This window comes from Mirounga leonina, unplaced genomic scaffold, assembly GCF_011800145.1.
Source record: "Mirounga leonina isolate KUSES-001 unplaced genomic scaffold, KU_Mleo_1.0 Mir_174, whole genome shotgun sequence".
Lineage (NCBI taxonomy): Eukaryota > Metazoa > Chordata > Mammalia > Carnivora > Phocidae > Mirounga > Mirounga leonina.
Window position 1 is genome coordinate 18253277 of NW_023270451.1, and position 144179 is coordinate 18397455.

A 144179-nucleotide genomic window follows, 5' to 3' on the forward strand; every position below is an offset into this window, starting at 1 on the left:
ACTTAGGCAAGCCTTACTGGAAGCAGAAGTCCCTAGAGAGAGTTTACTGTTTCTGTGTCCTCTTCTTCCATTTTCTGTCTTTTATTCTGAACAGCTTTATCCCTCACTATTCCACTGCATCCTCTCTTGCAAGATCACCAAGTGATCAAGTTTCAGTCCTCATCTCATTGGCTCACCTCATCTCAGTAACATTTGACAAGTTTGATGACTCTCTCTTTCTTGAAACATTTTCTTTACATGGCTTCTGAGCAACCATACTCTCTCTCCTACATGCTTTCTCTGTTGCCTTTGCTGGCTCCTCTTCTTTTTCCCATCATCTTGGTTAGCAAGGCTAACTCCTTGGCCAGATCTCTGTCTACACCCACAGTTTGGGTGATCTTCCTTCAACCTCATGGCCTTGTATAAAACATTGAAAGTATGTTGATGTGTCCCAAATTTATATTTTATTTGCAGCCTTGACCTTTCACCTGATCTCCAACTTATTACATCTAACTACCTTCTTGACAACTTTATTTGAACATCTAAAAAGCATCTCAAACATAAAATCCTAAAAGTAAAATCTTAAGGTCTTTCCTATCTCCACCAGTTACTCAAGACAGACACTCAGGAGATATTTTTAACACTGCTCTTTACCTCACATTCCACATCCAATTTATCAGCAAATTCTACTGGCTCAACTATCACAATATATTCTGCATCCAGCTATGTCTCATTACTAAAATCATATTGGTCCAAGCCACAATAGTCATACTTGCTCTTTCCTCTTCCTGGAATTCTCTCCCTTTCCCATAATTAAGTCTTTTACATCATTACATCTATTTTGGTATGTCATCTCTTTAGAGCGACCTTCCCTGACAATCCTGTCTAACATATTTCTCTTTCCTTGCCACTCTCTCCTTTTCCTGGGCTTTATTTGTGTAGTTCTTCTTACTATCCAATGTTATATCTTTTATAGAAATACTTGTGTTTGGTCATCTGGTTCCCCCACTCATGAGAACAGAGACTGTGTCTTGTTCATGACAATATTCTCATGACCTGGTACAGAGCCTGGCTCATAGTAGAAGCTCAATAAATACTTGCTGAATGAACCAACAAATGAATGCATGAATAAGGAACACAGTTGTATTATCAATAAATGGTTGAGATGGTGGTATTTAGGAAATAAAAATTATTTAGATGAGTGAGCTCTCAAAGTATGGTCCATAGACCAATATTATCAGCATCACTTGGTTGCTTATTAAAACTGCAAATTCTGGGACACCCCCTCCAACCCCAGACCCACTGAGTCAGACACTGGAGGTGAAGAGAGCAATCCCTTCCAGAGATTCTGTTGCATAATCAGTTTGAGAACCCCTGGTTTCAGGGATAGGCCAAACCTGGCCCACTGCCTATTTTTATAAGTAAAGTTTTATTGAAACATAGTCACTCTCATATATTTATATACTGTCTAGGCTGTTTTTGCACTAAAACAGCAGTATTGAATAGTTGCAACAGAGACCTTATAGCCCAAAACACCTATAATATTTACTATCCAGCCCTTTGCAGAAAAAGTTTGATGACCTCCAGTATAGATTAGCACCTTAACTGTGTGATGATGGCCATGTAAACTCATATATTTATATATCTATCTCTTTCCCACCTAAATGCCACTGAAATTAAAGAAAATCTGTGATTAAAGAAGGATCCATAACAGAAAACAAGAAAAGGTGGTATCAGTGAAGCAGAAAACTTAAGGAATTTCCAATTCACAAACAGCATTTTGGGGAGATTAGGGGGAAGCTGATGAGATCAGCTTAACAGAGAAACAAATGGGAGAAGCTGCAACACAAGATTCAAATAAAAGCTATTCCAAAAGGAAGCAAAAGTTCTTAAGAAAACCCTGGGTGAGTTTTACACTCTAAGCTAACCAAACCAAATCAGTCCTGGAGAAATCACTGGATGAGTCATTAAAGGACCAATCAGAGAATCTGGCCAGTGACCCTTTCACCCAAAGATCGAAACAGCTGGCTGTAGACCTCATTTATAAACAAAGCTAAAAGACTTTGGGAAAGGCTCCTGGCTTCAGTGCTGGGGACTGACAAGCAGAGTCCGGCAAGACATCCACAGTGGCAGCAGAGGACAGAAAGAAAAGGACATATGACTCAAACATTTGTACCAGGATAAACTGTCATGCACAGCTCTCCAAATTTGGATTTCTGGAATCAGAGACTCCCAGAGTAGCTCCTGGCACTGGAGAAGCAGAACTATGTTCAAGGTAAGGATGGGAAGTCCACTTTTACTAAGTGGACAAGCTACAAACCCACTATTGTAGGTCAAATTGTATGTCTCAAAAAGATATGTTGAAGTCCCAAACCCAAGTAGCTCAGAATGTGACCTTACTTGGAACTAGATCATGGCAGATATCATTAGTTAAGATGAAGTTGTAATGGAGTATGGTGGAGCCTTTAATCCAATATGATTAGTGTCCTTATAAGAAGAAGAGAGAGATATAGAGACAAGAAGGTCATGTGAAGACATAAAGATACACGGATACAGAGGGAAGACCACTATGTGAAGACAGAGGCAGAGGCTAGAGTTATGTGGCTGTAAGCCAAAGCACTCCTGGGGCCACCAGAAGACAGAAGACATAAAGATGGATTTGCCCATTGGGGCTTTAGAGATTGCATGGCCTTGCCAACACCTTGATTTTGGATGCTTAGTCTCTAGGACTGTGGGAGAATAAATTTCTCTTTTTAAAAGCCACTCAATTTGGGGTACTTTGTTAGGGCAACCTTAGAAATCTAAATCGCCAGCCCTCTGGGCCACACATTCCACTGTGCTCCCCCATTATCACCCAAAGTGGAACCTGCATTCACAGAGAAGTAAACGGGGATTCTCATTAGGCCAAGGACATAGACCCTCACCAACAATAAAAACAGACAATCATCACCAAATATTTGAGAAAAATTAACATCATTAGAAAGGATCATCTGATTCAAATAACAGAATAAATAAAACCTACAGAAAATTAATGGAGGCAACAGAATACGACTTTAAAATAAGTATATTTTTGGAGAGATCTAAGAAGATACTACATTCATTAGCAAAAACATGACTGCTAAACAGAAACAACTGGAATTCTTGGGAATCAGATCTTCACCACAAAAAAATTTTTTTTAATTTTATGATGCATAGCACAATACTGTATATTTATCAGGTCAGGAAAAAAGCATGCAGAGAAGACAACAAAATATATTTTGGCATGCAAAACTACATGCATAGTTAAGAACATATATCAAACATCTTAAATGGAAACAGTGGTAGGGAGAATGGGAATGCAAATCAGGGAGGAAGTTTTGAAAAACAAATAAAATAAGACTGTTACATGAACAAATGATAATGTTGTGCTGTGAACTAAGGTGTTATAATTAAGCCAACTGTCTACACGAGGGATTCAAAAAGGAAAATAATTATTAGTGGAAAATTGGAATTCCAAAATAGATATAATTGAAGATTAATTTATAGGACTATAAGACTAAACTGAAGAATTCCTCCAGAAAGTAGTGCAGAAGAAAAAAATTCATGGAATGGAAAATGTTCAAGAAAAGTTAAGGAACTTGGAAAAGGGACCTAGGTGATATCAAATACCTCTCGTGTAAGTTTCAGAAGGATGGAATGGAAACAATTAAAAAGAAAATAAATAATAAAAGACAATTTTCTGGAGCTAGAGAAGGGCACTAGACTTCAGATCAAAGGGCTCCCTAAGTTGAATTAGGATGTGAGGGAGTATGGGAATCCACACCTATACAATCTTGGTGAAATTTCAGGCCACCAAGGATAAGGGAGAAAAAAAAAATCCCCAAAAAGAGGAAAAAAACCAGACTATTCACTTTAGAAAAAAAATTTCTAAGTTCTAAGCAATTGAGCAGAGAGTAGGTGGTTATGTGCATCCCTAAAATTTGGCTCTAGACAAAAGCTGGGTAGTAGATGGTATTACTAGAAGGGGTGTCATTAATAATGAGCTAAGGATACTAAAATTATTACTTTCCTCATAAAGCCTCATGTTCTGACAGGAACGAGGCAATTATAATTCTGGTCCTTTCTATAAATGAACTGGTCCCAAAATATCAATGCACCATCACTGAACTTTTTATGTAAAACTGGCCTAACATCCATCTCACAAAAGAAGCAGAGTTTATAAGATCACATTCTAATCTCTACATATCCACAATCCAAAATAATTTCTGTAAATTCTAATAAGTAGTATAATTTTGTGTCATAAATCCTCCATAAAGTCCCCCATTTTGCAGACGACACTGAGGCCAGAGAGAGGAGACTCTTCCAGAGTCACACTTGAAAGTGGCAGAACAAAGCCTGAGACATAGAGCTCCTGACGTTGTAACCACTGTGTCATGCAAAGAGCTTAGCACTGATCCTTCTACACTCTCGTGTTTGCTCTCCTCTGGGATAAAGGATGGGCATTTGTGTCACTGGGTTGGCAAAGAGTCCAGAGACTCAAAACAAAGCAAATTTCCCTGTCTTTTGCAGAAATCCTCAGCAAAGCTCTCCACTCAGAGGCAGGAAATCTGAGCTTACTTCAGGTTACCAGATGAGGGAGGTGCGTAATAGTGCTGGGAAAACAGCCATCTGAAAACCCATGTCTAGGCATTGTTTAATGACTACTAATAAATTCTTCTTTCTATTGAGACAGAAGGCTAGAAACAGTCTGACACCCTCATTAATCACCACCATAACTTCCTGACTCATCTCAGTTTTTCAGATCCCTGGGCCTTGTAGGTAAAATTTAAACAATAACTCTGGCAATCATTCCTCCTCCAAAGTAACCCTAGAATAATCAGTAAAATCCCATGGACTAGTCACAATAGCGAGTTATGCTTACAAATTAAGAGACACCATTTCTTCCTTTTAAAAATTTGGTTTTTTTCCTAATCTTCTAAAAAGCAAATCTAATTTGAAATTTATTAAATACTGCCTTAAAAACCTGAAATTCAAATACAAAATAGCCTATTAATGTCTAACTTTTCCATACCTACTAGAGTTGCCTAAATCTATATTACACAGGCTATGAAATGAAATCTTGTCTTTATCTAAAGAAGTCAAATATAGTCTTCCTGAATTTTCTTTGAGGTCAATTGTTTTAATATAGACCAGTATTTTACCTGCTTTTCCTATCTCTGTTAGTCAATCCCAAACCACGTTCCCTTCCACATAACAGTCCTTTGAAAAAAATCTATCATTTTGTTCTTTTCAGAGAATAAGACAGAAACTGTGACTAATTCATAAGGAGACGTCAGTGAAAACCAAAGTTATTTCAAGTTTTCACTACAGTTGCACAATGTCACCAATAAAAGAAGAATGGCTTTCCAGACAATTTTCTGGAAGGAAAATATGAATGGGAAATACACCAAGCTTGTAGAGTTAAACAATCCTAAGGTAGAAATCACTTTTCTCCTTGGCAACCAAATGCTTGATTTTCATAGTTCAACATATAATTTTAAACTAGGGCAACCTGATTTGCAACATGAAAACTGGAATTTTATTATTAAATGACACCAGGATACTGCACAAATCATACCAAAAGAAACAGCAAAACATTCTTAAAACAGTCTTTTATAAGGAATGCTCAAGAATCTTCTCCCTGAGGTAACTATAGAAAAAAAAGAACATTTTGTCTGCTGAGGGCTCAGCTAAATTTGTTCCATAAAAGCTGATGGGATCTATTTCTCACTTCTAAGGGGATAGAGAAGGAAGAATGTACATTGTCTTTAAGAACATCCAGAATGTGGGGGCGCCTGGGTGGCTCAGTTGTTAAGCCTCGATCCCAGGGTCCTGGGATTGAGCCCCATGTCTGGCTCCTGGCTCAGTGGGGAGCCTGCTTCTTCCTCTCCCACTTCCCCTGCTTGTGTTCCCTCTCTCGCTGTGTCTCTATCTGTTAAATAAATAAATAAAATCTTTAAAAAAAAAAAAATCCAGAATGCGGCCAAAATTCTGCCTCCCACTTGGGCATTCTGCCTTTATCCTGAAAGATAATATCTTTGTGTTATAATAGCTGACGGTAAAACAAATTGTTAACAAAAGGAGGAAGGCTGGAGAGACAGAAGGAAAGGAAAATTATGATTCCAACAGAGTCACAATACTCTCTTGGTTTGTGTTTATTTATACAAACAGAATTTAAAAAGTCAAATAGCCCTGTTAGCCAGGTACGGTGTAGTTAGAAATGACTGACTGGGAATTTCCCTGCTTTCATTAAACAATTGATGAGTGAATATTCCATCAGCTTGGTCTTTTTAACATTCCTAGATGGCATAAGAAAACCTTAAAATGGTAAGTGTGTTTCCAGTGATGAACAATTCTCCTGTGTGGTTTTAGAAAAATCATTAAAATTATCAATGCTTTTGCTAATCCTTCTACACTTGCCAAAACAAATATTTTTAAAGAAAGGCTCTATTTTTTGTTAAAACATTCAACTGGATGCAGGGAAAGTACATAATAAATCTCTAGGGTCAGCATCTACCAAATCATGCAGGCAGAAGAGATTTTTCCAGAATTGAAAGAAAAAAGCACTCGGCGACTCCAAGGTGTGGCTGAAAGGAGACAGAATGAGGCAAGAATCTGATGGACCTGCTTTCTTTGCATTGTCCCACTTCCTTGTTTTCTGTGCTGCACAAACACTATTAAATATCAAGATTTGGTTTCTCCTGAATAAGATACTTAATAAAGAACCATGTTAGCCCTTTCAAGCCCATAAATGCCTTTTAAGTGTTCACAGAATTTTACAACAATTTGATGAAAAAATGTAGCTTGCATAAATTTTATCACTACAAATACTTTTAACTATTAGTAAAGGAGCTCAGCGATGCTGCATACTAAATACATAGGATTTGCTATTTAAATGTGTAAGCTAAGAGGAATCCTAGCAATTATCTAGTCTAACTTCCTTGTTCTACATTTCTGTTTTATTGTCCCCAAGCTGTGTATTGTTTTTGCTTCAGGATTATGTTAGAGAAAAGGAGAAATGCTTTTGGAAATGAGGACTAGATGATAACCCTTTTTTAAGGGAGAAGAAAATTAAGGGAGGAGGGAATTTAAGTGTATTGGACACTATAGGAAAGATATTCATGGGGCATAAAATCATTTCTGATGGAAAGAACACATATGAGGTTGTCAGTTTGCTGGAGTACCTTTTGGTTTCCTCTTTTTTTAAATTATTATTATTTCATGAGAAGGCCAGTTTTATACAGCATAGAATCAAGTACGAGTGGAGATAAATAAAGTATTTCGCAAAGTTAAGAGATGTGACCATGAGTCCCCTGATCCTGGTTTCAGCCTGCCTACTAAACTGGGTAGGTGCCCCAACAGAGATTATAATTCACCTGAAGCAACAGTGAAAAACAAGGAGAAAACTGTTAAGAGCTCTATGGTAGGAGCTCAGTTAAGCATCCGCTCTTGATTTCAGCTCAGGTCAAGATCTCAAGATGGTGAGATCGAATCCTGTGTCCAGGGAGTCTGCTTGAGATTCTCTCCCTCTCCCTCCCTGTCTGCCTCTCCCCATTAACTCAAGCATTCTCTCTCTCTTTCTCTCTCTCTCAAAAACAAAGAAGTGATTTTGGATGCCGTATTATTATAATAAGTCCAGTCTCCAACATCCTTAATAAGGAATCAAACTGACAGAGAACTCACTATTTTGTGAGACAGTTTACTTTTTCTAAATACCAGCCATTGTGCACAAAACTGCTATTCAGAGTTTAAACCTGACATAAACTCCTTATCTCCTCCTGTTCATCTTGCATAACAATAACAAATCCTCCTTCCAGATATTGTTACATCTGTTAACGATATAACCATTTTGTCAAACTTAAAAACTTTGTGTTCTCTTACAACTAAAAATCCAATCAATTACCAAGTCTTGTTGATTCCATTTTGGAATCTGTAGCTTCCAGTTTCAGGTATAAAATACCACCACGTCTGCTGTATACTCATGTATCACAAAGACCAGCCCTACTACAATATGGAAGGAGACTACACAAGGATATGAATATCAAGAGGGAACACTGAGGACTATCTTGGAATCTGGCTAGCACACAATGTGACGGGAAAGATGACCACTGACAATGTTAGGATCCCTGGGGAAGAGGGTATTTTTCCTGATCAATCTAGCAGAAAAAATTCTAGAGATAACACTAATTGGCTCAATTTAGATCATGTGCCCATCCATGAACCAATAATTATGACCTTTAGGAATAGACTCTCGTAGTCAAGTAGATCAGGGTCCTGTGCCTACCTGTGGCTCTTGGGGGGAAATGGTGCCATCTCCACCTGACCCACTGAATCAGAAAGAAAGGCATGCTAAACAGAAAAACATCATGATGTCCTCTGTTCTACTTCACACCTGATGCTTCACTAAGTCTTCTAAACATCCACATATCACCTTGTCTCTTTGCCCTCCTTTTCAAATGGCACAAGGCTGACAAAGTACTCTTTCTAAAAACTCAACTTGGATCAAGCTTTTTCTTTTATCAAAATCTTCCCCAAATACCTCCTCACTGCTTACAAAATCAATCCTTAGTCCTTAATCTGGCATTCACAGTATTCCACCATCTCACCCCAAATTCCTTTTTTAGTCTAATCTATAATTTTTCACCTCTCGGTAAAACCAATTTACTCGCTCTCCTCCAAAAATGGCTTTGTCTCCACAGTCTCACTCACACTGTTCGTATCTTTTATTCTCCAAGAAAGCCTTTTTCTCCCTTCTTCCATTATTCAAAGTCGACTCATTCTATAAAGTACAACTCAAAGTTTACTTCCATAATTTTCCTTAGTCATCCTAGCACAGAGGAACTCCTCTCCCCTTTTTCATAACATTTTTGTTGTATTATTGTTTGACAAATATGATATACAGCTTTATTCTTTTCTTTCTTTCTTTTTTTTTTTTTAGTGGGGGTGAGGGGCAGAAGGAGAGGGAGAGAGAGAATCTTAAGCAGGCTCCATGCCCAGTGCAGAGCCCGATGAGAGGCTCGATCCCAGGACCCTGAGATCACAACCTGAGCTGAGTTGAGCACTCAACCCACTAGCCACCCAGGTGCCCCTGTACTGGCTTTATTTTATCATGAATTCATATTTCAATAAATAACACACACTATCTACCTATACCTACCTATCTGGATTGTAAACTTCTTAAAGGCAAGGATTATGGCTTCTATTTCTTTTCAGTGAATGTAAGGCTTAGGTTACAATTAATAAGCATCTGTCTATTTGATTTTGATCATACAGCCCTGCATATTTGTAGATATGAAAGTCTTTAACCCAGTTTAGGAATTTGACTCTCTGATCAATGTACACATTAAGGAAAAATGCCAAGTTTCTATTGACTTTTTAGTTACCGTACACTGACACTCATATATATATATATATATATATTTTAAAGATTTTATTTATTTATTTGAGAGAGAGAGAGAATGAGAGACAGAGAGCACGAGAGGGAAGAGGGTCAGAGGGAGAAGCAGACTCCCCGCCGAGCAGGGAGCCCCATGCGGGACTCGATCCCGGGACTCCAGGATCATGACCTGAGCCGAAGGCAGTCGCTTAACCAACTGAGCCACCCAGGCGCCCTCATATATATTTTTTAATCCAGTCAACACAATTAGCTTCAAACTCCACACTCAAGGAAGAGCTGTTCAGTAATTAGGAAGGTACTGCATTCTAAAAAGATGTGTACTTTCTGCTACATTATCTACAGAAAATGAATCTCAACCTTCTAAAACAAATTGAATTGCTGATGCAATAATATAGATGATTTTAACCAACAGTTAAATACGGCTACGCCAATCTAGTTATCTTCAATGTTTAGATTTACTACATACTGCTACGTCACTTTTCAAGGAGCCTCTTTGGACCAGAGCACAGTCAATGCATATTGCTTCCAGGAAGTCATTTCTGAAAGAATTTGGCTGTTTATGTCTTTGGCCAGAATTATTTGAATTTTGGCTTGCAATCTCTATTTTGCTTTCCTCACAGAAACATGTATTCACAGCATCCTGGTAACGCCCCACCAAAAGAAAATGAACACTCCTTCATTGTGAAAAGACAAGAGCTCTTCCAGGTAGACCCTTGGCACGTACTCTAAATGCAGTGAACCCACCCCTCATTTCATCCTTACCAAGTGTCTAATAAGACAAGACAATGTTCTAGGTATTATGAAAAACACTGTGCTAGGTGTTGCAGACCTACAAAATCATCCAAAGTTTACTCCAGTAAGAGAAGGGATACCAAATAATGAGCATGCTCTACATCAGTAATAGGATAAGTGCCATATGTAATGAGAGGAGAAACCTCAAGGGAGGTTTCCTAAAGGAAAGGAATCAAGCCAGTGGATCATTAGTAGAGATGGGTCATTCAGTAGTCTCACCAGTGGACAGAACTGCAAATGACCTATTGTAGACCAATAAGATGTAAAAAGAGAGCTTACACAAGGGTGTAGTAAGTAAAAGAAGCTAGGGAATTTGGAAGGACACTAGAGAAGAGTTCTAATTGTCCATGTTTTATCCTATAGACAACGGAGATGATCGAAAGTTTTGGAGCACCTGCAAAATAGTGTTTTAATATCAAAGTGAGGAATAATTAAGTCACTAAAATCATTTTCAAAAAAAAGAAATAGACAGCTAAAAACAATCTTTTTCGATAAAAATCACAGATAGCTTAAAAAGGAATTAATAAAAGTCAGAGTCTACCTGATGCGTAGGAAGCACAGATTGTAACATTATAGCGGTTGGACCATAAAAAGTAATAATATTATGTAACTGAAATAATTTAGTACTTTCATCCACATTTCATGCTTTTTCCTGATTATAAAAAAATCCATATTCACTGCCTAGAAAAAATCCTGAGAAATTTTAACTCTGTAAAATATAACTGGAAACCTGGTATGAAGGAAAATTTAAAGGAAAAATTTAAAAGCTCTGCGATATAAAAGGGATATATCAAAAATCTTTGTTCTAAAATGCAAATACATTGTTTTTAGGGAAAACTTCATTCAAAACCTATTTACAGATACTTTTGACATGGTTATATCAAGCTTTTATCTAGTTTATCTGTTTTTAGCACTTTGGATACAACAGCTTAGAGAAGTTTTACTGCTAGGTGCTGGCATATTAATAACATCAGAAAATTAAAGCTCATGTTGAGAATAGAGATCAAAAAAACATGAAAATTTACACTCACTAGTTAGCGTAGTCCCCTTAAGTATAAAACAAACAGCTACTTGCGTCTAAAATTATTGTAATTATAACAAAGTAATTTACATTCTTAATGACCTTGCATCATGAAGAAAACAAAATTACATAGCACTTAATATGTTTACTACAGTTTGAGAGATGACTATCAAGCATAATTTTTTAAAAAACTTTTGGACTTAAAAGAGAAATTTTCAATTATTTAAATAATTTCATAATTACTCAAAATGATAAGCTGTGATAATAATAGCTTGGGAAAGTTGTCTATTACAACATTTTAACAATTAGAAAAATATAAAATATTAAAGTAAATGATAAGATAACATGAAAGTTGCAATTATACTAAAAGTCAATATGATTCTAATGACCTGTGGAAACAACTGGAATACAAGGAATACAATATAGAAGTCACTATCTCAACAAGTTTTTAACAGTATTTTTCAGTCAGAATGCCACCACACTTTAAAGGAGCACTTCTTACTGAATCCTAATCCCTTTCTAGCCAAAAGTTAAGGCATGAGTTGGAAAGTTATGGATACAAAATAATTGAGGGATTTTTTTTAAAGATTTTATTTATTTATTTGAGAGAGAGAGAATGAGAGAGAACACATGAGAGGGGGGAGGGTCAGAGGGAGAAGCAGACTCCCTGCTGAGCAGGGAGCCCGATGCGGGACTCGATCCAGGGACTCCAGGATCATGACCTGAGCCAAAGGCAGTCGCTTAACCAACTGAGCCACCCAGGCGCCCTAATTGAGGGATTTAATAAAATCATTATGCCTCTTAAATAGGTTCATTATAGCTAGAAATTCAGGTTAGCAAAAGTCAAACAGGAAAAACAAGGATTTTAAAAGTTGGTATAAGATGAGAAATGCTAACTGAAATATTTATCATACCTATTTTATGTTTGTGGCTCTACACCTTTCTAATTTTTCCTGCCTAAAGTTTTCCTCTTTGAGTAATTCATTCTGGCATTCAACTTTTCCCAATGGAGTCTATGTGCTTTGAAGGAAAATGACCTCTTCCCCAGCTACAGGGGTGAACTCTGAATCAAACCATACCTGAAACTCTCACCTATTGGATTTTTCTCTTTTTTTTAAGTTTCTTTTTTAATTTTACTATGTTATGTTAATCATCATACATTACATCATTAGTTTTTCATCTAGTGTTCCATCATTCATTGTTTGCGTATAACACCCAGTGCTCCATTCAGTATGTGCCCTCTTTAATACCCATCACCAGGCTAATCCATCCCCCCACCCCCCTCCCTCTAGAACCCTCAGTTTGTTTCTCAGAGTCCATCGTCTCTCATGGTTCATCTCCCCCTCCGATTTCCCCCCTTCATTTTTCCCTTCCTACTATCTTTTTTTTTCCTAGGATTAGCATTTTTATTTTTTTAATTTTTTATTGTTATGTTAATCACCATACATTACATCATTAGTTTTTGATGTAGTGTTCCATGATTCATTGTTTGTGCATAACACCCAGTGCTCCATGCAGAACGTGCCCTCTTTAATCGCCACCACCAGGCTAACCCATCCTCCCACCCCCCTCCCCTCTAGAACCCTCAGTTTGTTTTTCAGAGTCCATCATTTCTCATGGTTCATCTCCCCCTCTGATTTCCCCCCCTTCATTCTTCCCCTCCTGCTATCTTCTTCTTTTTTTTTTTCTTAACATATATTGCATTATTTGTTTCAGAGGTACAGATCTGAGATTCAACAGTCTTGCACAATTCACAGCGCTTACCAGAGCACATACCCTCCCCGGTGTCTATCACCCAGTCACCCCATTCCTTCCACTCCACCCCCCACTCCAGCAACCCTCAGTTTGTTTCCTGAGATTAAGAATTCCTCATATCAGTGAGGTCATATGATACATGTCTTTCTCTGTTTGACTTATTTCGCTCAGCATAACACCCTCCAGTTCCATCCACGTCGTTGCAAACGGCAAGATCTCATTCCTTTTGATGGCTGCATAATATTCCATTGTATATATATACCACATCTTCTTTATCCATTCATCTGTCGATGGACATCTTGGCTCTTTCCACAGTTTGGCTATTGTATGCACATGTTTTTAACCATTTTTCTTTTGCATTGCTGTTGCTCTTATAAATTTGTAGTCTTTAGTTTTGGACACTAATGATTTGCTTATATGTGTAGCATGTGTGTTCTTACAATGTGACTAGTAATTTTCAGTCCCTTTGTGGTTTCTTTTGATCATAACGAGTTTCAATTTCGGCATCAAAAGGATGGATCTTTTCCTCTTTTGCTTCACATCCTTGTATGTGCATTTTATTTAATAGATCTATCCTACTCAAAGGTCACAAAGATATTTTCCTGTGTTTTCTTTCTTTTTTTTTTTAAGATTTTATTTATTCGAGACACAGAGATAGAGAGAGAGCGCGCGAGAAGGAGGCAGAGGGAGGGGGAGAAGCAGGCCTCCCCCTGAGCAGGGAGCCCGATGTGGAGCTCAATTCCAGGACCCTGGGATCATGACCTGAGCCAAAGGCAGACACTTAACTATCTGAGCCACCCAGGCACCCCTTTCCTGTGTTTTCTTCTGTAAAGATATTTTCCTAGGTTTTCAAGTTTTCCTTTCGTAGTAAGTCTTTTCTTTTCTTAGAACTGATTTTTGTGGGATAAAGTACAACTTCATTTTTTTCATAAAATGATTTTTTATGTTAATATAAATAATAGCGCTTCCTTCCCACTGACATTACAAGACCTGCTCTGTCATAAATCATGTTCTTTTTTTCCTTTGTGCCTGGGCCAGTTTTAATGTTGCCCGTTCTATTCCCATGGCCTATTTATTTAACTCTGTGTTATACAATTTTCACAGCATTATATTAGCCTTGTATCTGGAAGGGCAAATCATCCTATATTCTTCTTTTCTGGGAATTTCATGACAACTCTTGACCTCTTGCTCTTCCGTAACAATTTTAAAATCAGTGTGTCTAGTTCCATGAAAAACCCGGACAGAACACTCACTGGACTCACATTGACTCTACAGATATATCTGGGGACAATTGCATTTTCACAATACTGAGTCTTTTTACCCAAGATTATGGAAGAACCTCACATTCATTTGGATATTCTTTAATACTTTTTCAATGTGGTTTATAATTTTCTCTGTAAAGAGTTAATGTATCTTTGTTAGATCAGTAGGTGCTGGGTGGTAAGTGTGCTATGACAGGTAGTATCTGCCCTGATTGCATTATTTACCTGCTCGTTGCTGCTGTAGGAGACATGCAATCGATTTTTTATAGCGATGTTTTTATCTAACAACCTTCCTAACTCTCTTATTAAATCTCATAATTTATCTGTGAACTCTTGGGCTTTCTATATAAAGTCAGTTCCTCTGTGAATAATGACAATTTTGTTTCCTCCTTTTTAATCATTATACGTTTTATTTCTTCTTTCCTTACTACAGGATCTAGGACTGCAAGTTCAACAGGTTTGAACAGTGATGGTGACAGAGACATCTTTGTTTTGTCGCTCATTGAAGGACACGCTTTACCCATTACATTGGGAAGTGTTGTAGGGTTTTTGTGCAGGCTCAATAGCAGGTTAAGAAAGTTCCCTTGTAGGGCGCCTGGGTGGCTCAGTTGGTTAAGCAACTGCCTTCGGCTCAGGTCATGATCCTGGAGTCCTGGGATCGAGTCCCGCATCGGGCTCCCTGCTCAGCAGGGAGTCTGCTTCTCCCTCTGACCCTCCTCCCTCTCATGCTCTCTGTCTCTCATTCTCTCTCTCGCAAATAAATAAAATCTTAAAAAAAAAAAAAAAAATTTAAAAAAAGAAAAAAGAAAAAAAAAAAAAAGAAAAAGAAAGTTCCCTTGTAGTCTACGTTTACCAAGAGTGTTTTCATGAAAAGAGACAGGCAGGATGTTTTTTTCTGCATCTGTTGAGTTGCAGATTGTCTCCTTTGAATTGTTACTAGAGTGAATTACATTAATATATTTGCAAATATTAAATCATCTAACATTCTTGTAATGAACCTAACCATAATGTATTACATTTTTTAATTTGTTAGATTCAACTTGTTAAATTTTTATTTTTGCATTGATGTTCAAAAACAAAATTGTGCTATTTTTGTCTAATTTTGGCTCCAAGGTTATGCATACCTCATAAATTGAATTGAGGAACACTCTTTCCCATTCTGTTTTCTGGAAAAGTTTGTGTTATACTGGTTTAGTCTGTTCTTTGAATGTTTGACTAACTGACCAGTCAAGTCTCTTAGGCCTGATTTTGTTTGTTTGTTGCTTATGTTTTTACTTTATGGAAAGATTTCAATTAAAGATTCAATTTCTCAAAAAAAATGTGTTAAAATCTCTTACTGTGGTGGTAGGTTTTTAAAAATATACTTATAGTTCTGTGACATTATGCTTCAAAACTCTGTTATTGGAGAAATGCAAATTTAGAATTATCTTCTTGGTGAACTGATTTTTATCATTGTGTAATAACCCTCTTTAAAGTCATTTTGTCTGGTAGTAATATACTTAGATCATGTCTTCCTTATTTGATATTTGCCTGGTACCCCTTTTGGATCCTTGATTTTTAATTTTTCTATGTCCTTATGTTTTACACCTGACTCTTACAAATAGCATAAATACTTGTTTCAACACAGTCTGAAGGTTTTGCTTTTTGACTGCAAAGTTTCTCCCATTCACAGCTGTGGTGATGATAACTGGTACATTTAGATTTAATTGCGCCTTCTTATCATGTGCTTTCTATTTGTCCATTTTTCATGCCTTTTTCTCTTTCCTCAAATTTCTCTTCTCCCCCATCCTCATTCACAGTAGAGGATATTGCTTCCTATTTCACTGAGAAAAATGAGCAATCAGAGGAGAACCTCCACAAGTTCATTCATGGCATCTAGTCACTTCCATGCATCTGAACCCATCTGTGTGCCTTTTCTTCTACCGGGTATAAACTGTTCATTCTCCCAGCAAAGACCAGCCCCACCATTTGTGCACTAAATCCGACGCCCCCCCCATCCTGTTTCTTGCCTTCTCAGTGACTTTGCTCCAGCAATTCTTTACTCTCTGTTCTGTATCATCCATCTTCTGCTCTTTCTGAGATCTTTCCCACAGTCATATGTATGATTTCTTCTTCCATCTTAAGATATTCCTGTCTCTGGATGTTAATTCCTCCTCCAGCTCCCACTCCACTTCTCTTCTTCATTTTACAGCAAAACTCTTAAGAGTTGTATATACTTATTGCCTCTAGTTTCTGTTCTCCCATTCTCTGAACCAATTAACATGAGCTGAGTTACCAATGACCTTCACGTTTTAAATCTTGTTCTCATTTCTCATCCTACTTGATCATACAAAAGCATTTGACACAGTGGATTATTCCCCCTCCCTTGAGCTATTCTGTCCACTTGGCTTCCAAGACATTCAGCTGTCCCCTTGTTCTCTTAGCTCCTTAGTGGCATCTTATTTCCTTTGTCCTTTACTCCTTATCTTTCACACCACCAAATCTTGGAATGTGCCAAAGCTCAATCCTTGGAATTCTTTTCTTTTTTAACAACTCTTACTCCATTGGTGACTTCCTGGTTTAAATATTTTGTCTGTCAATAACTACCAAGTTAATATCTCAGGCCAGACCTCCCTCCTGAAGATCAGATTCATAGGCAATACCGCCCTTGTCTGTAACGTAACACTCCCAGACTGAACTCCTGATCTTGCACCCTTCCTAATCTGATCTAGACACAGTCTCTCCCTTCTCAATGAATGGCAACTCTGTTGATCCTGTTGGTTAAGCCTAGATCCTTAGCATTATCCTAGATACCTTTCTTCTTTCAGACACTACATCCAATCCGCAATCACATTCTTTGGCTTTACCTTTAGGATATATCAAGAATCCTACAATTTTCCCAGCTCCTCTCCTACCACCCTTGTCTGTACCACCAATACCTGTCACCTGGATTATTACAATGGCCCCCTAAATGGTTTCCCAACTTCCATCCTGGTCTCCCTTCAGTCAATTTTCAACATGGTAGCCACAGTTAGTATGTTAAAATCTTCCGAGGTTTCTCATCTCACTCTTCATGAAAACTCAATTTCTTTTTTTTTTTTTAAAGATTTTTATTTATTTATTTGAGACAGAGAGAATGAGAGAGAGAGAGCACATGAGAGGGGGGAGGGCCAGAGGGAGAAGCAGGCTCCCTGCCGAGCAGGGAGCCCGATGCGGGACTCGATCCAGGGACTCCAGGATCATGACCTGAGCCAAAGGCAGTCGCTTAACCAACTGAGCCACCCAGGCGCCCGAAAACTCAATTTCTTACATTAGCCTTTAAAGACCTACACAATCTAGGCCCACCCACATCCCCACATCCCACTCTCTGTTGGAGATCTCTGTCCTCACCTCCCATGGCTGATCTCATTCAACATGCTCTAGCCAAGCAGGCCCACTCTCTGGACATGGCTCCTGTCAGTCCTCAGGATCTTTCTGCTTGATTCCCCCTTATTGGGACACTTTTCCTTTGCTGACTGCATGGCTTTCTTCCTCATCTCTTTCACTTTTAGAACGTTGCATTGGAGACCGTCTTGACCACAATCCATATTTCCCTGTCTTATTTTGTTTTTCCTATAGCACTATCATCAGACACGCTTTATGTAGCTTATTTATTTTTCGTCTTCTCCCAGTAGAATTAGGGTCTCACTTTTAGCACATTGGTGCAAATGAGAATTTTACTCACTCCCCTCACCTGCCCTTTCCCCCATTCAATGGCTCAGCCAGGTGTCTTTTTTTTTTTTTTTAAGATTTTATTTATGTATTTGAGAGAGACAGAGAGAGCACAAGTGGGGGGAAAGGGACAGAGGGAGAAGCGGACTCCCTGCTGAGCAGGGAGCACAACGTGGCGCCCTGAGCTGAAGGCAGTGGCTTAACCAACTGAGCCACCCAGGCACCCCTCAGCCAAGTGTCTTTGGACAGTGCATTATCACACTCAGGACTGATAGCCCCAAGTATTAATGCATGCTTCAGGAAAGCAGAGATCTGTTTTGCTTGTCGTGTCCCAGCCCCTTAGGATGGCACACACAGGACACTCAATAAATACTTGTAGAATAAATTAATGGTTTGAAAAAAAACACATAAAGTAAAAGTTATTAGTTACTTACTGTTTTAAAATAAAACACGGGCCCTCTTAACTAAATGATATACTCCTGGAAAATATAGGATTAATTCATATAACTTATGTCTTAACTAAATGACATAATACTGAAAAATCTAGCCGCAAAACAGTAATGACACCCAAAAATGGGTGTATTTCCTGCAGCAAATTTACTACAGTAAAATAACCTAGGAAGATAAAAAGGTCCAGTATATACATAGAAGATTGGAAAGTCTGGGAACTCCTTTATTATGTAAGTGCATAATAAAGATAAGAACAAAAGAAATGTTGTCCCTGGCATTTTTAAGCCAATGGCCTACATCTTACTTTTTGCCTTCGCACAGATTCCCTGCAAATTTTAAAGAGTTCTTTTAAGTGGTAAAACCTTTGGTGATTTGCTTAAATACTCACTACTGCTCAAAATTAACCCACAGGAAAAGAATAAAGAGATTATAGAAAGCCTCTAGACGGTATCTTTCCCAGTGTCTCTGTTTATTAAACAATTTTATATCTTCTTTATTAAAATATTTATTTAATTATTTTGCATATTTTTTGAAGCCTAAAGGTTTGCTCCTTTTCTGAATTTGTGTGAGCTATTTAAATATTTGACATTAATCTTTTGTTAAGTTGACAGGAAACATTTCCCCTCAGTTTATGTTTTTATAAAACATAGAGCTTCAACTTTTATTCTGTTAAAACTATAATTCTTCATTTTTGGGATTGCTTCCATTTATTCAAACTTAAAAAGTCCTTTCCCCACTAGAAATATGGCTAATATTCACTTTGGTTTTATCTGATTTTCTTTATTTTAGTCTTTATCATCTGACTTAACCCTTTGACCTAAATAGAATTTATTTTGGAGTATTGCAGGAAATTAAGTATAAAACAATCGTTATTTATAAATGCTGTGATCAGTTTTTATAACATTTGTATAAAATTAAGTGGTAATATCTTTTTTAGAGATAGTTGGGTTTAGAGTCATAAAATTCCAACATTTCGAAGAACATTTCAATTTTACTTAAATGTGTTTTAAATTAAATCAACTAGGTTAAATATAACTTTAAAAATAATAAAACTGATTAAAATAGACTCCTGTTTAATATCTCTTCCTTTCCTAATCTTCTCTGATTCCTTTACAGTCACAGTGTCAAACATTTATGTTTATAGAACTAGCACTTGGGTTTTGTTTTTTGGTTTTTTTTTTTATCTTATTTATTTATTTAAGAGAGAGAGAGAGCACAAGCGAGCAGAGGGGAGAGGCAGAGGGAGAGGAAGAAGCAGACTTCCCGCTGAGCAGGGAGTTCTATCTCAGGACCCTGAGATCATGACCTGAGCCAAAGGCAGAAGCTTAACTGCTTAACCGCTTAACGGACTGAGCCACCCAGGCGCCCCTTGGGTTTTGTTTCTTAAAGCTGATTTCTTTCATGGGTATTAACAACAGGATTTGTAATGTTGGAGATGACTCAATTATTCCTGGAACCTACATCTTAAACCAGGCATTAAAAAAATGATGAAATGACATGAAACCATGAAATAATGTCTTTGTGATTTTTTTTTTTAAATAATGAAACAAGGAAATAGTCTCCTGAAAAAAAAATGTTAATGGCTGTATTTTTAAAGTTTTTTTTTTTTTTTTTTTTAAGATTTTTATTTGACAGAGAGAGCACAAGCAGAGGAAGAGGGAGAAGAAGGCTCCCCACTGAGCAGGGAGCCCAATGCGGGACTCGACCCCAGGACCCTGAGATCATGACCCGAGCCGAAGGCAGCTGCTTAACTGACTGAGCCACCCAGGTGTCCCTGTATTTTTAAAGTTCTTATGAGAGATATGGGAAATAGGTATTACTGATTGAAAAAGAGAGTGCACATTTTTGGTGCATAAACAAGTTTATCCATCCCTGCATAACACATTGCCCCAGCATTGACAGCTTAAAACAACAACTGACTACTTTTCACAGTTCTGTGAGTTGACTGACCTCATCTTGGTGATTCTGATTTGGAGTCTTTCATGCTTTTGCCATCACATGGTAACTGGGGCTGACATCATCTGAAGGTTTATGTTGGACATCCACGATAGCTTCTTCACTCATATGATTTACACCTCAACTGGGTGGGTTGGTCAGGTATCTGTCTCTGCACGTGAGCTCTCTTCGAGTCTAGGTTGGGTTTCCTCACAGCATGGTGGTCTCAAGGTAAATTTCCAATGGCTACTTCCTTTCCCCAGGGCAAGAGTTCTAAGAGACCAAGGCGGAGGCTACAAGGCTTCTTGTGTTCCAGCCTTAGAAATCACAAAGCATCGCCACTACTGCGGTCTATTTGTTACATGGAGCTAGCCCAGATTCGGTGTGGGGAAAGACTACACCAAGACATGCCTACTGGAAGGTGGAATTCACTGGGACGCCATCTTTGGAGACCAGCTACCGCAACGGTTTTCTACCACATTTTACATGGTGACTGGTAAAGATGGTGCCCAAAATGACATCAAAGGAATATGATGTGGGGGTGCCTGGGTGGCTCAGTCGTTAAGCATCTGCCTTCAGCTCAGGCCATGATCCCAGAGTCCTGGGATCGAGCCCTGCATCGGGCTCCCTGCTCCGCAGGAAGCCTGCTTCTCCCTCTCTCACTCCCCCTGATTGTGTTCCCTCTCTCTCTGTCTCTGTCAGATAAATTTAAAAAATCTTAAAAAAAAAAAAAAGAATATGATGTGGTTAAAAAATACAGAAAAAAAATCAGGAATGATTCTTTAATTACTATGCAGCCAAGTGTGAATTTCCCAGTTTATTTTTCAATCTTTAGATAATCCATATAGCTCCAACTTGTGACCATTTTCCCTTCTGCTACTTTGGAGAATTTACCTGTGTATTCAAACTGATACCAAAGAATGAGAAAAGGGCCGACCACCCATCCACTCTCAACTGGGTGATACCACAAGAAAGTCAGGCACCTTGAAAGGCACATCTCTGTATTAAGTACTAGGTGTGCATAACAACCTATCACAGAACAATAGGTGGTATACTGAAAATGTCATAGAATTTTAGACCTTGAAGGGATTTGAAGATCAGTCTTCATCTTCAAGACACTCTACCTAAGACCCAGAGTAGTTAAGCAACTTACTAAAGGTTCACATAAATCACTGAACACATTCTAACTTCTGGTCCACAAATTTGCACTATAACATGCTGCCTTTTTCATTTACCTGGTAGTATTTCAATCAAAATGCTAAGTTATGAACAAGGCAACTGGACTTGGGTATGGTTGATCCTTTTTAAGTTTTAAGACTTAAAAAGTGAAAGCTGTGGGGTGCCTGGGTGGCTCAGTCAGTTAAGCAATGACTCTTGATTTTGGCTCAGGTCAAGATCTCAGGGCTGTGAGATTGAGCCCCACGTTGGGCTCTGTGCTCAACACAGAATCTCTGCTTGAGATTCTCTCTCTCCCTCTGTCCCTTCCCCCCACTTATATGCTCCAAATAAATAAATAAGTAAAATCTTTTTAAAAAATAAAAATAAATAAAAAGTGATAGCTTTGAGATAGTGAAGAGTATAGAGTGAAGTATGGAGAGAAAAAAAGCCCAAGTTTATTCTACACCAGTGTTCTCCAAATTTGAAGTATGAAATCTTTTTAAAGAAAAAAGAAGGGGGGGAAGCCCTCAATAGCCATATTGTTGATTTAAACTTTTTATTTAAAAATTACAAGAATATATTCAAATATAAAACTTGGTATAAATTTCTTATGCTTAGAGCACGTACACAACTATAAAACCAAAACAAACTTGCAAGTTCTTCAATAATATCCAGCATTTATGCTAGTTAATAGGTACTAGACTCTTTACATATACTGACTCATCTAATACTCACAACAACCAATATTAGGTGCACACTATTATTACACCCATTTACCAGATGAGCAAATTGAGACAGAGATAACAGTCAGCAGCAGACTGAGCAACTTGTCCAGTGTTCTACAGCTGGTAAGTGGGAGAACTGGGTTTCACAAAAAGTTCAAAGATAATTAAGTGAATGTGAAGAATGACATTGTTTGATGGGAATTAAATCACTGCTTGTAATGTGGGCATGGTACTGACTATAACAGTGCAGAATTCTGGGTTTTAACATACCTGCATGAAAATAAGCTGGAGAGTGGCTAATTTCTCCCATCACTTGTTCCCTCTTCTGTCAACTGCGAAATACACCATAGCAGAGCACAGATTAACGTCATTTGGTCTTCATTTGAAGGGGATGCTTGTTAGAAATTGTCTACATCTGCTCACTCATTAAGGTTTGGGTTTTGGTTTTTTTTTTTTTGAGACAATCCCTGATTACTCTTTTTTCTTTACTATTGAGATATAATTCACATACCGTAAAGTCCACTCTTTTAAAGTGTGCAACGCAGTGGTTTTTAGTATATTCACAAAGTTGTACGACCATCACTACTACCTAATTCCAGCATATTTTCATCACATCAAAAGAACCCCTCCCCCCAATTAGCAGCAATTCCCCATTCTCCTCCCCACCAGGCAGTGGTTTGGCAACTCCTAATTTATTTTCAGTCTGTATGGGTTTGCCTATTCTGGACATCTTATGTAATAGAATCATAAAATATATGGGCTTTTGTGTTTGGCAGCTTTCATTTAGCATACTTTTTCAAGATTCATCCGTGTTGTCTGTATCAGTACTTCATTCCTTTTTATAATAACATGGGAATCATATTCCTTATATGGATAGACTACCTTTCATTTATACATTCCTTAATTTATAGAACTGGTAATTGGGTTGTTTCTACTTTTTCTACGCTATTACAAATTGCTGCAATAAACATTTGCATGCAAGTGTTTCCTTTCTTTTTTAATGGCTTTATTTATTTATTTACAGACAGAGAGTGAGAAAGCACAAGCAGGCGGAGCTGCAAGCAGTGGGAGAGGGAGAAGCAGGCTTCACGTTGAGCAGAGAGCCCGATGTGGGCCTCGATCCCAGGGCCCTGGGATCATGACCTGAGCTGAAGGCAGACGCTTAACCGACTGAGCCACCCAGGCGTCCCTCGTGCAAGTGTTTCTGTAGACATGTTTTCAACATCATGACGTTGAGCTGTCAAACTGTTTTCCAAAGTAACTGCATCATTTTACATTTCCAACAGCAATGTAAGAGGGTTCTAAATTCTCCACTTCCTCACCAACACTTGATATTGTGATACTGACTTTTTAATTATACCCATCCTAGTGGATGTGAAATGATATCTCACATGGTTTTGATTTGCATTTCTCTAAGGGCTAATGATGTTGAGCATCTTTCCATGATCTTATTGGCCATTTGCATATCTTCTTCGGAGAAGTATGTATTGAAATCCTTCATCCATTTTATAATTGGATTTTTTGTCCTTTTTTTGTTCAGCTGTAAGAGTTCTCAGTAAGGTTTGACAGGGTGATATTGCTAGACACCAATGCAATAATAAATGCAGAAAACATGGGCTCAGAAATTGCATGGTTATACTCAGTTATAAGGTGGTCATCCATGAGATCCAGAATCAAATCTGCTTGCACTGAAGTTTTTATCATTTTTTAAAAAATACACATTTTTAGGGGTGCCTGGCAGGCTCAGTCAGTAGAGCATGCGACTCTTGATCTTGGGGTTGTAAGTTCAAGCCCCACATTGGGGGCAGAGATTACTTTAAAATCTTTTTAAAAAATACACATTTAAAAAAAATACACATTTTAGATGGGTTAGCCTGGTGATGGGTATTAAAGAGGGCACGTATTGAATGGAGAACTGGGTGTTATATGCAAACAATGAATCATGGAACACTACATTAAAAAATAAATAAATAGATAGATACACATTTTATTTATTTATTTATTTATTTATTTATTTATTTTTAAGATTTATTTGACAGAGAGGGACACAGCAAGAGAGGGAACACAAGCAGGGGGAGTGGGAGAGGGAGAAGCAGGCTTCCCGCCGAGCAGGGAGCCCGATGCGGGGCTCGATCCCAGGACCCCGGGATCATGACCTGAGCCGAAGGCAGACGCTTAACGACTGAGCCACCCAGGCGCCCCTCAGTACACATTTTAAATGTTTAATAAAGAAATATTCCCTCCACTTATTACCCCGAAAAGTAAATTGTTCAAAGAAACTAAAGCAGTGTTAGTTATACTAGTAAAAGCATCATAAAATTATTTTCCTAAAGCTTAGGATACAAAATGACTGTATTTCAATATTATGGACCATGTAGTAATTAAGAATTATAAGTATCTAGACCATGGAAATATATTCATGAAACAATGTTAACTACAAAATACCTATCTTATACAAATGCACATTCATATACTGTAATAGATTTATAAGTATTTCTGTCATTTTTTTCTTCAGACAATATCCATAAAAATATATTTATTCTTATAAATCTATTAAAATATATGAATATACTTATAAATGTTTCTATGTCATCTGTCTTCAAACAAAACCTATTTTGAACGGATTATATGTATATTTATGAATCTATTAAAATATATGAATGTGCATTGACAAATTGGATCCCTTGGTTTCAAAAAACCAGTTTCAGAAAAAATGGTTCTATTTTATGAATAAGCATTCTTCACAATACTTCAGTGCTCAAAACAAATATGGGAATTTGGGGGAATGGATTAGGTAAATGTCTTTATGGTAGAAATTCTGAGGCTCTAATCCATTAATATTCATCATGAATCTCTAAAATGAAAAAAGTTCTTATTATTTATCTCAAAGTCTGTTATTTTCATCATGATTTATACTTATTTTACGTGCATAAACAAATTTGTATAAATCTTATTTGCATTTGTTTAGTGATTTGTTTAGTGTTTAAAACTATAAATTCTAACAGGATAAATGTATCTGTGTTCTTCACCATTGTTTCTAGTGCCCCAGCCAGGGGATATAGTAGGAGCTCAATAAATATTTTTGTAGTGAATGAATTATTGGAGGAGCATCTTCAGGGACTAGTGCTTAAGTTACACACTTTGGGAACTACCATTCTAAAGTTACTCAATTGTATAATAACTAACTTCAAAGAAAAAAAAATGTGTTAACACCTCTAGGCCACTAGAGATCCATTTAATGAAATTACTGCTTCACTTCAGTGGAATCAGTTACTACTTCAGGAACTGTAGAGATTTCTCAGAGAGCACATCATGACCTGGAAAAATCTTGCAAAAATCATTTTTATACTCTAAAAACTCCAACTCAAAAACAGTAGTAAAAATTTCAGTTACCTTGGAATAAGCTGAAAGGAATCGTGTATGCATCCATGCCAACAATTTTGGGGACACATTTGGCAACATGAGATTTTTCCATCAAGGATATTTGTTTCTTTTAATAGTTCAAATATGAAAAGCAGATATTCCTTCTGGAAATTGCAAATTATTGACTGATTCTCTTTTAAGTGATTTTGTATAGAACTTTTTTGTTTTTTTGTTTTGGTGGAGGGGGATGGTCCACTGTTAAGATAGCTTTTTAAAATATCTAAAATAGGGGCACCTGCGTGGCTCAGTTGGTTAAGCAACTGCTTTCGGCTCAGGTCATGATCCTGGAGTCCCAGGATTGAGTCCCGCATCGGGCTCCCTGCTCGGCAGGGAGTCTGCTTCGTCCTCTGACCCTATCCCCTCTCATGTGTTCTCTCTCTCTCATTCTCTCTCTCTCAAATAAATAAATAAAATCTTTAAAAAAAAATTATAAAAAAAATATATATATCTAAAATAGAGGCACCTGCGTGGCTCTTAACTGCCTTCGGCTCAGGTCATGATCCCAGGATCCTGGGATCAAGCCCTGCATCAGGCTTCCTGCTGAGCAGGAAGCCTGCTTCTCCCTCACCCTCTCCCACTCCCTCTGCTTGTGTTCCCTCTCTCGCTGTCTCTCTCTGTGTGTCAATTAATTAAATAAATAAAATCTTTAAAAAAATCTAAAATATACAGTTTAAGGGCACCTGGCTGGCTTAGTCAGTAAAGCATGCAACCCTTTATCTCTGGGTCCTGAGTTGGAGCCCCAAGTTGTGGGTAGAGATTACTGAAAAAAATAAAATCTTTAAAAATAAATAATAATTTAAAATAAAATAAATGGTTTACATGTTTAAGTTTTAGGATAGTTAGAAAGTGCTATATTTTTAAATAACCTTTTGTGAAAGTTACATAATAGTATTGTTTAAAAAAATGAGAAAGCTGCATACTTTTCATTAACTACTAAGACTCATGAATTTCCTCTACTTGTCCTCCAGAAGTGCTAAAAAAAAAAAAAGCTAATTTCATTATTTGAGAGTAGTATTGAAGTAAAAAAAATAAAAATTGGTATAAAATTTAACTATTTTTTTTCCAGTTACCAAAATGGAAAGAATTTCACCAGCTGTCAATACCTCAACATCACTACAAGCTTAGCTTATGCCTAAATTTGAAACCTTAATATTTGGCGGTGGGGGAGGGGGCAAATGTCAAGTCAAACAAAGAATGTATTTCCAAAGCAGCATTTGCAAAGGTTAATCTGAGTGGACTACAGAGGGGAAAGTGCAGTTGTCCAATGATCGATCCAAGACCCCCTTCTCGGCTTTTTTTCCTGGTTAATAAACCACCAGGGAGAGATAATTTTTAAACTTAATTTGCTAGATGACAATTTACTAACGTATAAAAAATTTTACCCCAATTTGAGAATTTTCCTAAATTGATTTTCATTGTGAGATTAAAGATCTCTTGCAAAACATAAAGGAGTCATGACTACTTGGTAATCTGCAGGGAGAAAATTTACAGAATCCCAAAGCCAGAGCCCTTAAAGCTCAGAGATCCCCTGGGCATTCAAGGCCATTGTGGCCCTGAGAGTGAAGTGGCTTTCCCAGGAACACAGTTCTCCTGACTCCCGGTCTAACTCTCTGTTCCCCAACTCCGGAGCTAGCTTGGCACCGGCTAGAGTGAAGGTCAAAGTCAACAGACTAATCTGCAGTCTGCTGGCTGTGAGGATCCTTCTATCTGAGGGAGTTTTAAAACATGGTTCATGAAAGGGAATTTCTAAACATTTTATTACAAAGACACAATCCAGACAAAAGATGGTTTGGGTGGGTAGAGGTGAGGAAAAGAACACGTAGAGGAAAAAAAAGCGCAGTTTCTTGGAGACTTGTCAGGAGCTGAGAGTGTGGAAGAGGGATCGGGGAGGGGGTGGGGCACGGCGTAATAAAAAGCCAAGTGTAGAGTGGAAAGGCGACTACGCAGCACAAAAGCAGTGGAGTAGAGAAGTGGGCTTGATTTTTCCAGAGCTGCCTCAAAAGGAACCACGGGGGAGCCTTGCGGAGACTGAAGGCGGGGTGCGGGGCGCAGGCAAGCGGCGAATACTCCGCAGCTCCCAGGCCGGGGAATACTCAAAGCCGGGGCGAAGCAGCCGAGCTCCCCGCGGCACTGCTTGCCCGGGTCGGCACTCACGGTCCTCCCCCAGCTCTCTCTGCGCCCCCCCCCCCCGGGCCCCTCCGAGCTCCCGGGCGCCGCACCGCTCCCCACCTCCACCCGCGCGGCCCTCGGGTCGGCGTTCCCGGGCCCGCTCGGGGCTCCGCGCCCTCCCCGCGCGCAGCCCCTAGCGGCGCGTCACTGCGAGGCCGGCCTCCGCGCGCCTCCCTCCTCCTCCTCCTCCTCCTCCTTCTCTCCCGCAATACGCGATCCAGCTTGGGGAGGCGGGGAAGCAGCCGGAGCTCGACAGCCGCGGCAGCCACCCTGCAGCCGCCCGACGGAGGCGCGGTCCCTAGGCCCTGGTGCCCGGGCGGGCCCCTGGGGGAGTGGGCGCCGCGCCCGGAGAGCCGCCAGGCTCGCCCCAGCCCGGCGTGGGGGGCGCAGAGGTGAGCGGGTCGGGGAGGAGCGCGAGACCAGGTGGCGGCGGCGGGGTTGAGGGTCAAGATGCAGTCGTCGCCACACGCTGCCTGGGTCCCCCCCGGATTCCGCGCCCTCTGCGGGCGTCCGTCCTCATCTCCAGGCACCGGGAGGTGGGGAGTGGGAAGGCGGGGGAAGGGTGTCTGTTCCACCGATTGCGCCTTCTACTCCTCTTGGTCTTCCGCGAGCTCCCCAGAAAGTCCTGAGGCTGGGCCCAGGAGAAAGGAGGCCAGGAGAGACACCGTCCCAGGGAGGATGTGCCCCACAGGGAAAGGACGGGCAGGTTACCTTCGCCTCCCTAATAGTCTAGCTACCACTTTGGGTTCAGGCAGCGCATCTCACAGAATATCATGCAGCGCTGCTTTGCGAGAAAGTATTTCTAGTAGTCATTTTGTTTATTAGCCAATTATGCGACCCTGGTGTGTTAAGGCCATTATGTGTTAGGAGGTAATTGGCCTCTTCTTTGAAGTGTCCTAAATTATCTTTGAGCCCCGTGTTCAGCCACAGCCAAAACTTGTTGAAAATTATGCCCTAAAAATCTTGCTCTTAAAATAGAGCAGAGAGATAAAATTTTGTCCAGAGATTTCCGTTTATTATCTTCCCCACCCCTTGGAGAAGGATTGGTGTCAGTTTTTACTCCTCAGGCAGTTCGTGTTTTAGATGGAAAAACTTATTCCGGGCCATGGTTAATTATCACTCATCACTGTGGTGGGTGAAATGGGGAGAAGTAGAATTTGAACTCCTGCCCTTTCCCCCACCCTCAGGATTAAGACTGAGTCCTAGTAACAGCCCCACTCCTGGGGACCCTTAAAATTCTCTCCAAAACACCTCCTCCAGGCCTCCCTGCCCGGCCCCACCCCCCACACAGTCTTTCCACTTTTATTATTTTTTGGTTGTGTTGATCTCCTCTGTTTATTTTTTTTCTTTTGGTGAGTCTGTATTTTTTTTTTTACCTTGCATCTCTCCCTCTCTTGTTTCCAAGCTTAAAAGCTATTTACAGAAGAACAATACCCATCCTAGATATTTTGCAGGCTATTTAGAAATGGTTTGCGGTTTCTTTCACTTAGCTAGTCAGTCTTTTTTGGGGGGGGGCGTTGAGACAGTATAAACAATGATAAATTGAGCTAATTATACAAAAAGGAAATGAAAAGGTGTATTCAAGCCACTTCTTGTTTTACTGGTGACATGGGAAATATACTTGTAGTGAATGAGCGTAATTATATTTTAATACTGAAAATGTAGCACAGATGAAGGCAAATACAATTTTAAAGAAAGGATCATAAATGAGTAAGAAAGGTGAGAAAGAGGGTACCTCAGAAGTTGGAAAGAGTAGGACTGCAGTTTCCAAAAAGGACACAATCAGGACATCAGGAGAGGCATTTATTCAGTGCTCAGCCAGTAACCATGACATTGACATATCACTTACTTTGGCCTGCCATGTCTTGATCAGCAAAGAGAGGGATCTTACCTGTAGACCTATTACATGTCTTTTGGTCCTCACATTTTTTTGATACATTCAACAACAAAGAATATTTATTGCATTCTTATTTACAGGGCTGATTCAGTGTCTGGTGGGGACCCATATCCTGGTTCATAGACTATCATCTTGCTGTCCTCACTTGGGAGAAAGAGAGAAAGAGCTCTCTAAGGTCTATTTTATAAGGGCACTAATTCCATTCAAGAGAGTTCTACCCTCATGACCTAATCGCCTTCCAAAGTCCACACTTTCTAATACTTTCCATTGGGAGTTAGGATTTCAGTATAAGAATTCAAGGTGGCAGGCGGTGGGGGGTGGGGGTGGGAACACAAGCATTTAGTCCTTAACAAGAGTTGATCTTTTTAAGCAAGTGACCATAACTATATGCTGTGGAATCTAGGGTGGGTAAAGAGAAACCAGGAGGAGGCTGATGGAGAGTGAGAAAAGAGTGGATCAGTGCATCAGCTTTCTTCGCTGACTTGAATTATCACTGCAACTCTTTGACTAAGATTATTGGAAGGCTCCGAGATGGTGTTTGGAGATGTCAGAAAGTGAATGACTGAGTGGGGTGGAGCAGAGATTCATTGTTTTTGATGAATGACTGATGGAAACAAGAGGCCATGAGGTTGAACGCCTTATCCATTTGAATGAAGACATCCTGGAGAAGGATGACAACTGTTGGTTGGCCCAGAGAGGAAGACTATGTGTGTAAGACTATGTTTGTCAAAGTCACTAGTGATAGAGTAAGCTAGAAGTCTGTAGAGGACAACAGTGCTTAGAGGGAGGTTTTACGAGGTGCCACGAGCCTCAGAGGAGCTGAGTGTCTGTAGGAAAGGAGAAGAAAGGTTCAGATGTGGCCTTGCAAAGTCAAAAATACACCTACCCCATCCTTGTGGCTCTGGGGGATTACAGTTTCTTGATAACCTATCTAAATCATCAGGTTGTAGATGTCATCCAGATCTCTGAGGACAAATTAATGCCCTAGATGTTTATATGTGAAACAAATTAGGTTCTATTTATATAGCATAACAGCTGCCATTCAGCCAGAGGAATGTCAAGGAAACCCTTCTAAACAAAATCTTAGGAGGCCACGTAGCTGAGTATAATCCAGTTCTTTGACCCTGATGATTTAATACTTGAAGTATTAAATGCAAAGAGCAGGTCAGATGGCCATTCAAGAAAACTGTGACCTTGAAATTTCAAGGAACCCATGTGCTACTTAAATACACTTTTAAATCAAGCTCATAAAGTTGAAGTGTCACAGTGTTAAATATAAAGTGATATTACTATTATTATATAGCTTTAAGACTTGGAAACAAAAGGGTTTTAGTATTGAACTGCAGGCGTCAAGTACAACCTCTTTGTTTCCCATGTAACAGAGGAAACAGACTCAGAAAACAAGATTTCAGAAGCCTCAGCCTGTCCTTCCTCCTCAATACCTCAAAAACAAAACTTTCCCTCAGTGCCATAGTCTTCTCAGTTCTTTCGTCTGTATTACCTGGGAATAGCATTAAATGAAAAGGTAGAGAGACTTGGGCCTTGCTAGTCAAAGTGTGGCCCATGAACCACTAGGACCAGAGGCATCACCTGGGAGCTTGGGAGAAACAGCATCTTGAGCCTCACGCCAGACGTAGAGAATCAGAATGTACATTTTAACAAGATCTCATATTCACATGGAAATTTGGTAGGCAGCATTCTAGAGCAAGTCAGTCCACTTGGAAACCCGTCCACTTCAATCAGCAGGGCCTCTGATGCCTGGAGAGCTGGAGTCCCTTGTGAGACAGAAAGAAAAGATACCATTGCTGGACCATTCTGGGATGTTATGACCATTCTGGATGTTATGAAACAACAGGAACAAAGTATGCTGTGCAGTGGGATGACACATTTTAAGGAGTGGTACTGACCTTTCCAGAAAGCGGGGAAAGGGATATTGCAAAATAGTGAGTGGTCCTTCTGACACTGCTCCTGCCAGAGGAGGAGAGGGGGCGGGGCAGCACACATGTTCCTCAGCTTCCCGCATTCGGGGCAACTGTTACTCTCTGGCTAGTGTTATTTTTCATTATTACAACAATGCAAAAATGAGCATAAATGAGGATCAAAATGCCACATTTGTTATTTCCAAATAGCAAACTAAATATTGGCTTGAATCCTGAATCGTTTAGTAGAGTTGTTTTCAAACGTGGCCACGTTAGAACACCCGATGATCTTAAAAAAAAAATCCTGATGCCCAAGCTGGACTCCAGACCAATTAAACACAAATCTGGGTGGAGGTGACTAGGTATCACTGTGTTTTAAAGCTCCTTAGGTCATTGCAGTGTGCAGCTAGAGCTGAGAACCACTGCTTTAGTAGCTCTGACTACAATTCTGCCTCTCCACTTACTCAAGTGATGGGATCCTCTGTGACTCCCAGAGCACCAGGCAGAGTCAGCAAGCTTCATGCTCTTGCTTGTGTGTTTGAAAGCCAATGGGGCAATTTGGGAGATGCCACAATCTCTACTCAGAACTCGGGACTGGGATATAGGCAGGACACTTGGGTTCCTGTGTGTGAGTCTAGTAACTCTTTTCCCCCTTAGGCAACATATATGATTAGGGGTATGTTGGCCAGGTCACCTTGGATCGTTGAATGAAATGAGCACTAATTTAATGACTTCTGGTTCCTTTAACTCCTCTTGATTCCTAAGATAGCCCATGATCTCTCCAAGAGGATGTTGATGTTTTGTATTACTCCAGCGCCTCTGACCTCTGCCTGGTCTTCTGAGTGCATGGGGAGCAGATAATTACCACCCCTTCCGTCTTGAAAAGTGTGAAATGAAACGTGTAATAGATTCAAAAAGAGTGCGTTTTCTCCTTTCCCAGGATCCGAGTTAGACATTAAGATCACTAGCTAATGCTGAGGAGTGAACCACGGCCAGAGAAGGAGAATATACTAACCTGAGCACAACCATCACTGTTCCAGCTTGTCCCCCCACCCCCTAAAGAAAAAGCCCTTAAATTCTGTACCTGCACCAAAGTGACACGGGCCTTAGCTGGACTGCCTGGGCTCTAATCCTGGCTCCCCGACTTTCGCACTCATCACCTTGGACATATTAATTAATTACCTTCTGCTTGCCTCAGTTTCCTCATCTTCTAAATGGGCATGACAATATTAGCACCTATCTCATAGAGCGGTCGTGGGGTTCAGTCTGTTAACACAAACAGCACAAACAGCTGGTACATAGAATGTGCTTTATGAGTATTAGGTAATATTATTGTTTTTCTAAAGATGAACTTACAGGTTTTTTGGAGTCATTGTGATCATTGTGATCCATTTGTAGGGTAAAAAGTTGAGTTTTTCCGTGTCTAGTCTAAATTCTAACTTTCGTAAAAAACCCCAAAACATGTTTTTTGAAGCATTCTACCTGTTCCTGTAAAATCCATTAAATCCTCTGTGGTGACCCACATCCGCTGTAAGCATAAGAGAAATTGTACAATGGGGATGGAACGGAAGAGTATTTTTTGTTCAGATCCAACAGCGACACTGATTCATGGCCATCTGATGTGTTTTCTTGAGCAAGTTATTACAAATATCAACATTTCCGATGTTAGTCACTTAAGTAAAAGAGAATTTGACAGATTTTTTCAGGAAAAATAACTGCATCGTATTCTATGAAGCCAACAAAAGGGGAAGAAAAAGATTTCATAAGTATTGTGTAATTTAAGACCATAAAAACATTGCTAATCCCATTTTCATTGGAAAACTTTCTCAAGAAATATCATTTCTTGAGAAATATCCCTTCTATCATGAATGATAGAAGTCAGTGGTATTTAATTAATCCTCTGTTATATTTTAAAGTCTGTTTTTCTTAAAATATTATTTAAATGCCGGGGAGGGGTTCATTTTTTATTAACTGGTCTATCTTACTGTCATTTAATAATAAGGTCACTCATTAGCTATTGAGGTATTTAGGATAATTTATAGACTCCACCCCGAATGATTCTAGCCAGTTTTAAATAGGGTTTTTTTGTGGCTTTTCTGTCTTCTCTTGTCATGTATACCCTCACATGCTAGCACAGTCCCCGCCACCTCTAATGGCATTTCTGACTGGCTGCCTCTGATCTGGGTAATCACTTGGTAGAACTGTGTTTTTTAAAAAATTCTAGGCGAAAACTTCAGTCTCTTGCCTTTTGTGCTCTGCTTCTCGAAGAGAGGTCAGGAGACCAGCAGCCATTGGCACCACCTTGTTGGAAAGGAAGACTGTCGGGCCTCACTCCCGACCTACTGAATCAGAATCTGCATTTTAACAAGATTCTCGGGTGATTCATGTGCACATTAAAATTTTAGAAGCCCCACTTTAGGATATCAACTTTGTGACAGTTCATTTTTCTACTCTGACATCCTTTGTTAGCTTACAAGTTATGTCTGGCTGGGTTCAAGGTTTTTATAGCTTGCCAAAATATTTTACCTCTAGAAATGAGGGGTGTTATTATAATGTCTGGAAGTGGATGAATGCCTGGTAATAGGTAATTGATGATTTTATTTTCTCTCCCCTAGGATTTCTCTGGTGATCTTGAAAGAGCCTGTATCATGGAATCGATCTCTATGATGGGAAGCCCTAAGAACCTTAGCGAAACTTTTTTGCCGAATGGCATAAATGGTATCAAAGATGCAAGGAAGGTCACTGTGGGTGTAATTGGAAGTGGGGATTTTGCCAAATCGCTAACGATTCGACTTATTAGGTGTGGCTATCATGTGGTTATAGGAAGTAGAAATCCCAAGTTTGCTTCCGAATTTTTCCCTCATGTGGTTGATGTCACTCATCATGAAGATGCTCTCACAAAAACAAATATAATATTTGTTGCTATACATAGAGAACATTACACCTCCCTTTGGGACCTGAGACATCTGCTTGTGGGTAAAATCCTGATTGATGTGAGCAATAATATGAGGATAAACCAATACCCAGAATCCAATGCTGAATATTTGGCTTCATTATTCCCGGATTCCCTGATTGTCAAAGGCTTTAATGTTGTCTCGGCTTGGGCACTTCAGTTAGGACCTAAGGACGCCAGCCGGCAGGTATGTATTTTTTTTTTAATTTTTAAAATTTTAGTTTCTTCTTATTTAATTATTGAAGCATAGTTGACATACAGTGTTATATTAGTTTCAGGTATGTAAGATGGTGGTTCAACAATTCTGTACGGCACTCGGTGCTCACCATGAGAAGTGCGGTCACCATCTGTCACCGCACAACATTATTAAAGTACTATTGACTATGTTCCCTCTGCCGTACTTTTCATCTCCGTGGCTTACTTATTTTATAACTGGAAGTTTGTACTTCTTAATCCCCAATTTTATTGGTATTTATCTGGTATTTTGTATTCATATAGTGAAACAAATGTCAGACATTTAAAAACCACATTCTGACACTCTCCAGTGATTATCATTTTGAAAACCGTGTATGAGCCCCTGAAAATTCATGTCCTGACCTTATAAGGGTACATTTCTATCCCTATAAAATAATGTGGAAAGCTGAGAAAATTACTTGGACTTTCCTGTCATAACCAGCTAATTCAGGAAAGGGCAAAGTTGGCTGACGAATAATGGGACACATTGCGTTGGGTCTCTCCTGGCTTTCTCAAAAATAGAAACAATAAGAAACATGTCTTTTTTCTACCTCTGTCTATCTCCCCAACTCTCCTCTCTCCCGCCCCCCCTCCCTCCTCCTTCCTGGCAGCTATTTGGTAACAGTATTCCATCTGTGTAAGAAACACTATTTAGTATGATCCTCAAGAAGAATGCTTTAGAAGAGCCTTTTTATTTTATGAAGATTATTCGTAGAATTTAAAACAGTGCAGTTCGTTTTATTTAAAGTGTAGATTTTAATCTGTGTGGGGAGGTAGATTGGATTTCTTAGGTTCTTTTTTAGGGTATGGGTTCTATCTAGTTCAACTTGAGAATAAAGAAGATGGGGAGCTCCATCAATGCCTTTATGGAACGAGAGCTTTTATAAGTAAACACATAAAATAGTGCACCTTAAATATTTTTAAAGGTGTCGTTATGCATTAGAGGTGAGCATGATGATAAAGTACTTTTATTATTTTTGTTCATAAAGACAGTTCATGCCTTAGATTCAGTGTCTTAGAAAATGAATTCAAGTATTGTATCACCGTGATAACCATTCACTTTCAAATCTTTAATTTGGAAGACTAGTAAAAGATTATATACTTTCTAAATCCTTTTTTCTTTTGGATATCCATCAAAGTTTAGGAATGGATACATACCAAACAAACTAGGGATAAACCTAAATTTAATCCTTTGCCCATCATTGTGGTAATTTTAATTCTTTAACAACTACAAAAAATACAAACTACAAAAAATATGGAATTGAATTCAAAGTGAGCTACAGAAGTAGTTTCATTTGTATTCCATAGTCCTGCCTTTGTTATGAATGTTTGATTTATACATTTAGGTTTGTAAATTAAATGAATTTTAAATTTATTTCAATTTAAATGTTACAGTTTATAGGTTATATTTATAGTTAAATTTTATTACAGGGTTTGTTTTTTTTTTTACAAGAAATAAAAAAAGGTCAGCATTGTCACAGCTGTAATAAATTAATTTAGAATGCTTTTCTTTATTTCTTTGGAATATGGGTATTCTTCCCCACTCCACTTTAGAAGTTCATGAAAATTTGTGTAATAATATAGACTTTGTTATTCATCTGGCTAACGTTAGGTAAGATTAATAATCCAAAGAGCTCTACATTGTCAGCATGATGCAGATTTTAGCATGCAAATATTTCAGTGTGGTCTGTTCCAGAGACCTTATATAAACATCTTCAGGGATATATTTAGGAATTTGTTTTCCCCAAACATTACCCAGAGACTTTATGGCAATATTTTTCGAGCCCTGAGTGAGTTGACCTACCCATAAGTAAGGGTGGCTCACTTCAGCAATGAATTTGTGCTCAACAAGTATTTGTTGAATTTTCAACTACAGTAATATTTCTAAGAGGTTTAGGTAGTTTGAAAGTCCAACCTCACCCCCACCCGTCACTTCATTATATAGAAGTAACACCTTAATCTTAGATAATGGCAGTTGCTTTACTGTTTAAATTAAGCCTTATAATACCATTTTTCCCCCACACAGGTATAGTATCCTTATTTACAGATGAAAGAATTTCATATTCTGATCAATGAAGCAATATAATAACTTGAGATTATTCATGGTTTTTTAGATAACCTGGTGAATCGGTTTCTAAGCCAAAGATAAATTTTACAAATAGTACAGCATTGTGACATAAGTTAGAGATTTTTAATTGCAAATTCAACCATCCAAAGTCCATGCCCATCTTCTCTCTTGCTGAATGTCTGTAAAGGACAGCGCTTGTAATCCCTCTACTAGACAGAATCACTGCAGTCTTAGAATAAGGTATTGTCCTCGGAAGCCTGGGGAGCCCACCCCACCCTGAACTCCACCTAGACCTTACCTTGCCGCTACTGAACCACACGTTCTAGAAACCTTTCTTTCCTCCTCCTTCCTTCCCCTGCAGATGCCCCAATCCCAGGTTCCAGCCGGTTTTTCCTGCATTTTATTTTCATATCATCACAGGTAGCAAGGACTTTGTTGTTTCTATGACACTGTTTTAACCTATTAATAAATAGATTAATATGTTAATAAATGCTTTATCTCAACTTTTTGCATCCCTCGAGGTCATCACATGCTCCATACATGAAGTGGACCTTGTGAACGTCACCATTTTTATAAACAATAGTACTGATGAGTCTTTTGTTTTTGCCGCAGGTCTATATATGCAGCAACAATATTCAAGCTCGACAACAGGTTATTGAACTTGCCCGTCAGCTGAATTTCATTCCTGTTGACTTGGGATCATTATCATCAGCCAGGGAGATTGAAAATTTACCCCTGCGACTCTTTACTCTCTGGAGAGGGCCAGTGGTAGCCGCCATTAGCCTAGCCACGTTTTTCTTTCTTTATTCCTTCATCAGAGATGTGATACATCCATATGCTAGAAACCAGCAGAGTGATTTTTACAAGATTCCTATTGAGATTGTGAATAAAACCTTGCCCATAGTTGCCATTACTTTGCTGTCCCTGGTATACCTAGCAGGTCTCCTGGGAGCTGCTTATCAGCTTTATTACGGCACCAAGTATAGGAAATTTCCACCTTGGTTGGAGACCTGGTTACAGTGCAGAAAGCAGCTTGGATTACTAAGTTTTTTCTTCGCTTCGGTCCATGTTGCCTACAGCCTCTGCTTACCAATGAGAAGGTCAGAGCGGTACTTGTTTCTCAACATGGCTTATCAGCAGGTATGGAACATGCTTGTTATTCATCAGATACTAGTAAAATACTTTATCAGTATAATCTGTAAAATGTGAGATTTAAAATAGTGTCAAATTTTACAGACCTTGTGATGGAAATTTTGGCATATTTAGGGAGGGGAAAGAATTTGTTCTTTATACAGTGTTTCTGTATAAGAATTATGTGGCCGATTCAAAATCATTTAGGCTAAAAGCTGCTGCTATCCCTTTCTTTGAAGAATAAGAACAGAAATAAAGGGTTAGTAGGTTTTTTTCATTCCTTTTTTTTTGTCATGACTGCAATGATTGCTTTTTGCATTAAACAGTTATTTCAATGTTTAATTTGGCCGTGTTCTGTGAAATGATAGGCAATTCTCAGTAAACATATGCAATAAAATTAGAACCACTGAAAATACAAAACAGAATAGGAAGCCAAGATCAGGAGGCATACATATACAAGGCTTTTGTTATCAAAAAGAGGAGGAAATCACTCAGGTGAAGCTTTAGTTCCTGACGCGAACCTTTATAGCACTCAGCTCTGAACGAAAATCTCACAAAGCTTCATCCAAGGAGCTTGATGATGGAGCCGAGTATGAGTTTCCTCAATGATTCCCATTCAGCAAATGTAACATGAGGGGTTTCACTGATGCTGTTTGATGTAGCATTTACCAGTGACAGCGAGGACACTGCACCAAAACAAATGGGAGCTTTTGCATTTCATAAGGAACCAAGGCATCATGATCCAAGTATGTAGCGCTTGGTACTTAGGCCTATTTCAACAGTTTCAACCTAAAATAGTGTGAAAAAAATTAGTAAATTGATGTTCTTTAAGCCATTGTCTCTGTAAAACCCTTCTTCTCTTAACTGAATACTAAGGCTTTGATAACTGCTCCACCAGCCCCCTCACTGGGCATGGAGTTGTTTGCACAGATCTCAGCCCCTCACGGAGGCTGAGCCTGGACACCATCTTAAATTCTTCAAGCTCCTTCTGCCTCAGCCCTTACCCTCCCCCTCCCTGAGGCCCTTCTACTCTGCTCTACTTTCACTTTTTTCAATAGCCTTTACGACCTCCTGATACACTTTATGTTTTCCTTGTTTATTGTACAATAAACTGCTTACCAATGAGAAGGTCAGAGAGACACTTGTTTCTCAACATGACTTATCAGCAAGTAAGTTCATCGGAATGTAAGTTCATGAGAGGAGGGACCTTTGTCTGCTTTGTTCACTGATATATGCCTAATGCCTAGAACTGTGCCTGGCACCTAGTAAGGTGCTCACGAAGTCTATCTGTGGGACGAATGAATGAACTGGGAGGCCGGGTAGGTGCAGGTTGTAAGCTCTGGGTCTACCGAGGTATGTTGCTGTTCTGTATTGTTGTGTAGACATCAAACAAGATAATAAGAGCCTTTTTCCACAGAGGAGCTCTGTGGCTTTTTTCGGGATGTTGGTATGATTGTTCCAGGGGCCTAAGGCTCAGAACTAACTTTTTTTTTTTTTTAATTCCAAGTTTGTTTGGTTAACTGGAACTGGACAGAGTTAAACTATGTTAAGTTAGAATCTGTTATCCATGAATAGATAGTTATTTAAATCAAAGCTTTAGCCCAGGGAGTCCAACCTTTGATTTATACTCTAATTTTATTGTTTACATGTAAACAGACAATTCTGAAAGTAGTCCCTATAGAGAATACCACACATTCAGAGTTAATCAAGTCTGACTTGATTATATATGTATTATCAATGTAAGGAAAAGACATTTGGAAAAGTACTATAGAAGAATGAGGCAATAGGACAGTTGGAAAAGCATAGCAGTGAGGCAATTCAAGAGAATAAATGTTTGCGTTCAGTCTCACTTTATCCATAGGGAAATCTCAGCTTCCTGAGGAAAAGAAAGTAAGAAAAAAGAAATAAATTACATACAAATATTCTTCAAGTGAGAAAAAGAGATACATAATTTAGAAATTCTCTTCCTGGATTCTAAGTTGATCTAAAGCCAGGATGTACCCAAAATAGTCAACCGAGTTTAAACCAACTTAGAAAAGTACCTCAAAACTAAGTCTAACTGCCAGTACTTTTTTTATGTCACCTTGGAACCAACCACTTGGCATTCCTGGTCTTGGGACTCCAGACTCCCTGTAACTGTGATGTATGACAGTGTAGGTGGCAGATTTACCCACCCCCTCGCATGTATGCAAGGAAAGAGAGACTCTTAGTCCTCCTTTTATTTAACTCTCCCTTCTCTTTTCCCCACATCTGGCACAATACCATCCGGTAATAGGTTCTCCATCCCAGTCTGTTAAATTGAAAAAATACAGCTTAAATATGTCTATATATGATATATTCTTATGCCAAGAGTGAACTGTGCTGAATCTGTGAATATTCTGCCAAATAGAGGAAATTCACATTTACTCTCATTAGGTTCATGCAAATATTGAAAACTCTTGGAACGAGGAAGAAGTTTGGAGAATTGAAATGTATATCTCCTTTGGCATAATGAGCCTTGGCTTACTGTCCCTCCTGGCAGTCACCTCTATCCCGTCAGTGAGCAATGCTTTAAACTGGAGGGAATTCAGTTTTATTCAGGTACGTGGGTTTTTTTGGTGAGAGGTTGGGCGGCATAGAATTTAAGTGTTAAGTACAGTTTAATTTTAAATATGCTTTTTTTTAAAAGAATGCCTTTGGGGCTGCATTTATGTATCTAGCTCAAGGAACGAAAATTGCTGGAAGCCAGCCTAGGACCATTCTGGTTTAGCAAGCAAAAGACCAGTACAGTATTCTACTAGAAGACTTTGATAGCCCTGCCTACTGTGTTATGGATAAAGTTTGTTTTAAAAAGAAAAAAAATGAAGGTGGGGGATGGGTAAGCTTAGATCAAGTTCAGTGCCAAAAGTCAGTTTGTTACTTGACCAATGAGTGAAGAATTTCTTTATATTTTGAGTCACTCTGATCCGTCTAGAAAAATATCATTAATTTGAATTCAAGTGGGGAGGTCAGTCTGAATATTGTAAAAGAAATGTGTGTGTAAACACACAGACACAAATAGTGGCAGATTAGGTGACTGGGCTGATGGATTGCAACAAGCAACCACCTTATGAATCCTGTTCGTATATGTATTTCGTGTGTTAGTTGTATATATGTGTCTGTGAGTATATACAAAAGGGTTTCAAAACGGCTCTGTGTTCTTTAATAAACATTCACCTTCTCCAATAAGAGTTACTTAATAAATGTACATATTTATAAAATATGTAACTCAAATTTAGACCCCACCTATATTATCACAAAGTCAGTATTGGTTGTATCCAAATAGTTTATAGCACAATATGTGGGTGACTCTCATTTGGTGGTACACTCAATTCTGTTTTGTTTTGTTTGTCTATGTGCTTGAGCTTTTTTTTTTTTTTTCCCCAAGTCATCTAAAGAGCTCATTCAAGTTAAGGGCATCTCCCTATCTGAATTCATTTTTCCTTTTTGAAGGAAAGAAAACATAAATAGTTTTCCAACTGTCAGTTTAATCACACCTGAATAGAAATAGAAGGCCCTCTGATAAAAGGTGTTAGATGGGTGCAAGTGGGGGCGCCTGGGTGGCTCAGTTGGTTAAGCGACTGCCTTCGGCTCAGGTCATGATCCTGGAGTCCCAGGATCGAGTCCCACATCGGGCTCCCTGCTCGGCGGGGAGTCTGCTTCTCCCTCTGGCCCTCCCCCTCTCATGTGCTCTCTCTCTCTCTCTCTCTCAAATAAATAAATAAAATCTTTAAAAAAAAAAAATTCTTAAAAAAAAAAAAAGATGGGTGCAAGTGATCATTAAATTGAGATGAGTAACTGTAAAACAGAACAGCTTTCTGCTAGAGAGTTGATCCTTTCCCAGTGAAGTTAGACATTACATCATTAGACTGATGTGATGTTACAGAGACCATTTCTCAAAGTAAGCAATCAAACGTAGTAATTTAGGGAGCCCAGAATGCTGACCTTTTAGATTTTCACCTATGAACCGCTTAATGGAAGTACTCTTAATAATTTCATTTAATGTGGTCAATAAAACCACATGTTTGAAATGTTATTCATATTACATGCTAATACTATAAGATTTTTCATATTTACCTCCAGCTAGTATATATATGTGGGGCAGGGTGTGGGGGGAGTGTATACCCAATGAGAATGCTTTTCAGCACTTAATTTTATTATATATGTATATATATGTGAATATATATACATATATATACACATATTTTTTAATACACATAACTGGTGGAAATGTGGATAACCTTTGTAAAGAAGTTCTGCAGTTTTCATCAGTACTCTTAAGGAAAACCCAGATGTTTTGACCAGTAATCCCCCTATTAGAAATAAGTTCTAAGGAAATAAACCAAAATACAGAAAAGGGCTTATAGTGGAGGAAAGTTGGAAACAGTAAATGATCAACAAAAAAGGAATGATTAAGTAATTTATAACACATCCATTCAATAGAATATTATATAGCATTTGAGTCATGTTTTCATATTTAATGACATGAGGAAAAGGTTCTTGATATAATAATCAGTATTAAACTATATGCAGTGTGGCTTTATTTGTATAAAATAAGATGTGCAAACACATAAATAAATATATATGAAATTTATGGAAATATTAAAATTGTTTAATTCAGTAGAGAACAAAGAGTAGCACAATAATTTAAGATAAAATAGTTTTAGCACACTGTAAGTATGGTGTAGCTGGACAGGTTAATTTATGAGTTTGAATAATTTGTTCCTTATTCTCTGTTTCTTTTTCTTCCTCCTCTACCCAAGTCTACACTTGGATATGTCGCTCTGCTCATAAGTACTTTCCATGTTTTAATTTATGGATGGAAACGAGCTTTTGAAGAAGAGTACTACCGGTTTTACACCCCACCAAACTTCGTTCTTGCTCTTGTTTTGCCCTCAATTGTAATTCTGGGTAAGATCATTTTACTCCTTCCATGTGTAAGCCGAAAGCTAAAGAGAATTAAAAAAGGCTGGGAAAAGAGCCAATTTCTAGAAGAAGGTATTGGAGGAGCAGTCCCTCATCTCTCACCGGAGAGGGTTACAGTAATGTGATGATAAATGGTGCTTCATTGATGCCATGTAGAGTTCCACTCATGCCATTGTTTTTATGACTTTCTTTATGTCATTTGCAAGTGCACTGTCAAATTGATGTGGGCTGAAATCTGTCCAGTAAGATCTCAACCAAATTAGTGGTAGGAGTTTCTTGAAATTAATTTTCACAGATGTCGTATTTTGGCAATATGAATTTTTGTTGTCAACTTGTCCATTTTGTTTTGCACAACCATAACACTCTTGTTATTTTAACAAACTGTATTCCATAATCAGGCAAAGATATTTCTGGTTAATAATATAGATACAACATAATGTTAAAAAAAACCAGCAGAATTTTAAGTTTTAGTATAATTTAATGGATATGTGTTTTTTTTTTTTCTGAAGCTTACCTAAGGTTTTCATTGTTATCCAGCTCAAGAAATAGAAATGCATAATCACACATTAACTTTAAGAAAGGTCACATTACATTAGCATCTAGGTAAGGGTAAATGGTAACATTCCTATATTTTTCTCATAAGATCGATTTTGAAGAATGTAATTAATTATATGAACCAGTGTGATCTGTGAACAAACACAAATTAAAAAAAAAATCGAATCTGAAATTATAGTTGAAATGCAATGGAGACATGAAATGCATACTGATAATATGTACCTCATGAAAGATTTTATTCCTTATCTTGTTACAGAGCAGTTTCATTTGCCTGTTATTATGTTAGTTAGGGAGAAGACCATGATATTTGGCTTCCAAAAGTGATTTTTCTAATAAGGTACCAAGCCTGGGAATCTTACAGTTGTTTCCACTTAAAGGGAAGGTGTGAAATTTACCCACCAATAGTTGTTTGTCAGCTGATCTATGTTGTTGCACGTTGGTCAGACCCCACTTTTATCTGCTATAAGATTTTACTGACGTTCACTGAGGGATGGTAACATGCCAGGCACTGTTCTAAGCACTTTACTTATATTATCCCATGTTGATATTTACAACAAGTCCACGACAGAGGTAGTTACTATCCTTATTTTACGTATGAGAAAACAGAAGTTAGAAGAGTAATTTGCCCAAGGTCATGCAGTTAGTAAGAGGCAGAGCCAGCATTCAAGTCGAGGCAGTCCTATTTCAGAGGCTCCAGTTTTAACCGCCAGGCTGATGGTCCCTGCTCCGTCCCCATGCATTACCATGATGCCAATCTGGATGCTTCCTCTTTGGTCAGTAAAGGCATTGACATTCTTTACAGTGTGTTGTGGGTATCAAAAATTTATGAAAATATTACAATCATATATTTATGATTGCTTGTGGGATAAACTACAGTTCCTTACCTTGCAAGAGGATCTTGCCTGGGACATGACCTTGGAGACCCATGGCGGTCCAATACGATTCCCTATGCAGTGAGGGACTCTAGGAGAGATAGGACCATAGCAGTTTTAATGAATGGCTGAGGTCCTATAGAATCTTTAAAAATCCCTGTAGAGTTTTTTCTCTTCCAGAGAAGTCCTCCTGCCTGTTCAACCGTTCAGTAGGGACCAGTTTGCAAGCATTAAGGATATTAAGAAAAGTGGTTAGGGGCACCTGGGTGGCTCAGTCATTAAGCGTCTGCCTTCTGCTCAGGTCATGATCCCAGGGTCCTGGGATTGAGCCCCACATCAGGCTCCCTGCTCCGCGGGAGGCCTGCTTCTCCCTGTCCCACTCCCCCTGCTTGTGTTCCCTCTCTCACTGTGTCTCTCATCAAATAAATAAATAAAATATTTTTTTAAAAAAAAGAAAAGTGGTTAATTATAAATCTACTCGAGATATAATAATCATACATATTATTCATAAAATTTTTTAGTGCTGACATTCCACATTAAAACTGCATTTTGTTCAAACCTTGATTAGAATGCCCAACATTTTTTTCCCATTTGTTCTTTCCTTATTAAACTAGAAAGTTGCAGATAAGATACAAGTATGCATTATGTAATTATACAGCCTGAAATTATAACTTTTCTAAACTTACCCACTGAGGTACTACTGAATGCAGCCACAATAAAAGGAGTTTTGGTGTGGGGGCAGAGGGAGAGAGAGAATCTTAAGCTGGCTGCACACCCAGGGGCCAATTGGGGGGCTTGATCTCACGACCTGAGCCAAGATCAGGAGTCGGACACTTAACCAAGTGAGCCACCCAGGCATCCATAGAAGGAGTTTTATTTAGTGGAAGCTACCTTTCCCACCATTGGCTCTTTCCCTACTGCTGCACCCTGTCAATTTGGTAAATCACTCATGATTCTCTGGTGTTCTCGGTGAATTTTAAGTATCTTGTACTTCTTAATTGAGCTCTCCATTTTCTTTATTTTAATTCTGTTCTTTCCCTCTTGATAATCACTTACTTGCTAGTTCTTAGTAGGAATTCAGTTGGGTGATAACTTTTAAAGGGAAATACCCATAAACTGTTGTAGGGCATTACTGAAATTAACAGCATATTTTCAATATTTGCTCCTCAAGTTTCACTCTCAAGACCATGCTTTCACCAGTTAATGTAAAAATACAATGAAATATTCTTAAAAGTTAGATGACTATTGAATTATATTGTTGCATGTGTATATTAAGTAGCCAATAATATAAATAACATTATCAAGGGCGTCTAGGTGGCTCAGTTGGTTAAGTGACTGCCTTCGGCTCAGGTCATGATCTTGGAGTCCCGGGATCGAGTCCCATATCGGGCTCCCTGCTCGGCAGGGAGTCTGCTTCTCCCTCTGACCCTCCCCCCTCTCATATGCTCTCTCTCTCTCATTCTCTCTCATAAATAAATAAAATCTTTAAAAAAAAATAATCATTTATAAATAACATTATCACTACTACAGATAAATGGGGCCTTTGAAAATGTGAAAATAAAAACAAAATTTATGAAAATGTATATAGGATGTAGCTTTTGTTTCAAATGATAATATCTCCTTTTTAGTACTACAAAGATGAAATAATTTTGAAGTTTTAGAATAAATGTAATATATTCATTATAATTCTAAATGTTTAAAAGCCTTTCTAAAAATACAGAAATACTGACTTTTGTTTATTTAATTGACTTTTAATTGCTTTATTTTACCATTTTCTACCAGATTATTTTTCTTACTCATTATTTCTCATAATCACTTTTTTTTAAGTCATTACTCTGGCCTCAGAAGTAGGACGGAATTCTGCTCTTGCTAGGTATGAGAAAGTGGTGGGAACTCAAGTAGTGCGGTTTGTTTCCTGATGTGTATTTTGAGAAGTGCCCCTGAGAAAATTATAAGAATGTAGAAAATATACCCAGTCTTAATCCTATGCAAAAAAACTAAGTAATTTTTTCCTAAGAGGAAAATAATCATGGGCTGAATCATGCTATTTAGCGTTTGTGTGCAGATTTCATATGTCTCCTCTATTAAGAATATTTAAAACCATGTTTAAATAAGATTATATTCATGCTAACATATATTTTTCAAAGCATATATGGAAATTTAGCCCAGATTGTCTACATGTAGAGATTTTTATTTAAATTTTAAAATATTTTAAAGTATGAAGAAATTATATTTATAGGTATTTATTGGAGATAATTATTTTGTGCTACATACAAGATTGGCTAGTGAGCTCCAGTATTAAGCTACCTGATTAATTTCTTATAAATTAGCCTAATCTTGACTTGATTAAGGAATTTTACTTTCAAAATTAATTTGATAATAGTAATTTAAGGTATATTCATACTTACAAATTATGAAAATTATTTGTGTAAAAGGGCTTCAAGAATATATCATATCCGGGGCGCCTGGGTGGCTCAGTTGGTTGGGCGACTGCCTTCGGCTCAGGTCATGATCCTGGAGTCCCGGGATCGAGTCCCGCATCGGGCTCCCTGCTCGGCAGGAAGTCTGCTTCTCCCTCTGACCCTCCCCCCTCTCATGTGCTCTCTCTCTCTCTCTCTCTCTCTCATTCTCTCTCTCAAATAAATAAATAAATAAAATCTTTAAAAAAAAAAGAATATATCATATCCGATTTTTGTATTGTTTATCTCTTACATGATAAAATTTTAATTGTTTTTAATTGCCTTTTGCCATTAAACTGTTTCATAATAAATTCTGTACGAAGAGTTTTGCCCCCAAATAGAGGTTTATTTGTGAAATGGCAGGTTTCTTATGTGATATTTTAAATGAAGTACCCATAAATGTAACTCATAACTATTTCTTTAGGAATACTTTAAACACTGAACCTGTGTCTGTAGAATCTGTTTTGAAATAAGTATTCAAACAGCCTAAAATTTGGTGTTGAAATTATTTTGTGAATTCCTGATCTAAAGTATTGCTACGCATAGTATAACATGCCTCAGTCGTGTTATGATTTCTACTTGTGATGTGTTGTCATGAAAAGGAGATAGATGCTCTACCCTCAATTGTTCATAAGTCAGTAAAACAAATTCTGGTAAATATTCAGTATATGTAATTGCTCTAAATGAACCTGTACTGATTTTCGTGGAAACACAGCCTGTTCTTACCTTTGAACAGTGAATTTTACAGGAATGAATGGGTTCTTCAATTTTTTTAATGCAAGAAAATTATAAAGTGCTAATATTCAGAGATTCTGTCCAAAACAATATTTAGTTCAGCCTAACACACATACATACTGCTATTTTTTTAATTTTCCACATCATTGGCCTTCCATCATGCAGTCATCCAAAATTAGGGCAGGCTATACATATAGGATTCTCCCAGTGGCTGGATAGGCTAAATGAAATCACCAAAACAGGTGCTTTTGTATGATTTTCCAATTGCCAGCTTCAAGGAAGTATCCTCTTAAGATTTTCCTTGAAGGTCCTTCATAGCTTTGCAGGTATCCAGCCTGCAGAGGAACTGGAAGTTGTCTCCCAATGTCTGGTTACCCTACTTCTTGAAAAGCTGCTGCCCATCACATTACTCAACTGCCCTTGCAGTTAGGTGTCCCAATGGGACTGAGGGTTGGCCAGTGAGATGTAGGGGGACGTATGAGTAACTTCTTAGAAGTCTCTTCAAAGAAAAGCAGCATGTGTTCTTTATCTCATTCCTCCATCTTGCTGCCGGAATTGTGGATACAACAGGAGGCCTGGCAAATGTCCAAGAGGACCAAGGCCACACCGGAAGGAATGCCAGTTAGAAACTAGAAAGATCTTGACTCCTTCACTATTCGACTCCCTTTTCCTATATTTGACCTGCTGTATATTTGGGTTTCTTTATATGAAGTCAAAACAAATCCATTCTGGCCTTCAGTTCTTTGTCATGATACTGTTTAACACTGTTTGAATGAACTAGATTGCAGTAAATCTTACCTTTAAAAGTTTTTAAAGGATAATGTGCGATTCACATTAGAATTGATTTTCCACTGTTAATTATACTCATTTTCTTGCCTTGATCTTTCATTAGATATTTTGTATCTGCTTCGAAAAATACCATCTTCTTTATAACTGTGTAATGGGTATTTGTTAAAACTCTGTAATCTCCAAAATATTGCTATCAAATTACATGCCATGTTTTTATATCATTCTCATAGATATGCCTTATGAACATCTAAATAAAAAGTGTTATTTAATGTGTTTTAACTTCTTTTTTGAAATGTTATATACAAATGGATTTTTCTTTCTTACTGAATAATAATTTCAATATTTGATGGAGACCATCTATTTCTTTGTAGAAGTATCTAGAAAGCAATACATGTAATAGTTTTGGGGTTTTGGAGGTTTTCTTTGTTTGTTTTTGCCAAGATAGTCATTTAGGAAAATACCCACCGAATGAGGTAATATTTTAAAAATTATTTCAGGGGCACCTGGCTGGCTTAGTCCGTGGAGCATGCAACTCTTAATCTCGGGATTGTAAGCTTGAGCCCCACATTGGGTTCAGAGAGTATTTAAAAATAAAGACTTTAAAAAATTTTATTTCGGGGCACCTGGGTGGCTCAGTCGGTTAAGCATCTGCCTTCGGCTCAGGTCATGATCCCAGGGACCTGGGATCGAGCCCTGCATCAGACTCCCTGCTCCGCGGGAAGCCTGCTTCTCCCTCTCCCACTCCCCCTGCTTGTGTTCCCTCTCTTGCTGTGTCTCTCTGTGTCAAATAAATAAATAAAATCTTTAAAAAAAAAAATTTATTTCATTTTACTAGCATTCATTAAGTATCTTTAAACCAGGGCTCAACATATAATAGTCAAGCTATATTTTCTAAGCTCCCTGATAGCAAAAAACTGTATCTTATTCACGAGTATATTCCCAGTGTCTAATGCAGGATGATTCCACAGATACTAATGAGATAATGCTGACTCATCTTTAGAGAAAATTATGTTATTTATCACCCTACCTTCATGCGGCTGTGCCTGCATCCTCCTGCCCACACCCCTCCCCATCATTGTCTCTACCTCTTGCCTTGCCTGCTGGCCACCATCACCACCGTCTTAACACTGTGTTGAGGAGAAACGGACATTGGTGCCTGTGCATGGGTCTGGGGAAGCTCTAGCTTGCCCTGCAGCTGCCAGGAAATGCATGGGTGTTAATGTCCTGAGAGTAGAGTTGCCAGGTAAAATACAGGACACTCAGTTATTATGAAATGCAGACAAACAATGAATAATTTTTTATGTAATTCTATTACAAATATTGCATGGGACTTTTTTTGTTTGTGTTTGCTAAATCTGGCAACACGACCTGAGGGTAATCTTTGACCAAAGAGATGTAGCACAAGAGGGAGCTGGTGCATAAATTCTCCCTTCCTTTTCCCCAGATAAGCTGTTCCTTAGTGCAGTAATTCTTAAGGCCTCCATGAAAATATCATAAAAGACTAAGCAATTAAACTGCATTTGTTCCAAAGCTATGGCCAGCTCAGTAACACCTATATTTGCCAGCCTCCACTTCTACCTTTTCCTGACCTGCTTCCCAGAGAGAGTGCCACCCATTAAAGTGGCAGCAGGTAAATGTTTGTCATTTGTTTATGGTAGGCTCTAGGGAACCTAGGCTGGCAAATTAACTTTGGTAGTGGATTCTTCAAATAGAAAATGAAACATGACATAAATGATGATTTTGACAAAGTCAGGCACTCAGGCTCAAAATTCAGATCGGTTGAGAGCTCAGAGTGGATACATCTCCCAAGGGCAGATTCACGTTGATCAAATGTACAGTGATTGTTAAATCAGAATAGCCGTTTATCACCACTGTGAGAAATAATCAATGTCCTACAGGTAAGGATAGCAGTGTTGCCTTAACTAAGCATATTATATTCTTTAATTTGTTCTTTATAAGAATTTATATTATAAACCAAAGTATGCTGGGATTTGTTACAGACTGAATTATATCTCCCTAGAATTCATATTAATTCATAGGGCCTTTAAAGAGGTAATTAAGTTAAAATGAGTTCATATGGGTAGGCCCTAATCCAAGGATGACTGGCGTCCTTAAAAGAAGAGGAGATAAAGACAGAGAGGGAAGACCGTGTTATGACAAAAGGAGAAAATGGCCATCTATAAGCCAAGGAGAGAGGCCTCAAGAATGAAACCAATCTTGGACATTTTAATCATGGAGTTCTAGCCTCCAGATTGTGAGGAAATAAAATTTCTGTTGTGTAAGCCACCTAGTCTGTGGTATTTATTTTGGCACCCCTAGCAAATTAATATAGATATGGAATCAGAGCAGGTCAAGTCAGTTATAGACCTTGAATAATTAATGTTATTGGAATAAACTTATCTGTTTAATCCTGCTCCACAATAAAGACAGTTCTATCCTGGGGGTACTACCTCTAACCTCCCACCATGTAAATACAATAGTTTTTAGTTTTAAAAGCTTGAGAGCATTTTCATTTCATGGAATATTCCTATGTCATGGGACTGAAGCTTTGATCAGGTAAGAAGTGCTCCATAAATTTGTTTCATTTACATATTACCATTGATTTAGTTTCTCCTTTAAGCATGAATAGCTCCTCCACATTCCTGTTTAAAAAATCACTTGCAATTTGGATTATTAGTACATTTTTTATTAGAATGGTTGACTTCAGAGGTGGCTGTTCTTTTACTTTTGTTTTCTGTTGCATGTACTTCTTACTCCCAGATTTGAACTAATGATTCTGTTGGAAAGAAGCAATTACTTTTCTTTCTCTCTTAGGCTTTGTTTCTGTAACAATCAACCTGAAAGATTTTTTAAAACACTAAAGTAGATGAAATTCCAGCTTTATATTGTTCTTCCTGTTACATAATTCCCCTAAAGCTAATCTACTAAGACTATACTCTAATTACATTTTCTTATGTGCTATAAAAATTCTCTGTTTAAAATAGATTACTCTGACTCACAAAGGAATAACATTTGCTTGAACATTTGGAACATCTGGCATGAGTTTAGAGACTACAAAATTCATATGTAATCTAAAATACTTAATAGAAACATTCTTAAGTTGTACTAATGCATAATTATAATTTTACTAAACATTGCTAATTAGGTGCAAACAAGTAACAGAAAAAATATCAGAAGGACAATGTTATTTCTTAATATTACACTTATGTTAAAAATATACTTTATTTTAAAAGTTAAAAATCTGGAACTCATGATGTAATATATGTTGGCTAACTGAATTTAAATAAAAAATAAATGTATATACGTCAACATATCATTAAAATGTCTAATCTTCAATCTACAGCTTTTAAGAAATTGCAATTTTAACTTAACAAAGATGTTAAATTCTACAAAATTGTTATCAGAGTGAAGCATTTCTATTCTCTAATTTTAATTCTCATATGTTTCTTTACTATTATCTTTTTGTTGAAATAATTTACCATTTCAGTAGTTAGCCATTTTACCTTTACGTCCTTTTGTGTTCTGGTGTCTGGAAAATGTCCTGTGCTCTTGACTTAGAGCCTTCAGAAATCTGTATTAAAGAAGGTTCCATGAATAATGATTAAACTTAAATCCACTACCTAATTTAAACACTTAAGGCTTTTTTTTTAAGATTTTATTCATTTGAGAGGGAGGGAGAGGAAGAGGGAGAGAGAATCTGAAGCAGACTCCACAGTAGCACAAAGCCCAACGTGGAGCTCCATCCCACAACCACAAGATCATGACCCGAGCTAAAACCAAGAGTCACTTAACCAACTGAGCCACCAGGTGCCCCCACTGAAAGCTTTTTAAAAGCTTAATTGGTGCACTTACCAAAAAGTTAAGTCGGTTGGGCATCTGCTTTTGGCTCAAGTTATGATCTCCGGGTCGTGGGACCGAGCCCCATGAAGGGCTCCCCACTCGGTGGAGTGTGTGCTTCTCCCTCTCCCTCTAAACCCCACTTATGCTCTGTCTCTCTCTCAAATAGATAATTAAAATCTTAAAAAAAACCTCCAAAATAATACTAATGAAAACACAAGCACATACACACTAGACCAGTGCTTCTCAATTTTAATGTGCATACTAATCACCTGACAATCTAGTTAAAATGGAGATTCTGCTTCACTTAGTCTCTCCTGGGGCCAGAACTTACAAATCCCTAACAAGCACCTAGGTAATGCCTATGTAGGTAGGTAGTTCAAGGACCCCATTTTGAGTAACAAGGACTTCGTGTTTACCTTACTCTGGATAGCTTATGAAATGCTTTAATTTGGCTTCAAATCAAATTTAAAAACGAATTTATAATTTAATGAACATTTACTGAGTACCATTCGCCAGACCAGGAGCAAAACATCACCCAGTAACTTGTTACACGTGCAAACCCTTGGACCCCAGACTTAACTGAAGCTGACTCTGGAGGTGGGGCTCAGGTGTTGGTTTTAATTAGCTTTCCAGATGATTCTGATGCATGCTAAATTTTGAGAAACACTACCCTAGATACTGTGCTGAGGGTTTGGGGTGCAAATCTGGATAAGAGGTTCTCCTTGCTTTCAAAAGTCTCTAGTAGGAAGGGGTTGGGCAGCTGAGTCAATAAATACCACTAAGTATGTGGTGAGTACAAAACCATATGACAAAGTGGCATCTAACAGAGGATGTAAAGAAGGTTCCCCCCCCAAAGTCACATGAGCTGAGTTTCATAGAGAGCTAAACATCTGCAGACAGTCCCATGTACAACATATGCAAAGGTAAGGCAGGAAGAAGCTTGGTAGCTTTGTAAAACAACAAATAATTCATTCAAGATGGCTTGAATGTGGAGTGTTGGTTGCTTCTCACCTGGTTGCCTCTCACTCTCAGAGTAAAACAAATACCATTAGAGCTAAAAACAAAAAAACAAAAAAACACAAAATTGGGATCTTTTAACTTCCCAGGTAAGGCAACCCATTTCTATGAAGAATTTCACTGATTTCACTGAGACGGAGAAGAGTTTTTAAGTGCTAGAAAGGGGAAGCTCATGGGAGTTATGCTAATTAAGCATTGGAAACTGGTGCTCTGGATATAGGACAGAATGAATATACAGGTTTGTAAACAATTGAAGTAAAGTAAATATCCTTGTGCTTGTGTGTCAGGAAAGTGCAATTAAGTCCAATGAGGACAGTGTCACTTTCCAGTCACTGAGGTTTATGGACCCTTATCAGAATCAGCCTATTGTGCTGAAACACAATAGTCAGTTGATAACCACCAAATAAGCTCTGCTTTAAGTGGAAAATTTTTCTTCACAGTCCCTCCTCTGCATCTTTCCTTCTGAGATGCCAGGCTCAACACACAAAGGATAACCAAATCATCCAGTTGTCAGCTCTCCATTACTATACTATATTTGGGTGCCATTCTCACAGAATTCCATTGTGTTTATTCAAGTGATTTCAGTCTCTCCTTTTGATGTGGTATACTCAGAATGTGCAACAGCAATTCAGCTGACGTTAATACACTTGACACACCCTTTACACTCTCCTGGAGTAATAGCAACCTTAGACCTACTGAACCCACCTCTAGTTGTAAGGTCTGAGAGGAGCTCTAAAAATACCAATGAGTAGCTGTAAAGATAAAAGAAAAAAAGAATGCTGAAGTCAAGGCAAGGGAGTTACAAGGAGGGGAGAGTGGTCAATAGGGTAAAATACTAGAGATTAAGTACAGCAAGATGAGGACAGGAAAGTGTCCACAGACCTTGACACAGTGTAGGTGACCTCAGGGCAGTTTCAAGGAACCTAGGATGAGGAAAGTGGAAGAATAAACATAAGTGAGGAAATAGTTACTAGAAATGCTCAATTCTCTTTCAAAAAAGCTTGGTCCCTTTGGCTATGATTTACATCAAGTGCTTCCATGCCCAATCTAGTTTTTCTGTTTCTTTTTATTTGTACCACCAGAAATGTCATTCAGTCAAATGTCGGATGTTTGAACCGGTTAAGGAACCTTAGAAATCACCGACCAACCAGCTCATTCTACAAATGAGAGAAATGCTGGGAGGTGAAGTGAAATTTTCACGAAGTTTGTTACGTGTAATTTTTAAGGCTATAAACTTTATAGACAATATAAAAATTCACGTTTAAATCTTGAAGAGTTTCCGAAGGCTAAAAAAAAAAAAGACTGAAAGGTTTAAAGGATTTTAAGATATGTTTTCATAGCCACGGCTTTGGGGGTGATTAAGTTATACTGGTGATTATCATGAGCAGCTTTCCATTAAAGTCTTGACCTTTCTTGTGTCATTACTCAGGATACGATGGATAGATAACACAATAATAAAGATAAAGATAATCCTGACCAGGGCGCCTGGGTGGCCCAGTCGGTTAAGCGACTGCCTTTGGCTCAGGTCATGATCCTGGAGTCCCAGGATCGAGTCCCGCATCGGGCTCCCTGCTCGGCGGGGAGTCTGCTTCTCCCTCTGACCCTCCTCCCTCTCATGCTCTCTGTCTCTCATTCTCTCTCTGTCAAATAATAAATGAAATCTTTATATAAAAAATAATAAATAAAGTTTCATTGGGCACCTGGGTGGCTCAGTTGGTTAAGCGACTGCCTTTGGCTCAGGTCATGATCCTGGAGTCACAGGATCGAGTCCCGCATCGGGCTCCCTGCTCGGGAGGGAGCCTGCTTCTCCCTCTGACCCTCCCCCCTCTCATGCTCTATCTCATTCTCTCTCTCAAATAAATAAATACAAAATCTTAAAAAAAAAAAAAAAAAGATAATCCTGACCATTTACCTGAGTACTTATTAAATGCCAAGCACCGCTTTACAAAACTACCATCTCATACTACCCTCTCACAGCAATCCTACTGGTAAGAAAAGTGAAAAACTGACGCGAAAAGATGGGGAAAGTGGGGCTTCCTTGTGTTAATTTGCTCTAGATTCCATGATTTGACTCAAAAGCCTGTAACACTGTGTACAATACCTTGTTTGTTATTTAACTGTCTGGTAGAGCCACTAAAGTACAAAAGAGATAAAAGGCAGGGAATGTCGGTGACACTGGTCACTTCTCCGCGACGATAAACTGCTCCGCTTCTACCACTATGTATCTATCCATCATCCATCACTCTCGTGTCCGACATCCACCTCTCATTTCTCCACCACTCATGATTGATTTAAGAAGGCCCTTGAGAGCTTGTTTGGAGGTTCTAGCAGGGGAGATTTAAGAAGGCCCAGCGCAAACTAGCAAGACTGAGACACGTAACGCCAAGGTAACACTCCACTACTACGTACCGAAGTCTTCTACTGCCTCCTTCCCGCGCGCGAGCAAACCCAGCCACCGCGGGCGTGGAGACACACGTTAGGGTTTGGGGTAGTTTGGCTCCCCGGGCTTCCGTAAGAGCCGGCGCCTCTGCAGCCCCGGCCCCGCCCCTAGCAACGCGCTGGCTTGTTAACAACCGGCCGGCCCGCTAGAGCCAAAGTCGGCCGGTGGGCTGCGGCGGGGTGATGCGGCTGGCGTCGCGGTGGCCGGGGCCGCTGTCGGACCCCCGGGGCTTTTCGCGACTGTAGCGGCTCTCAGGCGGCCTTCCCTTTTCGGTGGCGGGGTCTCTTTGGGTCCTGCGGCTAACGGGAACAGGTAGGACAGAAGGACCCTCCCTTCCATCCCTCACTCCGCCGCTGCAGCCATGTGGACAGCGGGGGCCGGTGCGACGGCCGAGGTCCAGGAACCCGGAGGCAAGATCAGGCCCAGGAGCACCCGCCACATCCCGGTGGTGGGGGTGGTGACGGAGGACGAGGAAGCGCAGGTACGGACGGGTGTCTGTGCTTTGGGAAGGGGGGGGGGGGGGGACGTTGAGATCTGGGGACAGGGACGAGCACTGGGGGCATCGAGAGCGGGAATGGGGGACGGAATGGAAACGATCGGAAGCCGCGGGACCGAGGTTCCAGGCGCGGAGCTGAGGCCTTCGAGAACTGCGCCGCCTGAGGGAGGGGTTGGCTGTCGTCAGCCAACCTGTCCGGGGACTTGTGGCGCCAGCTTCTCCCGGAGCGTCTCTCTAAACAGAGTAAGCGAGGTTTTGCCGCTCTTCTTCGGAAAGTGTGACCACGAAGGTCTGGGAGGCAATGAAGCGTTTTTAGTGGGGGAAAAAAAAATGGAGTTGATGACCATTTTGTTTGCACTGGGCTTATATGTAGATACCTGTTATCAAGTGATGTTCTTGATATAGGCCTAAATTCTCTCGTGTTTAAATTTGCTGCTATTTTAAAACCTGCACCTAGAGGGGAGGAAAACGCTGTCAAAATTAGAAATTAGCCTCGTTTTCATATGAAATCGGAAGCTGGTGATGGAGTCGGAATGAATCGAGAAAGAACAAACCTTATATATTTGACTGTACTTGTATCTGGTTTTGAGTTTACCTTTATTATGAATACAATATTAATTCTTCCAAGTCGGTCTGTTGAGGTATTTCACTTCGGAACCCTCGGCTGGATCTCCACTGGTGGCGGAGGTGTTTAGAAACTCCAAGTCGTTGACATGCTAGGGTTCCATTGCTCCTCCCTAGAGAGTACTGATCAAACCCTAAAACGTGAATACTATGGAGGAATCCTGCCCTGCCTCCTCACACTTGATGGCGTGGGGTCACTATGGGAATTCCTGTTGAGGTTTTGCTAGTCTCAGGCTGCGTCAGGAACCCTGTCTCCTACGTCCACATCCTGGAACCTTGGAGAGTTCCTTGGGAGTGGCCAGGTGACTGGGGACCTCTTCTTTGGGAATAAGGTTGAGCTCTCTGAGTACCGTGTGACATTTACACTGTAGTAACCTGCGGAGCAACAACACTTTTCACGAGGAGGAGCGGAATGCTAGGGGAATTGACCTAATCAGTTTTGTGGAAGTATTCCAATCAGACGGGGAGAAGGACTTTCAGGAACAGCAGCTCTCCACTCGCAAGGCTACAGGGGGTCTCAACTCTACCGCCATTCTCCCAGACACAGCACGACTGAGAAGTAGGTGAATTTGGTATCTGACGGCTCTCATTGTTCCTTCACTCAGTGTAAAAAAGGGGGCGGGGGGGACGAGAGCCGAAGGGTAGGGGCGGTGGCAAGGTTATATGAGGTAGGCTAGTACGGGTTAAAAAGAAAAAAATGGAAGTAACTTTCAACAAGCCATTGCCAAGATAGTCTACAACCTATCAAGTAAAGCAAAACAAGTAAACCTGGTGTGAATGTGTGTGTATTTTCTCCCTTCTCTTTCTTTTTTCCTCTTCTTTCATTATTACCCCTCCTTACAGAGCCTTGGATTGTCATCCAGGAAGAAATCGATTTCTATTAGAGTTCTTAGCTTATTAATAACTATTTGTAGAAGCATTAATATTTTTTAAATTACTGGAGCAGAAGAAGGCAGTTTCTCTCAAAAGAAATGAAATAAAAACTTTTTAGAGCTGGGAGAAATGATCATTCAGCATTTTTGGGTTTTGTTTGGTTATTTTTACAAATGAGGACCCTAAGGCCATGAGAAGTTAACAGTTACTCAGTTTCTTTACTCAAGTGGGGTCTAGCAGTCTTTGCCATCATTAAACTGATAAACTTTTAGACTTTTGCCTCAGACCAGTGGAGGAAAGATTCTTAGAACTCTTGGAACACTTGAGATACAGTGTATCCGGTAGCTAAAAGTGACTTTGGCGAGTCTACCTCAGTTCATTAAGCCAACTCCACCCTATGCTTGAAATCGCAAATTGTTTACCTTTATCTATTTCCTATTTATTTTAATGTTGCTCTCATTCTAAAGAATTGGAAGCCCTTTAGAGCAGTGCTTCTCAAACTTTAGTGTGCATTTGGAACGCCTGGGATCTTATTAAAATACAGATTATGATTCTGTAGGGCTGGGGAGGAGCCCTGGATTCTGCCTAACAGATTTCCAGGTGATGATGCCATTGCTACTGGTTGGAAGACCCCATTTCCCACTCTAAGTAGCAATGCTTACTGTGTTATAGCTGCAGTAGGGTATGAAGAGTGCTACAGAATTTCACAGGTAACACCTGGAAAGCTGTAGGAGGTAGTTTCATATGGATCTCTTTTCTTGTCACCACCAGGTTTCAGTCAATCTTGGATTAATATCACATCCTAGTCAGCACCTCTCCCTCTCTTCCCAGTCTGTTTCCTGTAAATACCACTTTATTGTCCTCCTTTCTCCCTCTGAGCCCCACCCCTCTTTAGGATTCCACAGAAGCTTCTTATTGCTTACCTCACCAAATATAATTACACTGACCAAATCATTTAATTCTCTAGGCTTTGTTCCCTTTTCTATAAAACAAGCCTATGTTAGATGAGTGTTCCCCGAACCAGGGTGACCATCACAGTTGTCTGAGCAGTTAAAAAAACTGTACATACCTGGGCCCTAACTCACACCTACTGAATCATAATCCCCTGTGTGGAGTCTGGGACTTTTTAAAAAGCTCTCGCAAGTGATCTTTAGCCTCAAAACCACTGAACTAGATGATATCCAAAGTCTGCCATCCCTAAAGTGCCTCAGGTCTATTCTGTTGTGTTTTCAGGGTTTCCCAATGCATTATCTGAACTCATCTGTACTGGATGCTCTGTTTAGTGCCATGAGGGCAGAATTCTTGCTGGTAGTTTTTTCCTGTAGTGTCCCCCCCATAATCTCCCAGGATTCCCCAGTAGCACCCAGCACAATACCTGGTACTCAAGAGGTGATATTAAATATTTACTGAATGAATGCCCTCCCCTTTTTTCTGAATTTAAACCTTACCCTACCTCCAGATCCTGCCTCTCTGACATAAGTACTCTCCCAATAGGAAGCACTTCCCATTTATCTTCACCCTCATAAATCCTCTCATAAATGAGCATAGTCCAAGTCTGAGTCACACCATTTCTCCCCTAATTATCACTTGTGTTATGTTGGCACCTGTTTCATTTGTCTAAATTTTGTCTCTGCCCCTAGAATATGGGTTCCTTAAGTGTAGGAAATTTATCCTAATGCTTATGTGTCCTTCTCCCCCGTGACTCTGAGCTCAGAGTAAAAATTTTTTTAAACATTATATCTTACTTAGTCCTCAACTTTACCATATAAACTTAGTATTATTATCCTGTTGCTGAAGCTGGGGCCTTACTTGTTAAGGTCACAAAGCTAGCAACTGGGCTAGCAGGTTCCAACTGTACAACACAGTGATTTCGCAGGTTTGTACATGATGCTATGCTCACCGCAAGCGTAGCTACCATCTGTCACCATGCAGTGCTATTATAATATCATTGACTATATTCTCTATGCTGTACCTCTCATCCCTGTGACTTATTCATTCCATAACTGGAAGCCTGTATCTCCTATTCCCCTTCACCCATTTGGCCCATCCCCACCATTCTCTCCCCTCTGGCAACCATCAGTTTGTTCTCCGTATTTATAAGTCTGATTCTGCTTTTTATTTGTTTTTTTGTTAGATTCCACATATGAGTGAAATCATATGGTATTTGTCTTTCTCAGTTTGATTTATTTCACTTAGCATAATACCCTGTAGGTCCATCCATGTTGTCACAAATGGCACAATCTCATCTTCTTTTATGGCTGTGTAATATCCCAAAGTATGTATATATTACATCTTCCTTGCCCATTCACATGTCATTGAACACTTTGGTCGCTTCCATATCTTGGCTATTGTAAATAATGCTGCAGTAAGCATAGGGGTGCATATATCTTTTGGAATTAGTGTTTTTGTTTTCTTTTGGGTAAATATCCAGGGGTGGTATTATTAGGTCATATGATAGTTCTACTTTTTAACTTTTTGAGGAACCTCCATACTGTTTTCCATAGTGGCTGCACCAATTCACATCCTACCAACAGTGTACGAGGATTCCTTTTTCTCCACATCCTCACCAACACTTGTTATTTCTTATCTTTTTAATTTTAGCCATTCTGACAGGTATAAGGTGATATCTCACTGTGATTTTGGTTTGCATTTCCCTGATTGTTAGTAATGTTGTTGTTGTTTTCACAGGTCTGTTGGCCCTCTATATGTCTTCTTTGGAAAAATATCGATTTATGTCCTCTGCACATTTTTTAATTGGATTGTTTGGGGGGTTTTTTTGGTGTTGAGTTATGTAAGTTCTTTATATATTTTGGATATTAATTCCTTATCAGAAATGTCATTTGCAAATATTTTTTCCCATTCAGTAGGTTGTCTTTTTGTTTTCTTGATGGTTTTCTTCACTGTACAAAACAAAATATATTGATTCTATATGAAAGCAGGAGATTTTGTATGTTTTATTCAATACTGTATCTTTAGCATCTAGAACAATGTCTGACACAGTGTAAGCACTAAAAAATATTTGTAGAATAAGTAAATTGTGATTACTTGCATAGATATCATGGCTGAGCTTCCTTGCCCAAATTTGCTCTCCCTCTGAAAACCTCCACAATCTTCTAGTTGATGTCCTATCCTGCCACTGTCTGTAATACTGTCATGGACTGTGTCATTAAAATTGCCTACCCAGGTTTTAGAGTAATTGCTAGAAATAATCTCTGTGTTCAATTGAAAAGTCAGGCAGAGAACTAAGGTGCAAAGAACCAGCACTCCTGCATCAGACAGACCTGCTAGCCCAGTTACTAGCTCTGTGATCTTAACAGGTCCCAGTTTCAACAGGATAATAATACTAAGTTTATATGGTAAAATTGAGGACTAATTGAGATATAAAGTTTAAAAAAAAAAAAGGGAGGTGCACCTGCTGGCTCCATTGGTAGAGGATACGACTCTTGATCTCAGGGTCATGAGTTCAAGCTCCACGTTGAGCATGGAACCTACCTACTAGAGAAAGAGAGAAAGAGAAAGAAAGAAAGAGAGAGAGAAAGAGAGAAAGAGAAAGAAAGAGAGAAAGAGACAGAGAGAAAGAAAATAAGAAAGAAAGAAAAGATATAAAGTGCCAGACACATAAAAAAAGACATAAATTGCCAGATATATAAAAGGACCACAGTAAATGTTAATTCCTTTTCCTATAAGTATATATCAAATGAGCAGGATTTCTCCCCTTTGACATGTCTCTTGGTAAAATGGGAAGATAAGTTGATCCTATACCTGTAAGTGAAGGTTCAATTTTCTTTAAAACAGCTTATTAAACTTTTGATTTTAAAAGGTTTTGTTAAATGTTTTTACAATTCTCCATAAATATAACAGCAATTATTTTGATACTTAACCTCTGTATGTCCTCTTTTGCTTCACTCTGCTGTGTGCTCTCATTTACCCAAACTCTTACAATTATTACTCTAAGCCTCTGATTTGGAAATCTCTGCCCCCCAATTTAACTTATCTCCAGCCTCAACACAAGCCTGTTCGTCCAGACTTTCCTGTCTCAGCAAAGTTTGCCAATACTTCTATAATTCCTCAAGCCCAGGAGTCATCATCACCTTTGCTTCTCCCTCCCACGAAATCAAATCACTCCTTAGGTCCCACTGATTCTACCTCCTTGATGTTTTTCAGTCCATTCCCTTTTGTCTATGCCAGTACCTTAGTGAGAGCCCTTTACAGATGTCTCCCACCTCCTTTCCAGTTCATCCTAGACCTTTCCAATTCAGTCTCTACTCAGCAAACTAAATTACCTTTTTATTGTTATGCTCCTCTGGTTAAAGCCTGTGGAAATAAACAAAGACCACCTTAATGAGAATAAGCAGGGACTATTTAATATTCAGAACTTACTATAGAAAGAGAGTCAGCCATCATTACTTAATTTGGCAGAGACTCCAAGGCAGACAGGGAAGCTTTGAAGTGGAAAAAAGGAACGCTTCTGGTATGCTCTGGTTGGAGGTTGTTGCCATGGGGAAGCTGGAGGTGGGCTACCTACAAACAGGGCATTCTATGTGATTGATTTGGGAAGCATGTTTGGCTTTTTCTGGTTGGCCCTACATAGCATATGAGGGGCAAAAAAAAAGGGAATCTGGCAGTCATTGGCCAAATCCTGACTTCCCTGAGTAAATTGCTCTTCAGTTTGGTTGCTGCAAAGATTGTAGGCGAGAGTTCTGTTGCCATATACAGTCTGGCCATTGTCTGTTTATATACAGTCTCTCAAACCATTCAATAGCCTCTAAAGATCCTTAGCGTAACATACAAGGCCTTCTGTAAAATGGAGTTGGTAATAGTACCTACCTCATAGAATTCAATTAATAAATACATGTAAAGTGCTTATGACTGTACCTGGAAATAGATATCGCCATCATGTTATGATCATTATTGTTATTCATGATTTTGTTGTAGGAAAGATGTTAGGATTCAAAGCTGATGGCCAAGAAAGAATTCTTGAGAAGTCTTTGGTGCAAAAGGGTTTTATTAAAGTATGGGGACAGGACCCGTGGGCAGAAAGAGCTGCTCTGGGCTCCTGAGGAGTGGCCCATTATAGACTTTCAAGTTAGGAGGGGGTTAGGGATAGTGTAAGCCTCCCAGGTATTTTTGGAAACAAGGTTTCCAGGATCCTGAGGGGGCTAGCTATTGTTAGGAAAAGGTCATTTATTACTGTTTAGTAAAAACTCAGTTATGAGACTCTTCAGATATATATTGGTGGGTCATATGCTTGGAGGATGATTGCCAACATGTATCTTGGAGGGGAGGGAGTGAGAGAAAGGAAGTTTCCAAAAGAATTTTTATATGCTAAAGTAGACTTACAGGATCCTGGGGGTTGGGCTAAGATTGCCTTTTTGCCCTTAGCAAAGTATTATCATTGAGGCAGCTGAGTCCCTAGAGGAATGTCACTCCGCCTGTTTCAAGGATTTGGGATTGGGCTGTAAGTAGTAAGGAAATTTAAGTTTTCTTTTGCCTTTGTTTCTCACATCTATTTGACCTCTCCTTACCTAATTAGCATCATTTATAGCCACTATTCCCTGTACTATCTTCTCCAACCTAGTGAGCTCCTCTCCATCTTCTCAATGTCTTATTTTCTCTTCCTCCAGGCCCTCACACATGCTACTCCCCCATCTCCATCTCTCATACCTTCAGGTCATCTCACAAATCTTACTCCGTCTCACCTCTGCCTGCAGATTACTTCTTCCGAAAGCTGTCCTATGCCTTTCTGTGCCTAGTCTGTATGCTTCCAGAGTACACTTTGCAGCATCCGTGAAGCATTTTGTAGCATGTTATCTGTACTTGTATTCCATTCCAGACTGATAGCTACTTGAAGTCAGAGCAATGTTGTTCCCCATACCTAGCAGTTTCTGAAACCTAGAAGCTGCTTATAAATACCTGTGGAAGGAGAAAAGGCTAACGGAGGGAGTGAAGGGGAAATCTTAAAAATATAATATATGCCAAGCAAGTAAAACACAGAGTAATATGAAGTAATAATGCAACAGAAATCTAAGAGGAACCTATGCTCTAATCTTTACTACTCTCTGTTTTTTAATAAAAGTTATACCTGCTCATTTGAGGAGAACAATTCTGATAATACATGCAGGTATTAAAAAGAAAATTTTGCATTGACTTTACCTTCCATATGCTTTCCAGCCCTCAAAGCCAATATTTCAGAAAATCTGAAAATAAAAACTCACTATATATATTTCTCAGAGAACACAAAAGGAAAAAAGAAGACAACTGAGGTAGTGGTAGATGGCACTGTTAAATCCCCAAATCTTAGAAGGCAAAATTGTATTCATCAAATTTTTTGGTAACAGTAAATGTAATCAGTTAAGCAGTTAACAGTAAAATATAACAGTTTTTAAGGATAACCATAATACCAGGTATAGATCAGTATTTAGTAAATCATTTTTCATTAATTTTTTAAGAAAAATCATTTGGAGTTAATAAACTCACCCAATTACTTATTCTACAGACTTAAAATTAGAATACCTAGCTCAAAATTGTTTTTGAAAGACATTGCCTGAAATCAGAATATGAGTTTGTCATTGTGAAAGGAAAGGAAATTCTAGATTTAAGAGGCAATGGAATAATACCTATGTAGAAATATGGAAAGGTATGTATTATAGATTTAAAAATCCGAAAATAAAATGGTGTTAACACTAAGTGAAATTAGGTATTTACACATGTAACCAATAAGAAAACAGTATATAAATACATGTATTTATACATGTAAACAAAGAGAAAATAGTATACAAAAAATTTTTGTATAACTACTTAAATTTGGGATGATAGCACCTCTGTTCCCTTCTCCACTTACCTACAAGTAACTTTATATGCCAGGCCCAGTTTTTGGTGCTGGGGATGCCAGAGAACAAGTCTTCGTCTTCAAGTGAGCTTTGGGGCCGGGTGTGGTAGGGGATAAACATACAAATCATTTTAGAACTATGATGGGAATTGTAATGGGTATGCCCGTAGGGTACTATGGGAGCACAAAGGAAGGATATTTGTTCTATACTTTTTCATCCCTTGGGGAGGCAAACACCTGAGCTGAGTTTTGAAGCACATGTGGGGGTTAACCAAGGAGAGGAATAGGATTATCACAACAAATGAAAATATAGGAGGGGCGCCTGGGTGGCTCAGCTGGTTAAGCGACTGCCTTCGGCTCAGGTCGTGATCCTGGAGTCTCGGGATCGAGTCCCGCATCGGGCTCCCTGCTCGGCGGGGAGTCTGCTTCTCCCTCTGACCCTTCCCCCTCTCATGTACTCTCTCTCATTCTCACTCTCTCAAATAAATAAATCTTTAGAAAAAAAAAAAGAAAAAAGAAAATATAGGAGGAGTGAGGGCCATTAATGGAGAGTCATTGAATGATTTAGATGAGTTATATTCAGATTTGAGTTTTATTATCCAAACCTAGAGTAGAAGACCCATGTTTAACTGTGCAAGAGTAGAGGCAAGGAGAGCAACAGGGAAACTTCCCAACTGAGTCAGAGATGAGAACTGAATAAATCAGTAAGATGGCATGGGCTCAAGAAATATTTAAGATATAAAATTTATAGACCTTGGACATTCTATTTTCTTTTTCTTTTTTCTTTAAGATTATATTTATTTATTTGAGAGAGAGTGTGCACAAGCAGGGGGTGTGGGGGGGGGAGGGAGAAACAGACTCCCTGCTGAGCAGGAAGCCCCACAGGGGGCTGGATCCCCAGACTCCGGGATCATGACCTGAGTCTGAGTCAAAAGCAGATGCTTAACCGACTGAGCCACCCAGGAACCGCAACATTCTGTTTTCTAATGCAGGTGACTGTAAGAATGCTGGTACTAACCGAGAGAGGGGATAATTTTCCTTGTTCAGGAAGGTAATCTCCTACCTGTAGTTTAGAGACAAGTCTTATGTATATCTGCGTAGGCAAACTCAGTGTAATTTGCATGCTTGGGATGTGTAATATCTATGTACAGGATCATTTCACTTTACAAAGTATGGAAGTGCTATTATTCCAGATGCATCCTTGGGCCTTTCAGGACTAATAAAATTTAAAGAGAGTAAAATTATAATACTAGAATTCAAGAGGCGTGGTTTTTTTAATTTTTATTTTATTATGTTATGTTAATCACCATACATTACATCATTAGTTTTTGATGTAGTATTCCATGATTCATTGTTTGCATATAACACCCAGTGCTCCATTCAATACGTGCCCTCTTTAATACCCATCTCCAGGCTAACCCATCCCCCCACTCCCCTCCCCTCTAGAACCCTCAGTTTGTTTCTGAGTCCATAGTCTCTCATGGTTCATCTCCCCCTCCGACTACCCCCCTTCATATTTCCCTTTCTATTATCTTCTTTTTTTTTTTTTTTTACCATATAATGTATTATTTGTTTCAGAGGTACAGGTCTGTGATTCAACAGTCTTACACAATTCACAGCGCTCACCATAGCACATACCCACCCCAATCTCTATCACCCAGCTACCCCAACTCTCCCACCCCCCACCACTCCAGCAACCCTCAGTTTATTTCCTGAGATTAAGAATCCCTCATATCAGTGAGATCATATGATACATGTCTTTCTCTGATTGACTTATTTCGCTTAGTATAATACCCTCTAGTTCCATCCACATCGTTGCAAATGGCAAGATTTGGGGGTTTTTTGATGGCTGCATAATATTCCATCGTATATATATATATATATATATATATACACCATATCTTCTTTGTCCATTCATCTGTCGATGGACATCTTGGCTCTTTCCACAGTTTGGCTATTGTGGACATTGCTGCTATAAACATCAGGGTGCACATACCCCTTCGGATCCCTACATTTGTATCTTTAGGATAAATACGCAGTAGTGCAAAGGCTGGGTCCTATGGTAGCTCTATTTTCAACTTTATGAGGAACCTCCATACTGTTTTCCAGAGTGGCTACAACAGCTTGCATTCCCACGAACAGTGTAGGAGGCTTCCCCTTTCTCCGCATTCTCGCCAACATGTGTCATTTCCTGACTTGTTAATTTTAGCCATTCTGACTGGTGTGTGGTGGTATCTCATTGAGGTTTTGATTTGGATTTCCCAGATGCCGAGTGATGTTGAGCACTTTTTCATGTGTCTGTTGGCCATTTGGATGTCTTCTTTGCAGAAATGTCTGTTCATGTCTTCTGCCCATTTCTTGACTGGATTATTTGTTCTCTGGGTGTTGAGTTTGATAAGTTCTTTATAGATTTTGGATACTAGCCCTTTATCTGATATGTCATTTGTGAATATCTTCTCCCATTCTGTCGGTTGTCTTTTGGTTTTGTTGACTGTTTCCTTTGCTATGCAAAGCTTTTTATCTTGATGAAGTTCCCAATAGTTCATTTTTGCCCTTGCTCCCCTTGCCTTTGGTGATATTTCTAGGAAGAAGTTGTTGCGGCTGAGGTCGAAGAGGTTGTGCCTGTGTGCTCTTCTAGGATTTTGATGAACTCCTGTCTCACATTTAGGTCTTACATCCATTTTGAATCTATTTTTTTTTTTTAAAGATTTTATTTATTCATTTGACAGAGAAAGACACAGCGAGAGAGGGAATACAAGCAGGGGGAGTGGGAGAGGAAGAAGCAGGCTTCCCATTGAGCAGGGAGCCCGATGCGGGGCTCGATCCCAGGACCCTGGGCTCATGACCTGAGCCGGAGGCAGACGCTTAATGACTGAGCCACCCAGGCGCCCCCATTTTGAGTCTATTTTTGTGTGTGGTGTAAGGAAATGGTCCAGTTTCATTCTTCTGCATGTGGCTGTCCAATTTTTCCAACATCCTTTGCTGAAGAAACTGTCTTTTTTCCATGGGACATTCTTTCCTGTTTTGTCAAAGATTAGTTGACCATAGAGTTGAGGGTCCATTTCTGGGCTCTCTATTCTGTTCCACTGACTTATGTGTCTGTTTTTGTGCCAGTACCATACTGTCTTGATGATGACAGCTTTGTAATAGAGCTGGAAGTCCGGAATTGTGATGCCACCAGCTTTGCTTTTCTTTTTCAACATTCCTCTGGCTATGCGGGGTCTTTTCTGGTTCCATACAAATTTTAGGATTATTTGTTCCATTTCTTTGAAAAAAGTTGATGGTATTTTGATAGGGCTTGCATTAAATGTGTAGATTGCTCTAGGTAGCATTGACATCGTCACAATATTTGTTCTTCCAAATCATGAGCATGGACCGTTTTTCCATTTCTTTGTGTCTTCCTCAGTTTCTTTATGAGTATTTTATCATTTTCTGAGTACAGATTCTTTGCCTCTTTGGTTAGATTTATTTCTAGGTATCTTACGGTTTTGGGTGCAATTGTAAATGGGATCGACTCCTTCATTTCTCTTTCTTCTGTCTTGTTGTTGGTGTATAGGAATGCCACTGATTTCTATGCATTGATTTTATATCCTGCCACTTTACTGAATTCCTGTATGAGTTCTAGCAGTTTTGGGGTGGAGTCTTTTGGGTTTTCCACATAAAGTATCCTATCATCTGCAAAGAGTGAGAGTTTGACTTCTTCCTTGCCGATTTGGATGCCTTTTATTTCTTTTTGTTGTCTGATTGCTATGACTAGGACTTCTAGTACTATGTTGAATAGCAGTGGTGATAGTGGACATCTCTGCCATATTCCTGACCTTAGGGGGAAAGCTCTCAGTTTTCCCCATTGAGAATGATATTCACTGTGGGTTTTCCATAGATGGCTTTTATGATATTGAGGTATGTACCCTCTATCCCTACACTCTGAAGAGTTTTAATCAAGAAAGGATGCTGTACTTTGTCAAAAGCTTTTTCTGCATCTATTGAGAGGATCATATGATTCTTGTTCTTTCTTTTGTTAATGTATTGTATCACATTGATTTGCAGATGTTGAACCAACCTTGCAGCCCAGGGATAAATCCCACTTGGTCGTGGTGAATAATCCTTTTAATGTACTGTTGGATCCTATTGGCTAGTATTTTGGTGAGAATTTTTGCATCCATGTTCATCAGGGATACTGGTCTGTAATTCTCCTTTTTGATGGGGTCTTTGTCTGACTTTGGCATCAAGGTAATGGTGGCCTCATAAAACAAGTTTGGAAGTTTTCCTTCCATTTCTATTTTTTGGAACAGTTTCAGAAGAATAGGTATTAATTCTTCTTGAAATGTTTGGTAGAATTCCCCCGGGAAGCCATCTGGCCCTGGGCTTTTGTTTGTTGGGAGATTTTTGATTACTGCTTCAATTTCCTTAGTGGTTATAGGTCTGTTCAGGTTTTCTAATTCTTCCTGGTTCAGTTTGGTAGTTGATACATCTCGAGAAATGCATCCATTTCTTCCAGATGATCTAATTTGCTGGCATATAGTTGCTCATAATATGTTCTTATAATTGTATTTCGTTGGTGTTGGTTGTGATCTCTCTTCTTTCATTCATGATTTTATTTATTTGGGTCATTTCTCTTTTATCAATCTTGTTAATTCTTTCAAAGAACCAGCTCCTAGTTTCATTGACCTGTTCTACAGTTCTTTTGGTTTCTATTTCATTGATTTCTGCTCTGATCTTTATGATTTCTCTTCTCCTGCTGGGTTTAGGCTTTATTTGCTGTTCTTTCTCCAGCTCCTTTAGGCGTAGGGTTAGGGTGTGTATTTGAGACCTTTCTTGTTTCTTGAGAAAGGCTTGTATTGCCATATACTTTCCCCTTAGGACCACCTTTGCTGCATCTCAAAGATTTTGAAAAGTTGTGTTTTCATTTCCATTGGTTTCCATGAATTTTTTTTAATTCTTCTTTAATTTCCTGGTTGACCTATTCATTCTTTAGTAGGATGCTCTTTAGCCTCCATGTATTTGAGTTCTTTCCGACTTTCCTCTTGTGATTGAGTTCTAGTTTCAAAGCATTGTGATCCGAAAATAGTCAGGGAATGATCCCAATCTTTTGGTACCTGTTGAGACCTGACTTGTGACCTAGGATGTGATCTATTCTGGAGAATGTTCCATGGACACTAGAGAAGAATGTGTATTCCGTTGCTTTGGGATGGAATGTTCTGAATAGATCTGTGAAGTCCATTTGGTCCAGTGTGTCATTTAAAGTCTTTATTTCCTTGTTGATCTTTTGCTTAGATGATCTGTCCATTGCAGTGAGGGGGGTGTTAAAGTCCCCTACTATTATTTCATTGTTGTCGATGTGTTTCTTTCTTTGATTTTGTTATTAATTGGCTTATATAATTGGCTGTTCCCATGTTAGGGGCATAGATATTTACAATTGTTAGATCTTCTTGTTGGATAGACCCATTAAGTATGATATAGTGTCCTTCCTCCTCTCTTATTGGTTTAAAATCTAATTTGTCTGATCTAAGGATTGCCACCCAGCTTTCTTTTGATGTCCATGAGCATGGTAAATTGTTTTCCACCGCCTCACTTTCAACTGGAGGTGTCTTTGGGTGTAAAATGAGTCTCTTGCAGACAGCATATTGATGGGTCTTTTTTTATCCAATCTGATAGCCTGTGTCTTTTGATTGGGGCATTTAGCCCATTTACGTTCAGGGTAGCTATTGAAAGATGTGAATTTAGTGCCATTGTATTTCCTGTAAGGTGACTGTTACTGTATATTGTCTGTGTTCCTTTCTGGTCTGTGTTACTTTTAGGCTCTCTCTTTACTTAGAGGACCACTTTAATATTTCTGCGTTTTGTTTTTTTTTTTCTTTTAACTCCAAAATTGATTTACTCTTATAAGCTTTTCACTCTCCCCCTTTTTTTAATTGAAGTATAGTTGACACACAATGTTACATTAGGTTCAGATGTACAACATAGTCATTCCACAAATCTATAGTTATGCTGTGCTCACCACAAGTGTAGCTCCCATCTGTCACCAGACACTATTACATGCCATTGACTATATTTCCTGTGCTGTTGGTACCTTTCATCCCTATGATATTCATTCCATAACTGGAAGTCTATATCTCTCATTCCCCTTCACCCATCTTGTCCATCCCTCCATCATCCCCTTTCCCTATCTTTTTGTCGTAAGATATTTTTAAGTTGCCAAGGAATATCATGTAAAAATAGTGTGTTTGATGTGATTTCTTGATTCTCATGACACAAATTCTAAGAGTTGTGTGTGCTTTTAGGGTGCTTTCAAGACCATGGACCTAAATCGTGTCATCAACCTCCTTGAAGAGACTGATAAAGTAAGCTTTGAGAGAAAATTTCTCTGCTATATCACTTATAAACTATGATTTCCCTGAAAGGTAACATGTATTCCCCCAAAATAAGTCTCCTTTCTTTTTTTTGTTGAAAAGATTTCAACTAGTAAGTGTCTTGTATTCAAGAACTGTTTAAATAAGTTAGTATGAATGTATTTAACCTGGAAGGGAGGCTGGAGGAGGAGATTACATTTGGTTTTGTGGGATGGACAAATGAATGGTGATTATAAACAGAAGGTATCATAAGAGTAGAGGAAGACTCTTCTAGGCTTTATTAATTGCTTGTTACCAAGTAGGATGTGGGGAGCAAGGGTAGAAAAAGCATATCATGATGTACTACTTAAAATTTTCTGATATGAAATCTGGAGATATATATACACACACACATACATACTCATACATACTCATAAGTAATCTGTTTTGAGAAGAATCTTATATGGAAATGGAAATGAAATTATTTCAGATATAAGATTCAAAGTGGAGAGTTTAGGCATTGGGAGAAAAGACAATAAATCCATTTAATGCATGCTCACACACCACACTCTCCTGACATTACCCAAGAATCAACAGAGTGCCTAAAAGCCAACACAAAGTATAAAATTACTACAGGATAAAGATTGCATACTTTTAATATGTGGAAAATGGGTTGATCACGGTAGAGCCAATCAAAACCAAACAATGTCTAGTGATTAGTAGGCACAAAAATTTACTTATTATTTTACATTTTTTAGTTTCTACATTTTTTTTAAATGTTTAACATTTTCTTTTTCTTTCTTTTTTTTTTATTATTTATTTATTTGAGAGAGAGCACATGAGAGGGGGGAGGGTCAGAGGGAGAAGCAGACTCCCTGCTCAGCAGGGAGCCCGATGTGGGACTCGATCCCGGGACTCCAGGATCATGACCTGAGCCGAAGGCAGTCGCTTAACCACCCAGGCGCCCTAGTTTCTACATTTTAAGATAGAAAAAAACACAATAAAAATAATGTATCTCTTGCTGACTGTGTTTGTTGTAAAAGTTATTTTTAATTTTGAATATATCTGCATTTTAAAAAAAGAAAAAAAAACAAAACTCAATGACATAGAGCTCCTACTAGTTGTTAAATAAGGGTAGACCAAAAAAAAATTAAAAATGTATAAAATGCCACAGCTTCTCATGAAGGATATAAGAACTTTAAAAGGACAGAGTGATTCAGTTATGTAAACAAACACATCACTGTATTGATTTTTGTTTTGTTTTAACTGGCTGAAGATGTTTGTGCCAGTATACTGGGCATAATTTAGAGGTTAAAAATACAATTTCTGCAGACAGATTGCCAAATTTGACTTCTAACACCACCACTTATCAGCTAGCTGATATTGGACAAATGAGTGTTTTGCTTGAGTTTCCTATTCTGGAAAAGAGAGATAGTAATGGCACCTTCTTAATAGGGTTGTTTTAAAAATTAATGAAATGACATGTATCTATAGTACATATATGGTGCATGACATAGAAAACTGCTCAGCAAATTCAAGTATTGTTAATATTATTTCTGAAAACAAATGCTTGCTGGGGCGCCTGGGTGGCTCATTCGTTAAGCGTCTGCCTTCGGCTCAGGTCATGATCCCAGGGTCCTGGGATCCAGCCCCACATCGGGCTCCCTGCTCTGCAGGAAGCCTGCTTCTTCTTCCTCTCCCACTCCCCCTGCTTGTGTTCCCTCTCTCACTGTGTGTCTCTCTGTCAAATAAATAAATAAAATCTTTTAAAAAAAAAGAAAAAGAAAACAAATGCTGCTTTTATATTAACTTAGTTTTGATTCTCAGTTGCCTGGTCAAATTTAAATGATACGTTTATTTTTACCTTCACTCTTTCAGGAAACATTTTATAATGCTTACATTATAATATAGTAATTTAAGAATTACTTGATAAATTTAATGTCTACTTTCTTTTTATATTAAAGAAATTTTAAAAATCTCAACAGATTTAATAGTACAAAAGAACTAAAATAGATAACTTGTTTTAGGATGATTTAGAAGAAAAACAACTTCAATCTGTCAAGAAACTGATGCAGTGTTATCAGAATGGACTTGTATCCTTTACATATATATGTATTGTATGTTTGTTTCATTTATCCTGAAATGAGAGAATTTTTATTAGAAAATATATTATTTTCCTCTTGCTGCTGTAACAAATTACCACAAACTTAGTGCCATAAAACAGCTTAAAGCTTTTATCTTACACTTCTGGAGGTCAGAAGTCCAAAATCAGCATCACTGGGCTAAAGTCAAGATATTGGCGGGGCTGGCTTCCTTCTGAAAGCTCTCGAGGTGAATCCCCATCCTTGCTTTTCCCAGCTTCTAAGGTGGCCAGCATTCCTTGGCTCATGGCCCCTCCCTCAAAGTAGCACCACTCTCACCTCTGTTTCTGTGGTCCCATCTTCTCTGATCCTCTCCTGCCTCTCTCTTTCCCAGGTAGGATCCCTCTGATTACTGTGAGCCTATCTGGATAATCTGGGATAACTTTCCCATCTCAAGATTTTTAATTTAATCACGTGTGAAGTCCCTTTGCCATGTAAGGTAATATATTCACAAGTTCTGGGACTCAGGATGTGATCATCTTTGGGCAGGCCATTATTCTGTCTACCACAGAAAATATCTAACATTTTGTGTTTTTCACAGAATTATACTTTTTGGTTTTCAGAATATAAAATTGAAGAAACAGATTAATGTACTTAATTCTGTGCAGCTAATGGCAGTTTTTATAGACTCAGAGAGACAGTGGATATAGTTAGGAGGGCCAAGTCAAAGTCTTCTTTCGACCAATATACTTGATTAGTTGTAATTTTGATAAGCTTCTTAACTTCTCCAGCCTTATAAAATGGGGATAACAGCACCCCCTGAGTTTGCTAGGAAGACTAGATGAGATAATGTACATGCAAGTGCTTGATAACCAGTAAGATATTATATAAATTTGTTATTCCCATTGTATATACCACCTGATCAGAATATATGGAAACCAGTGCAACTCAGAACTGTCTGTGCTTAAGAACCAGTTTATTGTTAGGTTGTTGTTGTTTTTGTTACAAGCTTTGCATGCATTAGCTATTACAGAAGGCAATACAGTTGTCACAGGAAACTCTCACTGTCTGTAGTCGTCTTACCACAGACTGGTAACAGAGAATTTCAGAACTGGCAGTGGTCCATAGAGCACCCCTTCAGTAGTAGTGGTCTCCACAACCTCCAAAAATTGTCTAAAGATGTAAGTCTCTAATATTAGCTTGTTTCAGTATTTCAAACATCTTAAGCCTCCCACTCAGGGAAATGTGCCTTAAAATTTTATTTGAATTCTTTTCTTGCCTTATTTTAGCCTCCTTTTATATGGATTTGTTGAGGGCTTGTGGATATCGAGCATTATTTACTGGTAGCCAAAAAAGTCTACTAGCAAGTAATTTCTTTCCCTGTCTGACCCTGATACCTCAACACCTCCATCATTTTTTTCTTCTTCAAGTTAGAGAGTTGGTGGCAAATGGCTCTATTTTTTTTTTTTTTTTTTAACTAGGCTCCACACTAGGGCTTGAACTTACAACCCTGAGATAGAGATCAAGAGTCAGACCTGGTTAACCGAGTGAGCCGGCCAGGTGCCCCCAAATGGCTCTATTTCTGAAGGCCTTTCATATGCTGGCTTTACATATGATAAAACAAAGCAAAAATAAGTTAGAGAAGTATCTTGGTCACTTCCGTAGGTACAGAGGTTTGTACTTCCAGTATATCCAGCTTTCCCATCTTTTCCTAAGAAGCTCCTAGAAAGAGACTAGAAGTGATAGGACTCAACCAAAGAAGTATGTCACAACTATCATGTTTCCTTGGCTTTAAAAGAATATCCGTGAAATTTGTTTATGTACCAGTTGAGTTTTTTAAATAGATAAAAAGTGCTGTTACTTCAAGATTTAGAAGAGGTAAATTTTGCTTTTATACTAGTTTTAAATGAAAAAAAATCTCAACTTATACCTTGAAAGCAAGAAAATGCATCTGAATAATGTTAATAAAATAAAGAAAAGGTAGGGTTGGGTTGTTTATTCTGGAGCACTGTATGTTTTATGTGTGAGTGGGGAAAAGATGAAGGATAAAAGTGAGTCATTAACTGTTTTCAATGTGTTATTACTTATTGCCAATAGTTATTGATCAGCTGAATCCATGGTATAATAGTTAGTAATCAAATTCTAAAGATATGGTGAGAAGAGAAAACAATATTTTGAATAAGAGGTTACTGAGACAAAAATTAAATAATGTTCCTGAAAAAAATATGGTTCTAAGTTTTCCTATATACAGTTCAAAATTAGTATAATTAAAACATTGTCAACCACATTTAACAAAATAGATGGAATTCTATAGATTTTCTTGACCGAAATCTATAAAGACTATGCTAATAAATACTAATCTTAATTTTATTTCTTAACTAAAAGTATTAAAGCCCCTAAGGGATTTAGCACAAATATTTAAAATTTTGAATCTGTGTGCAGAAAAAATTGAAAACCAGCCCCACTTTATAGAATCTGCATCTAATATCCTAAAATTATGTGGGTAAGTTTTTTTTCTTTAATTTACATTAGCATGCAGTATTTTATTATGTTTTATTTTGTATTACAAAGATATGCAGTATGGTATAGTAAAGAGATGACTCAGAAAACTTCACCTGATCACTTGATTCCAGTTGATATTTCAAAGGTAGTCAATTTTATTGTAGTCTGAGATAGCTAGCCACAAGAGATTAAACTGTAAGTATATTAAAATGTTTTGTCATAATAAGTTGTTCTCAAGTGAGCAATAAATGTGAGGTGGAAGCAAGAAATTGTGACTTTTTAGAGAATTTTTGAGGAAATTTATGAACACAGCTAAATAGTTTCAGTCTAGTTTTTTTTCTCTTTTTAGAAAATTTGACTCTCCAAGATATATTAATTTCTGAGTCATGTTTTATTGATTTTTCAAATTTGAATGAAGTATAAAATATCACCAGTCATTTCTGGTATATATTTTTTATGTAAATTAGAGGTCAGCATTATAAAATCAATTTTAAATTTGTTTATGTAAATGTAAATTACATAAATATAATTTTTAAAATGTAAATTAGAGGTCAGCATTATAAGATTAATATATCCTATCCTCTATATTATTGTTTCTCCAACCATTTGGGGGAACTAGTAGTATCTTCAGCTTGTTTGCTGCCGCATAGTAGCTAATCCAGATATACATTAAAATATCCATTTTTAGTTTTCAAAATAATATAGTAGAGGAGATTTCTTTAAGTAGGAATAAACCTTTCCATAAATTTAACCTTCTAAATCTTTCTACCAATTTAACTTTTTCAATAGCATGTTTCTTTTAGTATACAAATGGTAGTAGTAGTATGTATACATGGTAGTTTCAACTCTTAGTAGCAGTAACATTTAAAAATTTTATAACTATATACACTTCATTTTTTTTGATATCTGAACAAAATCATAAAAAATACTTTATTGAATGCCTTTACCAGGGCTTACTTTTTAATACAGATTGTGAAAAATAAAGAAATAAACTATTGCTCTGGTGCTTTCAAGGAAATTTTATGTATTAATCAGAAATTATTATTATATTGATGTGAGATTATATTGTTATCATTTCAAATTTCAAGGCTCTGCAAGTCCTAGAATACCAGGCCTGTAAGCATTACTTTGAGTAATGCCAGTGAAGAGCACCACCAAGAACTGGTTCTCTGTGAAAGCTGTGACTGAATGTTTCCTTACATAAAATGACAAGACTTTTGAATTACACTCTTTACTTTCCCTCAGATTTCATAATTATTCACATTATTTAATTTTTTTCTCCTTTCCTAATTTCTGTTTTCATCCTGTATATTTCTCCACACCTCACCCTCACTTGATCCCCTTCTCAAGACAATTTTGGGGGATAAAAACATTGAAAATAAAAAATAAAACCTAGCCTTTCTGTTTTGGCTTCTATGTAATATGTTTTCTCACTACTTCAGAAGTATAATGCATGTTATTTTTATAACCTTTTGAGGGGGAAACTCTTCTAGTGCTTTATCTTATAGATTGTTTCCTCTGGTAGAAAAGGAAAAAGTTTGAGGACAAGAAGAAGTAATTTTAGAGTTCACTTTAGAGATCCAGCTTGAGCTGGATAACAAGTAATAAGTTATTGGTTTCAAATGAAAAATTCTAACAAACACTAAAAAATGAACCTCTGTGGCATTTATAAAATTGTCCTTTCATAGCTTGCCCTTGAAATATCTTGAAATTTTTTCTTGAAAAACTTGAATTAAAAGTCCTATAGAGAGGATATATTATACTTTTATATAGCACATGAGGTTCAAATTTTGAACTCATGAAATACCAAAATAGTTCATATTTTGTATTGAAGAAATAATTTTTATTTCTCCTTTGACATTTAGACTAATGACCTAGGTTTGAATGCCCTATCTTTTATGATTTTTATTTATTTTTTTTTTTAAGATTTTATTTTTTTTTATTTTTTAGAGAGCGAGCGAGAGAGAAACAGCACGAGAGGGGAGAGGGTCAGAGGGAGAAGCAGGCTCCCCGCTGAGCCGGGAGCCCGATGTGGGACTCGATCCCAGGACCCTGGGATCATGACCTGAGCCGAAGGCAGACGCTTAACCATCTGAACCACCCAGGCGCCCTCTTTTATGATTTTTAAATAAATTATTTTCAAGTAACTTTTGTTATAGTAGCTGTGAAGTATAATTCTAATATCAATATTTGTTATTGTTTTTATGTAATTAAATATTTAAATTTTTTATTTATACAGTGTTGCAAGATGGCTTTCGTAACCCTTGCCTTTTATGTTCATCTCTCTTCATTTTCATAAACCTATTCTATCTTCTATTTGATCAGTTAGAAACACAAAAATTCTTTGATAGTTGCCAGTTCTCCCAGGGCTACGGAACAGGCTATTATCCTCATTTTATTCTTTAGAAAGGATTTTCCCCTCCTTTGCCAATGATGGTTCAATTAAGGACTTCATTAAACATAACTCCTGCATTCTTCATTCTTATTGAAGCTTGCCATTTTTGAAAAAGAAAGTATCAGATGAAATAACATATGCTGAAGATACTGCTAATTCAATCGCGCTTCTGGGTAAGTTAAGATTTCTTCAAGATTAAGGGGTGTAGCATATGACAGGCCCTACTGACAAGAAAGAAATGTCTTAATTACTAAGTTTTAGAGTACTCTTCCAAATGTAGGTCCTTTTCTTGTTTCTGATTGGCAATTAATCATAGTGTGCTTGTTGATAATTTTTGTATTGTTTTCCACTGAGGCGTTTTATGATACCAACAAGATTCTGTGTTCCTTAATTGAAGGACTGGCAGATGCTTATTTGTCTTGATGTTATTTAGTTTGTTGGAATATAACTTTTTTGTAAATCTGAAGTATATGTACCTCTCAATAATCACAAAAATGTTTTCAAATTAAACTCTAATAATTGCTAGAATCTAATTGCTAGAATCACTGAGATCCAAATTATTCATTAAATAATCTAAAATTTTAAATAAAATCATAAAATAGGGAGACTTTAATCCTTTTATATCTAAATAAGTTTCATAGTCTTCAACGGTAGATATTCTGGGAGAAATTATTATGGCCTAGAGTGGATAAAGGCATCAAGGAAATTAGAATAAATGGGGAGTTAGATAAGGTGACCACAAGGAACAACCAGGTTGGAAACTAACAGGAAACTTTAATTCTGTGAATCTCTAGCATCGAAGTTTACACTGGGAAGCCAACCCATTATCATTAATGATCATTAATCATAATATTAACAGATAAAAGATGTAGGTTTGGTTGATAACATTAAAAAATGCCTCTGTTACCCTTATTATTTTTAAATGTTGTCTCTAAGAGTATTGATAGGCATTTGTATGATAAATACATGGCTCTTTCTTACTGTGTCAGTCTGCTCTTTGCTGAATAATTGCTTGCCTGCCTTCGAACACTTGAAGAAAGTATGAACTCTTAGCTTAAAATGAGCTCCCTTCACTGATTATTGACTGCAAGTGCTACTGTTCTCTACCTTGTTTTTTAATAGCTGGAAACATGAGTTTAAACTAAAATAATTGTATAGATTATAAAGGGTTGAACAAAGCTGTTCGTTTTTACTAAAAACTTCCAGTTTCTATTATGTAGTATTAAATCATATTACTTTTTCTTTTAAGCGATAGTTATTTCTGATTCAAGAGTAGGATTTTGGAAATGTGTGAGGGAAAAAGTTGGCACTCTATTCTGAGATTATGAAACAGGAAACTGTGAGAAATGATCTAAACTTAAAAAAGGGTAGAGAAGCAGATGAGAAACCTTAGAATTTCCCATAAACTTGAACATTAGTTTTGTTGGAAAATTTTAGTTGTTCCTATTGAATAAAGTTTTCCAAAACATAGTGATTTTTTTCAACATCAAAAGAAATGTTCAAAAGAAATTAAGGGAATCATCTTGAAACTGTCTTCTTTTCTTCTTCTTTTTTTAGTGGTATCTTTTGCAGATAGATTCTCCTAAAGCAAGGGTGAGATTTTCCTATGTGCTTCCTCCTTCTGTCCATTTGCATCCCCACTCACTGATCATTTCCAGAGGTGAACATTATGCAAATCCTAATGCAAAACAGGAGTGTTCCAGGAACACCTCATTAACTGTTTCCCTCACAGAGTCCACTCACATCTGGTTCAGCCCTGAAGCTGATTCTCCCAACTCCAGTTGTCCCAGGCATGCAGAGGACATGGAATAGTTCCAGAATCCCACAGATCATTTTCAGATTCTCTTAGGGATCATAACTTGTAGTTCATTGGAGCAAGAACAATCCAGTTTGAAGTATAGGCTGAAGCCAGTTCAGAAGTAATTTAGATAGGCCTGAAAAAGAACCTTCCCAATCCTTCATCTCCACCAAGATAACTTGAACATGAAACTATTATATGTAGGGCAAAGATTGCCTAGAAACTCACTGTTTTCCAGTCTGTCTGCAAATTGAAAAGCAGAGCACACTTGGAACTTCTCTAAGCAAAGGATGCATTATTAGAGGCAACAAATTACTGATTCTCTAGTTAAAGAGAAAAATGCTAACCCATATCTTGCCAGAATAATAACAGTAACTTACTATATGCCAAACGCTATTCTCAGCTTTTTTTCATATTAATTCCCACAGCAATCTTTAAAGTAGTAACTATCGTTATACACATTTTATAGGTGAGAAAAGTAAGACACAAGTTCACATAGGTAGTAAGTGGCAGAGCCAGTATTTAATCTTAAACAGTCTGGTTCCATTATTTATGTTATTAACCATATTTTCTTCTTTTCTTCCCGGGAAGGAGAGGCTGAGTTGATTGAGGGGCCAAATATTATAAGGATAGGTCCAAGATATTTCACGTATGCATGTGCGCATGTATAAAATTACATGGTCCAGTTTGAACTTCTAGTGAGGATATTTTTAATCATATTACTAACACATTTAAATTTGCAAGTAAACATGACAGTGTTATTAAATAGCAGTCATTTCTCTTTCTGGCAGGTGAATTAATGAAAATACCAAATTCTGAATTGAGGATACAAATTTGTAAGTGTATTGTTGACTTTTATCATGCAGAACCACCAAAGAAGCATATTACAGGTGAAGTTTTCAAAGGTCTTTTAGTAATAACTTATGTCTGTAAAATAATATTCTTTCTCATTCTCTTTGAACTTGGAAAGACACAGTGGGATTGATGCAGGCGAGCTAGGTCCGAGGACCCAGAGGGGTTCCCACTGGACCAGCCAAAAGGGTCGTTGGCTCTGTGCAGGATAGGAATCAAACACAAGCCAAGTGGAAGTGAGAGCAGAGATTATTGAAGACATAGAGAGAGTGTAGATATGGACAGAGCATCCAGAAGACTCAGAAAGGAAAGAAGAGTGAGTCTTGTCCTTGCTTGGGGCCTGTGGTTTTTATTGAGGATTATGGTCAGGTGCACCTGTCTTCTCAGACTCCCAGAAACAATAGGTGTCTCCATTAAGTCACTTATGCCCTTGAGCCAGGTGTCTTGATGAGTCAATATTCTTGGAAAATGTTTATGATGACTCTGCCCAGTTACTCTTTAGATATTGTCTATTCTGCAGGAAGACTCCAAAGAAATAATTAAATCCTTGACCTTTATAAGGAGGACATACATCATTATATTATATATATAATATATATATTAAATTTAATTTTTTAAATTTTTGAATTGACTCATTACCTGGCCTTTTATAGAAAAATTTTGCCCAGGGGCGCCTGGGTGGCTCAGTTGTTAGGCGTCTGCCTTCAGCTCAGGTCATGATCCTGAAGTCCTAGGATAGATTCTGCATCATTTGGCTCCCTGCTCAGCGGGAAGCCTGCTTCTCCCTCTCCCACTCCCCCTGCTTGTGTTCCGTCTCTTGCTGTCTCTCTGTCAAATAAATAAATAAAATCCTTAAAAGAAAAAAGAAAAAATTTTGCCTATCCCTGTTCAATACCATTTTAAAATGCCATACACTTTTTTTAAAGTTGTTATTGCTGTCGTTTAATAATATTACTCATTCCTTTGTCTGAACACGGATGATTACTATGTGAGGTAACTTACATATTTATTAACTAATTGTTGTTAGGTTACCAGCAAGCAAGTTCATCATACAAGATTAAGATGGCTGAGGTCGGAGGATTGGCAAAAACAATGGTCCAATCATTGACCTTACTTGAAAATCAACTTGTTGAGAAACTTTGGGTGCTTAAAGCTCTGCAACATCTCTCAACTTCTGGTTTGTATATTATTAAATACTTCTTTCTCAACTATTTTTGTTTCTATTTAACCGTGTCAAGACTGTACAACATAAATAATTTTTAAATTTATTTTCAGAAGTTAATTGCACTTTAATGATGAAAGCACAAGCAGCCAGTGGAATCTGTGCTCACCTCAATGACCCAGATCCCTCTGGACAGCTTCTGTTTCGTTCATCAGAAATACTTTGGAATTTATTGGAAAAATCTCCAAAAGAAGAAATCATACAACAGCTTAGTAACTTGGAATGTTTGCTGTAAGTAAACAGTTAGGTAGGAATGTTTTTTAACCTTAAAATGATAACCAATAACATAACTAACGTCTTTGTTTGAATTTGTTTTCGATTAGGCTTTTGAGTCATGTAATGACTATGTTTCAGGACATCATTTTTATGCTGTGGTAGAAATGCATTTGTGCAATAGCAAGCCATTTTTTTTCTATTTGGAAAGCTTTTAAAGTAGCTTGTTAACAAAACTAAATTATGTCTTTGAAGAAGTATAAAATAAATTAGACATTTAAAAGAACTATTTTGTTTGTTCATTCAATAACTTATTTTTAAATACTTACTCTCTTCTGGATATTGCAATAAGCATTAGCAATAAAATATAAGTGAGCCTTTAAGTTACTTATTCACTTATTCATCAAATAATTATTGTCTGCTCTGTGCCAACTTCAGTACTAGGCCGTAGAAATACAAACGAAAACAATGCAGACATGATCTCTGCTTCCAAGGAATTTGCATTGTTAGAAGATGGACAAGTAAACAGGCAACTAAATGCTATGAAAGAGACTATCACAGGTGCTACATGTTCTCTAGAAAAGAACAATTCAGCACACACCCAACCCAACTGATTTAAACCACATTGGATACTTATGGGCTTATATAACTACAAGGTCAAGGATAAAACTGGTTTCATGTGCTCAGCAAATAACAGGATGTGACCTTCATCATCCCTCTACAGTCTTCCACAGTGTTAGCTTTATTCCCAAGCTCCACATGGTGAGACCTAAAGGAAGTTTAGGTTCACATAATTACAACCCCAAATCAAGCAGAAGAGAAGACTTCCTCTTCTGAAAGGCCAAAGAAAATTCTTTGAATTGAGTCCCTGTTGGTCCTGAGTGGTCTGGGATGGCCATATGCCATTCCAGAATGATTTACTAGTGACAGAGAAATGCTCTGGCTAAAAGGAAATTGAAGGCAACTTCGCAAGACCAAAAGAGTAAATGCCTAAATAGAAATAAAGGAACTATTATCATAAGAAGGGCAAGTAAGGGGCACCTGGCTGGCTCTGTCTGTAGACTATGCGACTCTTGATCTCGGTGTTGTGAGTTCAAGCCCCACACTGGGTTTAGAGATTACTTAAAAAAATAAAATCTTAAAAAAAAAGATGAACCTGATGAACCCTAATTTGGTATCTAAATGATAAATACAAACTGGCAACACAGAAGAGTTTTGCATTCAGAGAGCATCCTAGACAGAGGAACAGAAGTGAAAATAGAACTTAGCAAAATAAAAAACTGGAAGATACTCAATATATTGGGAGCAGAAAATAGAATCGTGGGAGATGAAGCGAACAGTGTTAGCAGGGACCATAACATGAAAGGCTTGATAAGCCTTGGTAAGAAGGTAGGACTTTTTAATCTTAAAGAAAAACCTTTAAGTAGTTTAAAAAGGAAAATGATATGAATTAATCTTTACTTTAGAGCAGTCACTTTGCCCACAGGTATAGATTTGGATTGATGGATTCTTATCTGATACAGACTTGAATTCCATGGCATATTTGGAAATGTAGAAACGATCAGAAATACTTTGAAATGAATAGTATAATATAAAAAAGGGGATTTTGTTGATAGACACTTAAGTAGCATTGTATGTATGGAAATACTGTTTTAAAGATCTGATTTTACTTTCCAGGACTTTGAAGGAAGTATTTAAAAATCTGTTTATGAGAGGTTTTAGTCATTATGATCATCAGCTTAGAAATGATATATTAGTAATCACTACAATTATAGCTCAAAATCCCGGAGCACCAATGATCGTAAGTATGAGTCAGACTGCATTAATTTTGATTGTGGAAATAGCTGGTGTGGGGGGAAGGAGTCCTAAAAAACATTGTAAAATTTATTAACTTTGTTGTGATAGCAAGTTATGTTATAATGTCATTATGGTCACCAGTAGTTCTGCCAGTTCTTTACAACCTTTTGGAAACTTGAGATTCTCTTTCATATTTTATAATTCGCTTACATATTTACCATTTATGATGCATTTCTTTCCTTGCTGATGATACGAGTTTATATCTGGCATCATTTCTCTTTCACCTAAAGAATTTCCTTTCCCATTTCTTATGATGCAGATCTGCTGGCTGCTGGCAACAAATTCTCTTAATTTCTTTTATCTGAAAATATCTTTAATTCAGCTTATTTATTGATGTCTGTGTTCATAGAATATAGAATTCTAAGTTGAACATTTTTACCTTTTGGCACTTTGAAGCTATTGTTCCACTGTCTCCTGGCCTCATGTTTCTGATCAGAAGTATTTGTTATTTCAAGTTGTTTCCCCATGGACAATGTATCACTTTGCTTTGTGGCTGTTTTTCAAGATTTTCCCTCTACCTTTGGTTTTCAGCAGTTTTACTGTAATGTGCCAAGATGGGATTTTCTTTGTATTTATCCTGCTTGAGATTGATTCATAGAGCTTCCTGAGTATGTAAATTGACTAAATTTGGAGCATTTTTGGTCATTATTCTTCAAGTATTTTATCAGCCCTTTTCTCTCTCTCCCCTCTTCTGTAATTCAGATTACATGCATGTTTGTCGTGAGGTTCTGTTCACTTTTTTCAATCATTTTTCTCTCTATACTTCAGATGTGATAATTTGTATTGGTCTATATATCTAAATTCACTGACTTGTTTTCCCTGTCATCTTCATTCTGTTATTAATCCTATCCAGTGCATTTTTATTTCAGATGTTGTCTTTTTTAGTTTTTGAATTTTTGTTTCCTTTTTATAGTTTCTATTTCTCTGCTGAGAGTTCTTGTCTTTCTGTTTAATATGAGCATCTTTACCATGGATTCTGGTGTACTCTTCTGAAAAATATTTATTCTTTTGTATTAATAGACATTTAGTTTGGCTCCTCATCCCTACGGTGAATGGCAGGTCAAATCTCAATTCATTTCTTTTAGCCTTACCTAGGATGCTTGAGTAGTCCCTACCTTAGCATGATTCAGGCATTAGCCAGAGACTTGGCAGTTTATACACAGAAGTTGAAGTTCCCTTTCCACAGCTCTCTCCTTTATGGGATTTCTCCCTTCACTTTCCGGGAGCAATAGTTGCCCTGAGATTACCTCTGCCCTCTGAGTGTTCAAACCACTAAGATAACAGCTTTATCCTGAGTTGTAGCATCCACACATGGTGTGGACTAGGGCCTGGCTTCAATCTAAAAGCCATTTTTTAAAAAAGGGAAACTCATGCAGTACCATCTCCTTCAAAGTTCTGACTCCCCTCCAGTATCTACTTGTCACAAGACAGTTGTTTTTATATTTTGTTCAGAGTTTATAATTGTTACCTGTAGGAAGGTTTCTTATAGAAGCTACTCTGCTTAATTTCTTTTATCTGAAAATATCTTTAATTCAGCTTAATTATTGATGTCTGTGTTCATAGAATATAGAATTCTAAGTTGAACATTTTTTTTTTTTTAAAGATTTTATCCATTCACTTGAGACAGAGAGAATGAGAGAGACAGAGAGCACATGAGAGGGGGGAGGGTCAGAGGGAGAACCAGGCTCCCGGCCGAGCAGGGAGCCGGATGCAGGACTCGATCCAGGGACTCCAGGATCATGACCTGAGCCGAAGGCAGTCGCCCAACCAACTGAGCCACCCAGGTGCCCCTAAGTTGAACATTTTTACCTTTTGGCACTTTGAAGCTATTGTTCCACTGTCTCCTGGCCTCATGTTTCTGATCAGAAGTCTTTCTGATCAGAAAGGTCTATAAAAATATATAGACCAATACAAAGTCTTTCTGATCAGAAAGACTTCTGATCTCTACTCTGGGATGTCAATCATTCAGTGATTTTTACATTATAAAATATGGGGAGGCCCAGAAGCTGAGATTTTTGGCAATGATATTCACATAGCCACAAACTTTCTAAGTTGTATTTAAAGGAAATTTGGGAATGAAGTCCTCAACCCCAATGGTTACCAAATGATTATCAAATGATTATTGGTTATCAAATGATCTCAACAAAGAACAATCACAGAATTTATATGTGTAAATGGGGGCAACAATCCTACCTAGCTTTCTGGTCAAGGCTGCAATGTTTGGGTAAACCTATGTTTCTTTGGAAGCCCCTGGTTAGTTAATAAACTCATTAGCATCCTTGCAAACATTCCGGTGAGTTTTATGAGTCAAATAACATCTTCACATTTAAAGAAGCCATATGGATCCTAAAGCAGTAGCACCATAACACTGCAAGCTCAAAAACCTAGGGGTTTGCCCCTGTAAACTCTCCCTAATTAAAAAGTCCAATTAGGATATCTCTGGCAGGAATGGGTTCTCTCATGCTGAAATATTTGGAATTCTGGTTATTCTTCAGGGCTTTTCATGTTAAGTAGGAACTGTTATGTTATCTCTTGACGAAACTTTTCACATGAGAGTGGTTGGGGTCAAGGTGGGAAGGGGGTTGTTTAAGAAGAAAAGCTGTCATGAATGGATAAAGAAGATGTGGTATATATATATACAATGGAATATTATGCAGCCATCAAAAGGAATGAGATCTTGCCATTTGCAACGACATGGATGGAACTGGAGGGTATTATGTTGAGCGAAATAAGTCAAACAGAGAAAGACATGTATCATATGATCTCACGGATATGAGGAATTATTCTTAATTGCAGGAAACAAACTGAGGGTTGCTGGAGTGGGGGGTGGGGTGGGAGGGATGGGGTGACTGGGTAATAGACACTGGAGAGGGTATGTGCTCTGGTAAGTGCTGTGGATTGTGCAAGACTGTTGACTCTCAGATCTGCACCTCTGAAACAAATAATGCAATATATGTTAAGAAAAAAAAAAAGAAGAAGAAGAAGAAGGTAGCAGGAGGGGAAGAATGAAGGGGGGGAAATCGGAGGGGTAGATGAACCATGAGAGACGATGGACTCTGAAAAACAAACTGAGGGTTCTAGAGGGGAGGGGGGTGGGAGGATGGGTTAGCCTGGTGGTGGGTATTGAGGAGGGCACATTCTGCATGGAGCACTGGGTGTTATGCACAAACAATGAATCATGGAACACTACATCTAAAACTAATGATGTAATGTATGGGGATTAACATAAGAATATAAAAAATATAAAAATTTAAAAAAAAAAAGAAGAAAAGCTGTCGAAAATATCTTTCACCCTTATTTTGTCACTTAAAGGTATAGATAATGAGTTAGATAAGTAATTTGTAGTCTTAATACATTTTGGGTAATTACCAAATTTTAAACAGCATCTTATAAAATATTCATAGAATACTGTAAAAATATTTCTTAGAGCCAACAGAAGTTTATATTAATTACAAGTTTATTGGGCTATATGTTTCCTGCTTTCATCCCTTTCTATTATTAGTACTTTATGAATTCAAATGAATGACAAGGGGAATCTGGTTAAGATAAATACTAGGTAAATACAGGCATCTGTAATTTCCATCTAATTAAATTATCCTTCTGTGTATTTATATTAGGAATGTGGCTTTACCAGGGATTTGATACTATTTGCAACCTTTAATGAAGGTAAAAACCATAAAACTTTCAACCTATAATTATCTTGATGAGTCTTATACATTATTTTAGCTTTTACTTTATTTTCTTTTTTTTCCCCTCTCACAGTTAAAAGTCAAAATCCTTTGGTAAAAGGTCTTAAGCTTTCTAATTCCTATGAAGATTTTGAATTGAAGAAATTGCTATTCAATATAATTGTGATCTTATGTAAAGATTTACCTACTATACAGGTAAAAATAACCAAAGTGTCTCACTTTGTAGTATAACTTTTTTAAAGTCATGACGGCAAATCTTTCATTAACCCATATGTTTACCATAGAAAGTAACTCTTATTGGCCAGAATTTCATCTTCTCAAAATTTCTTTTGCTTACCTGTTAATAAACAGTGAATTCACCAAATTTAAACCACATAAACAAAAAAAAGGCAGGAGAACCTTAGAGATTTTTTTATGTATTTAGATCTCCTGAATAAGAAAACATAAAATGAAAAAAAATCCATATAGGTCCATCCAGCCTAATAGTCTACCTCTGACCATATTGTGGTTAAGGCTTTAGTCAGGCAGAATGCAGTGCTGTCATTTTTTAGCAATGTGATCCTGAATAGGCTGTTTAGTTTTTGTAAATCCCAGATATCTTTTTTTTTTTTTTTTTAAGATTTTGTTTATTTATTTGAGAGAGAGAGAGCACAAGCAGGGGGAGCAGCAGGCCAAGAGAGAGGGAGAAGCAGGCTTCCTGCTGAGCAGGGAGCCCCATGCAGGACTATCATGACCTGAGCTGAAGGCAGATGCTTAACCAACTGAGCCACCCAGGTGCCCCAATCCCAGATATCTTAATTTCAAAATGAGGATAACACCTATCTCACGGAATTATTATGAGTTAAAAGAGCTCAGAATTTTTTGGTAATACCACTTTGAGGAACACACATATATACGCACTAAAATATGCTCAGAGAAGGAAAAAATTGTCTTTACAGTTACAACTTTATTATTTACATCAAAAATATATGCTCTATAGAATCTAAATGTATTTTCTGAAATGCAAATAAAATATCATTACATAAAATATGGTTTTATTAGTACAGTGAAGTATTATATAACTATTAAAATCTCTATGGAAACAAAATGTACACTACAGTTTATAAACCACTTTAGTTGACAACAGAGTCAAATGGCATAAAGACTATGGTGAGCTTCTTAAAGCACTATGTGAGAGGTGGAATCAACTAATTTTTTTTATGTCATATGTTTGTGGCCCAGTAATTGTAGTGATAATGAATATGTGTACTGTTATTTTTAGTTCATGGAGTATTTTGAAAACATTATCCACTTAACATTTATAGTAATGCTAGAACTAGCTGTTGTTCTTATTCCTGCTTTCTCAATTCTAAATCTTGTGTTCATTCCCAGTGGACTAGTAGAAAATTTAGAGAAGTTCATAGGTGTTATTGTGAAAAAGTCTTTATAAAATAATGCCAAATGAAAAGAAAATTGAATAGAATATGGCACATTGTCTGCTGCTATCTTGTGAACCATATATAAGTATCAATCAGAATCAGCCATAATATTAACTACGTTGTCATATTATAATAGCTATGCATTTTTCTATTTTATTGAAATCATGGATTCAGTACAATTTTAAAATTCTAGGCATGTAATTATAAATATGGGTTGTGACCTGAGTGGCATTGGTTGACTAGAATATTTGTATAAGTTCTGTTGCAAGTGCTTAAAAATTAGCCACAGATGGGGCGCCTGCGTGGCTCAGTTGTTAAGCTTCTGCCTTCGGTTCAGGTCATGATCCCAGGGTCCTGGGATCAAGCCCTGCATGGGGCTCCCTGCTCCACGGGAAGCCTGCTTCTACCTCTCCCTCTCCCACTCTCCCTGCTTGTGTCCCCTCTCTTGCTGTGTCTCTCTCTCTGTCAAATAAATAAATAAAATCTTTAAAAAATAAAAATAAAAAAATTAGCCACAGTCATTATTTTGGAAAAATTGATATTTTTATAGTATACAGTTGAGTCTGTGAAATGTTTCTTTTTCAAAAAGTGAGGGAAGAGAGAAATGCCAGCAGTTTATTTGCCCCAAATTTTCTGCTCTTGTGGTTTGATCATAAGCAGGAGTTAAATTACATATATAAGCACAGACATATTATATTATATTATTATATTATTGTCAGCTAGAGAGTGCATATCCGAGATAAGGGGATCACAGCCAACTGGTTGTTTTTTGGTTTTGTTTTTGTTTTGTTTTGTTTTTGGTACTTACTGTAGGTTGGGATCTTTAGGAAGGAAATTTTTTTAAATTCCTAATAAAACATCACACTGGAAATCTTTAATTTTCTTAGATTAAAGTTGTTTTAATTATGTTTCTAACAAAGTACTTTTTGCCCTTCCTCATAGCTATTAATTGATGGCAAAGTTATCTTGGCTTTGTTTACCTATCTTAAAAAGCCTGAGAAACACAAAATAATTGAATGGTCTGCGGCACAGTATGAAGAATTACAACTGCATGCAATTGTCACTTTGTCATCAGTGGCTCCTTTATTAACAGAAGAGTATATGTTGTGTCAGGGTAATGCTCAAGTCCTTGCATTTCTAGAATGGTGTGACAGTGAAGGTGAGTGATATCTGTCAAAATTCTAATTTACATATTTCAATTTAACTCTCAATATATGCATAGAAAAAATAAAATTAAAGAAAAGAGAAATAAAAATATAGATCTGATTTCCCTTTGATTTTTACGTATTTACATGTTGTTTTAAAGAAAAAAATCTGAGATTTCATTTAAGGTTAGACACATTAGTAATTATCATAACTATAATTGATGCATACCTCTCAGTAAAAGAAATCATTCATATAACCTGATTTAAATTTTTGTATCATTAGGCTTATCCAACAATTATACTAAGTCCTGGAAATATTTTAATTATTCATTCAACAAATGTTTGTTGACTGCCTACTAGGTACTAGATTGTTTTAGCTGCTAAAGATACATTTATATTCAAAATAAATAAAATCCCTACCTTCATGGAGTTTAAAATCCCCAGCCAGAAGCAATGATTCCACATGCAGTCTACCAAATTAGCAGACTACCAATTTGTACAAATACTTTATTTCAATTCTCATTCTTAGAAAGGATATAAGAAATACTTTCTTTTTAAAAAAATGTTTATAAGGGAGATACTGCATTTTTTTTCTGGAAGTCATTTTGCTTTGGAAATAATTTTATATGATACATTTTCAGTAGATCAAGAAAATCATATATCCATGAGGAAGGAAAAAAATTATAGCTGATTTTTTTTATTCTCTAGTTTCTAATATGCAGAATTACTAAATTTATTCTTGTTAAGTTGCTATGCATTAAATAAAACAATTATTCTGTCTATCCTTTATGTCATTTATGTCTACAAAATACTATAAAGCAAAAGAGGAAATGCTGCCTAACATGGGGAAGACTGATAGCTAACAGTTATTGAGTACCTACTGTGTGGTAGGCCTTAAACACCTTATAAGTATTAACTTATTTACTCCTCACAACAAATCCAGGGGTTGAAGGTACTATTACTATCCATGTTGGTCAGATGGGTAGAACTCAATCAGAAAAGTTAAATAACATGTTCTTGGTCGCACAGGAAGTGTCAGATCCAGGATTTAGTATAGGCAGTCTAGCTCTAGAACCTACATTTTTAACCCATACAAAATACTCAGAACAGTATTTTTTAATTTTTTTTAGCTTTAAACATAAAAGAACCTTTGAAAGAATGCATATTATTGTAAAGAAGAAAAGAGAACTTGCCTTGCTGTTTATCAAGACCTACCATAAAGCTATAGTAATTTAAACTGTATGGTACTTGGGCGCCTGGGTGGCTCAGTTGGTTAAGCGACTGCCTTCGGCTCGGGTCATGATCCTGGAGTCCCGGGATCGAGTCCCACATCGGGCTCCCTGCTCGGCGTGGAGTCTGCTTCTCCCTCTGACCTTACCCCCTCTTGTGTTCTCTCTCTCATTCTCTCTCTCTCTTGCTCTCAAATAAATAAAATCTTTAAAAAAAAATAAAAAATAAACTGTATGGTACTAGACAAGGAATAGACCAATGAAATAGCATATATAGGAGGTTGGCATTAACAAAGATGTTATTGCCTTCAATGAAAATAAAAATTAGGTTCTTTCACTTTGTTAAAAAAATCAAGTGCAAAATGAATTAAATCCCTAAATATGAAAAGTTAAACTGTAAAAATCTTAGAAGAAAACATGGGAAAATATCTTTATGATAACAGGGTAGGAAAAGACTGAAAAACCAGAAGAATTTAAACTATACAGAAGATTAATGCATTTAATAATGTAAAATTTAGAAATGCTGTATGACTAAATCTGAATAAAATAACAATCTCAAATTGAGAGAATACATTTTCCACCCCTGTGACTGATAAAGGATTAGAATCCAGACTCATAAAGAATTGAAAAAAGAAAATAACTCTGCAAAGAAGTAGACAAAGAATAGAGACTGCCAAGTCACAGACAAAATTTCAAATTTAAAAATAACATTAAAAGATGTTCAATCTTACTGGTAATCAGAGAAACACAAATTAAGATAATAATGAACTGTCATTTCTCATTTAACAGATTGGGAAAATCTATTCGTCTTGTACATTGTGTCCATATAACCACTTTGAGAAGCAATTTAGGAACTTTAGTAAAATTCAGTGTGGGTATACTCTATATGATTCTGGTGTCACATGGCAAAACCTTTCTCAGTGGGAATAAGAGGACATGAACCAGAATGCTCATTGTAGCAGTTTGTACTAGTGAATGGATAAACTGTGATTTATTTACAAAATGATTGCCAAGGGATGCCTGGGTGGCTCAGTCGGTTAAGAATCGGACTTTTGATTTCGGCTCAGGTCATGGTCCCAGGGTTGTGAGATTGAGCCCCACATGAGGTTCCACACGGGGCATGAAGCCTGCTTAAGATTCTCTCTCCCTCCCTCTCTGCCCATCCCCCACTCTCTCTCTCTCTCTCTCTCTCTAAAACAAATAAAATGAATGCTGAAAGCAATTAAATGATTTAGATCTGCTTGTGACAATGTAAATACTTTAAAAAGCATAATATTTAGTAATAGCAAGTTACAAAAGATACAATATGACACATTCGAGTAAATTTTTTTTTTTAAGATTTTATTTATTTATTTGACAGAGAGAGACACAGCGAGAGAGGGAACACAAGCAGGGGGAGTGGGAGAGGGAGAAGCAAGCTTCCCACTGAGCAGGGAGCCCGATGCGGGGCTCAATCCCAGGACCCTGGGATCATGACCTGAGCCGAAGGCAGACGCTTAACGACTGAGCCACCCAGGCGCCCCTCAAGTAAATTTTTAAAGCATATTTCTATTCTGGGAATAGGAGAAGGGGGAAAGGATAATATTTATTCCTCTAAAAAAAAACTAAAGCAAGTATGACAAAATTTTAACATCTGCTTAAACTCAAGGGTAGATATATAAGGTATTTGATATATTCTGTTTTATTTGAAATGTTTTTGCTTTAAATTTCTTGATGTAAGGTATTAAATTATTAATATTTCTCCACAGATTCTTTCTTCAGCCATGGTAATAGTTTTCACAGTACAGGTGGCCGTGGCAACAAGTTTGCCCAGATGCGTTACAGTTTAAGACTCTTGAGAGCCATGGTCTACCTTGAGGATGAGACTATAAACAGTGATCTTTGTGAAAAGGGAACAATTCAGCAACTGATAGGTAAAACATGTTTGTGCACTTATCAAAGTAGAATACTTATAAATTAGAGGTTTTGTTTAAAATGCTTTTTACAAATTTATTTTATCATTCTAGCTAAGAAACTCCTGAATATTCTCTTGATTTTTGTTTCATATTTTTGCTATAAATCAGTTTGTCAATACTAAAACATCATGATCACTCATTCTGTAAACATGTTTACTCCAGATACTATTTCATTTAGGATTATCTTTTTTTTTTTTTTAATGGGCTACTGTTATCTTCATTTTTCTAGTAGTAAGATGACCACTTTTAGATCAGGCTTTTGAAGTCATTTAAAAGAGGATAACATTACAGTGCATTTGACATACCAGAGCACTAGTATGCTGGGATATACAGAAATGTACACAGGAGATTCTTTTCTGTTATGATATAGCAGGATATCCTTGATTTTCAACTTAGAATTGACTATAATGAATCACTTTATCCCCAAAATACATACATGTGAGCTCAGAATAAAATTCAGAACCCCAAACAAAAGCTTTTTACCTTTGTTAATTAAAAAATAAGTAGTCTTCTGGCCCTAACATTTCTTGACTTTGAAAAGATCTATTTTGGTCATATTCAAATTCAGTGATTGCCTCATGAGTAAGAGATAATTTGCTGAATGTCAATTAATTACAAATGCCTGCTCAAAAACTCTTCTACATGTTAAGTTAAAGTGCCTCCTCTTCCATCATTAGTGGAGTGGAGTGGTGCTCTTTAAAATAAGGATACTGAAAAGGGTGCTAAGCAAAAACACTTTCTGATGAGTTTACTGAGGATGACCAAACCTGAAAGTAGATTTTATCACTTCCATGCACATCCCATTGTACAGAACTCAGTGTTAAGGTTCCAACCTAACTGGATGGAGTCCAGAAAATACTATATTTTATATGTCCAGGTAAGAGTCTTAATCTTACCTGGGTAGGAGGTGTGGGGTAGAGAAAAGGGTTCTTTTCTTCTTAGGATCTTTTCCCTTTAACTTGAAAGAAGCTGATCTTTATCACGGGAGTGCTTAAAGGCAGTAACCTTCCTTCGCTTACACAATCTAACAGAGGACTTAACAAATAGTTGGCTCGACAAATAGTAATTGCATTGTAATTGCAAATGTTTACAATACTCTTTGTGCAGGCACTGGTATCACAAACATGTATAGAACAAGACACTGTGGACCTTGCCCTAATCAGAATAAAAAAAAGATGTGTATCCTAGAAAGATAGCATGTTACCCTACACCATCAGCAAGGCCCTTATTGAGTAATACAGAGAGTAAATACCACAGAAACCAAGAGTTTTCAGTAGTTTTTAAGGCTAGGTAATCTTGATAAGTACCTTTATTGAGCTTGGGTGTGAGGGTAAGGCTAGTTCTGAGAGGGAAAAGAGGAGATGGTCTTTAAAGCAAGGGAATGTCATAAGCAGAGACATGGTGTTAAAATATGTATGACAGTGTGTTCAGAGCTAGCTTAAATGAAGTCAGTTTTATGAAGACATCTATCAACTATACTTCAATTTAAAAATAAAAAAACAAATTGGAAAAATGTTTTATGAAAACAAGTAATATGAGATATAATATGTCTGTTCAGGGGGCAAGCTAGGAAGAGTTTTAAATAGCATCCTCTTTAGATGTGGGGAGCCATTCGTGGTTTTGATCAGGGAAGTTATATGCATGGTGCTGTTTTAGGAAAAGGAATCTGGAAGAAATTATCAGATGACTTGGAATAGAACAAGGAGAGGGTAAAGGCAGGGAGCTAAAGGATACTGAAATATGAAGGAAATAATTCAAAACATAACATGTGTTACAGACAACAGAGAAAGTGGCATGCCGGCACTCAACGTAGGAAGGAAAATGAGATCACCTAGAAAGGAGAAGCAGACCTGTGGCCAACTAGGTTGGATTCCTACATGTTCCTAATAAAGGAGCATAGGCCCATCTGTTCCTGGCATGCTCCTGAACTGAGCCTCCAGCATACTCAACTAGCTCTGCTAGGGACTGATCCTGCACCTGTCATTCATCCTAACAGGACCAAGAATCATCCCTTCAGGGCCAGCTCTGGAAATAAGTTGTGATTTCCCTGTCCCTCTCACTTTGGAACATAAGTCCACTCCTTCCTGGTAGTGCCAAGGACCCCTTTAATAGGAAGCAATGATTTTTGTTCCCCATTTAAAGCTTAAAGGAAAATTCCTTTATGAGGCAAAATTTTATTGTGACTGTCATTCCATCAGTGTAAGTGGCTATTTTCCAGTCTTTCTAAATTTTGATTAGAAGCAAGGGAGATATTTCAAAGGACATGGGAATACTGCTACTTAAAGTTATTGAAGATACCTACAGGTAGGCATAAGGAGAGAATGCAGAAAGAAGTAACAGGAAGAGAAAACATACTTAGAGAGGTCTTCTATCTTTGCCTAAAATTGACCCTGTTAACCATGAGGAGATGAGCAAGTTGTGATGAGGCATTTTAGTCATATATTTGCAAAGGCACTCATCTCTGCTTCATGACACTGCATACTTCTATAAACAGTTCTGTTTGCTGTGCAAAGTATCAGGTTGTTAGGGCATCTTTTAATAACACTCCATTAATTCTGTACTAGAAATGCTATATATATGGGGCTACTGATTGTATTCAGAGCTCAAAGAATCCACTTATCATCTTCTGTCTACAGCTTCTACATAACTGTGCAATTAAAATAGCTCCTTTTAAAATAGTTTCTCTAACTGAAAGTTTATAAGAAGAGATTTTTTTTAAGAAGGGATTTCAAAACAGTAATTGATCAAAATAAAAATACAATGTCCAATAAGTTTACATTCTTTCAATTTTTTCACACCAGGAGTTTTTAAAAATACAATAAGCAAGGCTAATGACAAAGAAGAAGCCATTGTTTTGGAAATTCAATCTGATATATTACTTATCTTATCTGGTCTTTGTGAACATCATATTCCTAGGAAGGTATGTATGCCTGTGAATCAAAGTTTTGTTCAGATCTTCCAATCCAGATGAACTGTTTCTTGGTGTCCATAAATTTGGTTTTTTTTTAATCTTGTGAGGATTTAATTTAATATTCTTTTTTATAAGGAGAGTATAATTATATACAATAAAGTATATATATATATTAAGTGTAAATTTGATAGGTTTTGATGAATGTATATACCCATTTAACCAATACCTCAATTAAAACAGAGATGATTGTTATTCTCTTTGAAATTATTTCATGCCCCTTAGTAGCCATCCCCCTATTTGCCTTCAGGTGACCACTATTCTGATTTCTGTCCCCATAAATTAGTATTGCCTATTCTTTTACTTTATATGAATGGAATCACACTCATATAAGTGTGATTTATATGAATCACATATAAATGTGATTTACTCTTTTATATCTGGTCCTGTCGTCATATTTCTCAAATATATCCACGTTATTGCAAGTATCAGCAGTTCATTCCTTTTTATCGTTGAATAGTATTTCATTGTTTGAATATACCCATTTTTTTTTCTCCATTCCCCTATTGATAAACACTTAGGTTGTATCCATTTGGGACTATTATGTATAAACCTTCAGTGGAACATTTTTGTAGTAGTCTTTCTGTGGACCTAATGCTTCCATTTCTCCTAGATACATACCTGGGAGTGCAATTAATGTTCATAAAGTAGGTATATGTTTTTAAGAAACTGGCAAGCAGTTCTTCCAAAGTGGCTATCGCATTATAAATGCTGTTTTGAGTTTAAATTGGATTCAGGGTGATGGATATGTGATGAGCACTGAGTGCTGTATATAAGGGATGAATCACTAAATTCTACACCTGAAACTAATATTACACTGTATGTTAACTAGCTGGAATTTAAATAAAAACTTAAAGAAAAAAATCAGGTTCATACCTAGAACTAAAACTTAGACAAAAAGAGCTTAATTCCCTTTGATCTTTTTAAATTTTGTAACAAACTCTGAGTCTCTAAGATTAATAACTTAAATAGCAAAAGACAGAATTGGAAAGATAAAAATTTTAAATTATGAAGTTTCCAATAGAGGGATTCTAGTGAGAGGCAAGAAGAACAGTAAATGCATACCAGCTCTGAACTTTGATGCAATTTTTTCTTATATTCTGCCACCCTGTGCCTGTGTTCTTCTGGAAAAATACTCATAGTCTTGCTTACTGGGTACCAGAACTGAACAACAAAACAATGAGAAAGGTAATTGGTAAGCAACAAATAATAAGTGGTAATAACTTAATATAAATTATTAAAGGTTTTAACTACCATTTAGATGTTTATTTCTCTCTTGGGAATATTAAAAAGTCTTCCATGATAGAATTTTAGCCTCTTAGATTAGTTTTTGCTACCTAGTATTCATCTGACAGGATACTGGACTACATTATTATAATGCAGAAGAAAATCATGGGGCAAGCTTATGGTTTATTTTTTTAAAAAAGAAAGGGAAAAACAAAAAATAGAAAGGGACATTAAGCTGGCATATTGATTGATGCCATTTCTAAAAATGATTAGCTTTATAATAATTTGTCTTAAATTCCTGAGAGTGAGTGCAAATTTGAAAAAAAATATATTTGTATAAAACTAACAATGTTGTTCTATTTTTCTGTTATAAAAAGTTTTAGGGGACAGGATGAAACAGGAAAGAATTAGATTATTTCAAAAAATAATTTTAAATAAATCTCTTAGGAAATTTTTGGAACTGAAGGAGTGGATATAATTCTTCGTGTAATGAAAACAGACCCCACAAAGTTACAGACTGGATTAGGCTATAATGTACTTCTTTTTAGTACACTGGACAGCATTTGGTGAGTATTACTGTACCCTAGTTAGAACCTCAATACAAGAAAATTACTTTTATGATATTTGTTGGCTTGAGGTCTGATTTTTTTTTTCCTGATTTAAGATTTCTATCCAATTTTGAAAAACTACACAAATTCGTATGAAATAAAGCCTAGAAAAATTAAAACTGTAGATTGAATAGAAATAAAATTAATCCGGGCGCCTGGGTGGCTCAGTCGTTAAGCGTCTGCCTTCAGCTCAGGTCATGATCCCAGGGTCCTGGGATCGAGCCCCCCATCAGGCTCCCTGCTCCGCGGGAAGCCTGCTTCTCCCTCTCCCACTCCCCCTGCTTGTGTTCCCTCTCTCACTGTGTGTCTCTCTGTCAAATAAATAAAATCTTTTTTAAAAACCATAAATAAATAAATAAAATTAATCCTAGTATGCATGATAGAGGAGGGAACATTTGCGTGCTATAATTTCTTCATGGTGTTGGACTTAGATCAGTTAAAATGTATTTCTGTACCATAATTTAAGGTTCAGTAAAAGTTTGCTTACTTCATAAAAAAAGTTCTTCCCTCAAAACCACACCAGAAAGACAACTCTTCCAATACCTTTTTCAATAGTCCAGAAATGACACTTACCAATGTCCTTTGGAAAGTAATCTTGTCCATAGCTCATTTATAAAACCATTATTGTATCTAAACTTAAATCCTTGTTTTTATTATTTGAATCCATTCCATTTTGGCCTCATCTGGGAAAACACAGCATCTACTCTTACACAGTATTCTTATACTTGAAGACTGCTGAATTCCTCATTCATCTCCTCTTCAAGAGCTGAAAACCAATTGATTAGGTATTTCCTAAGCAATATTTTTTCTCAAACTTTTTAGCATTCCTAAAGGGCAAAAATAAATCATACCTATATACATACACACATACTGCTTTTCTTAACATTAATTTAAAAAATTTTGTCTTGGACAAAATTACTTGAGTTTCATGTATCATTAACACTTAACACATTTCTTTTGTCCTATTTGGGTGGGACTCATGAAAGCCACATTGCAACATATTTGGGGGGAAAAATAATGACTATGGACCTAACAGGCATATGCAGAATATTCCACTCAATAGCAGCAGAATACACATTCTTTTTAAGTGCTATGTTATTGTGCTTTATATTAAGAAATATATATTTGGTCCATTCCTAGTACACAGCTCCTAAAACTTTTGTCATTTCCTAATCAATAAGAGCAATGAGAACATCTTTTGTTACAGTATTTGGTCTTTTATTCTCAGTTCCTGTAATAGCTTCAGAGTAATAACTATGAAGGTAGTGTCTTTTGTTATTCATAACAAGCCCCTTTCAGCCACATCTGAGTTTATGTTAATGAGGTAATTTTTTAAAAGATTTTATTTATTTATTTGAGAGAGACAGAAAGAGCATGAGTGGGGGGAAGTGCAGAGGGAGAGGGATAAGCATAAAGAAGAATGGGGGTGCCTGGGTGGCTCAGCTGGTTAAGTGTTAGACTCTTGGTTTTAGCTCAGGTCATGATCTCATGGGTCCTGATATCAGCCCCGTGTAGGGCTCCTTGCTCAGTGGGGAGTCTGTTCTCCCTCTGCCCCTCCCCCCAAAATAAATAAATAAAACTAAAAAAAAAAAAATGACTCAAATAAACAACCTAACTTTAAACCTAAAGTAACTAGTAAATGAAGAACAAACTAAGTCCAAAGTTAGCAAAATAAAAGAAATAAAGATTAGAACAGAAATAAATGAGAGAATAGAAAAAAAAATGGTTTGTCTTAAAAAGACATCAAAGTCTACAAGCCATTAGCTAGACTAAGAGAAAGAAGGGAAAAGACTCAAAATTAAGATAAATGAAATAGAACATATCACAACAGATGCCACAGTAATAAAAAAGATCATAACAGATTATTATGAACAACTATATGCCAACAAATTGGACAATATAGAAGAAATAGATTCCTAGAAACATACAATCAAGATTGAATCAAGAAGAAATAGAAAGCCCAAACAGACCAATTACAATAAGGAGATTGAATCAGTAATCAAAAACCTCCCAACAAAAAAGCCCAGGACCCAACAGCTTCACAGGTGAATTTTACCAAACATTTAAAGAATTAATACCAATCCTTCTTAAACTTTTCCAAAATATAGAAAAGGGAACACTTCCAAATTCACTTTGTGAGGCCAGTCCTGAGGAACATGTAAGCAAAAATCCTATAGGAAATATTAGCAAACCAAATTCAACAACCCGTTAAAAGGATCATACACCATGACCAAGTGGGATTTATCCCTGGGATGCAAGAATTGTTCAATATAAGCAAATCAATGTGATACACCACATTAACAGAACGAAGGACAAAAATCACATAATCATCTCAGTAGTTGCAGAAAAAAAGCATTTGACAAAATTCAACACCCTTTCATGATAAAAACTCTCAACAAATTAAGTAGAGAAGAAACTAACACAATAAAGGTCATAGATGAAAATTCCACATCTAACATCACACTCAATGGTAAAAAGCTAAAAGCTTTTCCTCTAAGATCTATAACAAGGCAAAGGTGCCCACTCTCACCATTTCTACTCAGTACTATAAGTCCTAGCCAGAGCAATTAGGCAAGAAAAAGAAATAAAAGGCATCCAAATCAGAAAAGAAGTAAAATTATCTCTGTTTGCAGATGACAGGATCTTTTATGTAGAAAGCCCTAAAGATGCCACCAAAAAAACTGTTAGAACTAATAAATGAATTCAATAAAGTTGCAAGATACAAAATCAAATACAAAAATCAGTTGGAGGGGGAGACGAACCATGAGAGACTATGGACTCTGAAAAACAAACTGAGGGTTCTAGAGGGGAGGGGGGTGGGACGATGGGTTAGCCTGGTGATGGGTATTAAAGAGGGCACGTTCTGCATGGAGCACTGGGTGTTATATGCAAACAATGAATCATGGAACACTACATCAAAAACTAATGATGTAATGTATGGTGATTAACATAATAATAAAAAAAATCAGTTGCATGTCTATACACATTTCTATTCACACTATAATGAACTGTGCAAAAAGAAAATTAAGAAAACAATCACACTTGCAATAGAACCAAAAAGAATAAAGTACTTAGGAAGAAATGTAACCAAGGAAGTGAAAACCTTATGCAGTGAAAACTGTAAAACACTGATAAAAGGAATTAAAGCAGACACAAATAAATGGAAGGACATCCTGTGTTCGTGGACTGGAATAATTAATATTGTTTAAATGTCATACTAGCCAAACTGATGTATAGCTTCATGCAATCCCTATCAAATCCTAAAGATATTTTTTTACAGAAATAGAAAAACAATCCTAAGATTCCTATGGAACCACTAATCATCAGGGAAATGCAAACCAAAGCCACAGTGAATTATCACCTTATACCTGATGGAATGATTATTATTAAAAAAAAAAAAAGATATGTGTTGGTGAGGATGTGGAGAAAAGAGAACTCTTGACGTTGGTGGGAATGCAAATTGTGCAGCCACTGTGGAAAACAGTATGAGATTCCTCAAAAAAATTAAAAATAGAACTACCACATAATCCAACAATCCCACTTCTGGGTATATATCCAAAAGAATTGAAATCATGATCTTGAAGAAATAGCTGCACTCCCATGTTCACTGCAGCATTATTCACAATAGTCAAGATATGGAAACAACCCAAATGTCCATCAATAGATGAATGGATAAAGAAAGAAAATATGGTATATACATATAATGGAGTATTACTCAGCCTTAAAAAAGAAATAAATCCTACCATTTATAGCATGGATGGACCTGGAAGACACTATGCTAAGTGAAATAAGTCAGTCACAGAAGACTATCTTTTTTTTTTTCTGTCTAAATGTGAGACAGAAGACTATCTCTTATACATTATTTCTGTTATATGAGGCATCTAAAACACTCAAAAAATATATTAGTAGACAAAAGTATAGAGACAGTAAAATCCTTGTTAAGTGAGTAACTTCCTTTTTATTTAAGGTGCTGTATTTTGGGGTGTTATCCCTCAGAAGATTACTTTCTTGAAAAGGAAGGCATTTTTCTCCTTTTGGACTTACTGGCAGTAAGTATGATTGTTAATAATTGTAAACAAATAAATAAATATGTTTTTATTAACTCTTTCCAAAACTAAGTGCCACTATTCTATAATTAAATATGCCCACAAATTGTTTAAAACAAATGTTTTTGTTTTAAAAAACAAAATCTCACTTGAAGATCCATTATTATTGCATTGGCATAATAAAGGCTCTGAAAATTCCTCCTGCGAAGAAACCTATTTACTTAGGTCAGCACTCCCAAACACATAACAGCAGATAGTTTGTTTTATGGGATTTTCCCCACCCACCTTTAAAGAAATAGTTTGTGAAATGCTAGACAACATCAAAACCCATAAGCATTATTAATAACGTCTAGCTTCTTCTCTTAGTATTAAAAGTTAAGGGCCACATTAGACAAAGGAGTAAAGATTAGCATTTTTAAAGAACTGAATAGTTTGTAGGTAATGTGACGAATCGAGTGTGTCTTAGACCATTTTACAGAATGAGCAGGAATGAGTATAATAAGTTTGCCAGAAAAGACAGTTGCCATCTAACACCCACAAAGAATGGCAAAGACCCTCAATTATCCTCAAAGTAATTCCCTACTGGCCTCAATTCTAAGTAGGTCCATGTCAAGATGATGTGGGACAAGTGTAATTTGGTTTCAATAAAACTTTGAGGAAAAAAAACAACAACTTTGAGAGCTAGTCTCATGTAGAGTCCTACCTATGGCACTGCCTTGACTGCCACCATTCATGATTTTACTAACAGATAACAAACCATGGGGCGCCTGGGTGGCTCAGTCCGTTAAGCGTCTGCCTTCGGCTCAGGTCGTGATCTCAGGGTCCTGAGATCGAGCCTCGCATCGGGCTCTCTGCTCAGCAGAGAGCCTGCTTCTCCCTCTGCCCCCCCCTTCTCATGCTCTCTCTCTTTCTCAAATAAATTAAAATAAAATCTTAAAAAAAAACAAACCAGAATAACAAACCTACTTGGATTTAGCAAAGGTACTAAAGTGATTTGTGTCCCTTCATCTCCCTGAAGGAAAATTAGTTGGCATTACATATAGGAGAGCAAACTCATTAGATATAAAACATTACAAACAAAAAATAAATTAATAATAATAATAACCCATTTTGATAAACAGGAGTGAGTCGTAACTAGAAGCCCTTGGAAGGTTCAGAAAATTGGACATAATACAGAAAGATATATGTGTGGCTTTACTAAATGCTCTATAGCTCACCATGTTTCTCTGATGAGAGTACAAGTATGCCCAGAGACACGTGGTGATTTGTCAGGAGTTTCTCAAAGTCACAGAATTAATTTGGCACGTCTTCCTAGAATCTTGTTTTTAGTTAAAGACTAGGAAATGGGGGTTATATTAAACATGTATATTCTAAATAATTAAATTCGATGTGAATATTTAAGGTTATATAAAAGACTTCAAAGACATTTCTCACTTGTGTTCACTCTCCTTCACCATTAGGGTTTCTCTGATGGAAAGGCATGAAGAAGACTGGTAGGAGAAGCCATATAGTACAGTGGTTATGAGCATAGGCTGCAATCAGTCTGACTGAGGCCTCCAATAGTTGTTAGCTGTGTAACTTGGACAAGTATTTAACATCTCTGTTATATGTTTCTTCGTCTGTAAAACAGAGATGACAACAGTATCTATCCCATGCACTGTTGGGAGAATTACATGAGTGATTATGTGTGCATGTGCACAAATGCACATATATATATATACACATATACACTTACATACAGTATTTGGAATAGTTCCTGACACATATTTTTGCCATGTAAGTGTTTTCTATTTTTATAAATATAATTATTAGATTGTGCTTAAGGTGGATTAAATCAATCAAGTTAATTACAGATTATAAATATGATTTAATGAAGTTTTTTTTTAAATCAACTCCAACCCTTGAAATTTGCCTCTTTCTCCTGAAAGTGAAGTATAGGAATAAAAACCCAATTGAGGCTCTGTTTAATACAATCTGCTAAAATATTTATTCAGTGTGCAATAATAATTGCTAATAATGTTAAATATTATTTAGAGCTTTCTATGTGCCAGGCAGTCTTGTGTAATTCATCATAATAACTCTCTAAAGCAGGTAATATTATCCTTCATTTTATAAAAGAGGAAACTGATAATGTTTGCAGTTTAAACAACAGGTTACATGTTTCCTGTGCTATATTCTATTAGCGGTATACTATGATTTAATCAACAAAAAATATTCCAGACACAAATTATTACTGTGTGGAGAATATAACTCTAGATGGACTTTTCTATACCTAAATTTTGGTTTGCTGAAAGCTAGTATCAAAACAAAGGAAATATACTTGATAATTTTTCTTAAATACTTACTTTGCAAAATACAAAATTACATCTCATTTTGATTTTTTTCAAATGTGACTGCCACTTGCAGTTACCATCAGTTATTTTCTTAGTCACAACAAGGTTGTAGTCGTTATGAGTCTTTACAAACCTTAATAAAGCATGTAAATTGGAAAGATCCTATAATCACAGTGAACTATGTATAGTACTGTTTACCTTGCTCCACTTAAAATGAACATCTTCACTTATTTTTACAATCTCTCTTTTTCTGGACTGAACCAAATCAATTACATTTTTGGTCATGACATATATTTATGATTACATCAGAATTATATTGAATCTTTTTCTTTTTATTCTAAGTCTTAATGTCTGAAAACATACTTTTTAATGAGATTGTCCCAAGTCATACTTAAGTAGAGTGTGAATTTTTTAAGGCAGTCATTTAGAAGAAAGTTACTGGTTAATAAAAGTGTTTCTTAGGGTTTGTTTGGTTTTTTTTTTTTTTGAAGGCAATAATTCTTAAAATTTATCACAACTCTTTTCCTTTTCCATTTTCTTGCAAAAGTTGAACCAAAAAAAATTCTGTAATCTAATACTTGGAATAATGGTTGAATTTTGTGATAATCCCAAAACTGTGGCTCATGTCAATGCTTGGCGAGGGAAGAAGGACCAGACAGCTGCTAGTCTTTTAATTAAATTGTGGAGAAAGGAAGAAAAAGAACTGGGAGTAAAACGTGATAAACACGGGATGATCATTGGTAAGTGTATTTATAACTGTTAGTAGTAGAAATTAAATGCATATATTTAATTGAGATATAATTGACATATAACATTGCACTAGTTTTAGGCGTACAATATGATGATTTGATACATGTACATATTACAAAATGATTACCACAAGTTTAGTTAACATCCATCACCACACAGTTACAATTTTTTTTTCTTGTGATCTTTTAAAATCTACTTTTTTTTTTTTAAGATTTTATTTATTTGACAGAGAGAGACACAGCGAGAGAGGGAACATAAGCAGGGGAAGTGGGAGAGGGAGAAGCAGGCTCTCTGCTGAGAAGAGAGCCTGATGCGGGGCTCGATCTCAGCACTCTGAGATCAGGGCCTGAGCCGAAGGCAGACGCTTAACGACTGAGCCACCCAGGCGCCCCTAAAATCTACTTTCTTAGCAACTTTCAAATATACAATAAAGTACTGTTAACTATAGTCACCACCCTGTTCTTTACATCCCCTGGGCTTATTCATCGTTCATCCATATTTTTAAAAAGAGATCTTTAAAAGATATTAGGGAAGTATGAGGACTTCCACCGCTTTGTTTAAAGTTCTTCTCACAAGAGTTTGTAGAACTTGCTATCAAATTCTGAATGAATGGAAGAAAACCAAGTAAATTAGTAGTGGGTTCATATTTTTATAGAATATTTTCAAGAAGTGATATTTGATTATATTGTTTAACTCAAAAAAAAAAAAAAAACCCAAAAAACCTAACATCATGTCCTAAAGAAGTTCGTTGAGTTACTTGCTTTTACAAATAGATTCAGTAACATTTCATTCACCAATTAAATTTGGGATATAAATAGAGTGCCTGAAAACAATTTTTATAGTATTTTGTACATTTCTGTTGATCCATATTCATGAAGCAAGTTTACTTTTTATATAAAAGAAGAAATTGTTTTCTTTTTTTTTTTTAAAGATTTTATTTATTGGGGCACCCGGGTGACTCAGTCGTTAAGCGTCTGCCTTCGGCTCAGGTCATGGTCCCAGGGTCCTGAGATCGAGCCCCGCATCATGATCCCTGCTCTGCGGGAAGCCTGCTTCTCCCTCTCCCGCTCCCCTCTCTCGCTGTGTCTCTCTCTGTCAAATAAATAAATAAAATCTTTAAAAATAAAAATAAAATAAAGATTTTATTTACTTACCTGAGAGAGGGGTAGGGGGAGAGAGAGAGCACAAGCAGGCGGAGGGGCAGAGGGAGAGGGAGAAACCGAGTCATTGCTGAGCAGGGAGCCCGATGTGGGACTCAATCCCAGGACCCTGGGATCATGACCTGAGCCAAAGGCAGATGCTTAACCAACTGAGCCACCCAGGAGCCCCAGAAGAAATTGTTTTCTAAGTAAAAATAAATCAAATGTTCATAAATTTTAATTACCAGCAATCTACAATTCTAGAGTACATTTTCTAAGCCTCTTAAGTTTCTTTTCATCTAAACTGTTAATATTGTTAATTTTTAAATAAAAATAGTTCCCCTTTAACTTCTGATTTCTATTTCTATTTATTATTTCTGAGTTTTGATCTGTAACATCATAAAACTGTTTTTATATTTATAGCATAATATATAGAACTCAATAGCAAAGGAGATTACAAATTTGTTAAACTGACATTATTCAATTTCTGGATCTCAAAATTAGAAAAGTTATTTACATAAGAGTTTCACTTTTTAAAAAGTTATTTTGTGAAATTTCTATATTTTATGTATAATTAAAATGAAAGCTTTAAGTTTTGCCACAGAATGAGGGATAACTGATTACTAATGCTTTCAAAAGAATAACCATATACAATGTACTATTTTATTCTGTTATAATATTTTTATATATTCTATGTCTGGACTAAAATTTCAAAATTAGATATTTACTAATGTTTTTATTTGTCCTTTCTGTTTTCATGATATACAATGATTAGATACAAAGAAACCTCTATTTACCAGTTTCCAAGAAGAGCAAAAAATCATGCCATTGCCGGCAAACTGCCCGACTCTTGCAGTAATGGATGTTGCCGAGAATATCAGAGCAAAAATTTATGCTGTGCTGGGCAAACTGGGTAAGAAGCTACTTGTCAAATTCTCAAGAGACTCTGTTTTGCTGAGTTTGCCAGGTGATTTTGCTTTGGAGTCTTTTCAACCATGATGATCAAAAGTCCCTTTATACAGATAAGTGCATGTTCCATTGTTACCCCAATGCCCAAGCTATGCCCTTGATCAATTAAAATCAGAATCTCTGGGTTTGGGGCCCAGGCATCAGCATCCTTCAAAGCTCCCCAGGCAGTTCCAGGATTAAAGGTGGTTTAGATGATTAGGCTTAAACATTAGAATTCTGAAGTACCTGAGTTTTTAAAGTCCTTGCTTCCTATTAAGGAAAAAAGTTGTCAAACACTCTTCAGCAAGCCAGAGGCTCACAGAACTAACTTTTTCATAATCAAGATGAAATAAAAACTAACTCTGGGCATTAGTTTTTATGATAGATACATACATTTTGGAATCACTTGCTTTGTTACAGTAATTCTCTCTTTATAAACTTTGTTTAGATTTTGAAAATTTACCTGGCCTATCTGCTGAAGATTTTGTCACTCTTTGTATCATACATAGATACCTTGATTTTAAAGTGAGTACCTTCTTAATAATCTTACTATTAAACTCTAATACGACAAAAAAATCATTTGGGAAATAAAAGATCTATTCATAGTTGTAAGCAATCATCCATGTACTCTATATACTCTATATAGTTTTTATTTTCCATTTTGCATCTGGTACTGTTCAAGAAACCTACAGTTGATTGGGTATCTACCATAGGATATGATTTCATCTAACTATTACTTTATAAAAGAAGATGGATGTTACTGACAGAGCTATTCAGAAGCTTAACAGAATTTTTAAAAATATAATTTCTTCTTGGGGCGCCTGGGTGGCTCAGTTGGTTAAGCAACTGCCTTCGGCTCAGGTCATGATCCTGGAGTCCCTGGATCGAGTCCCGCATCGGGCTCCCTGCTCGGCGGGGAGTCTGCTTCTCCCTCTGATCCTCCCCCTCTCATGCTCTCTGTCTCCCATTCTCTCTCTCAGATAAATAAATAAAAAATCTTTAAAAAAATATATATATATATATAATTTCTTCTCTTTAGAGAGCATTAGGAACTATAGTTAAATGAATTATTGCTTATTAACATAAATTATTAATGTTTATTAAAGATTATTTTATCCTTAATTTATATGATGATCAAATATCAGTTAAAGGATATTAGGTTTCTCACCCTGTTCGTTATATTTTTATTGGCAAATGAATACTTTTGAAGTTTCAGCAAAGTCTTTTTAAGTACATTCTCTTCTGATATTAGTACTATGTTTTTGAATGTTATAAATGAATAAGTCTCTATTTTCAACTGAAAACAAAGCTCAATTTTATCCCAATCCTAGATATATAAATTTTTCTACAAATATAAGCATACTCAAGCACATTAATTTACAGACAACCTAGAATATGAGATGGAGCTGTCAGTATGATGAAACCATGGAATTAAGAGCTTGAGATTCAATTACTTTCTGAGCTAGAAGGTAAGGGGCAGGGGACAGTGCTCTGGAACCCCAGTTATCCCCATGGTAATTGCCCTACAAGTTCAGCTTGACCTAACTTTGATTTATTTTTTAAAAGCATTCCTATTCTTTTTTTATTTTTTTTTTTAATTTTTTTAAGTAAGCTCCACACCCAATGTGGGGCTCGAACTCACGACCCCAAGATCAAGAGTTGCATGCTCTATGGACTGAGCTAGCCAGGCACCCCCTCAACCTAGCTATTAATACAGAGCTTTTGGGAGGAATACATCAGTAGTTCAAAAGGATAAGAATAAAGCAGCAGTTTCTGCAGCTGTGAAAATGGTGTGACTCTAAACCAGAGGGCAGTGACAATGGTAGTGAACTAAACCTAGGTAGTGGAGCCTCATCCATGCATACCTTATCATTGTAAAACATTTGAGAAATTACTTCCGAATACTCAACTGTAACTGGTGCCTCAAATCATTCCCAATGCACTTATTCCCAAGTAGGAAGATGAGGAGAAGTGTTTCAGTAAGTGTTAACTTTGGAACAACCACCCAAATAAAGGATTACCCAAAATTATATCATTTATTTTTGGTTAATTTAACTTTTTAAACTTAAACTTTGTTATAACAGATTGGAGAAATATGGAATGAAATATGTGAAGAAATAAAATTAGAAAAGTTAAGACCAGTCAATACAGATAAAAAAATTTTGGAAGTTATTACAACAGCATCAGAAAATATTGGAAAGATGGTTGCTTCTCTTCAAAGCGAGATGATTAAAAGCCAAGCAAACCAAGATGTGCAAAATGAACAAAAAGTATATACAAAAGTAAGTCACATATACCATTAAGGAAGGAAATAATAATCTCAATAAACAAGCTTACCATAGGATATATTTGCCTTACCTCTGAATGTTTCAGCACTTAGAGTTATATTGTAGTTTTTCTTACAATTATTTTCAGTGTTTCTGTGCAATTTTTAAAGAAACCATGGAATTAACAGCCTGAGATTCAATTACTATATTCAGGACGGGTTTATGGCATTATGATTTGATTTCTGTAGGCTTACATTTTAAAAAGTAAACAGATACCTGGGGCTCCTGGGTGGCTCAGTCAGTTAAGCGTCTGCCTTTGCCTCAGGTCATGATCCCGGGGTCCTGGGACTGAGCCCATGTCAGGCTCACTGCTCAGTGGGGAGCCTATTTCTCCCTCTCCCTCTGCCCCTCCCCTCTGCTAATGCTCTCACTCTCAAATAAATAAATAAAATCTTAAAAAAAAGTTAACAGACACCTGAGACACATTTTTTGAAATGTCAGAGTTCCAAAAATTGTGGCCTATTTAAGTGTATATGTTTAGCAAATTCTATCTGACAGTGTTATCTCTGTGACTATATATGTATAACCTCACTGAGAAAGTTGACCCTCATCCCTCATTCTGTGATAGGTCCTTACTGGTATGCCAACCATAGGCATATTGATAAAAGCTTCAATCCTCACTTCAGTGCCATAAAACTTACAATGAATGTTCTATCTATAGATCCAGAGGTAAGCTGGTCTCTGACTTTAACTAATCAGGAAAAAGCCTGCCAGGAAAATATAAGCCATTTTCCTAAAGCTTTGTGTTCAGTCGGAAACTGAACACAACAGAAGTTTTTGAGCAAATGGGTCTTTAAGTGGCTCTAGCTTGTCCCCCAAATACAAAGACAATGCAGATTCCCCACTTCTGCTTGGTGACCCTTCATGATTACAATTAAATTTTTAAAACTCTTTAAGGTGATTTCCAAAGTGTTTTCTATTGCCTGATCTTTCACATCGTCTATTAAATGTTTATATCTACAGCCTAGTAGGAATTCTGTCTGCGTCCATCTATGAATTCCACTCCATCTTAGACACCAATTTGCTTGAAACTTTTATTTAAGAGTTTTTATTGCATAGATGCTGCCATTTAAGTAATTTATTTGTTCTTAAGTGGGATAGCCCTATTGGAAGTTCTGCTGCCTCATTAGTTCTGTTGAATGGCAGAATGTCTGCTGTGTGGACGAGCTATTGTTGATTTGTTGGTTATCGTTGATTTGTTATCATGGCTTTGACCCCACTTATTTTTAAGCAGTTGTTTAATTAAATACTCTTAGGTTCATAATCTATATTTAATAACATATTATTTACTAACCAAGGGCATGTGTTCTCTGATTATATATTTAGAGAACTATATAGTCTTTGCAGTTTGTTAGTGGTTATCTCCCTAGACTGCATCACCACAACCAACTCAGCACTCTCACAAAACCGCTTATCTTAAACTGCTACAGTCATAAATTAGTAGTTTTACCAATATAACCTTCCGTAAACTATTATCAGTGGCAGCAGGAATCTCTTTATTTTCTCCTGTGAATTTGCTGTTGGGTCATTTATATAGCTTGTTCTGAATTATAATCTGTCTTCACAAGTGATAATCACATAAAGCAATCAGTCTTGCTGAGAATGATTATTGTTATTTTTATATTTAATATTTTCATAACAACAGTTTTACTTTACATTTAATGAAAAGCAGTTCAAATCTTAGCCACATAATGCAGGAAGGATTTTACTCTAATTCTTTTGCTAGTCAGCCCTAAAATTAACATTGGTAAAATCTAGGTCTTCCTTCAAAATAAGGGCTTTAAAAACGCCCTTTGTTATCCTTTCATAGGAACTAGAACTCTTAATTATCTTTCTCATTTCAGATACAAGCCACACACAAGCAAAGAGAATTGGCTAATAAATCATGGGAAAATTTCTTGGCCAGAACATCAAACGCTAAAACTTTAAAGGTAGGATTTTTAAAATATTGTCGTATCCACAACAAATAGACAATGCTGACAGGCAGATTTTTTCAGTAATAAATATTCAGTGACCTTTTCTCCTGACCTTTCTATAGAATACCAACACTGTTAGATCCTTATAAGCAATGTAGGATGATAACTATGCATTTTCGTAGTTTCAGAAGATGCTACTTTGAGTTTTTTTGCTCTAGCAGTGGGGAGCAGGGGTGATATTCCTGGCTTGCCTAAAGGAGATGATGATTAGCCAGGAATAAGCAGGAGAAATGTGCTCCTACTTTCCACTTTGTGTCATTGATCATTTCTGTAAGAAGCAGAGTGAAGAACAGAAAAAACAACTGTCTGGGTTACCCTCTGCCCCAAGGGTATTTCCCCTCTGTGACCATCAAAAGAAACATTATATTAACACTTAAATGAGAACTGAGGATAAGCATCCCTTTGGGAAAAGGTGATAAGCTGCTTTAGGAATAAGCTGGAAACTCATCTAAAAATTTTATAATGTTGATTGTTCACTTGAAATATGTGAGAAGCACCATGTATTTTCAAAACCTCATTGCTTTTCCCACTCTTTCCACTAATACTTTGGGTATGTTTTTATGTAATGTTACAATTCTTCGGCTAGATATGAAATTGTTGAATGTTAAATTAGTCCATGAAAACAGTGAAACCACATTAAGGTAGTGAAACCAAAGTTAAGAACAAAAGCTCACTTGAGATACTGTGTCTCCCCCTTCTCACTAAAAATTCTTCCCAACTCTACTTAAAAAATATCCTCACAACTGCCTGTACTTTGAAGGAATAATTAATGAAAATCAGCCATTCCATGCAGATTGTTACCACAAATTTTACATGTTCTAGTGCCTCAACTACTGAGTTTGAACAAAAGTGCAACAAATTATACAATTTATATTACTCTGTTTGAAAATAATTAAGTGTTCTGAATTAGTATTTATGCAAAATATTTTGAAAACATGTGTCACCTGAGGTAAATTTAGTAATTTTATTAAATTATGTGCTAAAATGTGATTTCCGTAGGACCTGCTTTATTCCTTGGTCATATATGAGTGATACCTCTGGAAATCTCAGTAATGTTCTCAGGTGACTGGTGTCTTCTGCAATGTATAAAAGATGTAACTTACTAATAACTATCTCCATAGCCTAAGTGAGAAAGTACAGGTTACAGTGCTACTTAATAAACAGTTCAAGTAGAAATCAGGCACAATTAAATGTACTTCACATACTTCATTGCAAGTATGATAGTTAATGTTTTAATAGTAATTCGTATTACTTTCTTTCTAATTTAAAAATCTTCAGAAAGTAAAAAGACTTCAGGAAAAAGCTATAGAATCCTCTAGATATGGTGAGCATCCACCAAATGCAATATTTCACAGGACAGATATTAAAGGCCTTAACACAACGGTAAGTTTTTTTGTTTGTTTGTTTTGCTTCATAATTTTTCTTAGTAGATACTGAATTTAGTCTCCATAGAATGATATTTCCATGGGGGTTTTTCCTCATATTTTTTCTTTTCTTTGGTCAAATTTCACATAATTAAGCCATATTTGTATCCAAGATACCTTTACTCTCACCCAGTACTGGTTTAGACCTGATCAGCCCTCCAGGATTCCCAAGAAACAGCTATAAGTTTGTATCTTTTCTAAAGTCAGCTGAAGGATGAATGGGTTTTTCTCTTATTGAAAAATTTTGTAAATGAACTCTTATATATACCTTTTGCTTTGTCAGGTGCCTTCTGGTCCGGTAGTAACAGTGGAAAGCACTCCTGCCCGATTACTGGGAGGACCTCTGGCTGATACAGATATTGCTCTTAAAAAATTGCCTATTCGAGGAGGAGCCCTACAAAAGGTGAAAGCAGTGAAAACTGTGAATGAGTCAAAGAAGAGTGTTCCTACATAAAATAATCTACAGACATTTTGAAAAAAAGTTTGCTTATAATTTTTTAGTTAAATATATCTTTATAAACAAAGCAAATAATTTAGTAAAATACTATGAAAAATAAAAGCAAGCACGTAATTTATTTGTATTGAAAATATCTACATATAGCATCAGAAGAGTTGTCATTAATTTCTTTGGATAGATCACTAATTCTCTTAACTGAAATTGTAAAACATACTGTGTCAGTTCAACTCCTTTGGTTGCATGTGAACTACTCCATCTGGTTTAAGCCAATAAAAACTCTTATAGGCTCTGTAGCTATCAAATGTAGGAGTAATTAAGACTACAGGCATTGTTGGATGTAGGAATGAAACTCTGTGAGTAGGATCTTCTCCTTCCCTAGCAGTTCCTGGATTATATTCTCCTGAGTTGATACTCAGTAGAAAAGAATACATGCCTGTTTTTCAATAGTCTCTGCCACTGCCTCTGCATCTTGGGACCCTTGATTGGCCACATGCCCACTCCTGAGCCATTCACCATGACTTTGGCCAGATCTGAGTACTGCCTATTCCCAGAGCCAAAAGTAGGCCAACTCCAACCAAAATATATGGATGGAGTGGGGAATCAGGATATTGTTATCCTACGTATATATAAATACTGGGCAGCAAAAACATTTGCAACAAATTTGTTGGTCAAAGTAAAATAAGTTATCTCTGTTATAAAAAGTAAATGTTAGTCATCAGCTAAACAATAAAAATAAAAAATAAAAATATAGACGGTTTTACTCTTAATATATAAATATGCAAAGCAAACTCTAAAGCTACTACTTTTCTTCTTTAATGGGGAAGGGAAGGGGAGAGTGAGGAAATGTTTTCCCACCTTTGGTGGTGAAGGTATTTTGCCAAAAAATAAGAGATAGATGCCTTAATGCTGGATGTAGAGCAAAGTGCCCCCGTATGCTATTAAAAGATTTCCATAGCCTGTCTCCATGCCCAGGAAGCCACAAAGTTGAGTTCATGTCCAGCACTGGGAGAGACAAGAACCTCTTTTCTTAAATTGGGAAATACACTGGAATTTGAGTCTAGATTCTAGGCCCATAGGCACATTCAGCAGTGTACTGGTAAATGTGTAACAAACAGCTCTTCAAGGGGAGAAGGCCCTAATTTGTAGAGTTTGCCAATTTGGATGGTGTAAATACTCCCACTGTGACCAATTACAAGCTACTAACATGATCCTACTGAATGCAAAGTTGGGAAGACCTGCATAAAATCTACTTTATCAAATAAGAGAGGGCTCCATCACCCCCTTGGGCTCACCTTCTCCTACTTTCTCCTTCATCCTCCTCTTCTTCCCCCAACTCACATTCCTCCAGGAATTTTCCATTATCCCCATCTGTGAAGTTAGTAGAATCTGTAATGAAGGGAGAAACTGCAACTGTTGTTAATGTTCTAATTAGAATGAGTTGATAGTACACCATTAGCCAGCAGCTTCTCATCCTGGCCCAACTGCCCATTCTTGGGGCCCATAGGAGTAGATAATGTACATCAGCTTACCAGGGAACTTTGCCTCTCCTGAATCTTTTCTCTGTTATCACCACCACCACCAAGATATTAGAAGGCATAATTTGTTCCTCTTCTTCACACAGGAAGCCTTAAGCACAAAGATTCCATCAAAGAGTAGTTATTGGGATACTGGGACAAGAATGGACATAGATAGGAACATGCAATGAGATGACCACACGAAAAGCACAGATATACCTCAAGTATATCAGATACAGAATCAAGATGAAGAGTCCATGGTTAAGAACAATAAATCTCTACCTCATTTTGTAGCCTATAAGCTCCTTTCTCAGATGCTAAGCTCCCTAAGGACAAGGTAGAAACCACGTTTCATTCATCATTGAAATAAGCACATCAGTAAATAAATTGCTAAATAAGTGTGATGGCGGCCTCAGCTCCTGGCAGCCTTTCGCTTGAGCTGTGCAAGGGCAGCAAAGTCCTGAGCTCAAAAGGAAGATTCATCCAATAAAATACTATACACGCAAGGCTAAACACAAACATTATTAAAGTAGTTCAAATGCATTTACTCCATAACGTGATAGACTTTCTCTAAAATGATGAGACAGAAATACTATTACATTAACCGATACTATTACGAAACCAATGTGTAGAAATAGAACTGATATCATTTGGTTGAATATAATTTCTGTATGTAGTACAACTTGGTATCTCCAAACTAATTAGGACTGACTACAATCAAAATAATCTGTGATATCTGTGGACCTTTCCCCCCCCTGCTGTGTAGACCTTACTCATCAGGAAGAGGAAAGGTAAAATAGGGCAGGTTGTTACCTAGCAGCAAATTTAACAGCTGAAGAAATGTAGGTGGATGAAGCGTAGTGTTGCTTAATCCAGATACTTGCGCTTGGTAGACAGACATGCATCGAGGTTGCAGATTACAATTCCAGCCACCCTTGCAGTGAGCAAGTGAATCGGTCTGACGATGTCACTAACTATAATAGGTCTCTGTCTCTCCTCACATCCAGTGCTTCCAAGGCACTCCTGAGTCCACTTAGCCTATCCAGTCTGACTGAAAGGCGGACAATATATTTCCCTTCCATGAGTCAGTTGAGACAAAATTTCAAGCTCTCAAACTGAAACTTCTGCTAATAAGCTAAATGAAAATAGAGTCAAAAGAATAAAAATGGAGTTTAATGCATGCAGATGAAATGGTTTCGACACGTCAGCAATGAGATGTTTACCACATGAGGGAGCTCATTCCTTGGTTAAACTGTTGGCCAGTTATTGCTTATATTGGAGGAAAACCAGTGAATAATCAGGTGAATAACTCATTCATCTCATCCTCAGTCTGTCTTCTGGAACACAAAGTACATTTCATATCACAGGGAAAAAAACTATCATGTTCAGCCTAAATCTTTTCAGGTCAAATATCCATTTTCTGTAATCATTCTTATTTAATCATTCCAGACATTATATCTGGCCAGCCCCTTCTGAAGGGCCACAATTTGTTAATATTCCTCTAAACTGTGACCAAACTGAACAAAGATTTCCAGGTGTAGTAGGTCCCATGAAGGATATACTGAAACTAGTCTTCCTCATTTTTGCACACTTTCTGCCAACATAGCCTATGCTTACGTTAGTTTCATTAGCAATTATGTTTCATAATTGCTTGTATTAAATTTCCAGTCAAGGATGCTTTTTGAGAAAGAAAAAAGCAGCCCCTGACATTCAGGAACTGGCCCGGTACTATCAGGTCAAAATTCTACAGAAAAACCTATTGCCCAGATCTTGATTTCTAATTAATATTCTCCAATAAAAGAAACCAGGTCTCTGAAGAAATGGCTGGTTCCAGGAATGGGTGGAAATACACAAGATGAGTCTGGAGCATCCTATAGAGTTCCTAATGACCAAAGCTGGAACAATTTCAGCAACAAAATAAATAATGTAGTAGTACTGGATTATAACCCAAAGTATAAATAAAAGTCTGTAAGTCCCTACTGATATAAGGAAATAATGAAAGAACAGGAATGAAGAAAGCAGAAGAGAGGGAGGGAGTGAGGGTAGACAAATCTCCCAATACAAAGAATTCCAGATAATTTATGTAGATATTGCCTCCTCCAGTCAGTGGGACATAACTGCCCATTCCCTTAGGTGTGGGTTATGCTTAGTGACTTGCTTCTGAAGAATACAGTATAGAAAGAGAAGAGAAAATAACATTACAGTGGAGAAACCTGGTATATACTACTTTAGCCAAGGTTAAACATCAGTGATAACTCATGTTGATGGCATATACCCTTGATCTGAAGTATTGAGAATAATCCTTCTGAGGTCTTCATCCATAAAGTCTATAAAGTCAGTCTAACCGTGAGAAATACAATCAGGCAAACCCAAATTAGATATTCTGCAACATACCTGACCAGTGCTCAAAATTGTCAAGGTCATTGAAAACATCTGCTTAGAGCCTAAGGAGACAAGATAACTCCATGTAAGGTGGTGTCCTGGATGGAATCCTGGAACAGAAAAAGGGCATCAGGGAAAAACTAGTAAAATCCAAATAAAATGTGAAGTATGGTTAATAATTTATCACTATTAGATCATTAGTTATGACAAACATACCATATTAATGTAAGATGTTAACAATAGGAAAAAATTGATGGGAGTATACACGATTTCTCTGCACCATCCTTGCAAATTTTCTGCAAACTTAAAAGTATTCTAAAATAAAAATTTTATTTAAAGTTTAAAAAATGATCTTTTGACTCATCTAGTCAGATGATTTTGAATAGGGCAAAAGAGAAATACACATTATTCCTCACTCAACCACATTTTGATCACCATTTCTCTTTTTTTAACTTATTTTTTTTTTTTTAAGATTTTATTTATTTGACAGAGAGAGACACAGCGAGAGAGGGAACACAAGCCGGGGGAGTGGGAGAGGGAGAAGCAGGCTCCCTGCAGAGCAGGGAGCCCGATGTGGGGCTCGATCCCAGGACCCTGGGATCATGACCTGAGCCGAAGGCAGACACTTTATGACTGAGCCACCCAGGTGCCCCTTTTAACTTATATTTTGATAACATAAAACTACTTCTGAATTATTGTATTATTTCCTACTCTACCTTTTTCCCACTGCAATGACAGCTCTGTGAGTCAAGGATTATTTAGTAGCATGCTTCTAAGTTCAATGAGTTTTTGTTGAATGAACGATGAAAAAAAAATAATTTTTTCTATATACAAATGACTTGATTTGTACCAAAAATTGCGGGGTAGGGAGGGAATTTTTAACAGAACATGATATCTAAGTACCAGGAAAAAGGCTTAAGATGAACTGCTCTAAAACCAGAATACCCATTTTGGCAAATGTCCTTATTTTTCCTACGTTTAATAATCCAATGTAGCCTGTAAATTCACTTAGGAGAACTAGAAACCAATTTGCAATTAACCTATTTTGGAAGGCTAACAAGTTTAATTGATTAACACTAAAAAGTTCATCATTGCTGCAATAGAAATTTTTATGACAACTATGGTGATGACAGCTGGTTGAACCATTTTTTAGGCTAAAATTATCTGGTTTTGCTTTATGCCATTGAACTTTTGAGCTTCGAAAATTTGCCCACAGGTAAAAGAGAGATAATCTCTAAGGAAAACCATGACCCTGTGCCTCCACCTGTAGGAAATTAATTAGGCAACTTCTTGTGTATCTTTCTGGTCATTTGAATAAGAGAACATAAGACCGACCCTCCAACCAGTTGATTTTATGAGCTTAGTGATCTGTCCTTAATTGGCAAGATAAAATATTTTCAGTGTGGAAATTCATTAGACTTAAAACCTCATATTATTTGCAACCAGTTACATAAAACTCAGTTATATGAAATATTGGTAAGATAAAACTTGAAAGCTATGTGATCCATTTATTCTTTAATATTGGGGATTCTTTAAAAATTGAAGCAAAAAATTAAAATTAAAAAAATATATTGGAGATTCTTAACTTGGGGTTCATGGCCCCTCCCCCCAAAATCATACACAAATGATGGACACTCTGTACATACAACTCTTGGTAAAGTGTCTATAGCTTCATCAGAATTTCAAAGTGGTCCATAACTCAAAGAATGTCAGCCCCCACTCCACCCTTTAAAGTTTATTCTTGAATCAAGTCAAACCATCAGACAGTTGCACATTTGTTGAGTATTATTTGGGGGGCTTTTAAAATTATATGTAATTGAGTTTGGCTGTGCAGGCATCAGCTTGCATTGAAGGGAATCCGACATTGCCAGGAACTTGAAAACACAGTGCTGTATACCATGGGAGCCAGTATAAAAACCTATGATTTTTATTGGTTCTTAGTCCTAGCAAAGGCTGGGCTTCTCCTAAACATGTTGTTTGGTTTTTCTTATCAACAGTGTGAATCTTGAAACTGCTCATGAGTCCTTCTTCACCTTGAGAAGTAGGAAACTCAGACCAATTTACAGCTACCCTTTTATCAAAGATAAAGGCTTTTACAACATGCATTTGAAAGTATTAATCTAAACTACAACTACATATTATTAGTTTCCTGTCTTCATTTCCCATCATCTCAATTTCCTCATCTACTTCATGTTATCCTATTGTTTGGTATATATTTTTAAAGCTTCATATCCTTTTTGGAATAAGATGTGAGATGTAAATAGGAAATATATTTAAAAAAACAGAAAACCAAGCTTATAACTAAAGACAAAAATTCTATCAGACTTCACTTTACTAAAACAAAGTTTCTCATTACATTTCTATTTGTTATTCTTTTTAAAAAATGAAGACAATAAAAGTGAGAACATAAAAAAAATGTTAGTCCTTAATGCATAGAAAAACACTTTAATATATAAGGTGGCTTGGTGATGAAATGCACATTTCAGAAGCCACTCAGTACACTATATCAAGATTAAATATTATTTTTTAGGACAATACTGGCATTAATTTTGGCACAGTTTTAAAGTCAACATTATGTATAAGATACCTTATAAAATTAGTTACAGCATTACTCCATTGACTGCTGTATTTAAAAATATATTGCATTTGAATTTTAAATGTTTTCTTTAAGATGCTTTACAAAGATGCCTTCCAAATAAAAAATTGACAAGTTACCTGAAAACACGGAAATGCTAATTCAATAGCCATAAAGCATTTACACAACAACAAAAATACAACTTTCATAAATATTAAAGAATCAGAAATAACAATTTTGATAAATACTACAGGAAATATTTGACCTTGGAAATACTGACAGAATTAAACTTTCAGGTTGATGTCCCCTTGCTTGAGGTCTTTTCTATGTTCTTTCTCTTATACGTAAAACTCATGTTTTGTAAAATCAGGTCCTATAATATTAGAGAGGAGAAATTGTTGTCACTCTAATGTGACTCTCAAGATTTCTTACTTTTAAATAACCCTATTGAAAAAACTTTTAAAACCTAACTACATGTTCTATGTTTAAAATTTCTTCAATAAATGTAATAGGAATAATTATAGTGTTAAATAGCTTTCTTATGAACTATTCATGGGGAAAATAAGGTAATAATTTTAATGGTCTACCAAATGTATTATGTCTCAAGATCATTCAGATCTCTGCATATCAGAGCTCCCGCAGGTTCTAAATAATACAAAATTAGTAAAAATGAAAATCAAACTCAATCATATTAGGAAAAAATAAGGCAAATTTGCTACCTTGTTGGCAAATAAGGATTAAATATTTAATTTTTAAGAACACTAAACTGCTGTTCTCTTAAGTACACATTTAAATTACCTCCTGTTATCTTCTGTGGAAAATCATACTTGGGAGGCATCACCTGTCTTCTGCCCATTCCATGAGATCGTGAAAGCAAGCAGTCTACATACATGTCCCAGAAATCCTGAGCTATACTTAAGAAGACATTGTAATGTCTAGGCCGCTGGGATTTTTGCAAGAACAACATGAAATTCCAGAAAACATCCACATTGTGCTGTATCTTGAGTTCCTTGAGATCTATCATGGTCAAAGAGCAAGCATTCCAACACTGGAAATCAGTATCTTCTGTGATGCCTGGGCTGATGCTAGCAAGCACCCCCTTTTGAAATTCAAAATCAGCATTAATCAGGTTGATTAGCATCATGCAGCCCAGTGGTAGGTAGAACCATCTTCTTGTGACAAAACCCATATTCTATACAGAAGGGAAAAAACAAACAAACAAGGAATATATTTTTTTAAGTTTTTATTTTTTTATTTAAATTCAAGTTAGTTAACATACAATGCTACACCGGTTTCAGGAGCAGAACCCAGTGATTCATCACCCACATACAATGCCCAGTGCTCGTCCCAACAAGTGCCCTCCTTAATGTCCATCACCCATTTAGCCCATCCTCCTACCCACCTGCCCACCAGCAACCTTCAGTTTGTTCTCTGTATTTAAGAGTCTCTTATGGGGACGCCTGGGTGGCTCAGTCGGTTAAGCGTCTGCCTTCGGCTCAGGTCATGGTCCCAGGGTCCTGGGATCGAGTCCCACATCGGGCTCCCTGCTCCGCGGGGAGCCTGCTTCTCCCTCTGCCTCTGTCTCTCATGAATAAATAAAAAAAAATAAAATCTTTAAGAGTCTCTTATGGTTTGCCTCTCCCTCTGTTTTTATCTTATTTTATTTTTCCTTTCCCTCCCCAATGGTCATCTGTTTTGTTTCTCTAAAAAAAAAAAAAAAAAGAGGGAATATATTTTTAAGTTAAAAAGAAAATTATTCAGGATGCCTGGGTGGCTCAGTCTATTAAGTGTCTGCCTTCGGCTCAGGTCATGATGCCAGGGTCCTGGAATCGAGTCCCGCATCGGGCTCCTTGCTCAGTGGGGAGCCTGCTTCTCTCTCTGCCTGCAGCTCCACCTGCTTGTGCTCTCTCTCTGACAAATAAATAAAATCTTAAAAATAAATAAATAAAGATAAAAAATTTATTCAATTACTTAATGATTTGTTTAAACTTAAAATTTGTAAATACATACATATGTGGTTTTGATTAAGCCAAATTTGCCTTCTATGTATTTGTTGGTTTTCCTCTAAGTTGCTGACTCTCAGACCTTCCTTTGAAAAAAAAAGTTACAATTTGTTTACCAACCTTCTGATAAAGTCTTCAGGAGCCACTGAAATCCAAAACATGTTTATGAAGATGTGATGGATTCATTTCACCACAGACTTTTAGAGCTGAAAGAAATCTTTAAAAGCATGTGCTCCAACCTTCTCCCTTTACAAATTAGAAAAATTCTCCTGATATGGCTCAGCAAGTTCTCAGGTCTCCGGTCACCCTATCCAAGACTCCTACCACGACACATTCCAACTAAGGGGATCAGAATACAGTCCATTCTATGTGTAGCCATGAGAAAAAGGTGTTTATTTATTTATTTAATTTAGATGTTACCAATCTATTAACCCAAATGGTGTTGGATGCTCAAGCACCAATTTTCAAAATTACTGATGCTTCTTACATTTATTCATTGAAAAATATTTGTTATGCACTGATGCCTGGTACATCCCTGGCTTCTCTCAGGTTGTTCAGGATCTGTTTGGAGATTGACATACACACCTGAAGGAGCACGAAGACAATAAAGGTAATATGAGCTAATATGATATAGTGCAAGGTCAATGACATTCGGCAAAATCTTGGCATTTTCTAATGGTTCTTTGCCCAAGTTTCCCTGCCAACTGATCACTCAGTAAACTGGCTACATAAGTGGACATCGAGGGCTAAATTGGCTTTGAATTGCCACGGAGCTACTATTCCAAGCTGGCATTGGAAATGTCCCTGACACAACCTTGACAGCCGGGGGAGGGGGGTGAGGGGGGCCGTGTGACAGATCCAGAAGACTCACCACCTCCTTACTGATATACCGCTGTCTGACACCTCCCCTAAATAAGTTAGGATAAAGAAACAAATCAAAAGAAACAAATTTAAACTTAGGTTATTCCGGTCGTTTCACGTTGTCGAAAACTGTGCAGATTCCCCCAAATGAGCTGAGAGTGCCAATTTATGATTTAAGAAAAGGACTGGGTAGGGGCGCCTGGGTGGCCCAGTCGGTTAAGCGACTGCCTTCGGCTCAGGTCATGATCCTGGAGTCCCGGGATCGAGTCCCGCGTCGGGCTCCCGGCTCAGCAGGGAGCCTGCTTCTCCCTCTGACCCTACCCCCTCTCATGCTCTCTCTCTCTCATTCTCTCTCTCGAATAAATAAATAAAATATTTTAAAAAAATAAAAAAAAGAAAAGAAAAGGACTGGGTAGGGCCTGAGGATTTCTTCCACAAGAATTTCAGGTTACACTCCTGACCAGTGCCCTCCTGCGGGTCGGTCATCCGGACTCGGAAGAGGGAACGCGAGCGCGAAGGGAGTACCTCTCTTCGGCGCCGAGGCGCGCGTCCAGCGTGGTGTTCCCGTGCGCTCAGCTCGCTCGGGGTCTCGGGCGGCTCCTACCTGGGAGGAACAAGAGGTGTCAGCGCGGGCACCGGACGACTCCCCGACCTCCCGACTCCCACCCCGCGCCCAGCCGGACCCACCCCCGGCGGCAGAAAAGGCAGGAAGCCGTCCTCCGCGGGCGCCCAGAGCGCCTCGATCTCGCCCTACTGAAGTGCGTCGGCCCCGAAGCGCTCCGGGGCTGGGAGGCTCTGGCTCGCCGAGGGCGGAGCTTCGGGCTCTGCGCGAACCTCGCCGGTGGCGTGGTGGTCAACCCCGCACCCGAACCACGCTCCTTTTCTAGAGAAAGAGGCGGCAAAGAGTGGGTGGCCGCGCTCCCGAGGCGCAGCCCTCGTTTCGCCCATCTTCCCTGACTGGAGACCCCCTGGGCCCGCCACGCCCTGCACTGCTCCTGTCTTGTACTCCTCCGAATTTCTCGAAATCACAGCGGCTCAGGTATTCCTCGCTCTTTCCCTTCCTCTTTCTGCCTTTCTCTGAGAAAATCCAGCACAGCAGTCAGTCTACTATATACCAAGGTTATCTCCTCCCTCCATCCACCCAGCCTTCCGCCCTATTCTACTATCCAGAGAAAAACTTTCCTAGGGCTATGGACTCTATTAAAATGAACCTCCTTGATGAGTTCTAACCTCTAGCTAGGTGCCATTTAAATTATTAATACTAACACATACACACTTGCAACGTATCTTCCCTGCTACCTAAATAGACAGTGCTTAACGCTGAGAAGAGAGTTTTCCTTAACCTTTCGTAGAATGAAGACTCGGCTCAAGTCCCTTAAATATCTTGACACATCATTTGGACTACCTCTGTGTTTAAGTCTATGCCCAAACCCCAATAGCAATCATCACAGGAGCTGTATGGGAAATCAACCTAAAGCTAGTTCTCTTGGGGCGCCTGGGTGGCTCAGATGGTTAAGCATCTGCCTTCGGCTTGGGTCATGATCCCAGGGTCCTGGGATCGAGCCCCATGTCCAGCTCCTGGCTAAGCGGGGAGCCTGCTTCTCCCTCTGCCTCTCCCCCTGCTCGTGCTCTCTCTCTCTCTCTCTGTGTCTTGAATGAATAAATAAAATCTTTAAAAAAATAAATAAATAAATAAAGCTAGTTGCCTTATCCCTACTTACCCTTAGGCAGGTCACCCTTTCCTCATGGGTTCTTCAGCTGGGATGGTGAGGCTATGGTCAAACCCAACAGCCCCATCTCCCAGCAGTTGTCCTCCCTAAAGTCCACGTCTCCCAGCCCTACGGCTGTTCAAAGCTCCACCCTGCCCTCCTCATCATATCAGTACAGCCATCATTAGTCCTGCCCTGGCAATGCCTTCTCATGTCCCTCCCAACTTTAGGACCAGCTCTTCCACAAAACAGAACTGAGAAGTGATTCATTTACTCTGATTAGGTAGAATGCACACAAATCCATCTCACAGCAGATTTTCTGCAGCTCTAGGTTTCCAGGCATTTCAGTCCACTATTAATCATGGACTCTTAAAATTAGCAGAGACATTAAAAATTACCTAATCCAACATCCAACATCCCATCTGAAACTTGAACCCCTCCCTCTCCCAAAGAATTCCCCACCCACCAAAGCTGTTGTCCAATTTGACTTGACCTTGGACACTCCACTCCTATAAAATAAGCAAAGGACACAAACTAGTAATTCATAGAAGAGTAATAACCAAAATCCAGTATATATGAGAAAAGAAGCTTGCCTTCAAGGAAATAATACATTGTTTTCTCTAATTAAAGTTTAACAAAAATTGAAGCATTTGGTATTATACATTAACAAATTTTTGAGAAAATGAACACTTTCATATGCTTTTGAGAAGAGTGTCAGCTAGTAAGTATAATCACCATGGAAGAAAACTGGCATAATTTTTTCAATCTGAAATGATCCAGAAATTCCACTCTTAGTGTCTACCATCAAGTCAATGACAGAAAATATCCACTATACGATTGATTTCTCTCCAGGGTCCACTGCTACATTATAAATAGAACCTGTCTAAATGATGACAAATGTATTTTTTAAATCATTGTTGGATAATCCAGAAAGTGAAACCTCCAAGGAAAAAAGGTAATAGAGGAGAAAGAAGAAGAATCAAAGAGTAAGGAAAAGGGGGAAGAGGAGAAAAACAGAAGGAGGCTAAAAAAGTGAGATATGGATAGTAAATTTGGAATTTGTTAATTGATAAATACATATGGTAAAAAGTGAGATATAGATTCTGAATTTACACTTTGTAAAGTCATTAAATATGTATGGTAAAATTTCTTGGGTAATTTCTAAATGACAGAAATAAGGAACACAACTTTTGAACAGGTAGAAAATAAAAACTGAGTAAGAAAAACAGATTGATATGTGAGCAGTGTAGGTGGTCTTGCTCTGTGCTTCGCTGCAGGCTGCAGTTTTGTTCTCTGAGTCATGTGGGGTTGGCTGACTTTTCTCCTGATTCTAACACAGCCCACTGTTACAGTGAGCAGGCCACTCCAGGCCCTTCCTCCTGGAGGATCCAGAGAACTTCCAGAAGTAGAAGGCAGCTCTACTTCTCTACAAAGGAGTGGGATCTTTTCAACCACAAAGCCTATTGTTGAACCCCCACCTCTTAGGTATGGTGCTGACTCTGCTTTCTTGTCTTTATTAGACTGATGGAGTCCCTGGGGGGCTTAGTGGAGAGCCCATTGCCTGGGAGCTCCTGGACCACCAAAAGTCAACTGGCTAGCACAGAGCCCCCAAGCACCTTCCAGACCATCCATCTAGAAGGATGTGGATAAGATCTCCCTCCACCAGCTATAACCTTGGAACATGGAACTAAGCATGTCCAACCAGGTGTCAAATTCCTGGGCAGGCAAATTCAGAGCATAAGTGTTACCAGAACTTGAAGGTCCTCTCCATCTGGATGTCCCTTGTCCTGGATAAAGAGCCTGTTTAATACACACATGTGAGTGGGTTGCCTATAACTGTGGGATGGAGTGATGTAACTCTTCTCCTTGGATTCTGCTGTATGCTTTGCTGTCCTTGGCAACTGGACATTGGCTGTGACGTCTTGGCTCTTAGATGGGGGTTTGTGCTTCACGTTTAGCTGCTGGAAGATGGTGTCATTTTCATCCTTGCTTTCTCAACATCTGCCAAGAGTTCCTTCACACTTGGGTGTCTTATTGTCACTTTATTTGGTGTTCAGTTCTCTTCCATGAGAACTTGTCTGTGTGCAGATAACAGTTGAAGCAATGTGTAGGTTGGCTGTAGGAAGGGGGATGATGGAGTAGTTAGTATCCAATTCTTCTTGTTTCACATGTCAAAGTCCTTTCTTCAACATAGTGTGTATGAGCATATATTGGTCTGAAGGGGGCAGTAGAATGGCAAAGCCTGCTCAGGACATGGAATTATGGCTACCATGTGGCTTAAATGAATTTTTCTCATGAAATAAAATTGAATATATATTTTTTAAAAAGAAAGAAAAAGGGATTAGCAAATAGGAACTCAATTCAGAAGGCAAGAATAGAGGGTGAAAAAAAGCATAGAGAAAAATGACAAGTAGAAAGCATATTTAAGATAGAAGAACTAAATCAATAATCACAATAAATATACATGGTCTGAACTTGTCAATTAAAAGAGGAACAATATGGTTAGATTTTAAATTCTGCTATATGCTGTTAAGACAAGATACACAAAAAAATAAGGACAGGAAAACTTAAAAAGAACAGAAATAGATATACCATGCAAATGTTAATTGTTTTTTTAACTGATACAGTTTTATTAATACAAAATAAAAGAAATGATAAAGGAGAAAAGAGGAATACTGTATAATGATAGAAGATGCAATTCAGGAAGAAGATACAAATATTCTAAATTTACATACAGTTCAACATAGCCACAAAATACATAATGCAAAAATTGACAGAAGTAGAGGGAAAACTGGACAAACTCACCATCATAATGAAAGATTCAACAAACTTTAGGTTAGGAAAACAAATAATTTCTTAAAGTATAGATGATCTGAATGACACAGTTAACAAGTTTATATAGAACCGTGAAACATACAGTTAGAGAACACATTCCTCTCAATAGAAAATAAAGTAAGTCTCATGGACATAAAGCAAGTCTCAACAGATTTCAAAAACTGTTATCATTCAAATTTTGTTACCTGATCATGATACAGAAAGTTTACAAATAAAAGCAAAAACATAAATTTCCATATGTTTAGAAATTTAGACAACAAATGTTTTTATTTATACAATAATTTTATTTAATAATTTTAAAATAAATTATAGGAGTGCCTAGGTGGCTTTTGATTTCAGCTCAGGGTCCTGGGATCAAGCTCCGCATAGGGCTTTGCACTCAGGAGGCAGTCTGCTTCAAGATTCTTTCCGTCTCCCTCTACCCTTCCCCCTGCTCTTGCACTCTCTTTCTCTTTAAAATAAATCAATCTTTAAAAAAATAAAAATAAATTATAATGGCAACCATAAAATATATAGAACTGTATAATAATAAAAATATGGCATATCGAAACCTGTGAGAAGTCATTAAAATCATCCTTAGAAGGAAATTTACATCTTTAAATTCTTGTGGCAAAAAGGAAGACAGGCTGTGAATTGATGATACAAGGAACTAAATTTAACAGTTTGAAGAGAAATAACAGAATAAAGACCCCCAAAGGATAAGAGATTTTATAAAACTACACATTAATGAGCTAGGGAAAAAACAGTTGATTCTTTTTAGAAAGAATAATAAAATAGACAACCTCTGTTGAGACTGATCAAGAAAAAAATGAAAGGAGGTACAAATAATATTAGGAGAAAAATGGTATATATCTTATCTATACATATAAAAAGGGATTAAAAAGATATGTGACCATGAAACATGATATACCATAAATTTGAAAACATAAATGAAATTAATATATTCTTAGAAAAATATATTTGTAAAATTCATATAAGAATGCAAAACCTGAATAGTCAATGACATTTAAAGACCTTGAATCTTCCCACTGGAAAAAAAAAATCAAGCCCATATGATTTTACACTCAACTTTCAAGGATCAAATATTTCCTGAAAATTAAAAAAAATGATAAAGCCCCTAAATTCATTTTAATATACCAAAGTGAGAACATAGTGTGAAGAGTAAAGGCACAAGCCCATCTCACCAATAAATATAGATAAAAAATCCCAGAAACCCCTCGTTGCCTCAGTTGGTAGAGCATGGGAATCTTGATATCCCGGGTTGTAAGTTTGAGCCCCACATTGGGTATAGAGATTACTTAAAACTCTTAAAAAGGGGGCACCTGGGTGGCTCAGTTGGTTAAGCGACTGCCTTCAGCTCAGGTCATGATCCTGGAGTCCCGGGATCGAGTCCCGCGCCGGGCTCCCTGCTCAGCAGGGAGTCTGCTTCTCCCTCTGACCCTCCTCCCTCTCATGCTCTCTGTCTCTCATTCTCTCTCTCGCAAATAAATAAAATCTTAAAAAAAAAAAAAATTTAAAAAAAGCTCTTAAAAAGAAAAAAATCCTAAACAAAATACTAGCAAACCAAATCCGGCAGGATTTATAAAAACACATATCAGTATCGAGCTAGGATTATCCTAGGGTTGCAAAAGTAGTTCCACATATGAAAAATCAATTACTGTATTCACCATATAAACAAATTAAAGGAAGAAACCACTTGATAAAATTCAACACACATTCAAGATTAAAAAACAAAACAAAGTGAAATAACTCTTAGCAAACTAAGAATAGAAGGAAATTTCCTTAACCTCATATCCACCAAAACCCTAAAACAAGCATCTTTCTTACGGTAAAAAATTAAAAGCATTCTCTTTTAAAGCAGGAATTAGTCAGGGGCACCTGGGCGCACAGTCGGTTAAGGGTCTAGTTTTGGCTAAAGTCTAAGCTCAGGGTTGTGAGATCAAGCCCATGGGGCTCCTCCATCAGTGTGGAGTCTGCTTGGGTTTCTCTCTCCCTCTTCTTCTGCCCCTCCCCCTGTGCTCTCCCTCTCTCTTTCACTGAAATAAATAAATCTTTAAAAAAAATTCGGAACTAGGGGCGCCTGGGTGGCTCAGTCGTTCAGGGTCTGCCTTCAGCTCAGGTCATGATCCCAGGATCCTGGGATCGAGCTCCACATCTGGCTCCCTGCTCAGCGGGAAGCCTGCTTCTCCTTCTCCCACTCCCCCTGCTTGTGTTCCTGCTCTCGCTATCTCCCTCTCTCTGTCAAATAAATAAATAAAATCTTAAAAAAAAAAAATTAGGAACTAGACAAAGATGCCTATTACCTCGGTTCACATTCAAAATAATACCTACATAGAAAGGTTAAAAAAGGGGGGTGGGGGTAGTAAAAGGGCTGCCAAGAAAGACTCAGAACTGTTTAGCCTAGTAGAAAGGCAGTAAAGCTACTGGTTGAACATGAAGTTTAGACACCAACTGCCTAGTTTTAAATCCTGCCTTCTAGGTTAAAATGACAATTTGTGGCTTGGGCAAGTTACTTAATGTCTTTGTGACACTGTTTCCTTATTTGTAAAACGGGGATGAAAAACAAACCTGCTTCATAGGGCTGTTTAGATAATTAAATATTTATAAAATGTTTGGAACAGTGCCTAGCACATAGTAACCATGCTATATATAAGCTTCTGTTTAAAAAATAATAAAGTAAATTATATCCACAGACAAATTAAATTAACAAGAGAGTTTTGTAAGGTTGCTGGATATAGGATCAATCTACAAAAATCCAATGCATCTCAATATATGAGCAACACACAGAAAATATAAATTAGAAAAACAGGTGCTATTTACAATAGCAACAAAAATATAAGGCATTTAGAAATAAATTTAACAAGGGCATATACATCATTTATGGAAATTTTTAAAAATTTGACTGAAAGATATTAAATAATCTACATTTAAAAAATGCTAATATATGGTGTATAAAGATATCCATCTTCCCTGAATAACATATAAAATTCAATCAAAATCAACAAGGTTAATGAAAAGTTATTCTGAAAGTTGTATGATAATGCAAAGATCCAAGATAACTAAGATTTTCCTAAAGAACCACAAGAAGGAGAGAGACTCACTAGTAATTAAACAGGGTGTTATTGGCTCAGGAATAAATAAATCAACCAGTAGAATAGATTAAAGAGCCTCAAAACAGACCCTACACATTTATGGAGACTGTGTATGTAACATAATCAGTTTTGTAGATCTGTAGGAAAACAGTGGCTTTTTCAGTAAATAAGGCTAGGACAGTTGGTTATCCATATGGAAAAAAATAAAAGTGGATTCCTACCTCATTTTATCACAAAAATTAATCCCAGGTAAATTAAGAACTTAAGTGTGAAAAGCAAAGCATTCTAACTTTAAGAGAAATTCAGAAGAGTATCTTTCTGATCTTGAGGTTGGCAAGGATTTCTTATACAAAATGCAAGTAGTGCTAACCATAAAAAAATTCATACATTTAACTACATTAAAATTACTGTTCTGTTAATCACGAGACATCATAAGCAAAGATAAAAGATAACTATAATCAGGAGAAGATAATTACACTACATAAAACTAAAAATAGATTAGAAATAGGATCCAAGATCTAAGAGTCTTCCATGAAATCAATAAGAAAAGTACAAATACCATAATAGAAAACTGAGCAACAGGCTTAAAGAGGCATTTCATAAATAAGAAAGCATAATGAATGAATGCATAAATATATTCATAACCTCAATACAAGCAGGGAAGTGCAAATTAAGACCACAATCAGATATGAACTAATACCTATTAAACCTAAAGAAGTCTAGCAACATCAAGTACTGGTAATCATATAAAGTATCTTAGTCAGGGTCCTCCAGCGAAACATGGGAAAAAAGAAATATACATGTGTGTGTGTAACTTTACATATTTAAAAATTTATTATAAGGAATTAGCTCATGTGATTATGGAGGGTTGGAAGTCTCATGACCTGCTGTCTATAAGCTGGTGACCCAGGAAATCTGGTGATGTAGTTTCAGTCCAAGTCCAGAGGCCTGAGAACCAGGAAAGCCAATGTGGGTAAGTCCCAGTCCAAGGGAAAGAAAAAAACCAATGTCTCATCTCAATAAGTCAGGCAGAGAGAGTAAATTCTCCCTCACCGGGCCTTTTTGTTCTATTTAGGTCCCCAAGAGATCTCCACCCACTTTGGAGAAGGCAACCTTCTCTGCTCAGTTTACCAAGTCAAATGTTTATCTCATCTAAGAACATCCTAATAGACTCACACAGAAATTCCATTTGACCAAATATCTGGGTACCCAATGTCCCAGTCAAGTTTACTCATATAGTTAACCATCACACGTAGCAACAGGGACTCTTACACAGCTACGAGGAGCATAAATTCGTTCAATTAGTCAGAACACAAACTGGTACTATCTTCTAAGTTTGAACAAGCACATAACTTACAATCTTTTCACTCCAAGAGTATATCTTGAAGAAAGTCTTATATGTGGGCACCAAGAAACTTACACTAGAATGGAATGTTCTTAGCACCGTTCATAAATGCAGAAAACATGGAAACAATCAAAATTACTATTAACAGGAGAATGGATAAATTAACTGATATGTTCTCATACTGGGATATTATTCAGTAGTGAAAATGAATGGACTCCAGGGGTGCCTGGGTGGCTCAGTTGGTTAAGCATCTGCCTTCTGCTCAGGTCATGATCCCAGGGTCCTGGGATCGAGCCCTGCATCGGGCTCCCTGCTCAGCGGGGACTCTACTTCTCCTTCTCCTTCTCCCTCTCCCTCTGCCCCCGTCTTGTGCTCTCTCTCTCTCTCTCTCGTGCTCTCTCTCTCAAGCTCTCTCAAGCTCTCTAAATTTATAAAATTTATAAATTTTAAAGCAAAATGAAACCATATGTTCTTTACAAATACATATATATGATAAAATAGTTTTAATAGTAAGAAAGTGATTAGCATGAAATTCAGGAGAATGGTTAGGTTTGGGTATACAAGAGAATGAGATCTAGAAAGAATGTATAAAGAACTTCAATGAATGGTGGATTCACTAGTGATTTATGATTATGATTTCCAACATATATATGTTAGGTATATTCTTTCCTACTATGGAATAATGCATAATAGAAGTGTCAGGATAGTACAGAATAATATATTTCAAATACAGAAAGACAAAGCTGGTTGACTGGTCACAATGATTTGAAATGGAAATAAAAGAGAACTTATGTTTTTAGCTTACCTGCTTATGGGGGTGACAATAATAAATATGAAATATGGAAAGGAAGATGATTAGTGGGGAGGATAGATTTGATTTAGTATTTACTGCATTAGAATTGACTTTGAATTTTCTGGAGTATCTAACATTTAGCTAGAAATATAAGTTGAGAGGTCTCTATTTTGACTTTTAAGTCAAATTACTGCTTTGAGAATATACAATGATAAAATACAGCTGAGATGAAGATGGAGGACTATGCCTAAATTTAGGGGTCCTTGAACTGCAAATGGAATCAATGAAGGAAGGAGAGAAAGAACATCCAGTCTATACAAGCTCTAGGGTAGTATAATGTCACAGAACCAAAGGGAGGATTTTACGGTCTGAATGTCTGTGTCCCTCCCAAAATTCATATGTTGAACACCTAACTCCCTAAAGGTGATGGCATTAGGAAGTAGAGATTTGGAGGAATGCTTAAGTCATGAGGGTCGAACCCTTATGAATGGAATTAGTGTTTTATAAAACAGGTTCCAGAGAGGTCCCTAGTGCCTTCCACCACGTGAGGACACAGTTAAGAATTAGGCAGTCTGCAGCCCAGAAGAGAGCCTTCACTAGAACCCAACTATGCTAACACCCTGATCTTGGACTTCAATCTTCAGAACTGTGAGAAATAAATTTCTGTTGTTTATAAATTACCCAGTCTTTTGTATTTTGTTATAGCATCCCAAACAGACTAAAACAGAGGATATATTTCAAGAATCAGAAGGCTGCAGTAGGTCAAACACTTTAGAGAAGGCTAGGACAATTGGGTCTTTTTTTTTTTTTTTTTAAGATTTTATTTATTTATTTGACAGAGAGAGACACAGCAAGAGAGGGAACACAAGCAGGGGGAGTGGGAGAGGGAGAAGCAGGCTTCCCGCGTAGCAAGGAGCCCGATGTGGGGCTCAATCCCAGGACCCTGGGATCATGACCTGAGCCGAAGGCAGACGCTTAACGACTGAGCCACCCAGGCGCCCCTAGGACAATTGGGTCTTGAAATACGATTTTTCATGTGGAAAAAAGGAGGTGCAGTGGTGAAACTCAAAACCACACAAACACATTTTAAAATAGCTATGATAAATTCATGCAGAAGTTTAGATTTAACAGTGTCTGTAATGCCAAGTTAACTAATCACCTAAGTTATCATTATATTGAAAATAAAACCTCTAACTAAGCAGATATGTTTTTCTAGCCATGCATTATTTTAATTAAAAATCATCATTACTACCAGCAGTATATTCATCACCATCCTATCATGAGCATTCTGTTGCTGGCATATCCCCATCATCCAGAAACTCCATCTCTGAGTTGTATTCAAAGTATCTTTCCCTTTCTGTCACTTTAGGTCCTAACCTACTTCAAAGTCCCTTCTACTTAATTCACTCTTACTTCTGCAAGGAGGTGATCATTTTCACTACATTACTTGGCATCTATTCATATTTGTATTTGTATTCAAGAAATATTTTTAGCTGATTTCTCCTTCATATCCATAATATTCCATCCATGTAGGAAGATGTGTCAGCTTTTCCACAAGGCACACCTAAGTCTTTCAGAACTCAGTGTTGCCTGTGAGGATTGCCTGGTTGAGTCAGGCCAGTAGCCTATTCATTCCCCCCAACGCCACCATGCTTCTTCCTACCTTCCAATCACTGAGTTGCAGTTCTGTCACACTTGGGTTATCCCATTTCTACTTTATACAGCATGCTTCTCCAAGAAACACTGCCATCATCACAACCCACAGAATTTAGAAGAGCACTCCACACACAGCAGGGACATGGTGACTGACTAATGCTGAATACCTACAAAAAGAATAATTTTTCAATTCATTGATTTTCTGACTCACTATAGTTAAAGACATTAATTTGAAACATCTACAATTGCATTTGCTTCTAGTAAACCTTAATAACAACGTATTTATCAAAATGTGATTCAATGACCTTGGGGAAAAAGAGCAGGAAATGAAGTTGAAACAAATAAGTACCCTGCAGAGAAAACAAGCACTCCTTGACTGTGACTAATTGAAGGGAAAGAAGGCATAATTTTTTCAGAAATACTGAGACAAAGATGAACAAAATGTTGTCTCTGGAGACAAGAGAAAAAGAAAAAGTTCAGGAGAGAAGTTGAAAAAAAATCATTAAACCTTACCCTTGCCAAAAAATTAGTAGAAAATATTTTGTTGACATTGTTTAAGAGGAATAAGAAATAAAAGTGTATCTTAGCTTTACTTTATCTTTAGTTTAGCTGAAACATAGAAAGTGTATAAATACCTCTTTGTATTATTTTGTACTAGTTGCTTTAAGGATCACAATATATAATCTTAACTTTTCACAGGAAAGTTAGGGTTAATGTTGAATTGATTCATTTGATTCATGTAAAATGTAGAAATCTTGCCAACTATGAGTTCATTTCCTCACCTTTGCATCCTTTTTGCTGAAGTTGTCAAAGGTATTACATCTACATACATTAGATGATACAATATTATAATTTCCATTGTTCTTCATTCCTCCTCCCTCTACTAAGATCTGAATTTCCATCTGTTTTCATTTCTCTTAACCCTGAAGAACTTTCTTAATATTTATTTTTTCAAATTTTTAAATTTAAATTCAATTAACATATAGTGTATTATCAGCTTCAGAGGTAGAGTTTAGTGATTTACCAGTCTTGTATAATACCCAGTGCTCATTATATCATGTGCCATCCTTAATGTCCATCACCCAGTTATCCCACCCCTCCCACCCCTCTCCCCTCCAGCAACACTCAGTTTGTTTCCTCCGATTAAGAGTCTCTATGGTTTGTCTCCCTCTCTGATTTCGTCTTTTCATTTTTTCCCTCCCTTCCCCTATGATCCTCTGTCTTGTTTCTCAAATTCCTCATATCAGTGAGATCATATGATAATTGTCTTTCTCTGACTTATTTCACTTAGCGTAATACCCTATAGTTCCATCCACATCATTGCAAATGACAAAATTTCATATTTTTTTGGATGGCTGAGTAGTATTACATTATATATAATGTTTTATACCACATCTTCTTTATCTATTCATCTGTCTACGGACATCTGGGCTCTTTCCATAGTTTGGCTAATGTGGACATTGCTGCTATAAACTTTGGGGTGCAGGTGCCCCTTTGGATCACTACATTTATATCTTTGGGGTAAATACCTACTAGTGCAATTGCTGGGTCATAGGGTAGCTCTATTTTCAACTTTTGGAGGAACCTCCATACTGTTTTCCAGAGTGGCTGCACCAGCTTGCATTTCCACCAACAGTGTAAGAGGGGTCCCCTTTCTCTGCATCCTCGCCAACATCTGTCATTTCCTGACTTATTAATTTTAGCCATTCTGACTGGTGTGAGGTGGTATTGCATGGTAGTTTTGATTTGTATTTCCCTGATGCCCAGTGATGTTGAGCATTTTTTCATGTGTCTGTTGGCCATTTGGATGTCTTCTTTGGACAAATACCTATTCATGTCTTCTGCCCATTTCTTGACTGGATTATTTGTTCTTTGGGTGTTGAGTTTGATAAGTTCTTTATAGATTTTGGATACTAGCCCATTATCTGATAAGATATTTGCAAATAGGGCGCCTGGGTGGCTCAGTTGGTTAAGCGACTGCCTTCGGCTCAGGTCATGATCCTGGAGTCCCGGGATCGAGTCCCACATCGGGCTCCCTGCTCGGCGGGGAGTCTGCTTCTCCTTCTGACTCTCCTCCCTCTCATGCTCTCTGTCTCTCATTCTCTCTGTCTCAAATAAATAAATAAAATCTTTAAAAAAAAAAAAAAAAAAAAGATATTTGCAAATATATTCTCCCATTCTGTAGTTGTCTTTTGGTTCTGTTGACTGTTTGCTATGCAAAAGCTTTTTATCTTGATGAAGTCCCAATAGTTCATTTTTGTCTTTCTTTCCCTTGCCTTTAGAGACATGTCCAACAAGAAGTTGCTGCGGCCGAGGTCACAAAGGTTGCTGCCTGTATTCTTCTCTAGGATTTTCATGGATTCCTGTCTCACATTTAGGTCTTTCATCCATTTCGAGTCTATTTTTGTGTATGGTGTAAGAAAATGGTCTAGTTTCATTCTTCTGCATGTGGCTGTCCAATTTTCCAGCACCATTTGTTGAAGAGACTGTCTTTTTTCCATTGGACATTCTTTCCTGCTTTGTCAAAGATTCATTGACCATAGAGTTGAGGGTCCATTTCTGGGTTCTCTATTCTGTTCCATTGATCTATGTGTCTGTTTTTGTGCCAATACCATATTGTCTTGATGATTACAGCTTTGTAATACAGCTTGAAGTCCGGAACTGTGATGCCACTAGCTTTGCTTTGCTTTTTCAACATTCTTCTGGCTCTTCAGAGTCTTTTCTGGTTCCATACAAATTTTAGGATTATTTGTTCCAGCTCTGTGAAAAAAAGTGGATGGTATTTTGATAGGGATTGTATTGAATGTATAGATTGCTCTAGGTAGCATAGACATTTTAACAATATTTGTTCTTCCAATCCATGAGCATGGAATGTTTTTCCATTTCTTTGTGTCATCTTCAATTTCTTTCATGAGTGTTCTATAGTTTTCTGAGTACAGATCCTTTGCCTCTTTGGTTAGGTTTATTCCTAGGTATCTTATGGTTTTTGGTGCAATTATAAATGGGATTGACTCCTTAATTTCTCTTTCTTCTGTCCCTTTATTAGTGTATAGAAATGCAACTGATTTCTGTGCATTGATTTTATATCCTGCCACTTTGCTGAATTCCTGTATGAGTTCTAGCAGTTTTGGGGTGGAGTCTTTTGGGTTTCCCCACATAAAGTATCATTTCATTGCAAAGAGGGAGAGTTTCATTTCCTTGCCAATTCAGATGCCTTTTATTTCTTTTTGTTGTCCGATTGCTGCAGCTAGGACTTCCAGTACTATTTTGAACAACAGTGGTGAGAGTGGACATGCCTGTTGTGTTCCTGACAGGAAAAGCTCTCAGTTCTTCCCCATTGAGTATGATATTCGCTGAGGGCTTTTCATAGATGGCTATTATGATATTGAGGTATGTTCCCTCTATCCCTATACTGTAAAGAGTTTTAATCAAGAAAGGATGCTGTACTTTATCAAATACTTTTTCTGCATCTATTAGGAGGATCATTTGGTTCTTGTCCTTCCTTTTATTAATGTAGAGTATCACAATGTTTGATTTGCAGATGCTGAACCATCCTTGCAGGCCAGGAATAAATCCCACTTGGTTGTGGTGAATAATTCTTTTCATGTACTGTTGGATCATATTGGCTAATATCTTGGTGAGAATTTTGGCATTCATGTTCATCAGAGATACTGGTCTGTAAGTCCCCTTTTGGGTGGGGTCTTTGGTTTTGGGATCAAGATAATGCTGGCCTCATAGAAAGAGTTTGGAAGTTTTCCTTCCATTTCTATTTTTTGAAACAGTTTCAGTAGAATAGTACTAATTCTACTTTAAATGTTTGGCAGAATCTCCCTGGGAAGCCATCTGGCCCTGGGCTCTTGTTTGTTGGGAGATTTTTGATTACTGCTTCAATTTCCTTGCTCGTTATGCATCTGTTCAGGTTTTCTTTTCTTTTCTTTTCTTTTTTTTTAATATTTTATTTATTTATTTGAGAGAGACAGAGATAGTGAGAGAGAGCTCGAGCAGGAAGGAGGGGGAGAAGCAGGCTTCCCGCGGAGCAGGGAGCCCGATGCGGGGCTCGATCCCAGGACCCCAGGATCATGACCTGAGCCGAAAGCAGAGGCCCCAACCATCTGAGCCACCCAGGCGCCCCCTGTTCAGGTTTTCTATTTCTTCCTGGGTTCAGTCCTGGTAGTTTATACGTCCCTAGGAATGCATCTATTTCTTCCAGATTGCCTAATTTATTGGCATATAGTTGCTCATAATATGTTCTTATAATTGTTTATATTTCTTCAGTGTTGGTTTCATTCATGATTTTATTAATTTGGGTCTTTTTTCTTTTGGATAAGTCTGGCGAGAGGTTTATCAGTCTTATTAATTCTTTCAAAGAACCAACTCCTAGTTTCATTGATCTGTTCTATTGTTCTTTTGGTTTCTATTTCATTGATTCCTGCTCTAATCTTTATTAATTCTCTTCTCCTGCTGGGTTTAGGCTTTATTTGCTGTTCTTTCTCCAGCTTCTTTAGGTATAAGTTTAGCTTGTGTATTTGATTTTTCTTGTTTCTTGAGAAAGGTCTGTATTGCTATATACTTCCTTCTTAGGACCACCTTTGCTGCATCCCAAAGGTTTTGAATAGTTCTGTTTTCATTTTCATTTGTTTCCATGAATTTTTTAAATTCTTCTTTAATTTCCTGGTTGACCCATTCATTCTTTAGTAGGATGCTCTTCAACCTCCTTGTATTTGAGTACTTTCCAAATTTCCTCTTGTGATTAAGTTCAAGTTTCAAAGCATTGTGGTCTGAAAATATGCAAAGAATGATCCTAATCTTTTGTTACCAGTTGAGACCAGATTTGTGACCCAGGATGTGATTTATTCTGGAGAATGTTCCATGTGCACTCAAGAAGAATGTGGGCGCCTGGGTGGCTCAGTTGGTTAAGCGACTGCCTTCGGCTCAGGTCATGATCCTGGAGTCCCGGGATCAAGTCCCACATCGGGCTCCCTGCTCGGCAGGGAGTCTGCTTCTCCCTCTGACCCTCCTCCCTCTCATGCTGTCTGTCTCTCATTCTCTCTGTCTCAAATAAATAAATAAAATCTTTAAAAAAAAAAAAAAAAAGAAGAATGTGTATTCTGTTTCTTTAGGATGGAATGCTCTGAATGTATCTGTGAAGCCCATCTGGTCCAGTGTGTCACTGAAAGCCTTAGCTTCCTTGTTGATCTTCAGCTTAGATGATCTGTCCATTGCAGTGAGGGGGGTGTTAAAGTCCCCTACTATTATTGTATTATTATTGATGTGCTTCTTTAATTTTGTTAGTAATTGGTTTATATAATTGGCTTCTCCCATATTAGGGGCATAAATATTTACAATTGTTAGATCCACTTTAATTATGATATAGTGTCCTTCCTCATCTCTAACTACAGTCTTTGGTTTAAAATCTAATTTATCTGATAAAAAGATTGCTACCCCAGCTTTTTTTGGTGTCCATTAGCATGATAAATGGTTCTCCACCCCCTCACATTAAATCTGGAGGTGTCTTTGGGTCTAAAACGAGTCTCTTGTGGACAGCATATCAATGAGTCTATTACTCTGTGTCTTTTGATTGGGGCATTTAGTCCATTTACATTCAGAGTAACTATTGAAAGATATGAATTTAGTGCCATTGTATTACCTGTAAAGTCATTGTTACTTTGTATTATCTCTGTTTCTTTCTGGTCTATGTTACATTTGGGCTCTCTCTTCACTTAAAGAACCCTTTTAATATTTCTTGCTGGGCTGGTTTAGTGACCACAAATTCTTTTAGATTCTGTTTGTTCTAGAAGCTTTTTATCTCTCCATGTATTTTGAATGACAGCCTTGCTGGATAAAGTATTCTTGGCTGCATATTTTTCTCATTTAGCACCCTGAATATATCATGCCAGTTTTTTCTGGCCTGCCAGGTCTGTGGATAGGTCTTCTGCCATTCTAATGTTTCCACCCCTGTAGGTTACAGACCTCTTGTCCTGAACCGCTTTCAGGATTTTCTCTTTGTCTCTGAGATTTGCAAGTTTCACTATTATATGTTGAGGTGTTGACCTATTTTTATTGATTTTGGGGGGGTTCTCTGTGCCTCCTGGACTTGAATGCCTATTTCCTTCCCCAGATTAGGGAAGTTCTCAGGTATAATTTGCTCCAGTACACCCTCTGCCCCTCTTACTCTTTCCTCTTGTTCTGGGATCCCAATTATTCTAATATTCTTTCACTTTATGCTATCACTTATCTCTCCAATTCTCCTCTCATGATCCAGTTTATCTCTCTTTTTCACAGCTTCTTTATTCTCCATCATTTTGTCTTCTGTATCACTAATTCTCTCTTTTGCCTCATTTATCCTAGCAGTTAGAGCCTCCATTTTTTATTGCATCTCATTAATAGCCTTTTTTAATTTCAACTTAATTAGGTTTTAGTTCTTTTATTTCTCCAGAAAGGGATTCACTAGTGTCTTCTATGCTTCTTTCAAGCCCATCTAGTATGTTTATAATAATTATTCTGAACTCTAGTTCTGCCATCTTACTTATGTCCACACTGATTAGGTCCCTGGCAGTCAGTACTACCTCTTTCTCTTTTTTGGGGTGAGTTTTTTTGTGTTGCAGTTCTTGCAGAAAGTGGTTGCTTTTCTATTTGTAGGATAGCAGCAATTGGTTTCTTAGATCTCCAATTGAGTTCGCAGGCATTCAGAATGATTTTATAACTATCTAGCTGAATTTCTGGGACCAGACAAAGCTAAGGTCTCCTACTCCTCCACCATCTTGGACTCTTCCTTCCTTAATATTTCTTGTAGAACATGCCCACTGTCAACATATTCTTTTAGTTTTCTTTATCTGAAGATGTATTTTATTTCACCTTTATTCTTGTCAGATCATTTTCACTGGATGTAGAAATTCTGAGTTGATATGGTTTTGTTCCCCTCGCCCCTCCAGCACTTTAAAGATGATGTTCCACTGTCTTCTGGTCTCTATTGTTTCTATAATGAGACATTGACAATCATTCAGATCATAGATCCCTGATATGCAATGCATTGTTTTCTGTCAGCCTGCAAAATATTGTTACTTCTCTGAAATTTGATGATAATGTACCTAGGGGTGTGTAATGCAACTCTGATGGTAACTAGCCAGATTTAAGTCAGATTTCACAAGTTAAGGGCACAATCTTCCCCTCACTTCAGAAATTAGGTACCATTCCAGGGTTCCTATGCCACTGATGCTTATGAATAACTAGCTATAAATTCAAGGGTTCCCACTACCCCCTAAAATTCTATAATTCACTAGAATGATTCATAGAACTCGGGAAAGCTCTATAATTGTAATTTTATTATAAAGGACTAACCAGAGATCCAAAGAGTAAGGTCTCAGAGGGTCCCCAAAGCAAAGTTTTTGTGTCCTCTGAACACCTTACCTTCCAGGTACACTATGTCTAATTACCAAACAGGGAATCTCACCTTAGTCCCCAGAGTTTTTACTGGAGTTTCACTATATAAGCATGAATGATTGAATCATTGGCCACATGATTGAATTCAATTTCCAGTCTACCCTGCCCTCTCCAGATGTTGGGCTCACATCACATAACTCAAAGCCCCAACCCCATAAATTACATGGTTAATCATTCTGGTGTGGCCAGCCTCCATCCTGAGTCATCTTATTAGCATAAACTCAGGTATGGTCCCAGGGTCCTATTATAAATAACAAAGATATTCCTGTCATTCCAAGAAATTCCAAAGATTTAGAGGTTATCTCCTAGGAATTAGGGACAAAGGCCAGTCAATTCTTTATAACAGTGTGGTTTTCTTTGTATCTATACTATTTGGGTTTGTTGTGTTCCTTGAATGTGTAAATTTATATCTTTCACCAAATTTAGAAAATATTCAGCCATGTTTTCCTTAGATACTGTTTCTGCCCATTCTTCCCCTCTCTCACTCTTCTGGGACTCTAATTACATATATCTTAGATTTTTTTTAAAAAGCTTTTATTTATTTATTTGTCAGAGAGAGAGCATGAGAGCACAAGCAGGGGGAGCGGCAGGCAGAGGGAGAAGCAGGCTCCCCACTGAGTAAGGAGCCTGAAGTCGGACTCCATCCCAGGACCCTGGGATCATGACCTGAGCAGAAGGCAGATGCTTAACCAACTGGGCTACCCAGGTGCCGTATCTTAGACTTTTTTATATGGTCCTTGAGGCCTTGTTTATTTTCAACATTCTTTGTGTTCTTCAGATTAGAGTCAGTTTCTCTTGACTTATCTTCAAGATTGCTGACTCTGTTTTGTCATCTGCATTCTGCTGTTAAGTTTATCTGGTGAATTTTTATTTCAGGTATTACATTTTTTTAGTTCTAGAATTTCTGTTTCTTTTTTAAAGTTTCTATTTCTCTACTAGATTTCATGTATTTCATTCATGATGCATATATTTTCTTTTATGTCCTTAAATACGTTGATAATAATCACTTTCAATCTTTGTCTGCTAATTCCAACATCTGGGGCATTTCTGAGTTGATCTCTGTTGATTGTTTTTTCTCTCAAAAATGAGTTACATTTTCATACTTTCAATACCTAAAGAATGTTAGGTTTTTTGTTTGTTTTGTTTGGTTAGCATGCAACCGAACTGACTGGGCTCAAATATCAGGTTAGTTCTTTTAGACAGGGCTTGACTTCCTGAAATTTGTCCTATTCAGGCACTGTTCAGGAGTCAAAAAGAGATTTATAAAAAGAATTTAAAGACTCCCTTCTCTGGCTCCCCTTTTCCTTTGATTTCCCTTTTACTTTCTAGCAATTGTACTTATCCCAAACTCTGTTCTTTTACTCTTCAAGCCAGAAAAGCTTGAAGCCATAAAACATGTGTGGTTGTTTTTTGTTTTTAAGATTTTATTTATTTATTTGACAGAGAGAGACACGAGAGAGGGAGCGAGAGAGGGAACACAAGCAGGGGGAGTGGGAGAGGGAGAAGCAGGCTTCCCGCCCGGCAGGGAGCCTGATGTGGGGCTTGATCCCAGGACCTCGGGATAATGACCTGAGCCGAAGGCAGATGCTTAACAAATGAGCCACCCAGGCGCCCCCATAAAACATGTTTTGTATGACTTTTCGCCAACTTGCAGGGAGTAAATTGAGGCCTGCCCTTATGTCAGAAACTGTGAAAACAGAATTCTGAGTACCTCTCTTCTTAAAAATGTCAACTGCCCTTTTGGTTATTCTCCAATGCCAATGTCTTCAAGTTATTTGTTCTTTATCTTTCGCTTAGAGTTTATCTTTGTTATATGTAGGAGGATCAATCTCACAAGAACAACTCATGCCAGCACTCCTCTATGGCGCTTACTTTGTAGGTTATGAAAACAGAAACAGAGGTGTTTCCTTGTTCACTGGAATTGGGGTTTGTCACCATGAGAGTGGAATTGTAGTAAGATAGAGGTTATAAGGCAATTTCCTTAAGTGTAATAAATACAACTAGTTTGAATTCATTGGAGTGACACCCAGTGTTAGTCAAAATTCTATATTATAAAATAATGTAAAAGAAATGCTATGACTTTTCATTATATTTTAAGGAGTCTGCTAGCAAAGTGTTAAAAATGGAGGTTCTTAAAAGATGTTTTATTAAGTATCTTAAAACTGAAATGAGCATACACATATATATGCAAACAGATCATCTAATATGAATGTTTATTTCAAAAGTTAAAGTAACATATACAGGGGTGCCTGGGTGGCTCAGTTGGGTAAGCACCAGCCTTCGGCTCAGGTCATGATCCCAGGGTCCTGGAATGGAGTCCCATGTCAGACTCCCTGCTTAGTGGGGAGTCTGCTTCTCCCTCTCCCTCTGCCCCTCCCCGTGTTCATGCTCTCTCTTTCTGTCTCTCTCAAATATATAAATAAAATCTTTTAAAAAAATAAAATATACAAAAATAAACAATTATTATTACTTTTCTGGATCATAGAATTTAGAGTATTTTTTCCTTTTGTTTGTAATATTTTGAGCTATATTGCTTTGTAATCAGAAAAAAAGTGATTTTTAAAATGGAATACATTCTAAAGACATTTTATTCATATTAAAGCATTTTAAAATTCTTATTTATTTATTTTTTTTAAG

General features: G+C 37.4%; 2 protein-coding genes, 2 long non-coding RNA genes and 1 pseudogene across 4 annotated transcripts in view; 3 read left to right on the forward strand and 2 right to left on the reverse strand.

Moving 5' to 3' along the window:
- Nucleotides 1-22487: 22487 nt before the first annotated feature.
- LOC118020728 lies at nt 22488-55653 on the reverse strand. The gene is made up of 6 exons (XR_004681992.1): nt 55597-55653; nt 51834-51901; nt 44360-44438; nt 37144-37304; nt 31262-31446; nt 22488-22514 (listed from the first exon to the last, which is right to left on the reverse strand). It is a non-coding gene; the product is annotated as an uncharacterized LOC118020728 (long non-coding RNA).
- On the forward strand, nt 28123-45546 carry STEAP2 (STEAP2 metalloreductase). The gene is made up of 5 exons (XM_035020515.1): nt 28123-28166; nt 34206-34730; nt 37458-37985; nt 40392-40556; nt 42758-45546. Exons 2-5 carry the CDS (start codon nt 34239-34241, stop codon nt 43043-43045), a joined length of 1473 nt encoding a protein of 490 aa, XP_034876406.1. The 5' UTR covers nt 28123-28166; nt 34206-34238; the 3' UTR covers nt 43046-45546.
- Nucleotides 55654-55777: 124 nt separating the features above from the next.
- On the forward strand, nt 55778-114037 carry CFAP69 (cilia and flagella associated protein 69). Its single transcript, XM_035020516.1, has 23 exons — nt 55778-56108; nt 70731-70790; nt 72806-72871; nt 75253-75362; nt 77853-77929; nt 80346-80444; nt 81434-81583; nt 81682-81859; nt 83519-83642; nt 87316-87364; nt 87461-87582; nt 89748-89964; nt 92928-93092; nt 95936-96054; nt 97777-97895; nt 101905-101986; nt 104864-105056; nt 106981-107118; nt 107602-107678; nt 109238-109435; nt 111325-111411; nt 112735-112839; nt 113164-114037. The coding sequence occupies exons 1-23, from the start codon at nt 55989-55991 to the stop codon at nt 113332-113334; spliced, it is 2826 nt and encodes a 941-aa protein (XP_034876407.1). The 5' UTR covers nt 55778-55988; the 3' UTR covers nt 113335-114037.
- An 11234-nt stretch (nt 114038-125271) lies between these two features.
- On the forward strand, nt 125272-126072 carry LOC118021273 (annotated as a pseudogene).
- A 7811-nt stretch (nt 126073-133883) lies between these two features.
- LOC118020732 overlaps nt 133884-144179 on the reverse strand; it is a 26832-nt gene continuing 16536 nt past the window's right edge. The window contains exon 3 of the long non-coding RNA XR_004681993.1: nt 133884-134269. This is a non-coding gene — a long non-coding RNA (uncharacterized LOC118020732). The remainder of the gene's footprint in view (nt 134270-144179) is intronic.

Bases quoted from the DNA above. Each gene is read 5' to 3' on its own strand.
- STEAP2 (XM_035020515.1), top strand. From the start codon at position 34,239: ATGGAATCGATCTCTATGATGGGAAGCCCTAAGAACCTTAGCGAAACT. The intron at 34,731-37,457 runs GTATGTATTTTT...TTTTTGCCGCAG, and splicing joins CTAAGGACGCCAGCCGGCAG to GTCTATATATGCAGCAACAA. The intron at 40,557-42,757 runs GTACGTGGGTTT...CCTCTACCCAAG, and splicing joins GGGAATTCAGTTTTATTCAG to TCTACACTTGGATATGTCGC.
- CFAP69 (XM_035020516.1), top strand. From the start codon at position 55,989: ATGTGGACAGCGGGGGCCGGTGCGACGGCCGAGGTCCAGGAACCCGGA. The intron at 97,896-101,904 runs GTGAGTATTACT...TTTTTATTTAAG, and splicing joins AGTACACTGGACAGCATTTG to GTGCTGTATTTTGGGGTGTT. The intron at 109,436-111,324 runs GTAAGTCACATA...TTCTCATTTCAG, and splicing joins AACAAAAAGTATATACAAAA to ATACAAGCCACACACAAGCA.